Below are 121896 nucleotides of genomic sequence, written 5' to 3' on the forward strand. Positions count from 1 at the left end.
CTGACGCTTCCCTGAATCTCTGAAGGCACAAGACACTCCATCAAAGCTGTCAAAGATACCTCACTTCCCCAGGACACTTACCTCTGTTACTTATCTCTGTACATCCCTCAGCCCACCAGAAAAAAAAAAAAAAAAAAAAAAAAAAGCCCTACGTTTTTATACTAAGTACCTTTAGTCCAAATCCACCCTTCATGGAAGAAAAAAAATAAATCTGAAGACACTATTCTTAGGTCAGGGAACTTCTGATCCACAGAGAGCTGGAGGCCCAAAGACCATGCTGGGAAGTTGTCACTGTACCTTTTCCTGTTTCTTATATTCTTCACAAGACCTTGGTTTAGCTACTTTACTACCCAGAGCTGATATGGCTGGTTTTACATCCTCTTGCATCTCAACAACATCTAATTTTTAGGCTACACTGAACAGATATCTGTGGAGGGAAAAAGAAAAACAAGAATTTGGGCCAGAATTAACCCTGCTGTAGGCAGAGGTGGGGCACGGCTGTGCTGTGGATCTAGGGCTAGACATCGGCCAGCAAATGGCTATTCCCTCCCTCCCCACCCAAACATAGCCTTGAATGCTCTGTTGGTAGCAGAGAATTGGGGAGATTAAGGTGTTCAGCTGAGGACATATGATCTTTGTCCCTTTAGACATTTTTAGACTTCATAATCTTCTGTACCTTGCAGGGTCACACCATACATACTTGTGGTTTGGGGTGATGTAACCAGCTAACATTTCGAAGCCTGTGAACTTAACATCCACTTCATTATCCAGGTTATCTATGTGTTACTGGCCATTTTAGTAGATAGAATAGAGAAGCAGAGAGGGTGTGAACCACAGATGGAACAGAGAAGTGATGAGGGAAGGAAACATAAGAGAAGAACTAAGAAAACTCACAAAGAGGAAGAAAAAAAAAAGAGAGAAAGGAGGATAAGGAAAAGAGAAATAAAAGCCAAAAGAGCAGCAAGCCTAAACTGTATTCAAAAGTCACTTCTTATGGATACTGAAGTGATTAAAGATGATCCATAAGGGTAAAGTACTGCTAGGATGCTAGGGTCATTACCAATAATACAGTATTGCAGATGTTCAGTGGTTAACCCAGTCATACTGCTCTGTGACCTCCACCCAACTGTCTTGTCAGGCAACTGAAAAGCAACAAAAAGATGAGAATGATAGCAAAAGTTTGGCTAAACTGAGGACAAAACATAAGTAAGAGTAATAAGAGTGAAAGCAAAACATTCTGCCAAACTTTTGCAATGAGAACAGACCACTCATATTGGATGGAAGAAAAATACCTACAGCTACCTCCCTACTGCACCTGGCAATTTTCTTTGAATCTAATCAATGTCACCACTGAAAAGCAAATTATGCAATAATACTACCCTGTGCAATAATACCACTCAATAGACATATCTGATGCCACCGGTAGTGCCCTGGCTTTTGGCAGGGTAGGTGGTAGGATTGTTTCAGATTTTCAGCAAAGGAAATCTCAAATCTAATTTAATATTTTCAATTTATTATCAAAACAAAAAATGATGTGTAAGTTACAAAAAAAAAAAAAAAAAAGAAAGAAAGAAAAAAAAGATGCATTTATTTTTATACTGTTTTATGCCTTTTATCTACTATAAGAGATACCAAAGTAACTATACTCCTGTAAAATTGCTTATAACATCTTGCTCCCTGAAAACTGAGTAGAAAAATAAGTTGCACATATACCTAAGATGATTCCAAAAGCCACTCTAGCAGCAATGCAGGCAAGATGTTTCCCAAACATTTGTATTTCTAAGCTAAAATAAAGAAAAACAATGTAAATTAAAATGTTAAAATTTGGGAATAACAAAGATGAAGTTCAAACAAAGCAGGGAGCTCTTGCACACCTTGCTGAGAGACCCATTTCTTTACATTTGTATGACCTCCCAGACTACAAAAATGCAGGTATGTGGCTATAGGAGCTCCTAAAGCAGACAGAGTATCTAAAATGATCAAACCTCAAACAAGAAGCCAGGAAGATATGCCAAAACATAATCACTGAAGGAAAAAAACAATAATTAAGGATAATATAATATATACGAGATATCTTTGAAAGTTCAGTTTTTGTTGCAGCTGTTTACTGTGTCATGTTCAGCACTTTAAATGTGTCAGATTTTTAAAATCAGTTAAGATTCTTAGGTGTGTAATTGTATGATTTCCATTTTTTGTTTGAAAAGGTTTCTGTCTGTTAACACTGTCTCAGGATGGCAGGTATTACTTTTCATATGTATACACTGCATTTACCAAAAGTATCAATTTTGGGTCATGGTGTAGATGGCTCCATATCTCATTGTACAACAAAACCCATAACAAATGGCATGGAAAATCCTGATCGATCATTTTCAGAGTTCATTGGAAATCTTGCCATAAACTATACCGAGCTCTGAATTACGTCCTATTAAGAGCTACCAAAGCTATTAGTTTTAATTTGCTAAGCATTTACTGAGACAAATATGTTTTTGCTGGAAAGAAGAAGTTTTATCCTGAAGCCTGATATCAGCAGATGAAGGTAATTTCCCAGGGAGAAGTGAAAAGACACTGAGCTCCTTAGTACTATCATATTAATGTAGGAAGAAAAAAACTGATCTCATCCACTTCTCATTTTCAGTTATTCCAGACCATTTTCATGAACAATTGTTTACTTGCTCCCAATTCCAATTGTATTAATGATGGCAATACAAAAGGTGAAGAGAAATATATATGGCAATACCTTCATCTTGGTAGTTATCCATTTAAGCAGACATATCTGTCTCATAAAAGGTGTGGAACAAGAAGCTGTATCTCAGAATACAATTAAGATGATGATTAAACCATGGACTTAATCTGACACCAGATCTACTTGAATGTGAGAGAGAAAACAAATATTTGTAGAAATGGTATTGAAAAAGAGTTGACCAAACTCCACAAAGTCTATTATTCCAAGTTCAAGCCTATTATTTTAAGGCTTCCCCAATATTTGTGTGTCCCTAATCAGTATCTGCACTCATTGATTTTGGATACTTTCCCTAAATTCATGTTTATTTTTGCAAGGTAGTCAAAATTTTTGCCTCCTCCCACCTACACTTTGTGGCAAAAAAAGCGTTCTCATATTTTAAAATGTAGATGATCTTTTACATTAGCTTCAAATAATACAGCATAAGGACTTCAGGGCTGATTGTATATTAACATATAGTCAATCTGTATATAACGTATACTCAGCTTGTGTACTCACTTTGAATATATTACTATATACTCGGTACATGTTAATGGAGCACATTTTTCCAATTTGTGTGCAAGAAAATGTGGACATTGAAGCCAGAAAAGATGGATGAAAAATAAATTTTCCACAGGCTTCTTTAATGATTAAGAGTGTAAGGTTGGCTCTGATTTTAGAGAAATTCTGGTTTAGATTTGAATATGATATTTACCTCTGGCCTTCCTCTAGTAAGTACAGTCACTAAAGCCTAGAGTAAATAAAATGCCTTTATTTGAAAAAAGCTGTACAAATAACCAGTTATCAAAGAGCAGTGATAGTTTGAACCAATATCTAGAAAGCTTAGTATTGAAATAACTCTAAATCTTTTGAGCATGTTTACAGCTTTTGCATTGTTCACGGAGGCAGTACCAACAAATAACAAGGCAGTACCTACAAATAACAATCTGATTGTACAAGTGACAAGCAGATGCATGGATTTTACAGATACAGAAAAATATCATAATCTAATCCAACTATTTACTCAACACAGGCCAAAAAAACAGCAAAACAGATAAGAGACACTTGAAAACTAAAGGTTAAAAAATCCACTTCATTATTTTCCAACTCTGAAATTATGAAACTCCCAAAAGAAAAGGAAATGGGGAACGGCAACGTTATTGTGGGACTTCACTCATACACACAAAGCAGCACAAAAGAAGATATGAGAACAAGAAAAAGGGAAAGAAAAAAGGGGCTTATGGAAGGTTCATGTTGCCATTGAAGGAAACTAACAGGGAAAATCTTAACGAGTGATCAGATATGTACCAACTAAATATTACTTAATTACCAGTAATGGATATATTCACATTTGTATAGGTATTCCTGGGATTTTCAAAGTCTGACAAATACCTCAAAGAAGTATAGATTTGGTAGGGGACACTGCTTCGCTGCTGAAATGAGATTAATTTCAGCATAGTAAAGCCCCATTAGTCAGATCTGGAGACTGATGTAAGTTTTGCATAAATAGCACGTGAGTGAAAAGTAAGTAAAGACTTTGGTGTTTAATTGAACAACTGTATGACTGAATACATTTAAAAACAAAAACTATACTGAAGGGTGAACCAAATGAAGGAGATTCCATAAAACCTATTAAGCCAACCGTAATCATCTCTGTAATAACAGTTATTTTTTTGAAAAAAAATAATAATATGGTTGCTCAAGGATGCTCAAGCTCTTCAACTGATCAACTTTGGCCCAAGAAATCTAATAGTGTTATTTGTCAGTGATCCTCACCACATCCTATACAGGAACAGATGTTAGATTTCATTCTTTTCTTATAGATGCCAATCTTTCAGGCCCCAAGAGGAAACTACAGTCATAGAGGTTCATCAAACACAGAATATCTCTTCCAGCTTAAACTGGCCTGTTCAGCCACCTTTAAACTTCTTACAATCTCTTCTCTTTCACCTTCATTTGAAATAGCAAACACAAATGCAAACCTTGTACTAATTAACCTGTTTCCCCTTGTTAGAAGGTACATATCACTCTCACACATCTTGGTCTCCATTTTTTTTTTTTTTTTTTTACAATTCCACTGCCCAAGAAAAAAAAATCAGAATAGTAGTAGTCTGTATTTAAGCTGGAGCAGCTTCATAGCCTCACATTTGTATTGCTGGGCTTATTATTATTCTATAGATAGAAGGCACTTTCATACAGGAAGCAGAATCTTGGTTCTCCTGAAGTCTAAAGAAATTTTACTGTTGACTTCAGTAGGGAATATTAACTGTGGACTATAACAATGAGTGTACTTGCAGAGTGAATAGCATGGTTTACACACTTTGTTTTGTTTTGTTTTGTTATCCTTTGTCTTTAGAAATATGATGGCTGGAAATGAGAAAGTAAATGGTGATTCATATTCTGTGTTAAAATCTCTTCCTCTTTCAGGGAAGTTAACATTATTAGCTGCTGCATAGATAGTCTAATTTGGAAATACCTCCACAACTATCTGAACTCTCTGTAGACCTTCTTTTCTGAAAGGTCATAGAAAAAGCTTATTTGTGGCTCTATTTTTCAAAATAATGTATTTCAAAATACACTTACTTATGTAGACATAAAGATGTGTGAGTGTGCCTGTCTGTTCTGAAGAAATTATCCCTTTGCTCTGGAGAGTTATATCCCCTAGCTCTGGAGAGTTAGGTTTAGGCTTTTTAAATGTTTGACTGCCAACATTGCATGGAAACTTTTGTCTCAGGGAACTTTCCACAACAAATTTTCAAAACTGAAAAGCTGGGATACTGCTGATAAAAGCTAGAATGTTTAATGTTATCCATATTTAAACTGAACTCATCATTTAGAATCACAACACTGTTCTACATAGCATTCCATCCTAAATAACTAGGTGTTGAGCAAGGAAAGACTTTTGAAGTTAATGGCTGGACTTCATGATCTTGGAGGTCTTTTACAACCTAAATGATTCAATGCCTTAAAGTGCTTATATAGGAATAAATAAATAAATAAATAAATAAATAAATAAAAATGTCCCTAGGAGATATTTAACACAAAAATTCACCACTTCCTACTCGCTTACTTATCATTAAGTACTAACATGAGATCAGCTACTCCAGAATCAGATAAAACAAAAATAATGGTAAAAGTACTATTAAGAGCTTAAAGATCTGTACAGTAGTCATTTAGGACTCTTTATGTATGAGAGAACTATTTATTGCACAGTGGTCAAATCTGCAGTCTCTGTGGCGTTTCCTCAGGACTCACATTTTTATGAAATTAAATTCTGATCACAGTGAAGATCGGTCTCAACTTTAAATTAGCAAAGGTTTGCTACCAACAGAAAAGAAGACAAAATGACAGGCCAGATTTAATCTTTTCTCAGAGGATTTCTACAATATGGGGCTTGGCAGTTCGGAGGTAAAAATAAAAGCAGCGAGATAATATGTTTTTAGACTGTAAATCTGTACATTTCCCCCCCTCTTGGATACACTTTTGTCTGATTATACATAACCACTCTGACTGTACTAATCACTAACTTTAAAAACTTTCATTTGTAGGCTTGGTCCCACAATGTGTGTAGCCATGGACAGCAGAATAAAACCATACACTCAGTGAAAGCCACCAAAGGTTAGTTGTGCATGGAAATTACTACTTTCTAGAAACTGCAAGCAGTTCTACAGCTTTTGCCATAACTCTGTGTTCCAGATAGATTGAAATTTTGCATAAAATAGACTGTGGAATAAAGGAGGAACTGGCAGCCAAGAGACAAGAGAGCAATTAGACAGAACTCACTGTCACTTCTGTGTATTTTTGGCAGCATTTCAATAACCTAACAAAGCCAGTAAATAACATAGCTGGGTTCTCAATTGCTGTGAGCTTTCTGAAGTGTTTTATACTCATTTTGCTGCTAAAGAATCAGAAACACAAGATGAAAGACATTTGAGGGACAAGCCCATACTTTGAAGGGGAGATTTTGATCTACAGGTATATTTTATGTTCAAACTGTGTGAGTTTAATGTTGCTTATAATGAAATTTGAAAAAATACTTTTCCATTTTGGAAAGAAGTGGAATCTTTTTTGGTATTCAGAGGATTTCTTTCCACTTTTCCCATTTAAATTAGTCAAGCCTTTTTATCTAAAGAGTCTTCAAGATCTACCTGTTCCTTATTCTGCCTAGGGAGTTAGAGTGACAAAGAAACATATCTGAATGCATACTCCCTAACAGCCCTCTCTGTTATGAAATGTGCATATACACATACACATATTTATATATATTAAATATGCATGTGCAAACTACACACACACATATATGTGTATATATATAGTGTGTACACATACATATGTTGAAATTCAATGATCTAGGGACAGAAAGTCACATCTTGGCATAGTTATTACATAGTTACCCTAGCTTTAGTTGACCCTAGGCTTAACTGGCCTTTCCTTTCCTTTCCTTTCCTTTCCTTTCCTTTCCTTTCCTTTCCTTTCCTTTCCTTTCCTTTCCTTTCCTTTCCTTTCCTTTCCTTTCCTTTCCTTTCCTTTCCTTTCCTTTCCTTTCCTTTCCTTTCCTTTCCTTTCCTTTCCTTTCCTTTCCTTTCCTTTCCTTCCTTTCCTTCCTTTCCTTTCCTTTCCTTTCCTTTCCTTTCCTTTCCTTTCCTTTCCTTTCCTTTCCTTTCCTTTCCTTTCCTTTCCTTCCTTCCTTTCCTTTCCTTTCCTTTCCTTTCCTTTCCTTTCCTTTCCTTTCCTTTCCTTTCCTTTCCTTTCCTTTCCTTTCCTTTCCTTTCCTTTCCTTTCCTTTCCTTTCCTTTCCTTCTATCCCAAATGTTTTAATAATCATCAATTTAGAGATCCTACAATTTTCCCTTCTTTGTTCCTTTTCTGTCCATTAATTGATCCCTTTGTCTAAAGTTTCCATCTTAAAGTTTTGTCGCTGAATCTTGGTTTCACACAGTCTTTCAGAGATAGTTTGAAAATCTACTCTATTAAATGGAAGTACTCTGTTTGCAAGCAGGTTTTTAAGATGCCTTCTGTTGACTACAACCTAACTAGGTCACAGAGATGTTCTTTTATCTATCTTTAGGAGTCAGTTTATCCAGCATGGATCTTCCCAAAAAACGAAACATGAGTGTTTTTATTACTCTAAATACCTTCATACTCTCCACCCAACATTGCCAAGAATGGTGCTATAAATTGCGTCAACATGACACAAGTGATAGAGGGAAAATATGTCTACTTTTCCAAAGTAACCCTTGCTTGGTTTGACAGATGCATGTACATAGACACAGGCATATACACATACACATTTGGATAAGACCACCAAGCTTTCTATACAATCAGTGGAATACAAAATTTTTGACAGAGGACAATTATTAATCTCCTTTGTCACACTGTAACATTAGAAAGTATCTGAGCATTCTGAGGTGTCAATTATTCTGGAAACCTCAGTAATTGTTGAAATTTGTGCTCCTGCTAAGAATCAAACAAACAAACAAACAAAAAAACTTAGATTATGTCCATAATGCAGTTCAGACAGTGGTCAGAGGCTTTCCTCCCCTAAATCTGCCAGGTAAATATCTCTGGGATTAAAACAAAGAAAATAAATTAATCTCCACCTTCTTATTACAATACAAAGTGAGAGAAGCCAGGAAACACGGCACAAAACCTGATGGTACACAGTGTCCTTAGATCACTTGGCCATTGTTTTCTCTCACAGCAGCACATGCTAATGATACAAAGAAGTTTAAAGTTTTTGGCTTTGATTTTTCATGTCACAACCATAATAAATGTGCACATTATTGTTTGTATTGCCATATCCTTTAGATGCACCGCCAATTTCTAGAGCCTGTGCATGTACAGCCAAGGACAGGACTTTGCCCACAAATAGCTTGGCTAAATTAAATTAAGCAGAAACATTGCCACACAGAATCAGCTGCTAAGTAGAGTGTCATGTTACAACATGTTTATGTTACAAAGAAGTTGTATGAGTCAAACCTGATTTAAACCTCCATTAGCACCACAGGAAGACCAAAGATTCTTTTTTCTCCACTAGACAATTTAATTCTGCTTTAAATGTTCTTCATCTTATATGGGCCTAAGCAGGACGTTCTCAGTTGTATTTAATTAAAAAAAAAAGCAACCTCCAAACCAATGAACTAGACAATAAAATGTTAACCCCAGGAGAACAGGAAGAAATAAATATATTTGTTTGTCTATCTGTTCGTTTGTTTTAAGGAAAAAAAAAAGAAAGAAAGAAATATGATGAAGAACGAAGACACAGGTTTTAATGTGGACAATACACAAGCCTCTCCCTTTTCCCGCTGCCTGCAGCCACTGAGCCCTGTTACAAAGCCACACAGAACAACACCATTTGGTGAAGAATTCAGACAGCACCTCTCACATTTCCGCTATGGCCCTCCTCCTCTTGGAGACATGGAAAGTTTTCAGGGGTCCTTGGAAGGAGGGTCTCGGAAACGCAAGAGCATGCCAACAAAAATGCCTCCTTCTATTGCTCTTGAGGGTTCCTCATCACCACCCCACAGACCTGAAGATCAAAATGATATAGGATCTTCCAGTCTTCCCTTGGTGTTTCAACAGCCAGTACAGCCCAAGTACAGTTCCCAGATGATTGACCTCTGCAACTTTGGTTTTCAGTTCTACAGAACTCTGGAGCATTTTGGATCCAAGCCCATTAAGCAAGAACCAGTAAAGCCTAACATGGCATGGCCTAGTAGTCCAGCATTCATGCAGGCTCCTTACCCTTATTATCCTAAAGTCCATCCTGGCTTCATGTTTCCTTTTATTGTGCCCCCAAACCTTCACTTCAGGAACCCCATTCAAATGAAAAGGCCTCCAGAGCCACCCTTCAGGAGGGCAGAAGTGAGAGAAAGTGGTGAAAATAAACAGAAAGTGGAAAGAGTAGATGTCAACCTTCAGATAGACGACAGCTACTACGTTGATGTTGGGGGTGAACAGAAACGCTGGCAATGTCCCATGTGTGAGAAGTCCTACACATCCAAGTACAATTTGGTCACCCATATCTTGGGGCACAGTGGCATTAAGCCACATGCTTGCTCCCGATGTGGCAAGCTTTTCAAGCAGCTGAGCCACTTGCACACTCATATGCTCACACACCAGGGCACGAGGCCACACAAATGCCAGGTGTGCCACAAGGCTTTCACTCAAACCAGTCACCTTAAGAGACACATGATGCAACACAGTGACATCAAGCCTTACAACTGCAGGATCTGTGGCAGAGGTTTTGCGTATCCCAGTGAGCTGAAAGCACACGAGTCCAAGCATGAGAGTGGCCGAGAGAACATTTGTGTGGAGTGCGGTCTGGACTTCCCCACCCTGGCCCAGCTGAAGAGACACTTAACAACCCACCGTGGCCCAATACAGTACAATTGCACTGAATGTGATAAGACCTTCCAGTACCCAAGTCAGCTGCAAAACCACATGATGAAGCACAAAGACATCCGTCCCTATATCTGCACTGAATGTGGCATGGAGTTTGTGCAGCCCCACCATCTCAAACAGCACTCCCTAACTCACAAGGTAAGCCATCACATGTTGTCTTCTCACCTTGTATCAGACAGTAGCACAAAGATTACAGAATGCTAAAGATCCACCTACCTCCTCGGAGGGCAGGTGACCAGTCTATAAAGCCTCATGCTGGCCATTTGCTGGCAGTAGGATTTTGTGCAGAGCAGAAGTCTTAGCAGTACTGGCAACAGTGGAACCTAGATGTCTCTGAAAATCTTAAGTAAAAACAGAAAAGTAAAAGTAAGTTTACTTTACGAAAGTAAAAATGCAAAAACATTTTGTTATAAACAGGACTTCAATTAAACCACCTGTATTGCTTCCCATAATTGCGTTCACATCTCTCTGTTTCTGGGATTTATTTTCAGAATGACCTTCTGTGAAATAATTTGATTTTGCAGAGCTGTCTAACACCTAAAAGTTTTAACAGAAATTTTCTTCTGAAATATATATGTATTCTTTTGCTTCCCTTAATTGGGAAGTAGGTGGTATGCAGTAGGCTGTATGTACGCAGCAGAAGAAAGCATATTATTACTCATCAGATTTTGAAGAATCATTATAATGAGACATTTAGGGGGAAAAAAAAATAACCTAAGAAAAATTCCTGTTTGTGTAGAAATTATTCTAAATGCCAGTTAATGGAAGTGGACAAATAGGACCATAATCCCAGCCAATTTGTATCAAGTGGCAGTCTTACCATGGCTGTCAGTAATGACAGCTATGTCAGTTTTGACTAGGAGTAGGCTTTGGAACACATCCAGAAAACACCACCTAAAAAAATGTGAAAAATATAAATGCTCCATTCAAGAATGTCTGAAATTGTTATCCACCATTATAAAAATATGATAAATGCATAAAAATGACATATTTTATAAAAATTGCTTCCAGTTTTGAGTATGTTTTTCCTTTAACACCTGAATTTTAGATTTATATGAAAAACATTAAACATACAGAAAGCTACAGCATTTCAGTCTTACAGGCACATTTTCTTTTGAACAACCTCTACTTCCACATTTGCTTTTTCTTCTTTACTATGCTATTACCATTTCTGCTCTCTTTGGAGATTCCCTGGTCTTTGGATTTACCATACAAAATTCTATTAATTTAAAACATGGTAGTTTTTTGTCATAGGAAATGCAATGTCCTTGAGCCTTTAGAGAGCTTCTGCTTCTTTGTCCACAGCTGCAGGTGGATTCAGCTGTGAACATAATTAACAGTACTTAGCTGCCCAAATGCAGCCTCAAATCAGATAGCTGGATGCTGAGGGTCGCTGTGGGTGTTCACAGTTTCAGATCTGCAATTAACTCTATAAAAACCACTGACTGGCACAAAAGAGACTGGCATTTCGTGTCTTCTTTGTAAATGTGGCCTGCAGGATGAATAATTGCTCTTGGCACTTCACTGGTAAATCTTCACTACTTGCAGCAAGTTATACTCAAATTCCTAAAGGGTTTAGTGGAAAATTCATTGATTTTTGTAGCATGTAAATGACTCTGAGAAGTTGGCAGTTAGACCATATATGTATGACCAAGAATACTTATCTGTTTATTGGTAAACTGATTACATGGTATAGAGAGTGACAGAAACATTCTGTTAACACCACGTAAAACAGGACAGAAACATCCTGTAAACACCACGTAAAACAGGTCACTCCATTATGGTTAATGTAAGTCCCGCAAAGAGTAAAAAGTATTTTCTCTTCAGTGAATATAATATGTAGATCATTATTTGTTGATATTGCTTAACTACTTCTCAGCTATCTCTGATTATTCAATTGTTCCTTCAAAACAGGGATAGATCTTTGTTAGAAGCCAATGATGTTAAACTACCATAGTCAGGCACTTCTTCAGTCTCTTAACTGGTTAACTTTTATTCTTGGTCCACAAGTGTTCACATTTGACCAGTACCTTACATAAGCTGTAGAGAAGGAAAGAGAAGCTGTGCTATTGACTGTGTCTCATGGATTTGTAAATTTAGCAATGGAAACAAAACTCCTTATTTCATTAAGCTTAGATTTTGTTTTCCTTCTCTGCTTCTCAGACTCTTATAAGAACTTGCCAAGAAAAAAATAATATGTCCATTACTAGAGCAAATGATGTTAAAGGCAACATAATCGCTTACCTGCTTTGCTAATGTAGAATGAACATTTCATATATTGCCATGCTGAAAATGAAATGATCTACAAACTATTCCTTTTTTTTTTTTTTTTTTCCCCTGTTACAGGGTGTGAAAGAGCACAAATGTGGAATCTGTGGCCGGGAATTTACTCTGCTGGCCAACATGAAGCGACATGTCCTGATCCACACCAATATCAGAGCATATCAATGCCATTTGTGCTTCAAGAGCTTTGTGCAAAAGCAGACTCTCAAGGCACATATGATTGTTCACTCTGATGTCAAGCCTTTTAAATGCAAGGTAAATGTATCTCCTTTGATGGCAAAGGCATAAACTCACTGAACGTTTCTGGATATTACCACCTTGTGATATGAAAGAATTAGAAAAACAGGACTTGCTAACACATTCTATGGCTATATTTAAATTAGCATAAAAAAGTCCAGTTTCCTTTCTTGATCCAGGTTCTGCTTAGGTAGCACAAAAAAAATGGAGTTAAATATCTGTGATTTACTCCCTTCCCCTTCAATATCAGTAACTTTCATCCTGTAGTATTTTTTTTCCGCTTAGTGAGCATTTAAATGCCACTGAGGTTTGAGGACAAAAAACATACCTGACATTTGCCTAGTACAGCCACCCAAACAGAAGTTTAAGTGCTTAATAGCTTGAAACACTGGCTAAACACATAGATCCTGCACCACACAGAGGACCATGGAAAAGCAGCAGCCAGCACTTCACACAGTGATGCTATGCAACAGTTCAGGAAAAGACTCAAAGAAAACCACAGCAAAACAGAACTGCAGAATGGGCCAAATGTAATTACCTGACTAAAATTCAAGGCAGGATATCAGCATCATAACAAATCAGCCTCTAAGACCATCTGGAAATGCCAGATTGCTACATTCCTCCAGCACTTTGGAGGATGACATTCCCTTCCCATCCCCTCTTGCCTCTCATCCCAATAAACTTTGGAGGCCTTGGTTTTCTTGACTGCATCATCTCTAATATCTTCCTTATGAATTATTCATGTTTATTTTCTTACTCAGTATTGGACACTACATCTGTTCTCCTTGCTGTCTTTCTGGTTCATTACTGTAATCATACCTTGCGAAGCCAAAGACTGAGTTTTATTCCCACTTTGATCTGCTCTAAGAGGGCTGTAAATATGGAGAGGACCATATTACCCTGTTTACGCCTAAGTAACAGAAGATTGGTCTGGAAGCAATTTCTAGAACTTTTTCATCCAACATCTTTATGGAATTAAATATTTTCTTAAATTGAGTCTTTCATTTAGAAGCAAAGGAGGATGAAGAATTTGTAATGGAAAATTCTCTCTTGAAAACTATAGACCTTCAAAATGTCATAGGAAAATACTGCTTCCAGTAGTAGTGTTAATAGAAAAACATCAGAATTAGTATTTCTGAATTCTTCATTTTGCTTTGATAACATTGAAGTGTTTCACTTTGAAAAGAAGTAAAAACAAAGCCTTTCAACTTTAGCATTTTTTCATTTCAATTTATATCCTATTAAAATGTTATTTTCTGTGCTAACACTTATTCTATATAGATAAAATAATTTTTGTTACTGAAATACTTGGGTAGTTCCATGCCACATCTGCTGGAGGCTTTCATTCTTTAAATACACCTGTAACCCTATGGCTTTTTTCCTTTTTGGTCACTCATCCTCTGACCCTGCACATTTCAGAAATGAAAATCTATTGTTTGATAAGCTTTTCTGGATGTAGTATCTTCACAGAATTATTAGAATCCATGCTATTTCTGAGAAATGTGTCAGTTAGCTGGAAGTTTGTGTTCATGCTAGGATTTGATGATGACAGGCTATTAAAACTTGGAGATGTTAACAGTGTGAGTCAGGAACTGGAGTACCAACAGTATGTTTTCCAGCCAGTAACAAAAGCTTTTTAGGAACACCTGTTTTTCTTATACATTTTTTAATTCTTTGTCCCCACCCAATATTCCTAGGAGAGAAGAAACAAGTAAGCACAGTGAACCAGCTTCATCTGTGGCTGTTGGTTTATGAATCAACATTAGTGTCCCTGAACTTAGCGAAGATCTTGCCAATAAGCAAAGGGAGAACCAGGGTTTGCTCTATAGCATTAGGAACATCCCTTACCTCCCCATCAGAGCCCTTGAAAGTCTCACAAGTATTTCTGGCTGGTATTCAGAGGGTTAAGGCAATGACCAGATAGCAGCCTTTTGGCACCAAGCTCCTCCTCGGCAGAAGGAAGGATATAGCTGTATGAACAGCCTGCTTAACAATGGCTCACATGTCCCCGGGGAACCGCCTGCAAATAGATTTCATCTTGCTTTCTCTTGTACTTTTCAAAGCTTCCTGTTTTCTCACGGTCCTTTTGGACAGTTTACAGTCTTTCTCCCTCTCCCTCTCTCTTTGAGGAAAGGAACACCCTTCTTATGAAGAAAGAAAAAAAAAAAAAAAAAGAATGCAAGGGAAAGAGAGCACAGCAGTAGTCTTTCTACTTCACCACATGCAATGGTTTTCTTTACCTTTTTCTCACAGAAGGAAAAAAAGAAAGGAAAAAAAAAAAAAAAAGGAGGCTTTCCTGTGTGTCTAATCACAGCTAAGCACAGACTATCTGAAATGAGGGAGTAGCAAAGAGCTGTCCCTTCTGTTTCCGCATCCAGCTGCAGCCTGGATCTGTGTTTGATTTTTCTCTGAAGAGTGAACATCTCTTTAGCTCTTAAAGGCCTGAGTCCATGCTTCCTTCTTTATTTTTGTTTTAAACAAAATCACCACTTCTGAAAGAGCTGTACCAAATGGTTCAGAAGTGCTAATTCTGATTTGTAAAGGAAGCTCCCCTGAAATTAACAGTTGCTTTAAGCGATACAGTCAGTAATGTTCCAAACACATAATAAAGAATGTAATCAGGCTTTCTCCAGTGCAGCCAGCCAAATGCACTTCGCAGCAGAATTTTTGAACTCTCTTTCTAGTACTGTAAATATGTAGTTAAAGGTGAGCCTAAACAATTCTGGTTTATGGTCACAGGTCAAAATATCTTCTTTGCCAAGTAGGAAGTTGCTTACATATTTCAGATGAATTGGACTCTGCTCTGGTGTTGAAGCAAGGTAGTATGAGACATATTCCATCTTCATTCCCATTTGGTAATGTTTTTTCAGAAGTTCCAGTCCATACTACTTCTGCCTATTGCTCATAAAATTGTGGGTTTAGATCAGGAGTTAAACTCAAAGAAAATATGAGTTATAAGTACTTTTGGAAGAAATAAAACAAGACTGACAAAGGTAGCAGGGTGATACTTCATGCAGCAGTTTAAGAAGACATAGTCTATTGTTGAACTAATTCAGCATTTCTTGCAAAATATACTGAAGTCTTTTTCACCAGCCAGTGCATCAAAGTGTGTTCAGCAGATTTACAGCTGAGGTTTTTCTCTTCAGGATGAGAATTTTATTTTGTCTTTACTGGAAAACCTAAGGTCTGCAAGCAACTACATTGTTTCTGTTATTCCAAGCTCTCTTGCATGAACATTACATCCCTCTGAGTGCTAAGATGCTCTGTGGTGACTTCTGGAGATCTCTCCCATGGCTCTGGGTCATCTTTCACACTGCTTGCCAGTGGTCCCAACCCTGTCCCATCAGAGAGGAAGAAAACATTTTCCCCTTCCTAGTTTGGTGTGCAGATCCAGGCAGTTGTTTAAGAACTGGCTGTGAATTTCAGCTAGCTCTGAGTTGCTGTCTTCCAGCATATGAGCTTCAGAACAGCTCCCTTCACCCTCTAAATCATGGACATTCATCCGAATCTCATCTTGTGTCTTTTGAAAAGGACATCTTACCCAGATACCATGCCACATAGAACCATCATTCTGAAAACAATTCCCATATCTGCATTTCTTTCATTTTCCTGCCACACCTCTCTACTCTGGCACCATTTCCTCATGTTCCCAGAGGACACTGCAGGACGGTAACACATTATGTCTCTCTAAGACTGTGCATGACTTTGGGAAATGGAAAGCCTACCCTCTTTATTCAGACACAAAAAAATGTTATGCTGTAAGGAACTATCCTTTAGGAGGTCCCCTCTCTTTTTGTTATAAAGAGGAATAAATGTTGATTAGCCAGAAAATAAATAAATAAATGAATTTGCTCCTACTAGACCAAACTTAATACTTCATAAAGTATTTTTATGTGAAAAATAGGTTTTCATGAAGTACTCTAGCCATTCACCTGTTCAATCGGATTTTCCTTTCTTAACAATATAGATGAAGAAGTGAAGACCTAGCTATCAGAAAATAAAAGCTAGTGAGAATGCAGGTCAGCCACAATACAAGCAGATAACCAGAAGCCTTCTGCTAAGAGGTTGTAGAGAAGTATTATTATTGGCATTCTTATAGACAGAGAAATATTGACACATCGTATACAGTTTAAGCAGCTGTCAAGATCCAATCAGCTGCTCTTCTTCCTTGTGATTTTTCTGTGCTCCTCAGTGCTTCTTCTCTTTGTTTCCTCACAGCACTTTCAGAAGATTTTTGGTGAATTCTTTTCACTGAATATAAGTCATCAGCTCTCTTTGAATGCAAAGGAGAGACAGTTCTCTTTCCTGAGTGGATGGATGACTCTTGGAATCTGATATCTTATTTTCATAGATTACTAACTCATTTTCAGTGGCTATTTTTTTTTCCCCACTTTCTCTGTGAACACTTTGCTGATAAATTTGTTTGCTAGAACATTCATTTTAGCAAAATCACAGAGAGAAAATTACAGAAATAATGCAGCTCTAGAAAATATATTTTTAAGCAAGTGAGTATTTCCAGAAATTTTCTCTTTGAAGCATTCATTCAGCTCTAGTTTTTATTTAAAAATAATACCCCTGATTTTTTTTTTTATTAGCTAGCTGTTTTTCCATTTTGGTTTCAAGAGCAAATGATTCAATACTACTTCACCTAGGTTCATTTCACTACTTAGGTATCATTCAGATATTGCAGCTGATGGCTGTGTGAATTTGAATCAAAAAGTACTATGCCTGACCTTCTCTACTGCCAAAATAAATTGAGTCAAAATTTGGTCAGATTAGACCAAAATTTGGTGGAACCTCAGTAACTGCTTTTTAATCATTTTCTCCCAGAAGAGTACACTACTTGAAAAATAAAATAAAATAAATTAATCTGTTACTCAGAGATTCTGGCTCACATAGTAACAGAGATGGTAACAAGATGACTTTGGTGGTATGACTATTTATCTAAAATCAATCCAAAAAAGGGGTAAAAGTAGAAAGCAAAGACAGAAGTTTACATGGGATGGAAACAGCCACTTGAATATGAATAAAATTATAAATCCTGATAAGGAAAGACCAGAAGACAAGTAAGACTAGAAGCTTATAATAGTGATGTCAAAATTCCATGTCTTGAGACTACATTTGATTTATAAGGAAGGAGACTACAAAAGGACCCATCTAGAAAAATAACAACAATGAAGATAATACTTATTGTTTCATCAAAGGGAAACCTGCAGGATCAATGTCTCAAGCTGTCAGGAATGTGCTTCAGGGAAAGCTGATTCATTCTTGCGGCTCCATGACTGTTTAAATTCCAGCTTACTCACCAGAGACACCAAAACACAGAAGCTGGTAAACAGAAGATGAGAAGATCAGAGAAGAATGTGGGGAGCAAGAAGCAAAGAAAAAAAATGAATTGCTTTTTCTAGCTTTAAGCAAAATGTGCAGTCATTTCCATTACACTAAAGGAGAAGTGATATTCTGCTTGGCTGTTTCATAAAAACTCCGTCTCTGTATGACATTCTTCTTGATTACAGGCTAGATTTACAGACTACAAACCACATAGCTCACTGAGACAGAAAGTTAAACTCTAAATTTCATTCAAGTTAAGAGCTTTTCAGGTTATGTACTGAAGCCTCCCCCCTCCTTAAAACAACACTCCCTGATTTTAGGGAATATTTGACCATGTGTCTCTCCTAGTCATCAAATTTTAAAAATGGCAGCACTGCAGAAAGCCCTAGATGAATCAAACTCAACCACATATTCTTGTCTTTATGGTTTCACTTGTATCTTTGAAAAAACAAGCTGCAGCCAGAAGCAGCTAAGGCTCAAGCTGAGAAGGATAGGTTATATTTGCCTTTAAAAATATTCTCCCTTGGAAATACTCTTGCAAAAACTAACCATTTTTATTTTTACTGTTTTTGACAGCTGTGTGGAAAGGAGTTTAACAGAATGCACAATTTAATGGGACACATGCACTTGCACTCAGACAGTAAGCCTTTCAAGTGCCTCTACTGTCCCAGCAAATTCACCTTGAAGGGGAACCTAACAAGGCACATGAAAGTCAAACATGGGGTCATGGAAAGAGGATTTCATTCTCAAGGTAATATTTATCAACAAACATTCTCTAAGAGGTTTGAAAACACATATCAGTAAGTCTGAAAAGGCTTTGTACCACAGATCTACAATCTTATATCATAGATCCAATGCTATTGGAAGAGATTGAAACCCAATGCCTGGGAGGTTATCATTAACTATCTATATTACTGCAGTGCTACAGATCAGAGATACACATCAAACTAGATTTCTAATGAGACAGAGGTGCAGACTGAGATGGAGTAATAGTCGGAGAAAAAATGAGACAGCACTTGTGAGCACAAAGGAAGTCATTTCAGCACACTATATTGCCATTTTCAGGTGTTAGGAAGAATACAGTCAGTAGTGCTAAAGCACAGTATTTATGAAGCCACACCAAATGTTCTTGTACTTAAGTAGAGGGCTCCCAGTCTTCATCACTGTGGGGATGGTGCAATATCCACAGCACTGCAGAGCTTCTTCTAGCATGTGGTACCCCTGACACACAAATGACAGTGAGCTGGTGGAGTCTCATCCTTAGTGAGACTAGCACATGTAGCTGGCCAAGGGTATGCTTGGAGGATGTAGCTAAAAATGCATTGACTGTAGAATCATTTAGGTTAGAAATGACCCTCTAAAATCATCAAGTCCAACTGTTAACCTAGCACTGCCAAGTCTACCACTAGATCATATCCCTAAACATCACACCTGCATGTCTTTTGAATACCTCCAGGGATGGGGACTTAACCACTTCCCTGGGGTGACTCAACTACTTTCCTGACTGAAGGTGTAGTTCCATCATTTCTGAATAAACTTTTCAGTTTTGGACCAGTTTGACTCCTGAATGCTGACAGACCACACCCAGCAACCATTGACAAGAACACATTATTCCTCAGACATATCTGGTTAGGAATTTATAGTATTTCTCTCATGCTTGAGGTACATCCACATGTTTTTAACATGAGAATAAATCATAAATCCATTCAAAGCTGACAGAAGAAAAAAGTCTGGAAACTTTCACTGGTCTTTCTCATTGCTTATTGAATTCCAGATTGGAATGGAAGCCTGAATAGCTCTATGTACAGGAGCCTTTCTGTTCAAGATGCATTTATTCTGTGCCATATTGATGCATCTGACATTAATCAAAGACTGTAAGCTCAAATCCAATTTACAGAGACACGTGTGAATGGAGGAAGGCAATCCTCCCTCATCTCAAAGTTTATGGGCTTTTGACAGTTCAGGGTATCCGGCAAAGTATTTCCTACCTCTGACCCAACACATACACTTCCTAAAATCATGTGCACACATGCCAATGCTATCTAGAGAAGTTAGGATGCTAGGGAGGATTGTTTTGAGCATTTGAGTATCCAAGATATTTTGTTTGTTTAGGCTGTCTGGATAAATAACTCTCTTGAGGGTAATAATTATTGCAGCCTAAAATTTAGGCTTTAATGCATCCTAATGTGTATGGAAAACATGTCTTGTAATGACATTTGGGACAAAATTTACAAAGATCCTAACAAGTAATGCTGTAAATATCTCTTTTTTCTTTTTTTTCTTCCCCCCCACCCCCACCCCCCGCCTTTACATCTACCACACCATGCTAGTTACATGATTACTTGTAATTGAAGACAGCCTAAGTGCTTTTCAGTGTACAGCACTTCTTCAGTCCTTTAGGCTCATCAGACACAAGAAAATTTGCAAAGGCTGCCACCTGCTCACGAGCCATTTTAACAAACACAACACAGTTGCAAAGTAACAGCTGTATCTAGAGAGGCTGGAGGCTGTATAAATCCTGCAGACAATGGATCAAATTACTGAGAAGAAAAAAAAAAAAAAAGTAAGCAAGTAAAATAATTTCTGCCATAGATTTTTGCTGCTGAGTGAAATCCTCATCCCAGTTGTGTCACCATTTTTTAAATTAAGGCAGACTATACCTGTAATATCTGAATCTTCTCTGCATCCTGATGACAATGACTGGGTTTCTAGCAAGAACAGAGAGGAGATGCTTTGACAAATACTAAGACAAAAGAGACCCAGGACCACACTCAGTTTTATACAGTGCAGTTCAAAATCTTCATTTGGCTATGATGATTTCCTCAAGCTGAAGCACTAACTAGGTCATGAAGCTTTTCGGTGGCACTGGATGAGAGCAAAAAAGTTGAGGAGAGAGGACGTAGTGGACTGATAAGACAGGATTGTGTTTTCATTTTAGTGTAGTAACTTTGAACTGGAGTGTCCACAGAACAAACATATTAATGCATTTTTAATCTCTTCCACTCCTCTGGAAAAGAATGTGCAAAAACTAGAACTTTGATTTTGGCATGTGATGGTTTAGATCAAAGTGTTCACTAAAAAAAATAGGAATAAGGAAGTGGGTAGGTTCATGGGCAAAAATAGTTTACAAGAGGCCAGACACTTCACTTTTATTCCTAGCTCTCTCACCAAATGTCTGGCATGAACAGCAGAATGTTTTGTGTGTCTTGACCTGGTTGTGGGGTGAATCCAATAGCACTTCTTTTAACAGCATCTCAAAGGGGATGTCATGAGATGTAAACATTAAAGTGTTTGGAGATAGCTGAGTGGAGGACAGAGGTAGAATATCAAATAGAAGGCCACCTCAAATTTTCTGTTTTAACCATGTATCACATAGTACCATTTGCTATATATAAATTGTTCCTTTTCTCCCCCCTCTTAACATTACGAGGTTTTGGAAGAGGAAGAATTGCTCTGTCCCAGACAAATGTCTTGAGAAGCTTGGAACAGGAAGAGCCCTTTGATCTTTCCCAGAAGAGCCAAGGGAAAGGAATCTCATTTCATTCAGATGGCGAGAGTGCCAAGGGAAGCTCATGCCAGGAAGAAGAGGAAGACAACTGCTATGAGGCAGAGCAGTACAGCCCTGGCATGTATCATCATGACAACAACAAGCTATATACACCTCAAGATCTGTCTGGCAAACCAGACTGCATGATGAAGGGCTTCAGAGAGTCCTACTGCAATGAGAATGAAGAAATATTAAGTGAGGGAGGACTGGAGAAAAGAATAGGGGATTCAGACAACCAGGAGAGCCAAGGAGAGAGAGACACCGCAAACAATAAAGAACACCTGAGCTTTAGATCTTTCGAAAAGGCCAGACTTGGCCATTCTCTCTCTGATTACTTGTATTTCAAGCACAGGAACAAAAGTTTGAAAGAATTACTGGAAAGAAAAATGGAAAAACAAACAATGCTTATAGGCATTTAAATGGACATTTTAAAACAGCTGGAAAACGAGAAACAGGTATCTTTTAGCATGAACTGTAATTTACCAAAGCCTGAAATTTTGTAGTAGTCTTTAGAAATCAACAGGCTAAATCAATAAAAATAAATTAAGGTAAAATATGTACATGAAAACAATAAAGCAGTTAAAGGGGATAAAGAAATGCACTAGGTTTTAAAGAATAACATTTTTATACTTATCCATTTGATGTATAAACAGACAATGGGGTGGGTACAGAAGTTTATTTTCCTTTATCTGTGGTGGTAGAGACTTATACACAATTTTCTACTTATCAAAAGCAACATACTTTAGTGTTTGATTTACTATCTGTTTAAAATATATATGAACACTTCTAACCATAGGTGTCAAAAAATCTGAAAATAGTAAATATTTCACAGCATAAGCAAGAGAACCGTTAAATATGTAGTGCACGAAAGCGCTATCCCTTTCAGAACTAACACATCCACATACTTTCATTTACTGCAGTATGTTAGTTTAATGACTTACAATGAAAAATGGGAAACAAATTAAGAAGAAATGCTAACTTTTGGTGAGATAGTGAAGTGCAATTTTTTATGGCTTTGAAAAGACTTGGTTTTTGTTATGGTCGCAGAAGCTTTTCCTCTGGCAAACAAGATGCTTGTATTTTGCTATGTTTCAGTCAGTATGGAAGTACTCATCAATTCTTCAAGTGAAATAGCATGGACAATGTTGACATTTTGTTCTAATGTCTGTTCACACCAATGCATTTAATGAGCAGCAGTAGCACGTGGCATTTGCAAGTCTTGCTGTAATTACACACAAAACAAAGAGAGTCATTTCATTGAGAAAATGATGTAATTTTGCCATTTATCTCTTCCAGTTTATCTTGGCTAGCAAGCTTGAAATTACGAAGTCTGATCAGACTTTATTTTGGAAGGGATGCCAGAAAAGAGCCCTTACAGGGCAAGCAATACTTGACAGAGAAAAACAGTTTTTAGATTTCCTCCTATCTGAGTCAGATTTTTTCCCTCATTAACACAGCTTGACCAGTAAGCTCCAAGCCTTACAGAAGAATTCCACTCATGCTGTTTTTAATGAGTCATTCCCAGCTTTATATCCTGTGATTCCCATGCAATATAACAAAGATGCTGAAATTACATTTCATTAAGTACACTCCATCAATTGCATGAGTTGTTTGACTAGCACCTTGATTCCCACATCTTCAAGATATAAGACAAATGGCCCCAAACCATTCCATTGCTTATAAGGAAATAAAGATTTAATAAGTGATTTAATTATTCCTATGTAATTTTGAGATCACAGCTCAATAGTTTAAATCCCTATATATGGTACATCATTTCCAAATATTACTACCTTCTTCACTTACCTGCCAAGCTCTTTATTCAGAATACCTTGTTGTAATGCTTAATGTACAGTAAGTTATAATTAAATGTAAAGTCATATTCTTATGGCTTGCTAAGGCTAGAAGCCTGTTGCTGCAGCTCTCTACCATTATAAGAAACTTCTCACCTTACAGAAGTAACAATTCTCACACCTACCAGTTAATCAATCATATAAAACTGTGTTTGTGCACTCTGAGCTTGCAGGAGATGGTTCCATCTTTCAGTATTTAAAATTGGCATAATAAAGACTCCAAACGAAAAGGAGAAAAAACTGTTGATGTGTGAAGCTTTAATGTACGGGTTGCTCTTCTAAATGTAATTAACTCTACAGCTGATGTACATACTTTTTTAAAAATAAAGAGGTTATACCAAGTTGATGTGGAATGTAAGTGAATTCAGGACAACTGAATGATGTCTTTCAAAATGAGGTGTATTTCAGAGGTACACAGGCCATTGTTTTCGGTGAAGAGCTATTTTATTATATACATTTAACTTGTTCTTTTCTGCATAATAACTTGTTTGAAAAAGGAGCTGTCTTTCAAGGAAATCTTGGTTGAGCAGAGGAATCAGAAAATTTTCTAGAGTAATATGCTTAGCTGCATTCTTTCTAGGACTAGAGGGGAAAAGACCAAGTAGATATTCAGCATGATCTATGAGATTGTCTCTTAGAAATGGGAAGAAGTCCTGCATTTACCCTCCTTGTAATTATCTTGCCTCTGCCAGAAAAAAATCCCACTTACTCTCAGAAATGTCTCTTTAAGGTGGTGTAGTTCCCAGCTCTGCACTTTTTAAGATCAGTCCTCTCCACTTTTACAGCCATATTAGTTCCTATGATAAAATAAATAAGCAACAAAATCTGGAACCTGGTTTTATATATATATATATATATCGTATAATGCATTTTTTATAATTTCTGTATTGCAGATGAGTTGAACTTAGCAAGGCCCTGCAGTTCTGCCGGGTGTAGAGCAAAAATGCAACCCTTTCATAGCAAAGCATTGTTGTTTATAAAATGGAGAATGTTACAGGACAGGCAGACAATCCTTATCAAGAAACGAGTGGTTACATATCAAGACCATTCCAGAAAAATGGAACAGAGATGACATTTTCAGCAGAGTTCAACTCCCATTTTCTTACGTGAACTCATGAGTAGAATTTTCGGAAATGCCTAGTGGAGTTCAATAGTCTCTCTCTGTAGTTTAAAGTACTGTACATTAGAGGAGTTGGTCTTGAATTCCGTGGAAAATCTATCTGTAGCAGATAACGTCCTAACCATGAAAATGATGTATTCTAAAAGTATACAGTCCAGAGTACCCCTACAGGGATTTCCCACATAAGGAAAAGTGCCAGAGGTGTCCTCATGAAAGGAAATCACTGGAAAAAATTCTGGTTGTCTGAATGATTAACCCACACATTTTCAATCTAACTTCCTCTGCAGCCAATTTATCTACTCCAATTCCACATCTCACTGGAGCAAAAGCAATTGACAACCATATACATACAGGAAGGTAGAAAGGAGTAAGGATACCCAGAGCAGCAGTGCTATTTGTGACTAATTTGTAATGTGCTTCACTTTTCTTGCATTTTTCCTAGAAAGCAGAGAATATTATATTACAATAAGACTTTGAGACTGTGCCCAGTCACATAGTCACACTAAGCTAATTCACAAGCACCCAAGGTTAATTCATATTAGAATAGTAAAGAACTCATCCAAAAGCCTGAGAAGAATTGCAAACAAAATTGTTACTGAGATAAGGAGACAAGTGTCAAGTGACCCAGGCAAAAAGATTAGATGATAGTCCTCCCAACTGCAGAACATAATACAGCTGAGTTTATGACACTTGTTATACAGAGGCCCCGGGGGACACATTAAAAGTGAAATAACAGCCTTCATTGTGAAGCACATTGCTTTCCAAACATAAGTTATTTTCACACTATTTACATTGGCACCATTTTGGGAACAGACAGTAACAGCCTTTGCTTTTTAATAGCTTTGAAAATGCTTTATTGAAATTTGCTCTCATAATGAAGTTACTTCCCATTTCTAATTTTTGAGGGATTAGCTTCCTTGTTTTGCTTTGAACAGAGGCCCAGAAGTCCTGTAGAGCCATTGCTCCTGGACCTTGGGGCAATCTTTCTTTTTTTTTTTTTTTTTTTTTTTTTTTTTTTCCTTTACTCCTTCCTAATCTGAGTCTACCTACCTTCTTCTTACAGCATGGTAGGCAAAAATGCATCTATCTGACTCTTCTTTGTGATTTGGGTTTTCAGCTTGTGATACCATATGAAATTGAAAAACAGTCTTCACCACAACATCTATATTAAATAATATTCATACTGTTTCCCTCCATTACTACAAGAAGCCTAACTTCATTCTCTTAGAACACATCAGAGCAAATAAGAATGACCACAAACTAATACAGCAGAGATACTTTACAAACCAGATGCTCAAGAAGCCACACTGAGTAACAGTAAATGGACAACACCATAAGTTTGAGTAAATGAAGGCATGTAGATTGTTAAGCCGGAGATTTTTCTGCTGTTAAACGCAGCAAGGAGAACTCTGCAAGACACTCTGCAGAACAGCATAGGTGGATGAAAAATCAAAAGTTGGGTTAGTAAAATTTACGGATAAAGAAATATGATGTATTTACTGAGAAAGATGAGTTGTAGGTAACTCTGAAATGATGTTTTGAGTTTGGCTACCTGGACTCAGCTATCTCTGTATGAACTGGAGTTCTCCTGGCTGCTGAGCAGCCTCTAGCCTGTGATGGCAAAGACAACTACAATGTGCTCAGCAGCTCAAACGATAAAACACTCTATTTTAATTTTATAACATAATTTTATCCTGTGCTGTGTATTGCAAAACACACTCTTGGAAAGATACCAGAAAGACCAATTAATTCTGTTATACTTGCCTTTTTATAACTGTGTTTCAGTCTCATGGCTATTCTTTGATTACTCTCTTCATATTGTGCTGCTGGACTCTGTTGTTATGAGTGTACAGTTAAGAAGTAATAAAAGTACCATTGCTATTAAACCAAGAAGTTTTTCATAATTATTAACAGTTTTGAAAATAAGCCATGTCTGCTTTGCTGAGCTAGATGTATCAAAGCTAACATTTAGTACTTCTAACAGATTTTGCAGATAATGTGGTGTATATTTATTTCACACAGAACACTGGGCTATAATTTAAAACCCCAACTCAAAATATGGACCCACTATTGGTGAATATTTATTTTCTCTATTTCCATCTCAATAGTAAACGCATATATGATGCATTGGATTAATTTAAACAAATAAATATATACCAGAGATGCTGCTGTACTATTGAAATTGGTCTGGAGCTCTTGGCACACTAGCTATTTTATACAGTAAACACATGGAGTTGGTCTCACAAGGCCATACTTCACTCAGCACCATTGAAGGGTGGTCATTTTAAAGGGAAACCTAAAAGAATGACAGTAGAGTAGTTAGGAGACAAGGAAAGAAGGGTTGCCATGTCCCTTGAGACAGCAAATTCATTTTATTATTACAGACTGCAGGGAGAACACAAAAATACTTTGGAATGATCATGACATTTGTTAATTTAGCATTAGAGAAGCTAAAAAAAGAAAGGTGTAACCCTTACTTTAAAGATGTAAAGATGTAAATCTTCATCTTATAAATCTTCATCTTATAAAAAGAGAGAACGAGACACAGATGTGTTAGAGCATTGAAGTTAAGGAACTAGGAATTCCTTTAAATTTCAGGAATAAGCAGAAGACTCAGAACTCAGAGGTTAGGAGTTTCTTTTGTTGATGGAAAACATCACTTCTAAGTGATGAGTAAATTATTGGATATGTTTGTTTTAATGAGATCTGGGTGGAATTAGCATTATCAGACTTCACAGGGACCATTTACATTTGTTTTTGGACACAGAGAGAAAGCAACTGGAATACTGGTTATGAAATAATTCAAGTAAAAAAGAAGATAGAGATATTCGGTTTCCAATTCTAAGAGGAATGCATCTTAAAAAACACAGAAGAGTCATACAAACACCAGAAATACATTGAGGCCAAATGAAACAGAAATAAACCTTCTTTTCTTTCTTATTTTCTTCTCTCTCTCTCTCTTTCTCCCTCCCCGTTCTCTCCTCTCTTTTCCTTTTTGATTGTAATTAGTAAACACAATGAAGATTATAAACTAGTTCTACATGAGGAGGAAGATATGTTTCTTTAGCTGGGGAATGACCTGCTTCATTCCCATGTGACTCAGTATCACTGATTCTCAGTTTCCTCTTTTTCAGTTGCAACAATATAATTTAGAAAAGATGTATATTTGGTCCTTTTTACAGTCTTACTTTTCATTTTTGTTGAAAACTTAACTGTGCTCACTTGGGTCTTCAAACAAACAAGAAGAAATAGAAGAGAAAGAGACCCTTTGAGATTTTTCCAGAAGGTCATTTCTGTGCCTTAGTGAAAAGTAGGGAAGAGCTCAGTGTATCTAAAGCATTGCTATGGAGACAGACAAATTAATACAGATATTATGACAAAAGTTGATGAACCATTAAAATGAAAAAAACCTGACACTGCTGCAAATAAGATAGGATATCTCTGACAGGAGCGACGAATACAGTCATGATGAAGTTGCAGGGTGGTAGACCTTGAACAGATTAAACTTTAGTTTAGTTTAAGTACCATGACAGCATACAGAACTGCTTGTCAAACTCGTCCCACTCATACACTTTGCATCTTGTGTAGTTTGGTACAGCTAAATGTGTTTGCACACTAGTTCAAAATGCAGACCATGCAAAAACATATACAGAGTGCCAGTCATTTCAACAATTATAAATGTTGAAACAAGAATGGATTACTAGTAATGCTGTACCCAGATGTGATGCAGTGTTGGCTCATATTCCATAAATTTTCCCAGTGATCAGCCTACAAAGAAAACACAACTGAACAGAGAAAAGCCACTATGTGAATAAACTTTCTGATGTCTTATAATTCTCTTTACTCTGTCTGAAAAAATATTGTATAGCCAGTCCAGTCTTATAAATAATTTAGTTTGAACAGAACCAGAAATCATTCCCTTTCAGTGAATTACTTCTGGCATAGAAACATCTCTTGTAGTGTGAGCATTTTTGTTCAGCAGACCTCTGCCAATTTACTTAGGTGGAGAATGTTTGCCTGTGTTTTTGGAAATGAGATTTTCTGCTTATACTGTACTTATTTCAGTACTTTACTACCCTTATCTTTCTCAATGGAAAATCATTAAAGAATAAGTTAGGATCGAGTCACTAATGAACCTGTTAAAAGACAAGGTGTGCTAAATGAGAATGATATATTTGTATGAGAATAAGAAATGTGTTCCTACCCTAAGGAAAGCTACTATATAAACTAGTGAAGATGGAAACAGCATAAAAAGGATAGACAAGGTATCACAGAAATTATTCTAAAAGAAATACAGATAATTTAGCAAGATAAGAGGCTGATATAAACCTTAAAAAAAAAAAAAAAAAAAAAAAAAAGTACAGAGTGATATCTTGCCATGGAAAACTGCAAGATGGTTAATTCTTCACAGACCTTGCCACGTTATGCTACAAATTAAAGGACTTTCCTAGAAGTATGTAATTCTTTATCTCTTTGATTTGCTTCATAGGCCAAGATGAATTTTTTGAAACCAGTAGGTAACAAATTTATACAAGAGAGAGAATCAGCTCTCCTGCCAGTCACATGAGGATAATGAAAATTGATAACAATGGTGAAGTCCTGCTGCAAAGAAAGTTACACAAGAATTGAAACAGGATTGTGCATAGTAGCTGGAAGTCTGTGAGAGTAGCACTAAGACCAGAAAAGTCCTTAATAATGTAGGTCTGAAAAATACACTTGCAAACACTGCCAAGTAGCTTGGAAAGAAATGTGATTTTACTAAGGGAAAAAAAAAAATAAAAAAGTAAAATTAAAAACTACCCCCTCATAAGAATTTTTATTAAACTGAGATTAACTACATTGCAAGTACTTACAAGGACTGCATGAGTCAGACTTCACATGAGCCAACAGTTGGAAGTAGGCACTGGCAAAAGTAATGCCACTCTCAAATATTTCCTACAGAAATGGCTGGGATTGCTTACGATAACAGTAGCTCATACATGCTTGCTACCATGACCATGTGGGAGGTGACAACCCCACAGCCAGCCAGCAGAATGAATCATGTGAATGGATCATACAAATGTCACCCACTCCAGTACAATTAGTCCATTTTAATTATATCATCCCAACATTATGCAAAACTGCCTAATTTCACTCTGAATGGGATGAGGAGTGCTCAAGCAGCCTTTTGTGCTCACTCTTCTGTAACAAGTAGCTAAGGGACAAATACAACTTAAATAGGTGCACCCAATCTAAGCGAAGACAAGGTTCGAGACCACCTGATGAAACTGAACAGGTACAAGTGTATGGGACACAATGACATGTATCCCAGGATCCTGAGGGAACTGGCTGATGGAGTTGCCAAGCCTCTCTCCTTCATATTTGAAAAGTCCTGGCAGTCAGGTGAAGTCCCCAGTTACTGGAAAAAGGGAAACATCACTCCCATTTTCAAAAAGGGTAGAAAGGAAGACATGGGGAACTACAGACCAGTGAGCCTCACCTCTGTGCCTGGCAAGAGCATGGAACAGATCCTCCTGGAGGCAATGTAAAGGCACATGCAGGACAAGGAGGTGATCCAAGACAGCTAGCATGGCTTCACCATAGGTAAACAGTGGCTTTCTATGATGAAGTAACTGCTTTAGTAGACAAGGGAAGACGGTCTGATCTCATCTACCTGGAATTCTGCAAGGCCTTTGAGATAGTCCCACAGTACATCCTGATCTCCAAATTGGAGAGATATGTATTTGACAGGTGGACTATTTAGTGGATAAGGAATTGTCTAGATAGCTGCAGCCAGAGAGTTGTGGTCAGTGGCTCTAAGTCCAGGTGAAGTCCAGCCATGTGTGGTGTCCCTCAGGGGTCCGTCTTGGGAGCAGTACTGTTCAATATCTTTATCAATGATGCAGGCAGTGGGATCGAGTGAACTCTCAGCAAGATGACACCAAGCTAAGTGGTGCAGTTGATACAACAGAAGAAAGGTGTGCCATCCAAAGGGTTCTGGACAAGCTACATAACTGGGCCCATGTGAACCTAATGAGAGTCAACAAGTCTAAGTGTGAGGTGCTGCACCTGGGTCAGGGCAATCCCAGACATGAGCACAGACTGGGTGAAGAACTCATTGGGAGCAGCCCTACAGAGAAGGACTTGGGTGAATGGTTCTGGTGGACGAAAAGCTCGACATGAACCAGCAGTGCGTGCTTGCCACCCAGAAGGGCAAGTGCATCCTGGGCTTGAGTGGATGCAGGAGTGGCCAGCAGGTCAACAGAGGGGATTGTTCCCCTCTGCTCTGCCATTGTGAGGCCCCACTTGGAGTGCTGTGTCCAGGTCTGGAGCCCCCAGCACAAGAAGGATATTAGAGTGGGCCCAGAGGAAGACCACAAAGATGATCAGAGGGCTGGAGCACCTCTGCTATGAAGAAAGGTTGAGAGAGCTGTGGATATTCAGCCTGGAGAAGACAAGGCTTCAGACAGAAGGCTTCAGCATTGTAACCTTCTAGTACTTAAAGGAGACATATAAAAGATGGAGAGCAACTTTTTACTCGGACAGATAACGATAGAACAAAGGAGAATGCTTTAAACCAAAAGATGGGAGATTTAGATTAGATGTGAGGAGGAAATTCTTCATTTAGAGTGTGGTGAGACACTGGAACAGGTTGCCCAGAGCATCTGTGGATGCCCCATCCCTGGAGGTGTTCAAGGCCAGGCTGGATGGGGCTTTCAGCAGCCTGATCCAGTGCGTGGCATCCCTGCACAGGGCAGAGGTGTAGAAAGTAGACGATCTTTAAGGTCCATCCCAACCCAAGTTTTTGCTTTATTCTAAGACTTTACCAATGACCATCTGACGAGGACATCTATTCACACTCTTGATTTTGGCAGTGTGGTCAGTGGTCCTTCTATCTGAACTGTGGCAACAGATCCAAACCCGCTGCAGCATGAACCCACCCAGCTACTCATACTCTTAAGACTTTTGCATTTCCATTGTCCCAGTAGTCTCACCGTGTGAGTTTAATAACCTTGTAGATAAATTGATTTGTTTCCTGTTTCTTATAATCACATGCTTCCAGGCAAATTTTTCCAATGCTCTAATACTGTTTTGTTGTAGTTGCTGTTGTCATTGTTGTTCTGCATTTGTTCGTTTGCTTTTTTTGTTTTGTTTTGTTTTTCCATGTAGAACCAATTTTGCATGTATTATACTGTGTATCCTGAGGAGATCAAGTGTAAGTGATTACTTGCATGCGTTCTTGACAGATGGTGTCACAAGCAAATTATATTTTCTTATGCTTCTCCTTTTTCTTTTGTATTTTTTTTAAATGTAATGTTTCCTCCTTTTTCCATTTTATTTTCTCCGGTTAACTCTTCAGGAGCATAGTACAGAGTGATCAGCTTTCTGCAAAGGACCCTAACTGTTCAGAGTGACTTAGTCTAAGTCCACTGCTGCAGTGCCATTTCCATCCTTATGAAATGCTTGAAAGAAAAAAAGAATACCCCAGCATCACTGGCAAGCAGAAAGAATGACAAAAATTGGGTGACCATATTATTTGCAAATGCCAGACATGGCATTTAGTCCTAACTTCTAGGCTTGTTAAACAGATTTAAGTATGAGGAGAAGAGAAGAGAAGAGAAGAGAAGAGAAGAGAAGAGAAGAGAAGAGAAGAGAAGAGAAGAGAAGAGAAGAGAAGAGAAGAGAAGAGAAGAGAAGAGAAGAGAAGAGAAGAGAAGAGAAGAGAAGAGAAGAGAAGAGAAGAGAAGAGAAGAGAAGAGAAGAGAAGAGAAGAGAAGAGAAATCTCAGTGGGTTTGTTAGTTTGTTTGTTTTCCAGATTACAGACTGAATATCTGAGTAATAGACAGGGGAAACATATCAATACACACATAGTGGACAAAGATTGTTAATATCTTTTTCATCTTTACATGTTTATATTCTGTGAATTAACAGTCTAGTCAGACAGAATATATTTATAATGCAATTATTTCCATATACGAATTTTTTCAAAGGGACCAGAGCAAAAAAATCCCTTTGAATTGACAACAACCATAAAATCCTGCCAATGAGGTTTATGAGGGGTGATATCACCCAGTTCATATCAAAGCAAAAGAACAGCTTTGTAAAGCAGCACAGTCAGCAAACTTAAACTTTCTGTTGTGCAAATGTGCATGTTGGTTTGCGATTCCACAGGTAAAGACCCCTTTGCCAAAAATAATCTGCCACCTTATCTTTTCTGCAGCTCAAGAACATCAAGAACAGTTTTGTCAAAGGGAGAGAAGCATTTGCTTATACATCAGAAAATTGTCCCCATTTTACTTTTTCAACTGTTTTTAACTTTTGACTGTAGAATTTCAATTTGAATAACCATGAGTCATACAAAAATGTTGGGGGGTGGGGAAGACAGCATAAACATTTTGGAGATATAGGTTGATAAAAATAGTCTTTCTTACCAACATTAAACACCTTCCAAACTGTTTATAAAACATCTCTAACATCTCTTTTGCTTTAGAGCTTTATGATGTTAAAATGGAGACAAGGCTTAGCTGCTGAATAAGTTAATCCTGCACTGTTCAGACCTGTAGACTCTTAAAAAACACTTCATTAAATATGTAGTTTTTCAAGCCTTACTCTTTTTGTTTGTTTGTTGTTGTTTTGTTTGTTTGTTTTTATATTGCATATTCATATTACTGATCCTTCCACAGCTTTCTGAAGTAGCTAGGCAGGAATAGATTCAGACGCAAGGCAGAAGAGCAACCACACCTCCCTTTCCCTGCATCCCTGTCCTCTCCTCCTAAGGTGTCTCTTTACTTCTTTATTTGTCTTTCCTCTAGGCAGAGGCAACTGCAACATCCTCTCTTCAGGCAGGAATCAGTTGGTGGTTATGTAAGTCAAACTCTAAAGCTGGATGAAAATAGAGATCAAAACTGCATGCTGCCCTAACCGTGCAGCTGAAGCACGTTAGGGTTCATTGTGCAAGAAAATAATAGTTGCTTCTTATTTATGGTGGATGCAATTGTCCTTTCCATCTTTAAATGTTCTCTCATCTTTGGACATCTTAGGGATGTTGTTTTAAAAAAAGTATGTTTTAAAACCATGATCCACAGGAACATTTTTCACTTTACCACAAACCATTTTTAACACATTAGAGGGTATAGAGAATTTCATGGAGACAGTTCAGCATGAATGAACAGCATCCCAGATCTGTTCCCTGTCTTGAATGGGCAGTGGATTGGGCCTGGCAGCTAGAACAGCCGTTGCTTCATCCACTGGAGATGACAATATTAACATGAGCTGTGCGCCCATAGATGAGAAATACATGCAGATCTTATGGATTGATGTAGTCCACTGCACAGCTGAAATGGAAAATGCCTTTAGCTATCAGTTCAGGCTGCTGCCCAGTGCTTATTCTTTCAGCCCATTAACTGAGGAAGGGATGTACCTAAAACAGGTGTCACTAGACCTTTCAACTTTGAATGGCTGACCAGCTGCCAGTTGGCTATTTACAATAAAAGATAAAACAAGGTTTCTGACAGCCAAACTTCCTTTGCTCTCTCTTCCTCCTCCCACAGCTGAACAGGCTCTGATCTGAGAACGTTCCTGCGCTAGTGTGTGACCAGACAGCATTACCCCCGTGAAGTGCAAACCTGACCCAGTTTGACTTGGCTGTTCAATTTTGAATGGCACCCAGCCAATTTGCTACCAGTTGGGTTATTCATGCTGCAATAGGAAGCAATCTTCCTGACATGCAAACTTCCTTCTTCTGCTGTCTGAGCAGCAGTGCAGGCAGTCAAAGATGCTGTGTTAGATAAAGAGCTGTGAAGATATGGGTCTTGACCCAAGGCTGTACTTCAGCTTCACTGTGCAGCAAAACCCATCATTACTCATGGCAGGTCCTGGAAAGACAGAAAACATTTTTCCATGCAATGGACTTGAATTTCTGTTATAACTTCTGTAACAGCACTCACCCCACACTCAGGTATAAGTGTGTGATCTAGAAATCCCTGGTAAATGAAATAGGCCACTGCAATCTCAATCAGAATTCAAGGTACTACTGCAGCTTTGATTACATTCACCTTGCTTCAAGAATACTAATATACTGGATAAGGCTTCACCATCAGAGCATTAAGCTGCTAATGTGAGATCACTTTCTTCTCCCTTTCCCTCTTCATGGAAACTCTTCATGCTAGAGAGGAGAGGAGAGGAGAGGAGAGGAGAGGAGAGGAGAGGAGAGGAGAGGAGAGGAGAGGAGAGGAGAGGAGAGGAGAGGAGAGGAGAGGAGAGGAGAGGAGAGGAGAGGAGAGGAGAGGAGAGGAGAGGAGAGGAGAGGAGAGGGAAAAACAGCAAGGCACCAAATGTAAGTTGTGTTCCAAGACAGCCACATAAGGCTCTCCTTATCTCCTTATCTTAAGGGGAAAGGAAAGGCTTGGAGTAGAAGGAAAGAAATGGGAATCCTGTATTTTAGTTCCTAACTGAAACAACAATGTTTTGTGACAGCTCATATCATCACGCTCCCATAAGTTTTACTCACTGTATTTGTTACACTGTTGTATCATAAATGTATCTGTAGGACTGGTTTACATTCCAACCCTGAATGCAAGCTGAGTAATGGGAAATCAAAGTCAGTGACAAGACCTAGTAGAAGTGCTTAAGGAAATTAAAGGCACTGAAGCTTGGTTGTTATCTGATTGTATGCTCTATGGTGTACAGAGTATTTCTCTAAGTCAGCCAGGACTACAGAAAGAAATCTACAGCAGGAATAATTTAAGAGTATTCATAGAAGAATGTTCTTCATACAGTAACTTTTCTCCCAAGCTTCTTCATCACAGTGACTGTGGTGTTTTTAAGTCAGGTTCCCACGAGCATCTTTCACCTCTTGCTGATCATCTCCCTTAGTTCCCCAGAAGATGGAGAGGTGAGCTCAGGCAAGCAGCATGCTCTGAAAGCTGCTGTGCTCATGGAAGTATGTTAGCTCACACCAGCTGAAAAGAGCCGAGGTCACAGAGGCCAGCACGCAGGGAGCTTCTCCCAGAAGTGAGGTCTTTGTGTTAACCACATTATTCTGTAGGGGAGGTCCATGTCACCAGAGAGTGGTACAGGGAGTGAAAGATATGAGGTATGGTGACCTATTTTGCTATTCACAGCAATACAGGGTATGCAAGGAGAAAAAGCAAGCAGCGCTCAGATTCTTAACAGACCATTTTTTTCTGACAAAGATCTATAATCACTTGGATCTGTGCAAAGAATTTGATGAGTAGAGTTAATGAAGGCAACAGATTTTAGAAAAAAATGTAGCTATGATGAGAATATCAAGTACCCTGGGCATATATTTCTGCATTCAGCCAGGACTCTTGATGTAAGACAAATTACAACGGGAGATCTGGGGATTTAAGGGTGTGTTGTGCTCTATTTACAAAGAACATACGCAGAATTCTGTCTCCTTGAATATGATAGAGACAAACAACAAGAGGCAATTTCTTTGTTCAGAAAATCAAACCAGTTTTATGCCAGCATTCTGTCCAAAATTAGTCCTTTCTCTCCCTCTTTGGATTTCTTCCAGGTCCATGTTACTGGTACTTCCTTGACTGGCTCTGGCTTTTTTTTGACTGCCTTTTTGTTACGTTCACTTCTCACTCACACTTATGCACCTTTGCAATTGAATTGAGATGGAACACATCACCTACTTTTGCAGAATGTCCCAGAGAAAGCTTTTTGACTGGTACAGTCCAACTTTTCCTTAGAACCTCACTGGCTTTGATTCGTGTAGCAGTTTCTAGTGTTTCATTTTTTGCTAAACAAAAGAGTACTTGATTATTTTCTCAGTGACTTTATGTGAGACTACTAGCCAGTCAGTCAGCTATCATGAGAACTGAGACCATCAATGTTTCAGTTATGAGCTCTGGGAGCACCCAGCATCCTTCAGTCTAACATTGTTGTATTTATCGTAAGAAAACAAGTTAATGTACGCAGGAACTCAACTGACAGGTTGAATGATCAGAATTGAGAAGAGGGATCTGGATTAACTAAACATGTGCATTTAAAGTGGAACACTTTTACAGCTTTAGGTTGTTATGTAGTTAGATAGCTTGAATTTGATTAATTTCCCTTGGAATTTGAATTAAGATACAGAAAAAATAATTCTGAAAAACAATGTAAAAAATAGGAATCAAACACATTCTAATCTACTACAAACTAATCTAAAATTAATATATATTAATACATTAATTAATATATTATTAATTAATTAATATATTAATATATTAAATTAATTCAGTTTCAAAGCCTTGAGGGTCACCTTGCATGTCAAAAACATAAATATTACCTCCCTGCCTCCTTTCATTACATCCATGAAAATGAAATATGGCTGGTCAGTGTAATATTAATATGTGCTGACGTTCTTGAAGCAATATGCAATATGCACTCAGCATTGTTCTGAAAAATAACTCCAGCTGGTGATATACAGAACAGAAGGGTTTAACAATACAATCCCTCTGCCAAATTTGCTCTTAGCAGCAGTGGTTGATAGATACAACTCATGAGCACTGCAATTTAGTAAATGCTTTGTCACTTGGGAGGGTGACACGTCACTAGCTAGTCTAGTTTAGGAATCAAATAAAAGAGTTTGCTTAATTCATCAATGGGAAAGTGGCATGAGCATGCTGCTTGATTGTCCCTAAAGCTGGCTGAAGCTTAGAAATCCAGTTTAATGGGAATAACATTTGATTTTTATTATTATTAATCTGAAGGAAAATGAATATTTGTGGAATTAGAAACCCTAGGAATCTTGGTACTGAAAAACAAACAAACAAACAAAAACATTTCCATGTTTTTCAGATTCTCATTTTTTCTGGAATTACTTCATAATTATATTTTTTTACACTTATTCACTTCATGGATGATTCCATTGTCATATTTTCACATCATTTTTAGGGAAATACCCTGTCTTCAGTCTAAAAATGAATGAGGTCTGCTCAGTACTGATATGATCAGTAACAACAGGATAACAAGCCCTGTTTATGTCACTGAAAATTGCCTTAGAAAAGCCCTTTCTGCGCTCACACTTTTGTGGGATCCCCTTTTAGCAGGTGGAGGACAGTAATTGTCTCAGCCTCCAAATTTACTCTTCCTGTTCTTGTGAATCACCATCCATAGACATCAAAGAAAACAAATATGCATACATCTCTTCGCTGGCTATGCAAGGAAACTGGCTTCCCAACGAGCAGCTAACTTACCTGGATAAAGGTAGGTAGCATAAATACAACCTCCTTTCCCCAAAACGTTTAAAAATAAAGAAAAACCTAAGTCATGTTTTACTCTAGAAAAATTAAGAGCTAAGAGGTGGCAAGAAGCACAATGTAACAGGTGCCCAGAAACACTAAAATGAACAATGTACATATGTACATTACTCATGTAATATCATCTAATAATATCAAACAATAGCTTTTTTTTTTTTTAGAATAGATTACAAAAACAAATTTTCATCTTTTCTGAAGTAAAAATATTTCTGACTACAAAAAATTTAATTCAAATCAATACAGCTTTGTAGGATAGAAATGGGTTGATTTGAAACACATTTCTCTGACAAGTTATTCAGGAATTTTATCAACTGTAGTCACTTCTGGCCTAATAAAAACTTTAACTGTTCTCTGAAACTTGAAAGCCCAGATGGTTATATGTGTTGTACTGTGTTCCTTTGACTTTTCCCCTTCCTTTAAAATGTAAACTCATGACAGATCCATCTATTTGTTTATCTTTCACAGCACAGAGCCATGCACATTTCTTGTCCTATACGAATGATTAATAATGTCATGACTTTTTAGCCACTGACTACTAAGAAACACTTTGCTTCTTACCCTCTGCTTCATAATTTGAAGTTTCCCACCCCCATCCATGACACACAGGCCTGTCATTCTCTTTCACTGTCATTTCCTTCTATTTTATCTAAGTGTTTCAGAGTTTTCCCCAGGAAATTCTTTTCTATTCATTTTTAGTGTTTTTAAGGGAGCAAACAAGATGAAAGCTTAATGAAAAAAAAAGTTGTCTATCTTGACATTGTAAATATAGCTGACGGTTCCCTTTTTGTAGCCATGTGGGATGCAATCTGAAAACTATTAAAGTAAATAACAGTTAGTGAAGCCTTCATTTTACAGCACCGCAGACACTCTACTGAAATTGGGTGTCTCTTTAAGTCAGTTAGAAAGCAAGACAAAGTCAGAGCAACAGGGTAAGAGATTTCAGTAGATGTCTAAAACCTAATTGCTCCTCTCCGCAGCAAGATGTCTTAAATGTTTAACTATTTGTCGGTTGTTATTAGTTGTTTAAAACCTGGGAATACAACTTGATTGCTTTCTTATGGTGTAAACCAGGAATAACTCATTTGAAGTCAGGCTGTTCTGACATGAGAAGCGCTAATCAGACACTGGTAAAGCAGATGAGAGTGCTTTTCTTTGGCTACTTCTGTGCTATAAGCACCATGCAGATGAAACGTCTCTCTACATATTTTACTGGCAGCAACCATTACTGTGCAGACAACTTGCTGAACGTTGTCTTCCAATTTCTCCATCTGATAGAGTAACTGAATAATATGGTATGGTGAAAAAAAAAAAAAAAAAAAAGATAACCCCGTGGTAATCAGTAATTTCTCTATATTCAATTAAGTCTTCCTTCTTAATGTATGGTAATTATTCTAACAAGTACAAAAAATTGACAGAGGAATTCCCCTTGTTACCATGGAAATTGCAACTTGGGTGACTGACAAAGGAAAATAGATCTGTTGTATTAATAATTTTTGCAGATGAAGAGAACACAATAAAAGTAGAACAAGAGAATGGTTAAATAACTGAGGTTGGAAGGTACTTCTGAAAGTCATCTTCTCCAGACCACACTTCAGAATGGGTCCAACTATTTCAAATTGCTCAGTACATTGACTGCTTAAGTTCTGAGTTTATCCCAAGGATGAAGACTCTACAGTCTCTCTGAGCAACCTGTTCCAGTGATTGACCACCAATGAAATTTTTTCTTATTCCCGTGTTCCAGCTTGTTTCTGTTGCCTTCTGTCCTGTCACTGTGCACTTCCAAGAGGAGTCAGGCTCTCTCTTCTCTATATCTTCCAAGTGAGGCAGTCATAGACAGTACAAAGATATTCTCTGCAAATCTAATTTTTAGTCACTTTGTAGTGTTGCATTACGTTATTCTGTATTAGGACTTTGAACTTGTCCTTGTTAGTCTTCAAGAGCTTTCACTCATTGGATTTCTCCAGCCTGTTGAGAATTTCTAGCACTTCTCGGCATGTCCTCCAGCATATCAACCACTCTACCAGTTTGGTATCATCTGCAGGCTCGCTGAGGGTGAACTTCCTATCATCCAGGTCATTGTCAAAGATGTTAAACAGTATGGTTCTTATTATTTGTCTGTGAGGAACACAAGTAACCAGTTTTGTGCTACTAAAGATTCATTGATTTTTGACTGTTTCTTTTCATCCAGTCATTCTGACCCTGTTATTAATACTCAGTTAATTTTTCTTTCTGTTGTCAGTTGACCTGGTACTGTTTGACAACTTGAAGATCATGTCAAATGGTTGAAGCGGGGAATAGGAGTCCTTGAAGGAAGACCTGCACAATCTTATGTCTCCTGATAGGCAGTATACCATGGCTGTGTTTGACCCAGATTTTTTAGACAAAATGTTTTCTTTTTTTCTCTACTGGCCAAGATCCCTAGCTAGCTGAAGACTCTGGGAAAGCACTATACCCTCTCCTTCTCTGAAAAGTAAGATTACGTATTGTGCTTGCATAGCCAAAATGTATGATAGAAGATGTAGTTCAGTCATTGCTGATAGACAACACTTTGTGAAGATGCCATTCAGAAAAACAGTCTTTAATATCACTTGAAATACATTAAACTTCAGTCACAAAAAACAAACAAACAAACAAACAAACAAACAAAAAACTTTACTGATTTAGAAGAATTCCATGATTTGGAGAAAAAAGAAAAAAAGAAAAAAAAAAAGTTTGTTCTTTTTCATCATAAACTAAAAATCTGTGGAGAAAAAATTAATCAAAAACTTAGTTTTTTTACTGAAGAGCAGGTTAGAAAATATTTCCAATCTGTCAGCTCAGGGTAGGTGTGGTGAGTCACTGGAACCTAGCTGAAAATTAAGCCCTGTCATTTAAAAGAAAAGACAGAACTAATGACACACATATGTACCTGTTGTAAAATCCCCCGTCACTCTAAGAATAAAATGCCTGCCTGCAAGCCTCTGTTCAAACATATGTAGAAATTATTCAAATGGACATTTCAAATATATGTTTGAATACCCAAGCTATGCACATAACACCAATCTTGGTGACACAATTTATTATTCATACAAAACATGTAGGATAGTTTTTTTTTTTCTTTTTCCTTATAATATTCCAATAATGAAGGATAACGACACAGATTTACAAATGTTAAAATGGTCGTGTGATATTAGGGGAACCCAATAAAATAGTTGCTCAATATCTCTGCTTCTTCAGACCTCAGAGCTTTTTCTCCTGTCCCCAACATACATGTGACCTCATAAACGCCTGATGTGCTTTAACAAATCTCCATTACATTCTTTGTCAGGATATTGTAACTACTTCCTTGTACCTTGCTGTAAAAGTGTTAGAATAGTAGCTCATGTATCATTATCCTTGCATGACATCAGTTCTTGCAAATATCTTCCTAGCAGATATCGTAGTGGTTCCCATCTGAATTTGTGTAAACATTTTGTGCTATTAAACTAGAAGTCACTAAATTTTGCACCTGTCCCTTCCTCAGTTTAAATAATCCACACATATTTCTCCTTCCTTGTATTGTTCTCCCATATAGGAAAAGTAAAGGAGTTCCAGAGTGTGCAAACTGTAAAGGAAATTACTTTAATATATATTGGAAAGTCATACTTATAATAAATGGGCTAGCAAGTGCCTGAGTTTGCTACAGAAAAAATCCAACCCTTAGTATCAAAAGCTTTTTTTTTTTCCTTTCCCATAAATTAAAAGCTTTTATTCTTTTTTGCCTGTACTCTACATCCAATTCCTATTTCACTCAATAGCTTAACAGGAATTGGGTAATTTGTTTTCTTTCTCCAGCACTGACAAAACCTGTGAAGAGCAAGAGGACAAACAACTTGTACATTCCTTTTTTTTATTTTTATTTTTATTTTTATTTTTATTTTTATTTTTATTTTTATTTTTATTTTTTTTATGTCCCCGTGTATTTTGACATTGTTTCCCACAGCATTCTCCTCTAGAAACTGTCTGCTCATGGATTGGACGGGTGTACACTTAGCTAGGTTATAAACTGGCTGGGTGGCCAGGCCCAAAGAGTCATGGTGAATGGGGTTAATCCAGGTGGAGGCTAGTCCGAAGAGGTGTCCCCCATGGCTCCATACTGGGGCCAGTTCTCTTCAATATCTTCATCAATTATATGAACAAGGGGATTGAGTGCACCCTCAGTAAGTTTGCAGATGACACCAAGTTAGGTGTGAGTGTTGATCTGCTCGAAGGTAAGAGGGCTCTGCAGAGGGATCTGGATAGGCTGGACTGATGGGCCAAGGCCGACTGTATGAAATTCAACAAGGCCAAGTGCTGGGTCCTGCACCTGGGGCACAACAACCCCATGTAGCGTACAGGCTGGGGGAGGAGTGGCTGGAAAGCTGCCAGGTGGAAAGGGACCTGGAGGTATTGGTCAATAGCTGGCTGGTTATGAGCCAGCTGTGTGCCCTGGTGACCAAGAAGGCCAACAGCATTCTCCTGACTTGTATCAGAAATAGTGTGGGCAGCAGGATCAGGGAAGTGATTGTCCCACTTGTACTCAGCTCTGGTGAGTCCGCACCTCGAGTATTGTGTTCAGTTTTGGGCCCCTCACTACAAGAAGGACATTGAGGCCCTCGAGCGTGTCCAGAGAAGGGCTACAAAGTTGGTAAGGAGTCTGGAGAACCAGCCTTATGAGGAGAAGCTGAGGGCACTGGGGTTGTTTAGTCTGGAGAAGAGGCGGCTCTGGGGAGACCTTTTCATGTTCTACAATTACCTGAAAAGAAGCTATAGTGAGGTGAGGACCGGTCTCTTCTCCCAAGCACTAAGTGATAACACACTAGGAAATGGCCTTAAGTTGCACCAGGGGAAGTTTAAGTTGGGTGTTAGGAAAAATTTATTCACTGAAAGTGTTGTGAAGTATGGGAACAAGCTGTCCAGGGAAGTAGTTGAGTCACCATCCCTGGAGGTCTTCAAAAAACTTGTAGATGTAGAGCTTAGTGGCGTGGTTTAATGATGGACTTGGCAGTGCTAAGTTGAAGGTTGGACTTGATGATCTTGGAGGCCTTTTCCAACCTAAATGATTCTATGATTCTGTGATTATATACCACATGAATAGGAGTAGCTTTAAATCAGTAGAAGTTGCCCATGGAGGTCTCTTGGTCCATTAAGGTTTCTCAAGACTTGGCTAGAAAAAAATGTGTCTGATGTGATTTAGAAAAATAGTCTTACTTCAGGTATGGTACTGGACTAAAACTCTGGACCTTGAGAGTCCCTTCCAGCCCATATTTCTTCACTTCTGTGAGCTAAATTGGTCTGAAGTTTGTCTGCTTTAACCCCATCAATAGAACCAAACCTGAAGGATATGTTAGAGAAGAATGTTATTGATTAGATACAAAAGAACTGATGTTATTCTTAATGATCTTTACCAAATATTATAATAGATAAACAGCCAACAGCAAAGCTTGATGCTAGAATAAAGCTCAGAAAATTACAAGTTTGGCAGTATAACGAGAATTACTTAAAGATGTTTATGATATAATGACAAATTCCATCATTTTCTGTTGCGGAGGCAAGCAGAAACATTCAGTCCACAAGCCTTTATCTCTATTTGTCTCAATTTGAAAAGGACACCTATTTTGCATAGCTGCTTATTTTCAGTGAAACCATCTTCCACCCAAACCATGCTCCAGAGGAATAGTTTTAAGAGGACATATTTGAAAACCTTTATTTCAGATGGACAAATGAGCAATAAAAAAATAATGTTTCTGGCATATGATTTCAGATTGTCAAGCATGAGCACAAAGAAAGGTCAGTCTTCACCAAAAACAAGGGTTTTCCTTATCACCTTACCTCATTTGAACAAAATCCTTCACTGCACTTATTGTTCAGTAGTATATAACCTTCCTTTCTTGAAAGAAAGAAAAAATCACTAGCTCTGTATGTCTCCCAGATTCCGTCCTACCTTAATGTCATTTTAGTACTCAGCAATTACGTAACAGAAATAAATAAAGTGCATATAGATGTGATGAGAGTCAGAATAAATAGCTACTGGCCTTGGCAAGGTGATACAACTTTGTAGTTTTCCACGGCTCACAGACAACTTAAGACAAAATTTACTTACCTTGTTCACAATACACAGGATGAGTATTGGTAAAAAATGGCTGGAATGGCTAAGCTCGTTATTGTGCAGTCACGGCTGTAGGTGGTGACATGTGAGAAGTCCAACACTTGTCTGGGACAAGCTGCACATTTCACACAACACCATCCCTCATGGTGGAGCATCTGCAGCATAATGGAAATAACCTTTTCATACTATGATGTAAGATCTCAGAGAGAAGACAAGGAGAGATTAAACTTTCAGTGATTAAACTTGCGTAACTACAGTGACACATGATTTTTAGATGCAGAGACAAGGTGCAAGAATAGGTAACTGACTTTATGGTTTAGCATTTAGTTAAGCTAAATATCTGTTGTGTTCCACTGATATGCTTTGATGCAGAATGTGGGCATTTTTCACACATTTCAGGAGTTGTTTCTAAATATAGCGTTGTTTACGTATTACTACAATTCAAGCTACTGAGAGTCAGGGATACAAATGTTGGAAAAGTGTTGGAAAAGAGTTGAGTACCAACATAAAGCAACAAAATGTATATTTAGAATAGAAAAGTCCGTCATGTTCAGTAAGTATGATGGGATATTTGGTTTTGATTTAGTGATTTGGTTTTGATTTAGCAATATATTATATGTAAGTCAAGATCAGAAAATATCTTTGACCACAAAGTCCTTCTAATTGTTCTTTTATGTGTAGATGTGGATGGATGAAGGTCACTACAATCTCTGGGGTTTTCTTAAAACCATACATAAATAACTTTGACATTATTTTTTACTTCCATTACTCTTTGAAACTATTCCAAAGATACAATCACTTTGATAGAAGTATAGTTTGTGAAGCTCTTGAGAGTTAGTATCTCATGCTGAAAATGATAGAGGGCATATTTCTTATTGTTGCAGTGTCATGGTAAGACAAATTTTAATTCTGTGAACAAAACTTTTTACACAAGATGTTCCCTTGGTGTTATGTCTTTTGATAGTTGAAACTAGGGTTATAGTCAACTGAAGTTGCAAAGATGGTGGTGATGTAAAAGCAATGCATCTCCTATTTGCAAGGTCAATGTAGCCAGTAGACGCCTGTTCTATAATAGAATATCACTTAACACAGCACAGAATTCAGCAAGTATGCAATATGAATCGAAACTCATATGCACTTGCAAAGAATCTGTCAATTTTTTTCATACAGATATAAAACAGAGAACTACGTTGAAAATATTTAAAATACGGCAAGTGGTTAAACTTAGGAAACAGTGCTTATGGAGTCAATGAGAAACTTGCAGCTGTCCTCCTAATACATCAGAAACATTATCTGTATAGTCCTTTACATGAACAGCACATAAGGAATTTGTCTATTTCATATACCATTACTATGGGATCAGTAAATTTTAAGTAACTTGCTTAGGTGAAACACTGTCTCCTAGCAATATATTGAATTCTTTTGCAGTATTTTCATAGATTATTGTTATTATTATTATTATTAAGAGGAGCCAGGAAAACTCTCTCTTGCTCTCTGGATCCCGAGGTGCAGATATCTGCTGCATACCTAGAACCTGCTTGAAATTTTGGCTTTATATTTGACATATGGGAATTTGACATACTTTTTTTTTTTTTTTCTTCAGTGCTTTAACAATTATTACTTCATCCTGCCTTCATTTGCCTTTGGCTGTAGCTGATTCAACTTAATGATATCTATAATATCAGGTCTGATTCCAGCAGTAAATGCTTTGTAATACTGTGAGCCAATCTCATATTATTTCATCTCCCATGCCTTAAAGCACGTGTGACTATCTAGTTCCATGAAACAGCAAAATAGTGTTCTGTGTATTTGCCCAGTTTCTGTCTATGCTGCTGAAATTTATAGCAAAGAACTATAATATATAGTTTACACACACAAAAAGTTGTTTTATGCCAGAAGTGCAGTATCACATTTATCATCAGAGAGAGGAAGTGCACAAAACACCAGCTGGCTTTCAATGGGGAATGCAAGGAGAACATTTCTGTTCCTCAGAAAGCCCTTTGGCCTTACTTACAAGTTCATAGTTGTTGAATGTTTGAATCCATTGGTAAAAAAGATTCAGTCTCACTGCAATTCACAAACATGACTTATGTGGGTCCAGATTTGGCAAGGCATCTTTGCAACCATTTTTCTGTAGAATGATGAATTTAAAGCTGGATTTCATATATTATGTAAATATATTTATATTTATTTATTATTTATTAAGTTTATGTTACACTGGCCCAACAGAGAAAGAGAAAACTACCTTCATGGATTAAGATCAATAATGGAAAATGGCTTGCTTGCAGGCTAGGGAATACTGAAATAACTTTGTTAATGATGAGGCACAAATCATACAAAAAATCTGGGAGTTTATTCCCTTATACAATGAAGAAAAAATGCTGAATTAGTTCCAAACTTAGCTTCGTGTAATAAACTGCAAATCTACCATGAGTTTTTCTACACTTCTGGGCTGAGTTCGACTGTATTACCAAAAAAAAAGCGCTTTCTTAAAATGTCTGATATTCTTTGATGTATACCTTCATTTTTTCCCTTAAGGTCATTTAGGGAAACAGGAAACATTCTCATTATGTTTCTGCTCATTGTTTAAACGACAGCATTCTCTGAGTTGCCCTTTTAACCACATTTACAAAATCTACACACTGAGTTTTTGATGTTGGAACCTAATGAAAAATCCTCTAGTAGCAGAATAAGCAGAGCTCAACTGAAGCAATGTGATATGCAACTATTTACACCAGAAGAGGTTCAGCTTCTGTATTTTCTTGTGTTTCTACAGAATTCTGTGAGCTTCACATATCTGAATGAAGCCAGTTGGGATGCTGTAACACAAAAACAGTTATACTGCAAGACAATCAGCATCTTGGGTTTTACAAAGTTTGCAGGTAAATTGGGCTGGAATTTAGAAACTGTCAAGATTTCACGATCTTTAGGTTTGCAAGGAGTGTAGGAAAACTGCATGACCACATGTAGTCACGTACTACATGATCACATACCTGCCCAGCATCTAACTGCATCTCTATTTCTGGCACTGAGAAGTGGTTTGGAAGTAAAATAGCATAGTTAAAAACATTTAGACTGGGGATGTGGTGGGGACGCGGAGCTATTAGAATCATAGAATAGCTCAGTTTGGAAGAAATCTTAAAGATCATCTAGTTCCAGCCCTGGCCATAGGCAGGGATGCCATCCGCTAGATCAGGTTGCTCAGGGCCTCATCTAACCTGGTCTCAAACACCTCCAGGGATGGGGTATCCACAACCTCTCTGGGCAACCTGTTCCAGTGCCTCACTACTGGCAGCTGAAAGTCACTCAGATTCCATGTAACTACCTGCAGAAACTGTCAGCAGCACTTTTACAAAGACATCCAGTGTGGGGTGCCTCCTTTCTAGGATGTCTTAGGTTGCACCTGACCTTCCAAGCTGACAGCCAGCGCATGATCCATGTGGAACAGCATCTGAAAGGTTAGTCCCAACATTTCCAGAGACACAGTCTCTCCAAAACCGAGGCAAATACCAAAATTTGTTTATCAGTAGGTATCTATCTATAAAGTAAATGGAATAATCCCATCATAAATGTTACTAACTAGCCCCTCAGTCTTTCTGGTTAGCAAAACGCTAAAAAGGTCACCTGAATTCCCTCATGTGCTCCTAAGGAACAGATTTCTCTTCTCATAAATTGTTGTTTATGATAGCGGTGGCACACAAGGGATATATCCTTACTTATGTTAAGGATCAGAGGGAGATGTCACTACCTTGTGCCATTCACAACAAATTTTCTAAGCTATCACGCTGCCAGTGAAACTGATTCAATTACTCAGCAGTATTCATTTTCTATGAATTTTCCTTTAAGAATACACTAACCAGAAGGATAATGAGTTATTTAATAGGATATCATGGGTATTGAAATAAGTAGGTAACATTCTCAGCATACCTGTCAACCAGATGATTTGTTTCTGCACTGATTTGCCATAATTCACATAAAGAATTGTGGCTGCATCCAGGATAGGAAAACAGCTCCAGTGAAGTGAACACACCCACTGATGTAATTTTTTTCCAACACAGAGAGAGGCAATTCTCACTTCCTCTTCCCTGCCACTCCATTTTCATGGGTCTCCTTTCTGGTGTACAAGTTTAAGGAAAGAAATGCACGAAACAAAACAGAACACCAGCACAGTAACTTGCAGCTCCCAGGATGTCTGAATAAATGTCCAGACTAATTAAATGAGCAGTCTTGCTCAAAACACACACTAATAGCCTGACTCACTATTATAAGACTGACCTTGAATATTTATAAGACAAAAACCACATGTGTAAATTATTCCCTGCAGCTAACAGGAAGACTTAGTATTTATGCAAGCAAAATGTGATAATAACATGTATGATAATCTCATTGGCAAAGCAAGCACAAGATGTTACACCTCTTGCTAAATGACAGGTAAAGAACAGAAGCAAGCAGAACACAAAGGAAAACAAACAAACAAAAACCCCACAGTTGCCTCTACATAGGTGCATAACAAAGGAAAAGAAACATATGGTGACATCATCTCAGGACCACAGCAAATGTCTGACTGCTGAAAGTCACTTTGGGAAGAAAAGAGCTTTTTCTTTGGGTTTGACATCCAAATCTGAGTGAGGGAGAACAGACAGCACAGCAAGTCCTATCACTCATAAGCCTTATACTCAACATACATCTCACACAGGAATAATCACGGCCATACTGGGACATTGTTTTATTGCTGCTCTTTTGGCAATATGCAAGTCATTTCCGTGATTTCATTTCATGGAAATGGACATTTCTTCTTTTAGGTATGTCAGCAGGATTTGGCAAGAGGTCTTTAGACAACTATACTTGGGAAAAACTTCACTAGCACCCCCATCCCGAGGAATTACAGGCTAATTGTATAGGTAGTCTGTTAAACAACTGACATGGGAAGTGCTGATTTGCTTCAGGAAGTTGTACGTCCACTCTGACCCTAAAGAAAAAGTATTTAAAAGAACATTGTAAATATAAAAAGAATGTTAGTGAAATAAATGGGACTTTTAATCATATGTTAATGGGTAGGAAGGATTCCCTTGTAGTAGAAGGTGACCAATTATATCTAGCCAGCGGGTAAGAAATGGACTGGGCAGAAAAAAAGCAGTGCCATAGCAGTGAGATATTTTAAATGGTTTGACAATGGAAGAACATTTCTTTGCTCCAGTCTCTGGAAGATCAGAGGACATTTTTATGCACCTCTGCTTAGGAAGAAAATAATAAAAGCTAGCTACTGGTACAGGTCCTGATTCAGGGAGTTTCTCAATCTGTGCTTAAAACACTCTTCTGAGTCTGAAGCAGTCATTTTAGGAGTAGACAGGAACAAGAGATAACTATAACCATTTATGAAACAAGACAATTCAGTGAAAATTTATGGCTCCTGAAAGTGAATAAAAAGTGAAAGAATGGTTTTGGTTTCACTGGAGAAAAAGGGAGTTTTACCCATATGGCTACAGTTACACAGGCAAGGATTTTGGTTTCCTTTCTCTGACTTAACATTTCAGTGCTATTCTCTGCTGATATGTAATGGAAGTGGGACAAGAAGACCTCCAGAAGCCCCTTCCAAAAACAGTTATTCTATGGTTCCATGGTTTGTTTTCAAGATAAAAACATCAACCCAAGACATAGGTGCCATTAACCTGGTTACAAATATATGTAAGGAAAAATAAAATTTAAAAATGGTTTTGGTAATGCAAATACAACAAGACTCCATGCCTTCTCCATCACATTCTTTCAGTTAACAAAATACCTTGTCTGTATAGACACAACAGTGATAGGTCCAAAAATAACTTGAGGGAGAAGTGCCTTGTAGCCTGACCTTGTAGCCTGACACGAAAAGGTGCACGTAAACCTTCAGGCCTGAAATTAGTCATGCTAATCTTTTCATCTGTGTGGCGGGCCACAGAGAGCTGTATGAGGGTAACAGCCACCACAGGTTCTTTTCTAAAATCAAGCATGTACTTGCTTTTGCATTTTGTGAGGCATACAGCTTCAAAGCTTTCATTTGCCAATGCTTACAAATCTCAAACCCTTCCAAAGGGTAGTAAAAGTGCTGCAGAACAGATTCTGTGGTCTGAATTTCCCCTGAAAGTACTTAACCACTAGGGCAATTTTGTAGATGTATCATCCTTTCTCCATCACAGTTCTCTTTTTCTGTCATTCTGATGTGAGAACTGATAAAACTTCAAACATAAAGAAGAAGTTCTTGACAATGTCTCTACCTTCTATTTCTCCTTTTTTTCCTCCCTTCCTCTTACCCCTCCCCTACTGATGGTATAGAGAATGGGGAGGAGAAGTTTCTCAAGCAGTTTTGGTAATGTTTAATGATACATTTAGGGCTTTTGCATTAGATAAAATGAAATTGTGAACCGATTACTTTTCCTATTCTATGCTGGACTAGCACCATTTCTGTAGCACCCGGTGCCTCAAAGGAATGCAGGACCTTTCTCTAACAGTTAAGCCAGTGACATGAAAAGAATCATTATTAAATTCCTGCCATCCAGAGCAGGGCCCACTTTCTGACATAAAGATTAAAGTGCTGCAGCACTGGTAAGTAGTTATATATTGAGGAATTTCCAAGAAGTTGCTACCTGGGAATTCACAGTGCACTCTCAACTACTCCAAATATTACTATTAAGTTACCCTTTCCATTATTCTTTTCTAAAATTTTCCATTAAGATTGCTGCTGCCAAGTCTCCTGATACAAGACAGTTCCTGTTCATAAAGTAAATGTGGTAATTTCTTATATGGTAGTTAGCCTGAATTACCTAGCACAGGCAAGACTGGAGTTGTGTAATTTTCTATTTTATTTCGATGTTGCAGTTTCTGCTGGATATGGCTGAGGTCTGAATCTTCCTTCAAGCATCTCATAAAGGCCAATGGGACTGAGAACCCACAAACTTCCTCTAAGTGCATAGAAATTGAAAATAGAGAACAGTTCAGGATTTAGGAAATTGGACATGAAGGGCACTTCCTACAATCTACCTTCAGTACAAAGCCATAAGAAAAAAAAATACTTTAATGGGAACTAAGAGGATATTTTTTCTTCTGGAGTAGAAAAATGCATGTTCTATATTCACTGCAAGCACCCATCTCCTTGAGATAACAGGAACAAAAAACTTCAGCTGTTTCAGACAAACAACAGTTGTGTTGCCTGTCCAAGCATGCTACCAAGCAGCTAAGTCAAAGCTGTGTGTTCGATGGAGGTGAGTGCACTTATTCAGCCTCATTCCTGAAGCAGTTACAGAGTGTGACTTGCACATAGAGCTGTGGCTAGTTAGTAAGAAAATAAGCACAGATTGCTGGTAATATCATATTAGTCCACATCATTATCTGCTTTGATATCACCTGTGAAAAGTAGTCTTCCCCTTAAATGACTCCAAATATAGCAAGAAACATTAAGACCACTGCTCTAATGACCTGCTTTTACTGGAGCACCAAAGAAAGGCACACTGGAGATGTATATTTTTTTTACCCTGGCAAATTCTGAAGTTTCAGAAGACAAGCAAAGGCTGATAATAAGTGAAATGAAGAGATTATATATGAGCTGTCTGTGAAATGTTTGTACCAGCATCTCAAGCCAAAATACTAGGAGCAATGTCATACTCAAACAAACCAGAGAAATAGCAATAATTCTGGATCTAAATGGAGAATCTGGCAACTAAGGAATCAAAGGCTGAGGACAATAGTCCTATCTAGAACAACCCAAGTAGCAACACGATGTTGATAGTAACCTGTTCAGTCTTGGATTTTATAATCTGAATTAGACTCATTGTAGAAACAGAACAAAAACTTCTGTTCCAACGTAGAAGAAAGTATCTGATAATGTTCCTGAACTCATTTCAAATCCCCAAGAGAATCTTGGGCATTTGGTCTTAAGAGTTGTTTACCACCAAAACAGAGTAATATTTGCTCATATAACTAAAGTTCTATAAAGAACTAATGAAAAGATGATTCATGCCTATTCAGGAAGGCTACTGGATCCCTGCTGACTATTAGGTTCCCCAGGCCACCTCACTTGTTGTACCAACTCTAGCTTCATCTGGTAATCCTTAAGGCTGAGCAAACTCAGTTCTCTCAGTCTCTCTTTGTATGTCATGTTCTCCAGTGCCCTGACCAGCTTGATGGCAAAAAGTCAGAGTACCTCAATCTCTTCCCTGTCACTTGTTACTAGTTTCCCTACCCCACTGACTGCTAGGCCCACATTCTCCTTAACCTTTCTTTTGCTACCAATATACTTTTTCTAAAGTACACCCTTGTCACCCTTCACCTCCCTTGCAGTTTCAACTCCACCTAAGTTTTGTCTTTCCTGATCTATTTCTACACACATGGGAAGTGTCTTTGCATTCCTCATAGGTAGCCTATCCATGCTTCCACCTTCTGTGTGCATTTTTTTTTTTTTTCAAATGTTTGAGCTCAGTCAGGGCCTCTGAGTTTATCCCTGCTGGCCTTTGGCCATCTTGATTGACTTTCTGCATATTGATGTGGATCATTCTCGTGCTCTGGGAAAGTTCTCCTTGAAGATCAGCCAGCTCTCCCAGGCCCCTTTCCTTCCACAACAGTTTCATATAAGATCGTGCAGATGTCCAACAGAACGCCTCCCCTCACCAGTCCATCAGTCACTTGCTACAAGGAATTGTCTTCAGTGAATTCTAGAATCTCCTGAATTGGTTGTGCCCAGCCATATTTTCCTTCCATCAGATATCAGTGGTTAAAGTCATTAGTGAGTACCAGAGCCTGTGACTGAGACTTCCTACAGCTGCCTAAAGTTGGCCTCACCAGTCCGTTTCTGAATCAAATGTCCTGTAGCAGATATGCACTACAGCATCACCTGTGCTGTCTGCCCTCTGATCCTTACCCACAACCTCTCAGCCAGCTCATCATCTGTCCTGGGGTAAAACTCCATCCATTCAGCTCCCTCACAGAGCCCAACCTCCCTGCTATTGCTGTCCATCCTGTCTTTTGTGCATCCCTCCACTGCAGTGCTCTAGTCATGAGAGTTATCCCATCATATCTCCACAATCCCTATGAGGTCTGAGCTCTGCAGCTTTGTATAGGCCATCAGCTTGCTTGTTCTTCATGCTGTACATATTAGTGTACAGGCAATTGAGATGGGTCCCAGCCTGTGCTGCTTTCACTGGGGGAAGTGCAAGAACCTCCCCTGTCATGCTGTCTCCCAGACACACCTGGCCTGACACTTGTGCTCTCACTTCTCTCCAGGTGATGGTGACCCTCCCTGGCATACCTCATGTAAAGCTCACCTCACAAGGTTAGCAAACCTGCCTGTGAGGACAGTCTTGCCACATTTCGTCAAGCACATCCCATACCAGCTCAGTAGTCCTCACTCCTCAAAGAAGGTCCTATGGTCACAGAAGACAAAGCCCTGCTCACTACACAAGCCCCACAGCCAAGCCTTGACACACTGGATGAGTCCACTTCTGCTTAAGAATTTCCACCTCACTGACAGGATTGAGGAGACATCACCTGGTTCACCCTGCCCTTTGCCCTCACCCCTAAGTGCTCTGTACCATTCTTAATGCATTGCAAGTTACTCCTGGCAACATCACTGGTGCCCAGGTACTCATTAGTAAGGCAGTCCAAAAGCACATGAACAGCCTCAACAGATATAGCTTTAAAACAAAGGAGTCCGTACTTATTTTGCAATATTTTTTTTTTCAAGGATGCAATCTGAAATAATCTCAAGAAAAAACTGTAATAAAGAATTTGAATAGCTATAGACCTATACACTATAGGTCCTCCTCCTTTCTATAAGAGCTGAAAGGTTCTAACAAGACTTCGTTTTAAAAGTTATTTAAACTTGTGCATATGGCTCATTAAACTAAATCAAACTCCTCCTGAGACCTGGAAGCATTTCTGAGCTTCCCTGTAACGACTAAGCCTTTCACCTTCATTTGTATTGTTTTGAAGCAGAAAATTAGCTTGGGTGAAGCACAGAGGAAGTGATCCTTCATTATGAAGACTCAAGATGTTTGTGGAAAGGAGTATGAAAAAGAAAGAGGTATTAACCCATAGAGAAAAGCAGAAGCATCTATAGCAGAACAACAGTACCTTGAAGACGGCACAATCCAGATCCCACGTGAATGTGAAACTGAGCACTTTTCCAATTCAAGTTGGAAAAGATGTGCAGCTTTTTCTTTAATGCAGAACAATCATTTCAAAATAAGCCTCTATAACTGTCAATCATGCACTATAAATAACAGCAGTAGCCTTTCTCCTAGGTCATTGATAAGTATTTCTACAGAATACCATAAAAACTGCATTGACAGAGATGATTTTTTCCAACTAATGCAGTGAGTTTCAAATTAAACTCTTTAAATCACTAGTTTGTGGTCTGTGCTGATTATGAACCATTACAGACTGTTGACTATTGTCTGGATTTTCTATTTAAAGATGGCATGCGTTAAACATGGGGCAAACATATTTACATATCTGACACTGCAGGTAAAAGCTAACCCTGGAAATCGGGTTGGTAGGAAAGTATGATCAAGAAACGCCACCTGCTGTCTCCTCTTCTGCTATTCCGAAAAGCTGCTTGAGTGCAAGGATATGCACAAAACACGTTTCAAACGAGGAAGAATATCTAAATGCAAGAAACAAACACAAATCCCTTTCCACACAACAGTATACAAAAGAGCCTTCAGATCCTCATTGTAGCTACACACGACATAAATCTTTAAGCAGAATTTCACAGAATCACAGAATGGTTGAAATGCAACTGTCTAGATTTTTATTTTCCTTTATTTTTTTTCCAAATTGTTAACCAAAAACCTTATATTAATTGAATTCCAGTATTGGCTTCTCTTTAATTCCAAGGTTCATCCTTGATTAAAACTCCATATAAGCAAAGTATAATTATTCCACTGGCTGCGGTATTATACTGCACATACTAATCTCTGAGGCTGTCTCCAAGAAGTACTCTCTAGTAACTCAGTCCTTGACTTTCCAACCACACTGACCTAGCAAAACCTTTGAAGTGTTTGCTTAACATTAGACAAGTTTGTTTTCCTGAGCTTTGGCACTGGAAAACTAGAAGTCAACTACACATAAATACACAAAATTAAGCATGTGGCTGAAGACTCTTCTGCATAAAAGCCAGAGTGCTCAACACCTTGACATACCAAAAGCTATATTTATGAACACATACATACAAATCCAAGCTTTCCGGATCAATAAGCCACTGTACTACTTGTGTGAAACAAACTAGACTTTGTTTGAAATCAACTGCCTAAATACTAGAAGTTGCTCTTTTCCCTCTCTTTGCCTCGCTCTCCTCCCACGGGAGGATATTATCAGTCTTCCACAAAGCTTCCATAGCAACCTTCAATAATCTAATTTTTAACCACGTCTTAGTTTTTATCCATATTCCTTTGAACTTACCCTTTAAACATTTTGGGCTACCTGTTTTCTTTTTTTCTGCTGAAGTGTTGCTGGTTATTTAAACATCAAGTCTTTTCAGACTGCTCACTGCAGAACCCCGTAACTTGAACGGCAGAGTAGAATGCCAGCCCAGAGTCAGATACCTGCACACTTTGCTGGTCCCCTTTAGCTTTGGAAGGGGCAGTAGTGCAGGAGGCAAATGCAGGGTTTTTTAAATGGTCTGTTTTGCTACCTATGTTCCTTATTTACATGTCTTTCAAGTGATTGTACCTGTTACATGCCTGTGATGGATTCAGCATTCCCCTTCTCCCTCAAGAGAAAAAAATGTATAGTTTCTTTAAAAAAACAAAACAACAACAATTCAATTAAGTTAATAGTTAGCTTGAATAAATCAATCTCAAGAAAACCAGTAATCAAGAGAGCAAAGAATAGGAAATGTCAGCTATAATGACAACAAATTATAACAGAAGTTATTAGTTCAACTGCAGGTAGGATTGTAGTGGCAAGGTTTTGGTAGTAGGGGGCCATATGGGTGGCTTTAGGATACAGCCTCAGATGGGTATCTAACCAATGCAGACTAAAAACAACAAAAACAAAACCAACAACAAATATGCACACCTCAGTCCTAGGACAAACCAGCCTCTTGCAATTAAAACGTATTTGAAAGTGCCAAATAAGGTAATTAAATGGTATTGACTTTATAATACTTGCAATGTAACAGGTTAAATAGCCCAAACTATCTTCTATTGCATATGAAAATGTAGTTTTATATTAGTTTTTCCTGATGGTAGCAACCACCTGAATATATTAAAAAGTAACTCCATGCTTTCATCTTTCTGAAATTAATCTTTGCCAGACTACATGCAGCCTTTACAAATCTTGTATCAAACCTATTTATGAAGAAAAGATTGGGAGCTACTTCCATATTGTACTGGAAGCATGGAAATGATTTCCAGCTGATCCCGAGCAGGACTGTTAAAAACTGTAAACACCTGAAAAACTGAAACTGAGTCACACAATATTACAGAACGATTATTCCAAAACAATAACTTTCATTCAGGAATCTCCTTCAAGTGAGAAAACAACCAGCCAGTTACCATACTATCTCCCATGAACCATTCGAAAAAAGGCACCAAAGACGTTTAGTTTCCTTTACGATTCTCTTGCGATGCATAGAATTTGAAAAAATGGTCAATGTAATTTAATACTCCTTCATCTAGGCTCTGGGCCGCATCTATTCTTTTTGGCAGAACACTGTATCTGATGAACACTGCATTTTTTTTTTTAAATCATGAACAGCAGCAAAAGTCAGATCAGATACAAATACTACCTTTTTTTTTTTTACCTCTATCAGGATATTTAGTATAAGGAAAATCCTGATCTAAGTCCCTGAGGAAAAGCTTCAAACCATTCTGATTACTCAGTTTCAGAACAATACACAAATACCTACTGCCATGGCTTATTGTTCATTTGAATTTTGATGCTAAAAATCTACACGAGCTATATTTAAAATTCAGTTTCACGCAAGCAATGTAAACAATTGCCCATAGCGGAGGAGGGGAGAAGCCATTTTATTCAAACACGCTTCTACATGACACTAACAGTAGTTCAGTTTACCACCAAATATTGAACTATTCCAACATCAGATTTGACTGAAGCGGTTTAGCAGCCTGATAACCCAAATGTTTTTGATTTAAAAGTTTTGCAGGGGTCTTCTTTGAACTAGGAATCTGGAAGAGCATATCTTCCAATGTGTTTGTGGTTATCCGTCCTGAAGCTTGTAGTTTGTTATATATATCTCTTAATTTGGCAGAAAGGTCAGGGCTTTCTTCCATCCTTTCAGTGGCTGCAGCCAGCTGAGGAGGGTAAAAATGACACACTGTTACAGTTCAGCAAGTGAATGTTTCAATCAATCACTATATTGAAGACAAACTATCACTCAAAATGAAAGAAAAAAAGTATATAGCATAAGAAACACCACTAGTGTAATGACCTGTAAGAAGAGGATTTTAAGCAGCACACATTATTCATCACCAAGCAACAGTGGAAATGCACTGGACACCTATTAGAGAAAGTTTATTAGATTAAAAACTTCCTCAAAGTAGTACGGTCCTATTTCCAGTCCTAGTACAGACTAATGTGATTATTTAAACCGAGGCAACATAATTGCTTCCTGGAATCTGTTTGCTGAATCAGCACAATTATAGCTATTATTAGGTATCACACTAAATATACAGTACAAATCAATAGAATTCATACTAAAAAACACTGGAAAGTTCATAGGCTATACCATATGCAGGGTATGAGATCAAGAATGAGTGAATCTGTGAAAAATTGCTATTGATCAATAACCTACTGTGGAAGGAATGGGGCAGTACAAATATTTGGTCGTCTTAGGAACTGTCACAAATTTGCCAAACAAAAATAAAAACACAACATTGAAACATGCAACTTTTATTGCAATGAATTTACAAAACAAATTCTGATTTAAAACTTTCTTTTAAACACAGCAACTAATATCCATGGACTGTGTTTTGAAAGGCATGTTCCCCTTCTGCCTAGTATTTATTTTATGTTTCAGTTATTTTGTTAACAGCCAGCACTGAGAGTGTAAGTATTTAATTGCTAACACAGTCTTAAAATACCTTGTTCCATACATATGTTTAAAATGAATATAACTTTCAGGAAAAGAAGTAGCAGTGCTGCCAAGCTGATAGGGATACATGTGTGTATGAATGAAGCCTTCTCAGTGATCAATACTGTAAAAGCTATTATTTCCCATATCACACTTCTCTGTGTACCTTTTTCTTTCTTTTTTTTTTTTTTGTAAATATCACCAATATCACCAAGCTAACAACAATACCACCGTCATCAGAACTTTATTCTCACTTTTACATCAAATGAAACTAGCATATAAGGCAAGGGATTAAATTATTAAATGCCACTAAGGAACTCTTCATCTTCCTTCAGATGAAATTTGAGCTTGTAAAAGCTAGATCCACAACAAAAAAGGGAAGACAGCTAAGTGCTTTGTCCCACAACACAATAAGCCAGCCAGATGCTTTGGCACCTGAATGCACTAGAACTCAAACAGCTCTGGTAGGATGAACTCAGGCCCTTGACGTTCCGTAACTGAACCACACCACCAAGATTTAGCAAAGCATCACGGACCTCCTCTCAGTCTTGCCTCATCACCCCCAGGCCTGCACCCCTGACCAGCACACATCACTGATGTCAGATTTTCTGACTGATTCAGTTCCTTATTGTATACTTACCACTTGCTCAGAAAACTCGATTTTTTTCACAAAGGGAGGAGTATCCATTTCCACTGCTGCTTCTAATGTTTTTAACACTTCTTCTAGTGAACCGCATCTGAGCTGGACAAGAACCTTAAAAATAAATCCACACCACTCACACAATACTTATCATCAGAAAGAAAGCTTTGAAAAAGTATTTGAGGAAGACATTATGAAGCAAAGAAGGACCAAAATGAATTTCTAGATACTGTGCTGATAAAATCCATTAATCATGCAGAAGCCAGACGGAATTACCAATTTCCATGATTTTTTTTTCTTTTTTTTTTTTTTTTTTTCAGCCATTGGGAAAGGAAGGGGGAACCGAGAGGCAGAGCTCCTCTGATGGATCTGCATTATCTGTTCTGGAATAAAGTGTTTATTTACATAGCTTAGAGAGGTCGTTTACAGGGCACAAGCAATAGACTCTCAGGTTATAGACCATGCAACTAAAGAAAAGCATTACTGTTCATATGGCTGAAGGAGGCCTGAAGTGGGCAGAGCAGAGCTAAGGAAGGCATTTACTTGGAGCTGTGTTTTTTTTTTTAAATCTCCTGTAGCATGAAAACAAAAAGTCACAGTGTCATAACTAGAAATCGTTCCCAGCTCTATACACACAGACGCAGGACTGCCCTACTTACCATTCTCATCAATGGTAAGAAGTGATTTTTAAAAAAATGAGGGGAAGATGTTAACAATTAAGAACAAATCACCTAACAAAAATTGTCTGTTGACTCAAAAACTAAGTCAGCAACATTGCTGATATAAGCTTATGCTACTAAGAAGCTACCCTTCTGCTCCTCTGCCACCCATGAGAGTTGTTGTCCAGTATAGCATATTTCTCTGTAAAACTTTAATACAAAGCAAGCATACTTACTTTAAGATTATTGTATATTTTGTTGTCTGTTTTCCTTATCTGAGAACAATAAAATTGGGCTTGTGCTATGTCATTCTAGGAAGGAATTAGAAATAATGAAAAAAATACAGTTAAACATATGAGATGCACTTCCATGTGAATCAAAGCTCAAGGAAAAAAAAGAAAAAAAAAGCTCTTACAACTTTTCAATGAATCACAAACCAGCATCTAAAATACCTTCACCAAGACCTACAGGCCCCATAGAGCATCCAGCCTGTGAAACACACCCTGCTGGAGTTTGCAGGACACCTAGCTCTCCAGAACATCAGACTATTTTCAGATCTTAGGTCTCGGATAAGCAGGAAAGTAAAGCATATAACCAACACTGAGCACAAGTACATCTATAAGATAAAAGAACTACACTCATGCTTGAAGTCTGGCATAAATCAGAATACTTAAATGAAGTGCAGCATATGGTAATGTCAGTATTTATCCTGCCCAGAGCTTTTAGCCTTTGGGACATACATATTTACAGTACTGTATCTGTGATACCAATTGATTTGTATAGACAGTAAGTGTTACACTGACATTTACTAAACCAACCGCAGTTACTTGGGATAAAGATGCACCTTATTCAAAGCAAGATGTACTGCTAAAAGATCATGCAGCTTTAGGAATAGTTACATGTAATATGGAGCACTATTCTGTTTGCCGAACTAGAATTTTAATTGATTTTTATAAAAAAAACAACAGTATTATGGACATTTCATGTCATTTCAGAAGCAGAGATTTTATTTTTTTAACCCCAGTGTTAATGAGAAGCCCAGCCATATCACCATGCACATAAATTAATTTCATTGATGCTATTGTTCAGCCTATGGTGTTCACAGACACCAAGCAAAAAGACAGAATGCATAACAAAACCTTAATGATGATACATCATGCATCCAAATTGATGAAAAACACCAAATTTCTAGTTCTTATAGATCCTCTGGAGAGGCTGAAAGCAATCTGACCTCTCTACATATGAAACAGAATGTTTCTTCCAGCTGTATGCAAATTAATGGCATGGAAAATCTGATCTCCAAATTGAAGAGAGATGGATTTGAAGGGTGGACCATTCAGTGGATAAGGAATTGGCCTGAAGACTGCTGCCCCCTGAGCGTTGTGGTCAATAGCTCTATGTCCAGGTGGAGGCCAGTGATGAGCGGCGTCCCTCAGGGGTCTGTCTTGGGACCAGTACTGTGTAATATCTTTATCAACGACACAAACAGTGGGATCGAGTGCGCCGTCAGCAAGTTTGCAGATAACACGTAGCTGAGTGGTGCAGTTGATACGACAGAAGGAAAGGGTGCCATCCAAAGAGTTCTGGACAAGCTACATAACTGGGCCCATGTGAACACAAGGTTCAACAAGTCTAAGTGCAAGGTGCCGTACCTGGGCTGGGGCAATCCCAGACATGAGCACAGACTGGGAGAAGAACTCATTGGGAGCAGCCCTGCAGAAAAGGTTCTGGTGGATGAAAAGCTTGACATGAGCCAGCAGTGTGTCCTTGCAGCCCAGAAGGCCAACTGCATCCTGGGCTGCATCAAGAGAGGAGTGACCAGCAGGTGGAGGGAGGGGATTGTCCCCCTCTGCTCTGGCCTTGTGAGGACCCACCCAGAGTGCTGCACTCAGGTATGCACTCAGGTCCCCAGCACAAGAAGGATGGTGATCTGCTAGAGCAGGTCCAGAGGAGGGCCACAAAGTTGATCAGAGGTTGGAGCACCTCTGAAGAAAACCTGAGAGCGCTGTGGATATTCAGCCTGGAGAACAGAAAGTTCCAGAGACATCATTGCAGCTTTTCAGTACTTAAAGGGGGCTTATAAAAAAGATGGAGAGCGACATTTTGCCCAGGCAGATAATGAGAGGACAAGGGAGAAAATTTTTAAACCAAAAGAGGGAAGATTTAGATTAGATGTTAGGGGGAAATTTTTCACTCAGAGGGTGGTGAGACACTGGAACAGGTTGCCCAGAGAACCAGTGGATGCCCCATCCCTGGGGGTGTTCGAGACCAGGTTGGACAAGGTCCTGGACAACTTGGTCTAGTGGGAGGGTTCCCTGCCCATGGCAGAGGGGTTGAAACTAGATAGTCTTTAAGGTCCATTCCAACCCAAGCTGTTCTATGATTCCATTCTATGAAACAGTAGACTTTAGGATTTCCCAAATGTTATTCTCCTGCTGAACTCCTTCAGCACCTCTTCGTGGCAGTGCTTATATGAAAAACCTCACCCTTAAAGAACATGCTGTGGAGAAATATAGTCATAGAATCATTAAGGTTGGAAAAGACCTACAAGAACATCTGGTTCAACCATCACCCTACTATCCCTGTCACCCACTAGACCATATCCCTGAGCACCATGTCCAACCTTTCCTTAAACACCTCCAGGGATGGTGAATCCACCACTTCCCTGGGCAACCCGTTCCAATGTCTGACTGCTCTTTCTGAGAAGAAATGTCTCCTCATTTCCAACCTAAACCTCCCTTGGTGCAACTAGAGGCCATTCCCTCTAGTCCTATCACTAGTTATCTGTGAGAAGAGGCCAACCCCCAGCTCCCCACACCTTCCTTTCAGGTAGTTGTAGAGAGCAATGAGGTCTCTCCCCTGAGCCTCCTCTTCTCCAGACTAAACAACCCCAGTGCCCTCAGACATTCCTCATAGGACTTGTGTTCCAGGCCCTTCACCAGCTTCGTAGCCCTTCTCTGGACATGCTCCAGGGCCTCAATGTCCTTCCTGTAGTGAGGGGCCCAAAGCTGAACACAGTACTCGAGGTGCTCTGCACTCACCAGAGCTGAGTACAGGGGGACAATCACTTCCCTAGTCCTGCTGGCTACACTATTTCTGATACAAGCCAGGATGCTGTTGGCCATCTTGGCCACCTGGGCACACTGCTGGCTCATGTTCAGGCAAGCATCGATTAGCACTCCCAGATTCTTTTCCTCTGCACAGCTTTCCAGCCCCTCTGCCCCAAGTCTGTATTGTTGCATGGGGTTGTTGTGACCAAAGTGCAGGACCCAGCACTTAGCCATGTTGAACCTCATCCCATTGGCCTCTGCCCATTGACCCAACCTGTCCCGGTCCCTCTACAGGGCCTTCCTACCCTCTGGCAGATCGACACTTCCCCCCAACTTGGTGTCGTCTGCAAACGTACTGAAGGTGCACTCAATTCCCTCATCCAAGTCATCAATAAAGATATTAAAGAGGATGGGCCTCAACACCGACCCCTGGGGAACACCACTTTTGACCAGCCACCAGCTGGATTTCACTCCATTCACCACCACTCTTTGGGCCTGATCGTCCAGCCAGTTTTTAACCCAGTAAAGAGTGTACCTGTCCAAGCCATGGGCTGCCAGCTTCTCCAGAAGAATACTGTGGGAAATCATGTCAAAGCCTTTGCTGAAGTCTAGGCAGACTACATTAGCAGCCTTTCCCTTATCCACCAGGTGGGTCACCCGGTCATAGAAGGAGATGAGGTTGGTCAGGCAGGAATTGCCTTTCATGAACCCACGCTGACTGGGCCTGATACCCTGGTTGTCCTGCATACGCTGCATGATTGCATTCAGGATGACCTGTTCCATCACCTTTCCTGGCACCGAGGTCAGGCTGACAGGCCTGTAGTTCCCCGGGTCCTCCTTACAACCCTTCTTATTGATGGGCATCACATTAGAAAATCTCCAGTCATCTGGGACCTCTCCAGATGGCCATGACTGCTGATAGACGGCCAATACATATCATGGTCCTTGAGTTTGCCTCCACAGATAAACATTTTAACATGAACATTTAACATTTAAACTTTTTAAGATATATATTTTATTAGATGTTCTTCCTTTACATCTGAACTTTCATCTTGTGGACTGGACATGTCTAACTTCTGTTTCCAAATACTGAAGTTCTTATCCCCTATGCCAGGGAACCACCTACCCTTAAATCCCTTGATTTCTGGCAGTGTGCCAGTCAGACCATAGACAAATGAAACCCTAATGTTGGTGAATCTGAGAACATAACTGTTCTATGATCAAACGAATGCATGAGAGTGCAAATCATGCTGACATGTCGTCACAGAGGTACAGCTCCCTAGCATGCTTAGTATTCAATTTTTATTGATGTATTGTGCCTTAGGTAGGAAACTGACCAGAAAATGCCAGGTCATGAATTGGGCACCCTGATCTAGTGGATGGTGTCCATGTCCATGGCAGAGGGGCTGGAACTAGACGATCTTTAAGGTCCCTCCCAACCCAAACTATTCTATTTGAAAAGCTGATTGTACATATCTTTTGCATTATTATTTTTATTCTATTTAAAGGAAACCATCACTAAGCATCAGCACGACAGGGCCTGTGGTTATACCTAAATCCAGTGGCCCAACTCTCATCTGTTTGCTAAGAAAATTCTACGTGGCATTGTCAGGGGCACAAAATACCTGTGCATTAGACTGAAGACATAGGTTTAGATTTCAGAATTTCTACATCCACTTTGTGTGGGAGTCACCTACAATTCTACTATTTCAGGGGCCTAAAAGTTATAGTACTTACCGTAATTGCATAGGTCATTTATGCTTCCTCTATGTTGCCTTTCTTGCACTGACTATCATATAGCAAAAAGCCTGTTGAGATTCAGGGACAAATCAAAACAAAAGGCACTGTACCTGCTTCAGAGCAGACGCCACAGCAAAGTAGAATGCTCGCAGTGGTAATAAGTCACCTTTTAGTTGTGCTTCTTCAAGCAGTTTTGCAGAGATCTTGCAAGACTCCAGGCTGTCCTGTGTAGAAATTTCAAGTCTAAGTTGCACTTGTAAATCTTGAGATCTGAAAGGACTGTAAGCAATTGCAGTCACATTCAGAAGGCATTCAGAAGTTAATGTCAGCAAGGTAATCTATATCTGAACCCAACCAAGCAGATTCTGTGCAGCACTTCTTGAGAAACACAACACCAAAAGATGACATTCACAGCTACAGAGTTCAGAAGACAAAAACTACCATTACTTTAACAACTATACTTTGCCCTGATTGTTTTGACTTCTGCAAACAGATAACACCTGACAGTCTACTTAAAGCAACAATTTCCTTCTCATTTTCTTATCATTCCCAAATCAGGAAGAAGGCTGATTTTTTGTCTTTATTCTAAAAGCTATATTGTATAGTTAACAAAAATCAATGTTTTCTAAGCATTGAACTATTCAGCACCATTACACTAAAGAAATCTCCACACATGCAAATTTGAATATTCAGCAATCTTGAGCCTCCCTCTTAAAGATTAAATTGTTCAAGATGTTTCCAAAGTAGATATTCTAATGGGATACCTCATATATTTGCCTGTTTTCCAACATAAAAAACTTTCTGTATTGCTGGCAAGCAATAAATAGCATCAGCGTTCCATCTTCACATTGTTAGCAGTTAAGTACTTCAAAGGTCAAGAATTACCAGCATACTTAACTTTATGGGCATAAATAATTGGCATCTTATTGTAGTGAATGACATATGGTAATTACATTAATGCCACTATTTTAATAAGAGTCTAGAGTAAAAGGCAATGAGTTCATCTGTGTGTTATTTTAAAAACCACCACCAAAAACAATGCTCCTCACACTGGAAATGATAAATAGAGCCAACTAGACCCTGAACAAAGTAAAACCTGCCAAACGTGAGAGTTCTGTAAAAACTGGTACCACTGATTTGTATAACAGCCTTCATGTTCCTTCCTAGTATTTGCTGTTGATTTCTATTACTACTGTACAAAGTGCCATGAATGCAAAATAGCAGCTGTGATTTAAGGGACAGAGTCATCCTTTGGGTTTTTGTTGTGGTTTAACCCGGCAGGCAGCTAAGTACTACACAGCCATACATCTTGAAGATGTTTCCCTTCAAGATTTTTCCTGAATTTTCTCATGTTGCATTACTAGCAAAAAACATTTTGAGGTCCTTCTAACTTGGAGTCTGAGTATTTACCACTAACAGATGAATCAACCAATTAAGCATTTGAAAGAGCTCAGTCTAATCCTCTTTAGTGTATAAAGGGCTACTACAGCTTATTCTCCTATTGATAGTATTTTATCTTAATGAAAACAAAACACAAATTTATTTTGTCTGTTAAAACAACGGCATGTCAATTTACTATCATTTCCACAGCATTTTTATGAATTTGTTAAACAAATAAGGATGTGCCAGATTCTCTGCTGAAAACACAGGTAGAGCCAGTAGTAGAAAACACATCTCAGGAACCTCTTCTGTATTCTATGGATCTAAGCCCTCTGTCAACAGGCCACGGAAAAAAACATGTTAGAGTTTTAGAGAGGATGTAAAGCTACTGCAGAGAGAGTAATGGAGACCTCAGAAAAATAGTTAGGTTCTTTGAAAGCCTTTACCTGAAGGGGCAGAGTGTAGACCAAGGAGTAACCTTGTATCCATAAATATTGGCTAAGTGGCTGCTAACAGCAAACACCAACTTAGTTGTAGCGTAGTGTCAGTGTCTTTGTACATTCACAACTTCCTAAAGAAAGCACCCTCTGGGTAGACCTGGTAACATCCCTAAATAAACTGCAACTATTAATCTCCAACTGGTTTTAACTGCAGACAGTTTACACAGATCTTTTTTAGCTGTCTACTGCCCCAGTCTATAGACATTAAAGCTACGTGGCTATTTCTATTCACCTTGACCTAAAAGCAGCACCAATTCATTAGAACTGAGAATTTCAGAAGCACCACAGAAATTACTGCACAGTTACAATTTTAGGCTAACTCCTTTTTATCACATATGTAGTCTATTTCATTGTACAGTTAACTAAGAAATCTGAGGAAGTTTAGTCTAGTGGTATATTTTTTTTCTCAGCCACTGTCTTTCTTTGTACAAACATGGGGAAATTGAAAAAGTTTCCTACTGAGTTTGGGAAGGGCTTATGTTAATATTTCAAATTGCAGAATTCATTCTAATCTGGAGAGGAAGATTAAAAGAAGAAAGTTTGAGAATCTCACCTTGCTACAAAAGAGAAACTACTCTAGTGAAACAGTTGTAGAACCCATACAGCCTAGCTTCTTACTACGTTCATGCTCTTTTTCTCCAAACTAAAAATACAGCTAACCTCAAGGGGAAGTAAGATGCCTCTCACTGAAGGCATTCATTTATGTTTCTTTTCTGGGCCCAGTTGCACTTTTTCTTCAGGCACGTGGGAACAGAATACCTTTGACAACCCTAACTCTTGCCAAATTTGGGTGCGATTGTAGAAATGGTCCAAGATTTACCAGGAGGAGAGGGGGAGAAATGGATGGGAGATGTTTGACAAACAGAACATGTCATATATGCCCTGTCCCCCAGAGAAAACAGATTATAAATCCAATATTGTGGCTCAAGCACAGAGTACATCCTGGCACAGACCCCAGAGAGAGAATACTAACAGCTAATCAAAGGTTGTATCCAATTTGTTTCTTAATGTTTATGTTCTTGTAATTTTCGGGTATTTAGTTTGTGACAATAGTTTGTATGGGAAGCCATATACGCACAAAAATTGTGAACAATGAAGCAATTTATGACTTAAATATGTCTAAAATATTTGTATTAAGTATGAAATCATGACTGGAAACACACAAATTTCAAAATCCCCAAAGAGGAAGACAGAGGAGGCATTTCAAATGCTTCATCATGTAAATTGAAAATACTTACAAGTTTGTAGCATATTGCAAATGCCAGTAGATAGGTTTCTTTGTTGAAAGGTATACCTTGTTTTTTCATTTCTCCCAGAACTTCCAAAGCACCTGCCAAAAATACAGTAGTGTTATTCACTTCAGAAATTTCAGGCTGTATGTTTAATTACAGGAAGAAATAAAATAAAATCAATGTGATATCAGCTCAGTAAGTCTACTTCAAAAGAAGAATGCCAACTGAAATCTATTAACTTTTTCAAATTAAAACATTTCAAAAACTTTAATTTGGGGTCAGTTGGGTGTAATAATACTTCCCACGTAGGAGGTTTTCCATCTACATTAGCACCTGGTTTTACTGTTCCATTATCTTGACACAAACCTAAAACTAAGTTCTGGATACTTGGCAAAGCAACTCTCATTCTTCCTAACTGCCCAGAATGAAGACAACAGTCTTTTAAACACACAACCAAACCTTCTACCATTTTCAGCAAAGTATCTAAAAGCTCTTTACTAAAGCATATTTCATTACAACACAACGCAGCATCCAGGCTCTGATCTAGTTACTTTAACAGTGGGTCAGTCTCAGCCTTTAAGACAAGTGTTGGACAGATTTGCCAAACATCAACTGACCAACCGCTACCCATTCAACAAATTCCAAATGAACTAATTTGTTTGAAAAGATTACTCCATACTCTTAACAGTCAAGTCAGATGATTCCCTGTCATAACCTCACATAGGGCCAAATTCTGATTTTAAGCATTTGCCTTAAATATTTCAGCAACCACTCTGTATGTGCACACTAGTAAGAGAAAACAAGAGAAGACTCCAGCCTGTTTTCGTACCAAAGTAAAAAGGATACTCTTCCCTGCTCTGACACAAAAACACAGAACTGCCAGCAAAATTTGTTGGAGAACTTCCTGTTCCAAAAGCCACATAAAACTAACTTAGAATAGGGAAACCAAAAAGCTATGGGAAAGTACCAACCGAAGAGAAGTTAAGCCTTCAGAGAAAAAAGCTTAAGGAAAAAAATCCCACAGCATAATCACAATTCTGCAGAATTGCAGATGGTAAAAATACTTTTGCAAGTATGAAACAGGTAAAGTCTTCCATTTTTATTACACACTACCTTGCAGCTACTTTGCATCTATGCTGACTTATATTTGGCCCTCTAAAACCTTGTCAGTATTTTATAACAATCAAATAAATCAATATTTATACACACACAGAGGGAAGAATGCTCCTCAAAATATGTTTGCATTAGCTAACTCAGTACTTACTTTCATAATGGCTCTTTTTAAACAACATAGTCATCAAAATATGGAATGACGTACTCTCTGAGAAAAAACCGCGCAAATTCTGTAGAAAAAACAAACAAACAAACAAACATACAAACAAAGCAAGCTTTAAGAAAGTTAGGACAAGCACTATTATTGTGTGCAGCATTTATCAGGTCCTTCTACTGGAATTAGCTTCATGTTTGTAAGTTTAACATTTAACTTTCTGTGTTCCCTAACTGTTCCTCTGCCAAGTAATCTCTAAAATACCAGTGACTCAGTATGGTCAAAAGCACACTTAAACAGATGTTTCCCAGAGATTCACACTTTTTTCTTCCGCCAATGACAGATTGTGACCTTCAAGTTAATGCAAGCAGAAGTCTCTAATGGCAACTCTAAAAGCCTAGCAGATATGCAATTTGCAGCTGAATAGCAGTACCTTTAGGATAAAGTACCACCACTACGAAACTGAAAGAATATTCTCCTAATCACAATATCAAATGACGATCAGATCAACACAAGGGCTCGAGTCATAACAAGCAGTAGCAGAATAAAGAGCAAGTAAGTTTTTTCATGCCATCACACTCGTTGCATGTTGGGAGAACATGAATAGCCAAATAAAATGTCAGATGCATTAGGAAAATTTCCGCAGTAGAGTCTGAAGTGGTACCGCACATTGCTTTCTATCAGTTACTCAGTTCCATAAGTGATACAGGACTTGTCCTGATGACACAGACCTCAGTCAATCAAACAAACAAACCAAAACCCATGCATACACACCCCTCATTTAAGAACAGCAGCCAAGTGATCTCTCCCATTTTTGGCTATGTATGTCCCATGACTTGATGAATTAAAATCATAGAGCTGACTTTCCATTGGTCCCCAGAGAGTTTTGAAAACACAGCATTGTGTTTTTACTACTCAGAAGTGTTCACTTGCAAGTATGATCTATGCAGTATGGATGCAGGAAACAGAGGATGCAGGAAAACATGCAGTGCTTTTCTGATGAATTATTTTTAATCAAAACTTTTTTTGATTAGCAGTATTAAAATGATGCAATTATACAGAAGTACAATAATTAAAAAAAACAGTTAAACTAGCATTTGGTTTTCTTTTAATTGTTCTCTCACTTTCAGGTTACTTTTAAAATTAAAAACATATAACCTACATCCTTAGAATAATGTTGCAGACACCCTCACCACTGCAACAGATACAGTTCAAGCCTCTGAGCTCATGCACAACATAATTACTCATATTGAAGTAATAGGTAATAAGATATTTTTGAAATATGTAGAGGAAATTACCTGATCTTTGATAAGTTCTACTGCAGGTGTTTCAAGGTCTAGCTCATAACATAGCCTCATAAAGAGGGGCCCAAATTTAAAATCACGTAAAGTTGTGATTCCATTCTGTTCATGGTACCTATCGGAAAGACTCAAAAGAGTTAATCACACAAAGCATAGAATTTGCCAAGGTAAAACAACTTTAAATAGGCAGCATGATCTACAGCTGTAATGACTGAGGCATGCTTTTCTATCTGCAGCAGTCAATAGCATTTAGATACAAAAGTAGATAGATTTTAAGGAAAACCATTGTTTTGACTGAACTAATAAAGTGAACTAGTAATAAGTAATCTCTTCTATTGATAAAAGTGAAAAATAAAGAGAGAAAACAGTGTTACCTGGATTGTTAAAAGTACCTGTAAATAACTTTTCTGGCTAGTTCCACATCAGCTGAAGTCTGACATAAATGCAGTAAAATTTTTAGTTCATTTTTGAGAATCTTTCCATTTTTCTTTAATTTTTCTTTAATACTGTTAAAATACGGATCTGAAAAAGAAGCACATAACAGCAGTCCACATACAATTCCATTATCTGCTGCACATTTTGTACCTAAAATATGGAGATTCAGTGCAGCAAAAAACTTTTTTTTTCAACCAATAAATAGGTATAAAATTTTCCCACAGAGAAGCATGCCTAGATGTACCCATGAAGTCAGAGCAGACTTGAAGAACTCAGAAGACATTTACTGTGAAATTAGTTCCATTGTGTATGGTATGGAATACATCAGTTAATAAAAAAAAATTAAAGGGGAAGGAAGTCTTTAAAGTGACATTTGCTGTCTTAATCTCTTTTTTAAAAAACAAAGCAAAACAATCCCACCCAACATTCAAACTACCACAGTAACTTCTACTCAACACTGTTAGTACAAAAAAAATTACAAACCTTCATAACTGATGCAAACAAAAAAGTCTCATACATTATATATGTATTTTTTTACATAGCCATAAACTTAGTGTTACTTCCCCTCTCCTAAAAAAAAAAAAAAAACATTTCTCTATCCACAATATATCTCCTATAGCAGAGCAAGCACAAAGACCAGCTGGTAATTTTAAGGCTATGATTCATGCATACACAAGATTAAAATCATGTATATCCCCTGGAAGCCCCCTGCTTTATCAGAGCCACACACCTATTTGGACAGGCAAGTGAACTTTTATGTAGCAGCTTCTTGGTTGCTACTGTTTCCAAACTAGTACCTCCAGGGCATAGAACCATAGTATGGCTTGGGTTGGAAGGGACCTTAAAGATCTAGTTCCAACCCCCTGCCATGGGCAGGGACTTCTCCCACCAGACCAGGCTGCTCAAAGTCCCACCCAGCCTGGCCTTGAACACTTCCAGGGAAAGGGCATCCATCCACAGCTTCTCTGGGCAACCTGTTCCAGTGCCTCACCACGCTCTGAGTGAAGAATTTCTTCTTAATCTCTAAATCTCCCCTCTCTTGGTTTAAAACCATCGTTCTTTGTCCTGTCATTATCTGACTGAGCAAAAAGTTGCTCTCCATCTTTCTAATAAGCCCTCTCTCAATACTGAAAAGCTGCAATAAGGTCACCCCTGAGCCTTCTCTTCTTTAGGCTGAATATCCCCAGCTCTCTCAGCCTTTCTACATAGAAGAAAGATGTTTGCCCATCTTTCTCTTTGCCCAAGAGAGCACCCCAGAGAACAACATATTCAGCTATTGGATGCATATCTGTTGTTACATGCAAGTAGGAGTCCTTACTCAAGACTGAGATGCAGGGCTGAATCCTGTGAAGTCTAAAGAATAAATGTATAGAAGTAAATATACATATGTTTGGGATGGGCTCAAAGATGCACCAAAACTTAAAAACCTGGGATTCAAACTGTATTTGTAAAGAACACGCAATAGTTATTGTAGCAACTGTAGTTAATTGCTTAGCTGTTGTAGTTCACAGTATAATTATTATAACTCTATCCATAGCTATAACTATAATAGTATAACTCTGTACCTGTAATAAAGAATAGTTTTTAAATATTTTGTATAACAGGATAGTTATTTCTGTGTTTTCCATTTCTAAACCAAAGTTTACTATGATCCTTAATTACTTTTCATCTTTCAAGTGCAAGGCTAAACACTGAGTATAAAAACCATGTACACATACACACAAACAGGTTAGCACACTGTTTTCACCAGTTCTCAGAGACTAAGACTTGTACAATACAAAGGTGAACTGTGAATATGTGGCTTCTACAAACCTGTTTTAGCAAGATATATTGAATTTATCATAATGGGTCAATCAGTCTTAAGTGAAGTATAAATCATGCCCAATATATGTATGCCATCATCACTGCAAATTGTAATAACCTTACAACTTGTCACTGCCTGATTTAAATTCTGGTATTACCTCATGGAGAAAAACTGTCATTTTGACTTTACCTTCCTTTCTGTCCCAGAAGACTTAAGTATACAAAACTAAATTTGATGTGCGTCCCTTCCTTGCACTTATATATAATGTACATATATATGTATAGATAATATATATACACACACACCCTTTGGAACAACTGTCACAGTAAAAGGTCTTGTATCACCGGAACACTTGCATGTGATTAAAAAAGTGCAAGAAGTTGACTTCTACCTAACCATATTTAAATTTTAAGAGCAGATTTATGGTTTTATTTATTCTCTTTAAAGAATGAAATTTGTATATACTTTAAATGAGCATGACAAAATCCCCATGAGGGAAAATCCACTGATCTTGTTCCTCGATCAGTTTGGGAAACCTTAACTTGTTTTTCGTATTCAGAATTTACAGATGTCATCTAGAATTAGATATACAACTGAGAAGTTATATGAGGTAAAATGGAAAAAGCTTAGAATTAACTCAATAAATTCACAGAGCAGATTAAAGCAATTACTGGCACAGGTCTTCTCTGGACAGAGAAGTAGCTGTAAGGCTTTGTATTAAGTTTCTCTGCTGAAGATGTATTTCAAGCGTGATTCATAGACTGAAGCAGTACTTTCTATTAGGCTGTCTGATGAAGTTGGAAATGTGAGGACACAAACATTTCAGGTCCTGTGTAAGCACCTTGTATACTTGAAAGTTTCTCCACATTTTCCAAGACAGCATAACTAATGTCATTTCATTCTACAAAGCCTGAGATCTTCAGACAATTTTAGCAACAAACAATTTGGAAGAGAAAAATACAAGCTCTTGCTTTGAATGGGGTCAATTTTATGTCATATTATAATGGCTTTGACTGTCTTCTTGTTTTCTAGTACTCATGTTAAAATTGAGAATGGAGATTATCAAAGAAATATAGATACCTTTATTGCCATGAACTTCATTTCTAATTACCACTTTTGTCTGCTGAAATTCTTGTAACTTTAGGTCATCTTCTGTTAGCAGATACCGCTTCCCTACCATAAAAAGGAAAGAGAAAGGTTGAGTTTTACATTATAACAACTGGATTAATAGTATGGAACTTCACATTTTAAAATTAGAGCTGTTAACTACTGTGTGATGCCAGGCTACTGGGAGTAGTACAAAGCTAAAAAAAACACACTGCAAGAATGGCTCACATGACCAACAAAAACAACAACAAAAACACACACACACACACAAACCCACAACAGTTATATCATAGCTTTCCAGTGTTAATACATACAAAGTCAAAAACTTATGTATTTATTGGATGTACAAAAGAAAAATTGGAGATGCCATTCCACTCTCGTCTAGCCAAGACAGAAGTGGATTCTGCACAAGAGTAAGATCTGCCATGCTCTTCTAAGGATTTTCCTTGTCATCTCTTTGTTCTTGAGAACTCACTAGAGGCACAGTGCCCCTCCTCCTACATGCTGCCCTTGTTACTGTTGAATGCCCTGCTCCAGAAGCTCCAAATGCTGTGAGAGGACAGTACGGGGAAATGCAAAGACTATCATTTGGATTGTAGTAGCACTCAGGAGACCTAGTGAAGTTCTGGGGCTGTGCAGGCACCAAGGAAAAAAGACAGTCATTGAGACCAGAATCTCAAGATTAACTCTGGGCGCTGATCCCAACTGTTCTGTTTTGTAAGCTCCACTAGCGAAAGTGTCATGCAAATGCTGTTGGCCAAATTCTTGCTGCCAGAAACTCAGCTCTCCAGCAGTGGATTTTTACCTGCAACCAATGATTTGGCAACAGAGTTACTGTAATAGTTTACATTGTCACAATATACTCTTACAAGTTTTCAGCCTGTGAAAGAATGATTCTCATCGGGAAGGGACAAGCCAAGCACCAACCGCTGCTTAAATATAAGTTTTATATTTGTCTAGCAAAACGTTACCAAGCCACAGAAGTAAAAATGCTTGTATTCTGTGTAAGTGAAGCACGTTACTGATACACTTCATGAAATCTGAAGGAAAAATAATCCATAAAGTGGCACGTTTTCCATTAAACTTAAAAATTACAACCCCAGCGGGTAACGCAGCACTAATTACTCTGGGTGACACCAACACTTGCTCCCCACATGCCTTCTCCGCTGCCTCGACACTGAAATCCGCCCTCCCAACCTGGGGCTCTCTCCGGGGCTGGCGCTGGGAGCACGCAGGTGCCCTTCGCCGCATCCACGTCAGCAGAGAGCTCTGGGCAGCAGAGTTTGCCCTTCTTGAACTTATTTCACTGAATTCTACCCCTTCCTTAAGTTCATACTTCGTGGCATTCCGGCCGGAACTACAACTCCCGGCAGACATATGGCTGGTGGCACCCGCCAGGCACGATGGGAGTTGTAGTACTCCAGCCGGTCTCCCAGCCGGTGCACAGCCCGGGACCGCCGCCGCCCACCATCCCGCTGCCCGCTTCCCACCGCGCGGCCCCCGCTACCTCCGGACGCACAGCCCCAGCACCCCGGGGCGGGCAGGCGAACCGCCGAGCGCCGCACCGCCTCCCGCATCACCCGCTGGGAGCCGCCGGCGAGCACCGCCGCCATTTTGTGCCCGGGCCTGCCGGGGGCGGAGCGCTCGCAGGCCTGCCCCGCCCTCGGCGACATGGCCGCCCCCGTACTCGTGCGGGCCGCGCTGCGGAGCGGGAAGGCCCTGGGCGCTGCGGCAGGTCGGTGCTCGGCCGCGGCGGCGGGGGGAGGGCGATGCGGGGACGGGCAGAGGCGGGAACGGGACGAGGTTGGCCACGGCCGCTTGGTGTGGTGGTCTGTGAGGGCCGGGGCGCCGTGAGGGTGCTCGCGGGTGGTTGTGGAGCGGGGATCGGGAGGTGGAGGGGGGTTTGGGGGCGGTGTGAAGGGTGGGCAAGGTTGCGTCGGTAGGGCTAACCGAGGTGGTGGGTGAACAGCCCGGGACCTGCTTCTCTTGGTGAGAATGTAGAATTAATGTGAGGGTGTATTGGGGCTGATAAGCCCCAGGCAGTCAGAGCTTAGCAAAACCCATCTAATGAGTAAGGTGACAAAATCACAGTCAAGACTGTTGCTTTTGACAAGCTGCCTTTCCACGAACAAACAACAAAAACAAACCACACAAAAAAACACCAAAACCAACCAGCCAATCCCCCTCCCCCCCCCAAAAAAAAATAAAAAATCCACATTTGAGAACTGAACTCCACAATATTTACTTGAAACATGGTATTGATGTGTAGTTTTAAGGTGCCTTTCCAACTTCCCTTAGCAGAAATCCTCTGTACTCCATCCTGGTGCGCGTGTTTCAGAAGCTGTGAGAAATGTTACAGAAATGCCCCCTTTTCCTCTGGTGTTGTGGCTGCTCAGAAGTGAACCAGCACGGAGAGCACAAATGTGACTTCTAGCTTAGCTTACCTGAGGGAAGCACTGTCAGACAGCTGCTTGTCCACAGAAAATAGTGCTTGAGATGTTTGGACTTTAGGAGTGGCATCCTTAGCTGTGAAAGAACATACAGAAATTTATCAAAAAAAAAGGCAAAAAGAAACAGATCTTTTGTGTACGTCATTTATCAGCATAACGAAAAGCATCTTTAAAAGTAATGGGTCTTCTTATTATCTGTTTAATAAAGCTGTATAGATAGTCTTGTAGCCTGTCTGTGAAACTGTATGCTGGGTCATTCTGACAAAAATTTACAAAGATGTTCAGAGCTGGGTATCCATGTATACATTTATGTCTAAAAAATGATAAAGTAAAGGATGAAATTATTACACAACCAAGAATTTCAAAGTCTTAGCGTAGCAAATAGGTTTTTAGATAAGGACTTTAAGGTAGTCACTAAGACTTCTGTGTAGGATAACAACATTTATTTCTAAAATATTTCATGATTCTTAAGAATAATTTCTGCAACCTTCTGCTTCTGCAAGTATTCGTTCATCCTTAAGCAAAGTTTATCCAGATGTTCTTCATGCATCTTCAAGGCCTCATCATCTGTCAGGGATGAGCACACATAATCCACGTTAGTCCAACTGAAACATTTTCTATTTTGCTTCAGAAACTAGAAGAGAGCCTTGAGCAGTTTTCAAAGGTACAAACAGTATCTAGAAAAAAGTTTCACAGGAGCTGTAAGCAAGAGCTGATCAAACATGGAATGTGTGTAAATGAGCATCCAGCATCATTTCCAGTGAGACAGTTCTGTAGAGGTAGAAAAAAACCTCAGCCAGCAACAACAAAAAAGCCTTTTTTCTGCATAGTTGTTCCTTATGTTTACAATTTTCTGCCTACTTTTAACTAAATGCTAATATTTGATGAAAAAAGGCATGTGTACAAAGAAGCTGTTCTTTATTGTTGTTTGTTTTTCCCCGCCTTTACAAATTTCTTATTTTCTTAAATACACAGTTCAGTTTTGGGAATATTGGTTGCACGCTGAAAATAACTTTAAAGGGGGAACTCTTCTGTTTTAAAAATGACGAAGTAATAATGGCTTTTGCAGACACAATGAATCCAAACTGCTTTGGTAGTGCTGCTGACAGCTATGCCAAATCAGTAAATGTGACAGAAAAAAGGTGATATCTGTTAAATAATTGATGTGCTTATTTAGAACTGTTTAGGCAACCTGGCACTGTGTAGTGATGTATTTTATTTTTTTTCATTAGGTAGACGATCTCTTCTTTCTGCAGCCTATGTGGACAGCACAAAATGGGAAAAGAGACAAAAAGAAGAGCATAATCTGGGTGAGAAAAGTTTATTTCTTCCACTATGTCTAGTTATTTGCACCTGAAATCCTTTTAGGCTAGCTCATCATCTATAAATACTTCAAAATAAGAAAAAGTAAGGAGCAAAATGCTTCTGAAGTTCTGTGTAAATGTGTGCTCAACATGTTAGAAATGTCTTGTGTATTCAAAGCTGAAATGCTGAAACAAGTCAGGATTTTCCAATTTAATTAATGTTCAGTTTCTACAAGCTGATTTTTTTCTTTCAAAAAATCCAGAGCTTTTATGAATGACATATTTTTGTGTCTGAAAGCTAAGAAGACTCTCTCTGGTTACAATTAATGTTTTAATTGTACTGCAGTGCAAAAGATGACCTACTCTGTAAGTATCACAGAGCATTCCTGTTTAAAAATGTTCTTTTAAATAATATTTTCTTCAGAATTTTGCAAAAGGGAAAATTACATCTCTTGTTGAAATTTTGTATTTTTTACTTTAGGAGAAAAATTAAACATTTCATTTCAGATGAGTTGCACGTTGAACTATATATGTATAGTTCTGAGATCCTGCATGGGAGCTTTGTAGCTAAATTCACTGGCTAGATTACATTTCAGATGATATGCCACCATATTTTTGGTGTATATGTTGCATGGCAAGCACTGTGGAAAACTTTTTTTCTGTGCTACAGGTAAGTATGCATTATTTTGTGCCACAGGTGGAACAGTTTTGGAACAGCTAGATTGATTTGTTAAAGTGTTTTACAGTACGTGGACCAGAATGGCTGGTGGGTGTTCATGAACATGGCTTGGATCATGCAGAGACTGTTGTACATTGTAACCCTTTACTGTCCATAGGACTGCCCATGCAGTGTTTTCTGACCTGGAGCCACAGGCATGAATGCCCTGGGATGCATTTGAACTTGCCATTTCCAGATAAAAGATGTTTTTTGTTTTGGCTAACTTCACAGGCAATAGAGATCCCTTGTAGAAGAAAACATTATACAAGTTCTTGTACAGTCCATGTTTGGCTTTCCCTAGCCCTAGCAAGGCCTTTTGTGACTCTTTGGCAAGCACAGTTTTTGCTGTTGATCTTGGTTTGAAGTTTCTGCCAATGATCTTGATCCAAAGCAGATGCCTGCTCTGTGATCTTCCAAGAACTACTTTGCATTTTCATTCTGTGTTCACGGAAAAAGAAAACAAGTTAACACAGTGTCTGCTCTATTAGCATTTGCAAAGAGGAGGCAACACTAGAGACATCTGCTCTGTAGCTGTCAGTTGCATGGTTGTGCATATAATCTGTCTAGCTTCAACCATCAGTTGATGGTTGTAGCTAGAGAGAATTCCTCGTGTTGAGAAGATGCTGTTTTGCTTGTGTATTTCAGGCACTGCTTCAGAACTTCTATTTTGCAAAACTATGTTGTATTACTACACTTGAAGAAAAAAGTATTTTTGAATTAAAGATGAAAGTATTGTTTTAAAGCTAATTCAGTTTCTCTGCTGCAGTTGTTTGGTGCCATCTCAGACTGAAACTTATTTACTGTGTCCATATAAGGACACATCCTATTCTCTTCTCCATAGTCCCAATTTAGACATCCAAGCATGGGTGTGTTAGCAAACTCCAGTACTGAAAAAGTGTGGGAAAGAGCAAGATTGTATTTTGTGTACACAAGCACGTTTGTTCAGAAAGGCATTTATGGTCCTTGCCTTAATTTGGGATTTACAAACTACTTGCTGATAGGAAGATACCTGTTTAGAAGGAAATTCTACTCTTCTTATTAAAAATTAGATATCAAGGAAAAGGAAGCATGTCTGGACTTAGATTCTGTAATATTTCAGTTGGTTTGTCACTAACAAGGGTAAAACTACATGATAGTAAGTATCTTGATAAAGAAAGATAGCAATTACCAAAGTCCAAAGGGCTGGCATAGGAAACGTCTTTGTAAAAAAACTCAAGGTATCTGAAGTGCCTCACCCAAAGCACCAGGTGGCAGTGCCGCCTTTGCAAGCTTGAGTAATTTCCATTGAAAGAATTCTTTCGTATAAGGTTCTTTCCAGAAGCTGCTAGGGACGTGGATATACTGAGAAATGTGAAATGTAAGTTTGTACTTGCCTCAACCTTCATTTATATTTTTCTTTCCTCTTTAAAATAAATCAGGGATGTCTTTATGTTGAAAATGTAAACACGTTAGCTTGTGAGTTAAGGTATTAGCTCTGTCCATCATTCCTAGGGTTGGAAAATTTAGGGTCTCAGTTGTATCAGCTTTATAGCTTCTGCTCCATCACTGGTTTTCAGCCCTGTCCTGAATGGACAACTTCTGAGAACTAAAAGGTAGTTTATATCCTGTGACCTCACATCGTGGCCAAGCTGGCTACTTGTTGAATTCCATATGCTATGGATTGGTATATACTAGGAATCAAATAGAAACTATATGGATTTCGTAGGCCACCAAATGGGAATTAGTTGTCATAACCAGTGACTTGGAAGATGAGGGACAATATTTTCCAAGTTGTTATCCTGAATCACCCCTGCAGGCAACAAGAAATTGAGTTGCTGTAAGCAAATGGAAAAAAAGTGTGAACAAGAAATCTGAGATACTAATATTTTAGACACAATTGTGAAGTCATGTCCAAAAGCTGTGACTTCGGCTCAGATGTATGATTTGTTTTCTTAGTTTGTTTAAATCCATGAGGAACTGTAAAATGCAGTAGTATGCTTGTAGAGGAATTAAAGTTTTGTAAAAGTTTATTATGTAGAAATTTTGGGGCAGTATGTATGAGAAAGTATTTATACTAGTGACTTCTTATATAATGACTAGCAAGTACATAGTGTGAAAGCACCTGCAACATACATCTGTTAGAATATGCACAGAATTTTGCTTTGGCTGTTAAAATATTTGTTTGGGTTCTACATCAATGTTAGCACTCAATTTTTATTAATGATGTTGCTAGGAGACCGGGGCAGTCACGCTCACATTCTAGTACTTGTGTTAGGAAGTTTTTAACTGAGAACAAGCTTTAATCTTGATCATCTAATAAATACTTAAAGTAAGCTTCGTTCAGAAAAGGTAGTTGAATTATTTCAAATCATGAATCTGAGAAAAAAGTCTGCTCTTAGGCAGTCTTCCAAAAAAACAAGCTAGAACAGAATTAGTCACTTGTAATTATTCATATCTAGAAACTATAGCAGAAATCACAATTTGTCTGGAAACAAAGCTAAATTTCCAATTTACTTGATTTGTTTGCTATTTTTTTTTCATTAACTTTCTTTTTATTGTTATTCATGTACTGGAGCTGATAGGTAAGTGATTGATGTTGATTTCCATGCTGAAGCTTTGGTGGAATTACCTTTGTAGACAACACAAAAGGTCAATTGTTAAAATTCTGTATGGGAAGTCTCCTAAAGTTGGCATTTGTATAAATTGCTAACAGTCTTGAGATCTTGCACTCATGGCATTGTATTAATTTGGTTTTTAATCTCTTAAGTACTCAGTGTTCCTAAAGTGGACTTTTCATGTTCATGAGTACTTACACAAAAGAACTGCCAAGCTCGAGGTTGAGTATAGCCCACGATGGCCTTAAGTGTCACCTTAGTGTTTTCTGAGTGAGATGCGTAACAGAAATTTTTCTGGAGTAAATAATTAAGTTCCCAACCTGTGCCATTGTCTGTCTCAGATCCATGTTGCTTTGTCATCAAATATAGCAGATTTGAGTAAACACTTCTCTTCAGCCATCTCAAAGCACAAATGAAGAACGTTGGCTGACAGTAGGCTTAGTAAATTTAGGCAAGAATCTAGCCATTCTTGATTCCTGTCAAGTTGACCCAGCTGCAGCATCTGCCCTCTCTTAAATTCTAGCACTATTGGTAATGCCCTCAAAGACTTTAGCTGGGTGCTGCATCATGACCTTCCTGAGTGCTGGGCAGACAGGTAATACAGAGTAAAATACAAATACTTTCTGTATGGATATTCCCACATAGAATGCTTTACTATTCAAAAAGTTGATCTGCTGTCTTAGTGGCTTTGTGATGTAGTGTGGCATTGGTGGCCTACATAATTTCAGCATCCTATGTTGTATTTTGCAGGAGCTGGTACTTGCCCTTAGTTTCCATTCCTTTTCATGGTCACAAAATGCTCACTTTCCCTTAGCTAAAAATAACTGCATGTCAAAGATAATCTTTTGGTGTTTCAAATAACACCTTCAAGTGCCTCAGAAAGGAAGAGGTTATGTAAATACGAAATACTGGTATGCAACAGACAGCAGCATTATCCAAACTAAGACTCAGGCAAGACAGACTCCTGCCATTTTATTACAGCAAAAATCTTTGCACATGCTGTAATTTGAGAGAGCATTTTTAAGACCAGAGTAGCATTGAATACTATTTCTGCTGTTAGAAGTGAAGAATACTCTAACTGAACTGTTAGATTACTGTTAATATTCACTGGTGATGCAAGAGCACTTTTAAATCACTTGTTCTGTGAACAGAACATACATGGACTGCATCCCTTGGAGTCACTGTGTGTTACTGGTACAATGCTGCTTCCTGTCATTTCTAATTTTGCCAGCATAGAAGGCTTAGTCAATTCTGATGTGATGCTGTAAATTGTGTCCACCTCATGTTCCATGGACAGGTATGGGAATCAGATGACCTTTTTGGAAAATGAATTGTAAAATGAGCCAAGCCATTGGCTCTTGCAGCATGGCCAATGGGACTGATACAGAGGTGACAAAGAAGCTGGTTTAGTAATGATTGGAGCCTTGGGGTGCACTGGAGGAAGGGAGATACTAGTGATGTGATGAGAATATGTTGGATTCCTGTTCCTGGAAAATGAGGGAGAAAAGAAGGAAAGAGTACGGTTGAAGTCTCTAAATAGGGTAAATTGAATATCATCAGTTCATGTCTCAGGTAAGAACCAAAACAGCTGACGCTGTGCATACAGTGAGCACCTTACCCTTCCTGAGTTATAATTATTTTCCAGGAACAGTACAAAACTAAAACTAGAGATTAAATTCATGTAGTTCTATATTTGTCTACCTGTTCAACAGTCAAAAGCTTTACAATTTCGGTATGGTCAAATTAATATTGTTATATGACTGCTTGAGCAGAATGCTATAAAGTTAATAGGGCACTGGCACAGTGCCCAGTTTGGTTAACAGAATTTCTTTAACCTGCTGTTTGTGACAGTAGGGTTTTTCTGTATGGTACTGCTTCTTTCTGTGTCTCTTTGTTTTAACACAAAGGGAAGGACAAACACCAAAGGCACTGTCCAGCATACATGAAGCTTGAAAGCAAGTGTCAAGTATCAGGACATCTGTTCAAGGTTTTTAGATGAGATATATTAGCTATACTCATTTCATCCCATACGTTATAGCATAGTTTCCTTTTTTTTCCCAGGTCTTCTAAAAATTTTTAAATCATCACGTTGAGTACCTTTCCACGTATTATTTTCTGTAAAAGTAATTAATAATTGAAAGTATTGTTATATGCAACTTCAAAATGAGAACCAAAATAAGGAACCAGAATTTAATTTTATGGACGCAGGTACTATTCCAAGTTGCATGACAGCTCTGCAGGTTTTCCTGTAATATCAGTTGATTAAACGTACTATTTTTCTCTTTTCTTCAGCTGAATTAGCCAACTTAATGGACAGAACCTATGAAAGAAAGCTGCCTGTCAGCTCTTTGACAATAGACCGGGTAAGAAAATAAATTCCAATTGTAAAGTGATGGAGATGACAACAGAATGCTTATGAAATTAAGGAAGCCCAGAGGAGATGAATGATACCACCTCTGTCGGGAGTTGTGGGATCGTAAATGTCTTGTTACACTGTTAAATTGTTGTGTAAAGATGTTTTATTATTACTTTCTGCTCATTAGTTAGTATCTGGACTGTGGGGTCTTTAAAATAAATAATTTTTTTTTCTTAGCAAAATTGGGCCTTGCTTTGTTACTTGGGCTCTGTATTTCTCTAATATATATTCCCTCCCTTCTTGTGCTTTCTCTCTTTGTTAGTCAGAGTTTTAATGTCCTCTCAGATATTTCATAAGAACCCAGACTGCTAAGGGAATGCAGTGCATTGGTACACTGCCTGTCCACATGCATCTTCCTCCACCTCCAGGCTCCCATCAAAGTGAGGCAGGGGTAGCTACGTTTTGCCTCTATAGTTTTCTTTCCTCACCTCAGCAGACTGACGCAGGACAAATGTTGACAGGGTTAAGTGAAACCATTATTCTTAACTGTAATTAATAACCAATTCTGGTGTCTGGATGGATTAATTTGGGTAGGCAGAGATGTGATATGTGCTTTTAAGTTCTCTGTGTATGTGACCATTTGTGCTGAAGAAGCAGAATAAATGTCACTTGGTTTTTAAAAATCAATTTTCAAAATTGCCCCCCAAAAGTTGAATCACCAACCTGGTACCTCAATAACAACATTAATGCTAATTAGAATCATTAGTGCCACTAACTGAAGAGTCACAGAATGTTTTGTATGGTTACTGAACATCCTTGATCATTGGCTCTGAGACTGTACGTGGAGGAAATGGGTGTTCCTTTTATTTCTTAATCAGATTTACTTCTTTCCCTCCTCATGTTTCTGCTTTGGGCCGACCTGTTCCCTGGAGAAGTGTCATTTCCAGGTTTTCAAACAGCCCCACTTTTCAATACCTGTAGCTCACATAAAATTCTCATTTTCTAAAATGTAAATAAAGCACATGGGCATGGTATTGCCACACTCAGAGATGAGATCTACATGTACACATACGTAAGGAAAGTTAAGAAACTTGAAAGCAAGCACCAGTCAGCTTAAACTGTCTAAAAACTATTTTTAGCTCATTCTTAGGATAAAGAAAAGCGCTGACTTTGAGAACATGTTGTTTATATATTCAGATGTAAAGGTATTATATAGGGTTCCAGCATCTTTATACTTACGATAAATAAACAGGAAAACAGGATTCACTGTTACCATAGGAGAAAGTCTGGTTGAAAGCCTTGGTTTTAATTAAATAGTTGATAGCACTGGGAATTTTGTAACAATGCCTGGAGTAGGTGAAGTTTTAAATGGTTGGAAAGTTGTGCTTTATAGTGTGGGGGGATGATTTTTTTTCTTACTGTTATTTGCATGTATTGTCCCTGTCCTTTAGAATTTATCGTATGAATGGGCAAAACAGGAAAATGTTAGGGAAAAGAGTGATTTTTAGAAAGAGAGCAAAGGCATGTTGAGACTCATTGAAAATCAGAAAAAAAGCAACTGAAGGCACATTCAAATTAAAGGATATGTTTGAAGTAGAAAAAATTACGCAAGAAGGAACAAAAGTATTGGGTACTGTGCTTTATAGATGTGATTCCTAGGTTGTCTCCATGTTTTCAACGTACATAGCAGTTCTTACAGGTGAGGGGGGAATTGTTTGAGTTCAGAAAAGATTTTACTTCCTGCAGTCCAGAAGAAACCTGACTAGAAATGAGCAAAGACTTGAAGACCTCCATTATTTTTAGTTACTTAAATATGTAAAACAAATATGTTGTGTTTATCCGGATGGCATTTTCTTCTAATATCCTTTGTGAATGCCCCTTCTGAAGCTTTATTTCTTATTTTTTAATCAGTTTGTTGACAACATTTCTTCACGAGAGGAAGTGGATCAAGCTGAATATTACCTTTACAAGTAAGCATCTTTACTCTCAACGTGAACTTTGAGAAATACAAGTAAATATCATAAAGTCTTGCCCTTTAAAGACTCTGACCCTTTCCAGCATATTGGCTTTGATTTCTCTGTTGCAACGTATGTCTTGTTGACGAGTCTTTCCACTCACAGCTAAGGGCCTTTTTGGTAACTTCCCTTTTGTCATGGCTACCCTCCTTCCAGACCTCTGCCATTGACTCCTGTCGAGCATGTTAGTCTGAGATACTGAACTGCTAATACAACTGCCAGCTATGATTTAAATTAGGGATGCTGAAATCATAAGGAATTACGTCTGTTCACAGTGTTTCCTTCTCTACCTTTTTTATCCTTCAAGTTATAATTTAACTAAATTGGCTATATGCATATTTGCATGTGTAAGTGTGGGTCTTGGAGAAGCTTGTTTTCTTAGAATGAACAGAACTGTATACTGGGTTGCCGTGGAAATGATCAAGACAGCAAGACTAAACAAAGTATAGCTTTGAAGGGTTTTTTAATATCCCTTTTTCATTTTGTGTCCCTGATTAACTGTGTAGTTCATCTTATTGCACAGGTTGTTAGGGTTTTCTACAACTATTTTTGTGTTGAGTAAAGTATATTGGGTACCTTTTCTGCTGGTGTCAGGTTGAATGCTTGCTTGCTTCAAATGTGTGTCTCTAAATTGAGAGGGCAGTAAATCTTGCTTATCACTAAAATAAATTAGTTCTTTCATGGTTACATACATGTACATACATTAGTAATTTCATGGATGGTTACATACATGTCTTGAAAGCTAGATTTCCTGATGATGGTGATCATAGCTGATACAGTCAAAGTGCATGAGAAAACATTTTTACAAATAATGCCAAGTGGTAATATGTAAATAACAATTATTGTTACTTTAATGAAGAAGTTTACTGTATGGCTGTTATAAGTAAAAGCATAGTTTTGAGAGCAGGACTGCATTACACTTCGAAACTCTAATCATCTGGTACTATTGTGCAATACCCGAACCTCAGAGCTTCAAGATGGAAACAAAAGAATCCAGTTTGCTGTAATATCTTATAATGAAATATATCTGTAATATCTTACAATGAAAAAATAGAAGGAGGAGGAAGAATCTCTTAAAGAGTACAGGTTGTTGGAGCTTTCATTCCTCCTGATCAAGATTTCATTAATCCTGTCATAAGGAATCTATGTGCAGAAATCAGGTTTTGATTCTGCAAAAAGTCCTGGTGATAAGAAAACAGGAGAAAGTAAAGGCTGTTTGAGAAAAGCCCTTGGTTTTGTTTTACATGTGCACTGTTAGTACCTTCTGCTAACTTTCTTGAAGTTTGTAGTGTAAGTTGTGCCACACAGACTCCAGTTCTCTCTAATTCAATCAGGCCTTGTAGGGTAGAGGATGCCAAGGAACCTTTGAATGCACTGACACCAAGAGAAAAGTGTGGTAGTTTAATTGTGGAGTCTCAAAATGTCACAGACAAAAACAATCAAGATAGTTGAGTGAGCTGTTTACATGTAATGTATCTTTAAGGCTCTTACTTCCTTCTTGAAAACAAGAAGTTGAGAGAGAGAGTGACAAAAAATTAGAAGCACAGGAAAGCTTCCACAATAAAAGGAAGAGAATAGAGTATAGATTTCTAACATATAAACATCTTTCCCAGTCTTCCTCTGTGCCTGGTTAGCACCTCAGTTTATAATACAGGGTTTTTATCCTTAATAACGTGTTCTAAAGTAAAGGTTTTTGTAATTGATACGGATTTTAGTAATCTGTAAGGAGAGAATGGAAGGGTTCTGAAATGTCACGTGGCTTGTCAGACAAGCTTTGGTTGGAATTTTTCTTGTATGTGTCCTTTTAATGCTGCTTGGTTCTGATGTTGTGAAATGCTTAGTCTTTTAGTGATGTTCGAATTGGTTTTCCGGGAGACTTAATTCCCTCATGTTACATGGAGCTATGTATTCTCAAAATGCATTAGCATGCAGGTAGTGAGACAGTATAGAGAGGTCTGTAATTCATGTGAAAATGTAAAAATCCCAATTATAACATAAGCTTCCCTTTCAAATGAAAATAAGTGTGCTAGCTTCAGGAAATACGAGATGTGGTTGGTACCCACAAGGTCCCTTTTATTATTCTTTACATTTTGCACTTACGCTAGAGTTCAAATGAAGGACACGTTTAGAAAGATATCTCTTGGCAGCTGGGAGGATGTTTAACACAGAGTCCTGCAAAAGCGGCCACACCATGAGACATAAAGGAGGTGGTAGAGAGGGAGAGCTAAGGGATAGAGAAGCTTTGTCAAGAAATCTCTTTTTCTGGCTTGTCACTTCCTTAATGAAAAACAGTTCAAAGCACATTTTTTTGTTCTTTATGTAAGGAGAGTAAGGTTTTAAAAAAAGAATTGCAGTATCACTGAAAAGCTTTATTGTATCTTCTAAGGCATACAAATCCACTGGGAGCAAATGGCATGTATTTTGCCTGGTAAGTTGACTGTATGTGCATTTGCCCGAACATAAATATGAAGAATGCTCCTAAAGCCCCGTGGTTTTTGCCTTCACTGTCTGTAGAGTGTAAGGGGGAGATTTTGATGTCTCTCCTTAGTGTTGGATGCTTCTGGCAATACGAGGTGAAGGGTAGTCAGTTCCAAGGCCCCTACAAATTTTGAACATATTTGTGGTATGAAAGGGCAAACTTTGCCTGTGGAAAGAATCAGAGGGAAATAAGCATTTCCATGCTTGCTGTGTGGGTTTTTCTTGAGGACAGGAGAGCCAGAATTTGTAAGCTTTGTAGGGTAGATTTCCCTTGTATGATGTCAGGCAGTGCATAATTTTGAAAAGTAGTATTTTGGAGTAATACAATAATGTACTTAGGGTCCTGAAATACAATATACATATTATATTTAGACCTGTTTCTACTTTTCATGCTTTTAAAGCACTGAATCTCCAGCCATACTGTCTCCACAGAGGATCTGGAGCTCTCAAGAATAGCAGTGTGGAAACTGCTATGCAACATTGTGGAGCGTGTCAATAAGATGGTAAAGGCCATTTTGAGGCATGACGTCACCTGCTTTCAATGCTCCTCTTTTTGTTCTCTTCTAAATACCTCCCCACCCCAACTGTCAGACTTAAAAATCCTTTCATCTCCTAGGATCTCAGCAAAAATACTAATCAGAATGCAGAGCACTTTCAACCTGATCAAAGAGCTGCAGTTCTCCTTACTTTGTCCTGTCTCACTGAGATGTCACTATTTCTCACGTCAGGGTGGTTTTCAGATGATAGAAACATTAGCATAATGGAGAGAGGTTTTGTGGTGAGGTAACTCTGCTGATTCTGTGTAAAGGTTTTGTGCCAACAAAGATTTTCAATGTGTCTGAAAGCTATTGGGGAAGTTTTATGTTAAGATTCCTTGAGAGGTTTTTTTAATTGCATTAATAGAGTTTTCTGATCATAGTGCAGAAAAAGTATATACACTGTCTGTAAAGTGCAAATGTTTGTGTGTGGATGTGCTCTCCAAATTCTTGCACAATCTCCCTCGAATTTTTAATTGTTGTTCATTGACTGATACTTGTTGGAAATGGAGTTATTTCTGTAGATTTCAGTGCTTATGGTTTGGGAACTGTACTTGATTATAATCATAAAATGGTACAATATCAAACTATTGGAAGTTCTTCTTAGTTATGCCATTATATCTTTCATGGTAGCAAGTTACATTTTTGAAGTCTGATTTCAGCCATTAAGTCATTTTGGGACTATAGCAGTCTCCATATGTATGAAATATGCTTATTCCTTGCAATGCCAGTGTATCAATAGTTAGTCCAACATTACATGCAAAATAATTGTCACCTGCATTGTCATTACCAGCATGTCTGGTTTTTAGGTGAGAAAGTTGCGAAGTTTAATACTTTAATGTCTATCAAGTGATTTAACGTTGCCTGAAAACATTCAGTTGCTCTCAAGTATTGCTTATAATAAATGGTCACAATGCACCAAAAAAAGATTGACTCTTGGAATACACTGTGCATGGCATTCATTCACAGTAACATGATACCCTGTTTTTGTATTTTCATCTGCAGAATGTAATAAGTACTGTTAACCTGGTCCAGCACAAATAGAAAAAGGAGAAGAGATACAGACACAGTCGTGCAAGATACTTAATTCTTCCTTTGAGTTGTTTTCTCTGTGATAAAGCTGACTTGGCTTTAGCTCCCTCCCCAGAAATATGAGCACTGAAAAAAAAAAAGATATAAAAATAAATGAGTCAGAAATATCTGACCATTATTCAAGTCATGCAGCAGTTATGTTTTGAAATTGTATCGAGAAGTGATGGAAATGTCTGAGGGAAAAATACTCTTCATAGCCAGAATGGTATGTTTTACCAGTCTGGATGCCTGCCTCAGTTGAACAATCCAAAATAATTTCATTTGCAGAAGACTTGAGCTGCTCTTTGGCAGCCTGGGAGATACAAGGAAGGGAAGCAGCAGACAAGCTTACCTAAGTAGAATATTCTAGTGATTTGCAGTAAGTGACTGACAGAAATACCAGTTTTTAATGCGGTTGCATATGGTGCCCAATGTGATGATGCTTCATGGGAAGAACTGTTGGTCACTATCCAGGCAAGTGCTGTCAGATGTAAGGGTTATATAGTTTTACAGACTCCACAGCTCTTCTGGCCCCAGCATTCATTCACTTCTTCACAGAGGGAAATGTGCTTACTCTGCTTCCCATCCTTCACAGTTTGTACACTGTCATTGTCTGTCCGTAGTTTGTCACAGTCTGAGCTGTAGCTATAGCAGTCTTTGGAGAAAATAACTAAGAGCTACACTTGAGAACCCAGAGCCAAATTTCAGCAAGCCTAGTCCTGTAGCCATATCTTATTCAAGTAGGTGTACTCAGTCACTGAAACCATACTGTAAATTGTGGGAGAGCTGTTAAATAAAGATGTAACATTGAAAAGCATTCAGAAGAATCTCTCCCTGCGACACAGATCTTTTCAGTCATCTGCTTTTTGCAGTTCATGTGTCCTTTTGTAAAATCTTTCCTTTAAGCTTGGCAGCAACCAGACAGTAATTTTCTAGGCACTGCATATAAACAGAGAAAAAGTTGGAAGACTTGCATTCAATGCTTTTTTTTTTTAATGTTGCTAACTCTAAAGGGACAAGCATTTGGATTTTTAAAACCCTTCATATTTAAAACAAGGGGAAAGAAAGTTTCTTCTACAAACAATATATAAATATATCAATCTTAGGTTGAAAAAAAAAAAGGTATTTCTGGAGTAAATAGGATGATAAAGCTGGTCAGATTCTGAAATGAAGAGAACTTACTGAGTCCATATCCTATGTAGATGCATTTTTCATTTACTATTGGGAGAAGGGATTTCATTACCTTTCTTACAAGAAAAGAATATTAGCAGAATTGGCATATCTTTCAGTGTCTTTCTTGCCAACAGCTCAAAGCATTCTGTATAGTAGATAGCATTAGAAATAGACTGAAGTATAATGTGAGTGGTAAGTATTCAGATCTTGACTGAATGTTGTACTTGTTACACATTGAAGGAGAAAAGGCAGTTTTGTCTCAGGGTTTGATTTATACACACCATAAAGCTAACATTTGCTGTATTGAGTGGCATTCTGAAGGTTGTTTCATAAGTTCCTGCACCAGCAAAAACCCTGTCTGGAGACGAATTGTGTATTATATTTTAGAAATATTGAAAGTCTAGACAGAGGTTACATTGCATCCAAAAATGTAAAGAGTGAGCAGTTCATATGAATACAAATGAGCAGGACCAAGTAAAGCCTTTTGTAAGCTTTAGAATCTAAAACACAAACACATGCAGAGATTTATTCATTTGCTAGCCTTGATGACTAATAATTGTAAAGATACACTTGAGAATTAACCCCATCCAGCTTCCACTGAAAAGAGCTTCAGGTTCCATTACGGCTCCTGAATAGTATTGGCAGCTAGTGCCAGACAGCAGCTCCAAAGCTATGTAAACAGAAGAAAAAAGCATATAAAGTTACTGTTTCTGTTGAATTCTGTCTGTTATAAATTTCCTGAGTAGTACTAACCAGTACATCAATCTTTTCCAGTGAAGTGATGTTGAAGATTGCAACTACTTTGATAAAAACTGAATTTTTATTAGGGTTACAACTATACTCATAGCTACCATGATCCCTTCTTTGGGAACTGCTAATTTGGTGGTTATTGTATCCATCAACCTGCATCATTCCTTTGTAGTGCAAATATTTATTCTATTTTGAATCAAAATTAATACAGCAGAAAAAAATAATAAACTACATCATTAAGGAATAATCTAATAACATTGACATGCTGTAGACCATAGTTGTTTTACTACAGACAAATTGATTTGAATTAGAATTTTTTGAACTGTTGAATTTGATCTCTTAATTCAAAGAAAAGACTAATAAAGTTTTATGTTTATAATTGTATTTATCTTTCTAAGACAGCCTTACTGTTGTTTTCTGATAATCTTTGATTTTCTTTGAAATTATTATGCTTTTGAACTCTTTTTATGAACCTTTTTTGTGAACCTTTTTTTTTGTTTGTTTATTGACCAAGCAGGGTATTGTGTTTTTACTTGTCAGGTTAACAGGTATTCATTTACAGGCTTAATTTATATATTTTATTATCTTGGCAAAAGAGAGAGGTGTTTACCAGAGTGCTGTTTCCCTTTGATGTGAACAACTATCTTAAGAAAAAAAATTGAATTAAAGCATTACCTTTCTGCAAATGTCAACATCTTAATTATTATACAAACATTAATTAAGTAACATACAATATGGAAAGCATTTATCAGAACATGCAAGTCTTGTTTGTATTTGGTGAAATGAGCAGACTCAGAAGATGGCAAAGTTTTAGTATTTGTTGACGTCGTTTTGTATTTGTCATCTATCTAGAAGGTTTAAGCATGAGTTCCTGGTGATTTCAGTCTTAAGTTACTCCTTGTCAAGCTGAACTAAACTGTTTTTTTCTGTTTATATAAGTTTAGTAACACTGGATTGTGGTCTAAGCAAAAGCAAGGGTAGACATTCAAACAACAAATGAATCCCATTTTAACTTTGTGTCATTTTAGCTTTATCTGTCTTCATGTGTAATGTATAAAATACTGAAATAGGTTAAGAAAGGTAAAGCATGTGTCCTTGGGAAAATATATGGTTTTGTACCACTACAAACAGTGTGTACTCAAAATGCTGAACAGTTTGAATGTCACAAGTTCAAAACACAGAAATGAGTAAGAAGTCAAAAGTCTTCCAAATTATGTATAGCATTTCTTGGGGATGTCAGTGGTAGTGAGTACCTTACTGTATTCACTAGTAAAGAGTGAAGGCAATTTATGAGATAAGTTATGGTGTTAATTTGTTGCCATCAGTGATGATTTTGTGTGGGGTGAATCAGGTTTAGGTGAAATGTATAAGCAACTGTGAATGAGCTTCTCATAAGATGAGAACAAGTATTTGGTTGAAAATGGGTTTTTAAAACAGGAGCATTTTGTTTTGGTAAATTTTATTCTGGAGAAATTTAAGTTAGGAGCTGGAGCTGAAAGCTTCATAGAAAGTAGTGTTGGCTCTGTAGTGTCCTGATGTTGGCATAAGAGTTGTGTAGGTTACCACAGCTGTTAATTTCAAAATATGTGTTGGGTTGAATGTGCATGTTGTAAAGCTGATTCACTTACCTGGGTTTGCTCACGATTTTCTGTTTTAATTGCTTTTCTCTTATTTGTAACAGAAAGTAATGCTTGTAAAAGGGTGGGACTGGAGATACATTAAGTGTATGAAATGTTTTCAAACATTCAGGTCATATTGCAGTGTAGATGAGCTTGGAAAGGGGTTTATTTCTGTATGTCTGTCTGCTTTTTCTTTTCTTTACAAAGATTGAAGAAAAATTCTCCAGGAGACTAACATCATGAGTGCTGATAATACCAGCACATGCAATTTCATGATACTGTTGGTTTCATACTGTGGAAACAGCACCAGCTGGAAGCAAAGCTGGAACCAGGACATCTTTCTGGTAATCAGCTACATGAATTTCCTCCTCTGCATCATATTTTCTTAAAAACTTTGTCAGTGCTCTTGAATGATGGCAAGTCGTGTGCAGATTTTGTAGCATAAACTGATGGAGAGAATGACAAAGGCACTAGAACCTTTTTTTCATGTTATGTCACAGATGAAATACAAGGTCCACATACACTTTTCAGTGAGAGCTTCCCTTTTCACTGCAATACAAGGAAAAACCCATGTGATCTTAATTTTTAACAAATCATTGTACACAAGCTTGTTAGGTTCCGCAAGGCATATAAGATGAACACACTCTGATCAAGCAAATAGAAAAGTTTTACATCATCTTATTAGAATTTCTAACAATTAAGAAGAGTGTTCTCCGCTTTGCCAGCAACAGTGAAGACAGTTGGTTTAGTAAAACAATCCAATAGGATCTGTTGTGTTGTGCTCTGAGAACTTCTGTGGTTTTGATATATGTTGTTGCATAGTATATATTAACAGAGAGCAGATGCGATGCAGATTCTGGCAGGCGAAAGCTTTTGGAAGTTGGAAGAACATTAACAGGACCTTGATAAGGGATGAGATAATGTGCCACTCATGGCTCTGATCTTCATTTGTTCTGTTAAACAGCTTGTGGACAAAATGGTCATAACAAAATCAAAATTACTTGACAGGGAGAAGAGAGATCTACTTCTGCATCTCTCTTTAGCAATTGAAGTGTCAATTTTCAAATAGCTAGCTGTTTTTAGTTACACAAATGGATGTTCGTGCTTCTGTAGGTCTGAAGATGTTTGGTGAACAATCAGCTACTAAGCCATTTAAAAAATAACCTGATTATATTCACTGGGTTGTTGATTTATTTTTGGCCATATTAATAAAGGAATTTGAAAAGCTAACACTGTTGCTTGATTCTGATGATTCGTTTTTACAAAATACTTTTATCTTATTCAGAATGTCCAAAAACATTAAAATGTAGGGAAAAAAATAAAAAAAAAACAGGTACATTTATTCAGTTTGCATAGATGCTTATTTCTGCACCATGTACCTGTGAAAAAGTATTCCAGTTCCTAAGAGGAGAAGAAGCTTGTATTACAAACAGACCCACAAAACAATGCTTTGCTGCAATTGAATAGAGGTACTGATAAGCAAAGGTCATAGCTTAACATTTTCCTTGGGTGATTTCTGAGGTTATTACTCTCTCTCTCTCTTTTCCCAGAAATGAGAAATTATGATGTAATTTTCTGAAGGTAAGATGCCTAGTAGACATGTGAATAACCTGAATTCAGTGTCTAGTTTTTTGTTGTTGTTGTTAATGCTACTTTAATAGTGAGCTATTTTTAAAGCTGCATGCTCCAGATAACATATCTATGCTGTCTGCTGGAATGAGGCCAGCTGCATTTTCAGTGCTTCTCTGTACCAGGCACTCCTGTCACTCTGCGCAGCTACCTTTAATTTTCCTTCTGGCAGAGTTCTGGTTACCCCTTTTTCCATCTATGTCCTTTAGTTTGTAAATCTTTAGTTCACAGACAGAATAATCCTTTCCTTACTCCTTTTTTTAGGGTGGTGGTGGGGAATGATGAGACTTAGAAGCCCCTCCTATCACCTCATGATACCTCCTAATTTGCTAAAACCCTATGTCACCAGGCTTTCCAGCTGCTGCAGTGTCTTCTCTTTGCTATGCTAGTTCAAGAACCTGAGGGACTAGTAAACGTGGGGTTGTTCACTTCAGGAACAGCTCCACAGTTGCTCTCATCTCAGCATTTGTTTTCCATCTTCATCACTGTGACAAGTCTTGTGGAACACTGGGATGGCACATCCTTGAAATGTGACAGAGTTGTAGTCCTTACCTCCCAGCTTTAGCCTCGTTCATGATCTGTGTGCATGTGTGGTGTGTCAGCTACCCAGCTGACTGAGGCAGATCCCTTTTAGCTGAGGGAACAATGTGCTGTCTCTTTGGACCAAGTAAGGATTTGGCCCAGAATGTAGTTCAATGAGTGTTTAAGCAGCCAACAATGAATGCTTTCTTCGGTTTGCCTTTAAAATTGGAAAAGAGCATACAAGAGGGCAGCTGGTACAACCTTCTGTTTTCTCAGCTGTAAATGCAGACACAATAAATACACTCCTAGTTGTTTCTCTTGCTGAGAAATGAACAGGGATTTTGATTTTTTCTTTCCTCTCCGCTGTACATCTTGTCAAGCTGAAAGTGCACATATTTTGGCAACTGGCTTTGCAAACAAATTTACACCTTTTTGAGTAATATCTTTTCCCAAGCATTGGGGTGTGTATATAAAACTGGCTCTAATCTCTGTAGTCAATTCTTTGATCAATCTCTTTAAATGTCATTTATTTAATTTTGATCTCACCTCTTTCACTGCTCGTTTCATTTAACAAAGGAGAAGAGTTCCCCTTTCTTCAGTCTAATCAGCTACTTCCTACTGATTTCCATTAGGGAATGAACAGAGCAGGGCTAAGTCCAATCAGAAGCAAAATAGATGATCCCTGGCAGTAGAAAGCTGGGAGTAAAATGGACATCCACCACTGCCTATACCGTCTGCGCCAGACTGGCTGCTGGTGCTTGTAACAGAGGGGGTGGACAAAATACAGCAATTACTGTGAGGGTATAACAGAAAAGCCTTTGCAGCAAGAGTGGTAAACACAGCTTTCTCTGCAAAGGGGTTCCTTTCTTTGTCTTCCGTCGAATTACTATTGTGCAATGATCAACCCTTTTCACAGATTTCCCTGGTTAAATTCTGAAGCAGCAACTGCATCTCATGTGAAGTACTATTGTTCTCTTTTGAAAGTCATGATTCTTTGGAGGAATAAAAATAATTTAAAGAAAAGACTGGAACACATCAGGTACATAACTGCACGTAGTTGTAGTGTTTTTCCATGTTTTCTGTCTTCTCTGTTCTGTGCAGCAGATAACATGACGTACATACATAAGCCTCCTATAGTGTGAGTGCTGGAGAGAACTGAATGCTTGTAAATGTCAGTTCAGAGCCTGAATACAAGATCTGAGTAGGCCACTGCAACATTGGCAGGACGTACGTGGGCTTGCATGAAGTACTTTGCTCATCACAGAGTACATCACATTTTGTACGTCAGCAATGCCAGTACTGTGTTTTGTTTGTAACCATCAGTCTTGGCTGTGTTCCCATTCCAAAAGGGAAGGCACTACAAAATACTCCTTTGTATTTGGAGTCCTTTCCCAGTTTTGAGTCTCACAGCCTCATGTAAGGTGCATCTTTTACCTACCCACACAAGGGAACATTTGTCCTACTGTACACGTAGTGCTTGAAGTGAGGAACCTACTATTTCTCTTTAAGTAATAGATATGACAGTACAGTATTTTTCTGAAAAGAGCTATCTGAAACAATCACAAAGGTGGTAAGAGCCCACGAATTTCAAACTGCCTGACAAATTGGTTGAGTTAGTTTTGCCATGTTTATCCTTAATTTAGCTCACTATTCCATGTGCTTGACATTATATGCAGTGGAATAAAGGACATTCCTGTCTCTCAGAGCATGGAAGAGTTTTTATATGGTGAGAGATACACTGGCCGTAAGTTACCCTCTGAATTGCTGGGACTGAATAACTTACTGTCCTGTTGTTAGGGAACAGTTAAAGATATGTCATGAAGGGCTCACAGATGATTGTTTTTGCTTTTTTTTTTATCAGGAAACAAGCTGTTGCTAATTGAGACACTACATGAAATTTAGATGGATTCATAGTGGACTGTCCAGTAGCAACTTAGATCAGGGTGAGACTTGAGGAGAGCTGTTGGCCTTCAGGTGTATTTTTGCCCTGATCAGGAGCTTCTAACATTGAGACCAAGCTATGCACCTGTGGTTTGCTTTTTGGAAATAGGTATCTTTTGGGCTGTGGTTGAAACTGGAAGTCAGCATCAGGTGATTTGTCCCCTCTGTAGCAGGTATTGATGCTTTATATGAAAACTGCCTTTGTTTTCCATGAGCTTACGATGTAGCTTTGCCTCTCTTTTGCTCATGGAGTGCAGAATGACAGCAGTGCACAAGAAAATCAGACTATAGCAGGTAAGAATGATAAGGGCACAGGTAGCAGGTTAAAATTAGGTTAAGTTGTACTGTAGGGCTGTGACAGCACATCTGAAAAGGTGAAACCTGGACTGTACAGATCCCATTCGTGTAATGTTTGGCAGCAAACAAAGTTTGGCTCTTCCCTTACTTAAATTGACCAGTAGGACTCATTCAGTATTTGTGTTCCTGCAGTGCTCTCTTGCCAGCTGCTGCTTCTTTGCTTTAATTGCATGCAGTGTGAGGCTGAACAACTCTGCAGAATCGAAAATCTGTTTGGCTCAGATGCATCTGTACTGTAGCTTTTGATAGTCAAACCGGTGGAATACACTGCTTGTAATCTGTGCAAGATCTACTGTGATCAAACTGAAAAGTGTCAAGGGTTGTGATGGTGAGTGTAATGTTACAATAGTTAGAAGCTAACCTGTGATGTTTTTGGGGAGTTATTTCGGGAAGCATAAAGAAGTTGAGTAGAATAAATGGAATGCAACATTGTTACGATGCATATTCCTGCTTGCAATTAATTAGGTGTCTGACAAAATCATGCTATTTTTTTCTCAGGTTAAATTTAGGCTGCATACCAGATACCTTTTCTGTTTGCAAATATTGTAATAGTAGCATCTAGTTACAGGCTGTTTTTTCCCTGCATTATTGTATTTTCGTTGGCTTTGAGACAGCTTTTTTTATGCATACCCGTAAAGCGTTCCCTCTTAATGTAATGTGAAAGGGGTGTGCTGTGATTGTTTAGGCTTAGCACTGGAAGGCATAAACTCCTGAACTTTGATCCTAACTTGTCCACTTCCCTCTGACACTGAAAAAAACTATTGGAAAACTTTTTTAGAGTCACTGTCTTGTCAGCTTGAAAAGCCTGAGGTACTTTGTCCAGTTCGGTTACTGGAATGCAGACTTCAACATGACATCACTGTAAGTGAATGTGATAGTTGAAGTAAAGATAGAGTAAAAAAAAAGTTTGATTTTCATTTTAGCATTTCAGTGGCTAAAAGGTGGAGGTCTTCCAAGGCATCTGAAGTCATTTATTTATTTTTTAAATGAAAAATCTAACTAGCTTTGAAGCAATTTATTCCATAAAAAATCACATAATCTTGGATAGCCTTAGTTGAAGAAAGCCCATAGCATAATTACTATTTTGGTACACAGACATTTTTAGACTTGCTACCAATATGCATCTATCAAGAACTAGCTTTCTGCTGAGAAGTAACTTGCTGGCAATGTTCAGTGAGGGATCTCTCTCTCTCTCTCACTCTCTGCATAGTTAACTAGGTACAAAAATAATTTCAGCAATTATAAATTACAAGTAGGCTTTCACAAACATTTCATTTTGAAAAATGTGTCTATTTGATAACTTGGATACCAAGTTTCAGGGAGGTTGAAAGTTAGTTGAAGTAATGACAGGCATATCTGGGCTAGTAAAATGGTAGCAATTGACAAGTATTTTACTTAAGTATATGCCATTTCTTACAGCTATTGTGTTAACCAGTTTTCAGATAATTAGTAAAGATTCCAGCAAAATTTTTTTGAGTTATAACACAGAAAGTTTTAACGTGACACACTTAGAAATTGCTGAGGTTCAAAATTTTCCTCAAAGTAAGAAATCTACTGTGTTGTACAGTTCTTAATATCTCTCTGTGTTTTTCTATGCCAGGATACCAGGAAAAGATACAATTAATGCAAGTGTTGGCTTTATATTAGACTTCATTATAGTTGCATGGGGACAAGGAAAAGCACTAGAGAGTGTCTTAACAGAATCACTATAGCAACAGCTCACCCCATCATTCTCCATGTTTTTCTCAGCCTATGATACTCTCTATTCAATCACTGGATTAGTAATGGCATTTATATTGAAAATGAGCTGTTTTAACTGTAAAAGCCCAGGAATATTTTTAAGAGAGAGAAGTCCTAGAAGCTGTCTCCTGTATAGTCAATAGCTGGGGAAAAGTTGAGCTTTTTGTTATTGTTCTTACTGTTACAACAAGACTTCTCCAGTTTCTTATTAACTGCTGCCCCTCAAGTGAATTTCAGTGTTGTGATGGGAGTAGTATGGATCCTTCATGAGACTGAGAAGAAAATCTGTTTTTCCTGCTTGTCTTTTCCAAAAGCACTGGGAGAGGTGGAAGGTAATGGATTACAAGACACTCTACTATCTTAAGAGTAGGAGAAAAATAAGAACACTATATTAAAGCATTCTGTTTCTTTTGTTGGGGTTGTATCTCTTAAGAAACAAGAAGCAGAACAAATCTCACATTCTATCCACCTCATCATTCTCTCTTGGTCATAAAAGGAATAAAGCAAAAATAGGGATTACTTGCTTCATAGTTCATGTTTGCAATAAAACTTCTCAATTTTGTTAAAATGACCTTGTTTTATTTTCTGCACGAAACTAAACTGGATACCACCACCTTTTCTCAGCAGTAGTATTTGTACTGCCACAGTGTTCTTTTCTTTACCAGTCACCCTGGGGATCCCAAAGTGGCCAATTTTAGCTTCAGTGAACTGGCTGGCAACCTTGCCTTTAACTTGACTTGTTTAAGCATTATGCTTTAAGCATAGAAACCATGTTTACACTGGAATTTCAAATATTAACACATTTAGTTTCTAGCTAGACAAGGCCCATAACTGATGTCCTTTTTTGTCAGATTGTAGTATGGGGAGCACGTTCACACAAGCATGATACCAAACAAAACCTGGCTTGTGCTGGAAACAAGTGTTCTTTTGTAAAGTGAACTTCCACTGCTGTCCTTCTGGGGAGCGTGTAGTTCTGGAGTATTTTAAATCAGCATGGATGTTTGAGGAGCTTTTTAACAAACACGTTTAGCAGCCCAGAACAGTTTTCCTAGGGACAAAGTGTCCTGAGATGTTGTCCTGAGGATGGTGTTTGAGCCTGGGTATGGCCTTCACTTTTTCACTCTGGTTATGAGCTAACTAGTATAAAGTTTGGAGGAGTTCAAAGCAAGCCTGTAGGATACCGAGGCTGATAACATTGTCTGAAGGAGTTTTCCTCTCTGCATTTTGCAAATGATTCTAGAGGGATTCGGGGTTGCCTGGTGTAGCCTAATGGCAGGAGATCGGAAGAACTGCTCTGCTTCAGTTCTACTAACATTCACTGCCAGTGGAGGGAAGGACAGATAAATAATTCAGGTAATTTTCAGAGCCGATAAATAGCTTGCAACTTTGCTGCAGGCTCTGGATCTGTTGCTGTTACCATTTCTTCTGTGGTGATTCTTTTCTGTGTTTATGTACAAGTAAAGAATTTCTTTTGTGCTGCAGTAAACTCCTTCTCCAGTCATATATTATTATGAAATGTATAGCATATATCTAGGGCTTTATGAATATTTGCTTTTTTCTTTTTAATGTATTTATGTTGTTCACTGTAGTTTAATCACAAGAGTGCCTTAAATCCATCAAGAGGAAGATTATTTAGTGATGCAGTGCTGGAGGTTGATAACAATGGGCAGAAATGCTTTTTCTGTGAGAAATTCAGCTTCCATTTGTTAATTAAGTATTGTCTGTCAAAAAAGCAGGTAGGTCAGTAAAGGACAGACTATATCCTAGCCACCATATGTTTGATTGATGTGTGTGATAGTCATTGTTAAAAACAGACTTTGCAAAGCTGAGCTTTTTGTACAGAAGAGTAGTTTCGAGCAATGCAATAAGTGTGTTGACATGAGTGAGTGGTGAATTCTGTCCCTTCAGTTGTTAGGAGAGGTTGATGACCAGAGCAATATCCCTAGACTTTCTAAAGTACAGTATGTATTTCTACCAAAAGTATATGACTTTGTATATGACAGTATATAACAGTTTGGGTGCTTTTACCAAGCAAAAGGGTTAAGAAGCAAAGAAAACTGTTTGTAACATTGGGCTAGACAGAAATAAAAGATGTATGTGGTATAACTGGAAAGCAAAACTAGATATGAAAAGCATTCTTTAAGTCTTAATCTTTGAATGTGCTTCTGTACTGTAGTTTCTCCTTATCTAAAATGTGATCGTTTAGACCTGTTTTGAGGTTGCATTCATCAGTGGTGTTAGAGATCTGTGCAACTCCTGAACAAAAGATGCTACATAAGAATTATGCATTCATATGGGGGTGCAGCAAGTCTAATTTAGAAAAATTAATTTTAAAGCTGAAGCGATCAAGAGCTAATTTAGTTTAAAATCAAAGATTGGGGAAAGTCAATAGAAATTATAACAAAAGAAGGGCTGAATATGAGCTTTCTGTAGGGAGTCTGCAAGCTGCTTTTCTTTTTGTGTAAGAGCATAATTCTGTCTCACAGGATTAGACTATCCCCCATTATAGTTGATTTATGTATTTTTGCACCTCTCCTGTTGCTGCTTTTGATAGAAAGTGTCTATACGCTTTATATAAGTGTATAGATATTGATTATCTAGATATAAATACTTACGCTACGTATACTATTTGAGTTTTTTATTTCACCACAAAAGGAAAGTGTTCCCTCTGTTTTTGCTTGAGTTGGCAGTTAATGTATGCAGTATTTCGTATAGGACTGATATGATTATATATGAACTTTTTAAAAGGGGACATACAAAGAAAAGTTTAGGCCCAGATGCAGGCAAAGAAGAGGTAGAAAAGTAGTTACTTTCATGTATAAGAGGAAATTTCAGTCAACAAAGATTTTTTTTCAGGGCTGTTGTCTTTGACATTGACACACGAGCAATGCCTCTGAGTCCATTTAAAATGCAGAGGATTTTTCCCAAGGCCTGTGGCTTGAAATGACAAACAAAGGGAGATTTCTGGGTGACGTTTCTTTAGCCTTCCAGTTTCCAAGCTAAGCCTGCCTGGAATCCATTTGATCATTATGCGCTGTAGCTAAAAAAATGTGCCTGGGAAGAAAAAAACATGGCATTGCCAAGGAGCTTCACAGCCCTGTATGACTTGTGTAAAATGTGGAGTGGCTTTGGATTCTTTCCACTGAGCGCTTCTTCCTGGCTCTCAGAGACATTTTGTAGGACATTTATTTGTTCTAAGTCTCCTTACATTTTACTTCCAGAGATTTTAGAACCTTAAGTGGATGAGAAGACATCTGGCACTCTCCTGATTAAAGCAAACCAACATGCAAACTTCTGTTTCTCTCTAGTTCTAAAAGAAGTAAGAGAGATCTGGAGTCTAGATGGATTAAATTAAATGCAGTGATTATCACAAGGAAGGTTCCTTCCTTCCCTGGAGTAGAACCTACAAGAACCTACAAGCACTATGTGAATCTTACAGGTTTTAACTCTGAGGTAGGCAGAGTAACACATCTTAAATATCTATATTAGAAATAATGAAAAAATGGAGAGTACTCAGTGTCTTCCTGTTTCAAATTTTCCAGTTCCTTGTAATATGGCAGAAGACAGTAACACATTTGTAACACATAAAATCATTATTGTATAAGAGATTTTATTTAGGGAAATAATTTTATTAATAGAAATGTAAAATGAGCAAAGCAAAGTACAAATGAAGTTTAGAATGTCTTGAAGAGATCTAGAGACCTGAGAGATCATACAGTTGTATGTACTGTATGTGTAGATTATAACAAAATACTTTATTGTTAGGTCAGACAATGCTGGAGAAGGGAAAGGACCCTTAATATGTTTCACAGATGTGAGAAAAAGAAAAACTGTGCATTGCACAAGGATGCCCTCTGACAGTACCAGGAGTTGAATACATACACTTAGGAAAGCCATGTAGTTTAAGAAGGGACTTTCAGATCAGCTTAGCGAAGAATTAGAACAGATCTTCTGAGCTGGCTTTCCCTCCACATAGCAGAGCTGTTTCTGGTACTGTACTTCTTCTGCAGCAGCTGCTGTGTAACCCAGCATATTTTTCTTCGCAATCTTCTTCATTTGTGTCTATCCCCAAAATCAATGAACGAACACTTCACCATATCTAGGGAAGGGGGTGCAATGTGGCTCCTTAGTGCTTCTCTTTGCTCTCTCAGTGTGGCTGTATTATTTCCCTTGAAAATGAAAAGTATGAGAAAGCAGCATTAGAGTGTATCACCACTTGATGGCACCAAACAAATTTGAAAGACCATTAAAATAAAGAAAAAAAGCTGGGAAGTAACTCAGCTTTGCTGCAGTGTGGGAGAGCACCAATAGGTCATGCTTGCTGGTTTAGTAAAGCACTCTGTAAGGCACTCTCAGCATCTGATAAACTTTACCATTGTTCAGTTTCTTTTACACAGCATGAGTACTTCAGCACTGCTGTAAATAATCATCAGTGGGGCCTTTGCAGGGAATTAGTAAACTAGGAATGCATGCGTAGCCTGATATGCAGGTCAGTTTGTGAGCGAGTGTGTGCGCTTGCTTGCCTAAAAATGTTCTGGTTGCCTTGTACTAAGGCTGTATGCTCATTGTATCTCTTCCACATTGTAATAGTAATCATTTTACAGGTATGAAATAATGAAAATCAAGTTTCAGGACTAGACCCTTGAATAATTTTCCAAAATAAGGGTAATTCTAGTATTACATTCACAATGCCCCTGGTATTGCAGTTGCTACTTGTCTTATATTCTTTTTCCTGTTCTCTGTGGGGACAGAGGTTTTCAGGTCAGTGACAAGGAGGATCACCATATTGATTATTCAGCTGTTAACATTAAAGTGTAGCAACAGTGAGCTCCCCTAATACTATTACAGTTGTTTCTCCTTGTCTCTTCTCAATCCATTATAAGAATCTTGTTCTTAGGTTTTTATTAGTTCTCAGAAAAAATGAGTTTCAGCAGCAGACATCTGCAAGATAACCTCCTGGTCTTTCTATTAAACACACAGCAATTGCTAGAGGCTTCCTTTATTTAATTCAGTCTGAATCTTCTGCTTTCTGTAATTTTAGCTTCCTTCTGTCTTTTCATCTGTCTCTGAACATATTGCTTTGCTTAATTATATCCTGTTTTGTGTTTCACAGAGAAGGAGGAAGACATTAATGCTTGTCAAAATGACCAGCAATCTCCTCCTTTCCCTGATTCCGTTTCAAATAAAAATGTCTGCCACAACATTTGGTTAGTTTGCCTAGGTTAGCTGTAAAAATAGATACTCTATTGGCTTCTCTTCTGAGCTAGCAGAAGAGAGACAGAGCTCATCCCAGCATTATATGGATCAGAAACAATTAAAGATGGAAGCATTTCTGTTTCTTCTTAACTTCCAATTCTCCTTCTACCACATCACGGATTAATGGAAGTGTTTAGTGCTGAGGGAGTGTATGCGTGCACATGTATTGGATTCTTGTTGACATGGAGACAGAGCAATTTTGGCGCTAGTTCCCTCTGTTCATTCGTATGCAACTGTTTTGTAATGAATTATTAGAATTAACTAGAAAACTCTTTGGCTGAGAAGCTGTTTGCTTTTTGTTTGAGTAGTACCCAGTACACTGGAGATGTAGTCCAAGAATAAGGATCTTAACAGTAACATGCAGTAATTATGTGACAAGTAATGATAGTAATGATAGATCCTGTGATTGTGTGCACGCGTGCATATGAACAAGGACCCACTCCCGTCCAGGCCTTAAAAACTCATGTGAAGACTTCTTTAAAGGAGTTTGTACAATAAGTGCCTGAATTCTATGCCTATCACTGTTAGAAACTTGTGGTGACCGAGGATCAGTTTCATCATGTTTCTTAGACCTCATCACATCCCTCTTAGAACTTTTACTGTCCAAGTGCAATTTAACTTGGGAACCTAGAAGCCTTTCCCATTATGGTAGGCTGTAGCACTCCCAAGGTGCGTGAGATGCTGAGTGCTCTCTCTCACTCTTGTGTACTCAAGAGAATAAATAATGCATTTGCTTAAAGGTGAATACTCAAACCCATTACAATCTTTTTTTTTTTTTTAAAGTTTTCTTCCCTCCTATGTAACAAATTTGTAGAAAGGATGCCAAAGATTATATCAAAGGAAAGGCCTAAGTCTTTGAGAGCATCAGCGTTATGTTTTCGTAAGATTGTTTTTTCCACTTTTGAAACAATATTAACCATTTAATGAAGCAACTTTAAAAGATTCTGGTGGCTTTGTTGCTGGGTACCGGTGTTGTACTCTGACCCATCTTAAATGGCTGGTGAAACAGTCTGTAGCAATTAGATAACTGTTTCATCAAAATATGATTAAATTCAGATGCCTGTAATTGATGCTTCCTGTAAGCATTATTGAAACAGGACTTTAATGAAAGCAAATATATATTCTTGCTGTTCCCAGTATTTGAATTCCAGAGGGAAGAAAATGGAAAGCAATTAGAGCAAGAAAATGGATGTTCATAATTTAATATTCAAAGCATGCTTGTCTTTTTCTGTTAAATTCTAATTTAAGGGAGAGGTTTTATGTGCCACTTAAAGAGTAGTATATTTAGACTTTATGTAGTTGTATAGCTCTGATTTTGGCACTGAAGTCTTCTGGATGCTGAAGACTCTAATGCTTTTCCAAGCTTGGCGATCTGTGTAGCCCTTAGCCATGGGATACAATATGCAGAGATTCACTGGGGGGGAAAAAGAGAGTTGGTGGCCACGTTAATCTGATAAATGTTCTGGAAAGCATGCTCACTCAGATGGAAGAGCCAACCCTGCCTCTAAATGGTGCTGCAGCTTGGCTTGAGGCTGCAAGCATCTGCGCATGAGCCCAGCTCGGTCATCTACGTTTTCTACGGGAGGTGGCACTCAGCTCCATACTGGGTACTGAGGCTGTTTTTCATGCATACAATTTGAACTGAGAAAGGTTGCATGTATCTATTGACGTTGGGGTGTGAAATTCAGCACCGGATCAAGGCAGCAGCTCCTACCATTGGATTCCTAATTGCTTTTTGAGTCTTTGCCAAGGATAAAGCTGCATATGCTTTTAGTCACTTCTTTTCCAAATACAAAGCAAAGTGTATATGGCTAAATAAGGACAAAACAAAAGAGGCTGAACTTCAAGTATTTAATTTTACAAATTGGTTAAGCGGTAGAGTAGGTTGCCTAGGAACACTGCTGAAGCCATGACATGAGGTGTCTCAGAGCTAATTAAAAAAATGTCTGTGAGGAACAACGCTAGTGCAGCTGATGCAGGGGGCAGGGGAAGGGTCTCCAGCAGAGTTTCCCAGTGCGTGAGGCATACCTCACTGATGAAGCATTTCTAAATACAAATGAAGCCTGCAGCAGTCTGAGGAGGCAGAGGTGCAGTGAATTCTCAAGTGTTTCAAGAGAAGCATGAGTTAAAGTGTTTGCGAGATACCAGACTATACAGGCTCTGAAGGTTCAAAGGCAGCAGTATTTTGATGTAATTCTGACACTTTCTGATGTTGTAAGTCATGGAGCAGTGTTGCTTGTTGAAGAGGCCAGCAACAATACAATGTTATATGATGAGAAAGGCAAGGTTAAAGAGTACTACAGTGTTTATAGCAATCTCAGTTGTCTTTATAAATCATACCAAGCTATTATTATATCATATTCATCAGGGGAAAAGCCGTAGGCTTTCTGGAAAGTGAGTTTAAAATATTTTGCATTTGTGAAAAGGTCAGATTATCTCGTCCTACACACTATTAAAGTATATCAGGATTTTGTTTTTCTTTTACTGAAAGGGCTATCTAGTGTTCTTTGGAGAGCAATAATTGACTGACTGTAAAGTCAAATACAGATTTATATATGAGATCATGAAGGGCAGAGGTACTGAAACACAATCTGTTGCTCGTAGATTTTTTTTTTCTGTGAGAACAGAGAATCATGTTGTCACCTGGACTTTTATTATCCTTTAGGTTTCGGCATAGTCCAAATTACTGGTACTTGAGAGATTGGACCATCCACGGTTGGATCAGACAGTGCTTAAAATATGGTGCACAAGACAAAGCTTTATACACACTAAAAAACAAGGTAAGTTTCTGCAAGGAAAAGCCATGACTATATTTGATTAGGTCTTTGAGGCAAGTGTGGCCTACCTGGAATTTGTATTACAGCCAGGTATGGATATTGCAGTTTTTACGTTCAGATATTCCATTGTCAAAACAAAAATTGACGTTTGACCAGAGTTTCAGCTAAAGCTGAAAATTTCAGCTTTTATGTCCCTTTTCTTCCCTTGAACTTTTTTGTTTTTAAATATTGCTGGCATCAAAACATGCTAAATACAGGAGGGACATAAAAATCCCGATAGGCAGTGCCTCTCCTGCTCCCAAAGACCCGGATAAAATGTAAAACAAATCCAGTACATTGAAAGTTAATAGGCCCACATCACAGGAGCGGAGTTAATAAGCTTCTTAAATTGCCTGGCTAACTGTCATATTGCACCAGTGTGAAATGCCATGGTACTGATCTTTCTCATACCTGCAGCACTATGCTTTGGAAGATTTGAACAGCAAATTTTCACATTCATTTTTTGCTTTCTCTTCAGGTTCAGTATGGAATTTTCCCAGATAATTTTACATTCAATATTTTGTTGGATTGTTTCTTAAAGCAGAAGAAATATGAAGGTAAGAAAATATATAGCTATTCTGCATCCCCAGATGTGTGCTATTAAATCCACAGAGCCTTTCTTTGAATTAAAAACTTCTAGCCATATTTTCTCTGAAGTCACCTTGAAACCACACTTTCTTTCCGTATATAAACTACTTTTCTACATATTTATACATCACTCTTGTTGGGATCTTACTCATTGTATAGTTTTGAAATATGCAATTCAGAGTATTTCTATCATGATTAATCCCATTCCAAATGTAAGCTATCTTCTCCAACTTTCAGAATTCCAACTTACATGTTAACATTATCTTTGAAGTTACTAGTGAGAATTGGTATGTTGTAAACCATTCAAAAAGCTACACATCTAATCTGAGCTATTTGTCTAGAGTTCTGTCTGTCACTGAAGAGAGACAGCTGTGTTGAATGGCCATGTTGAGGTGCCTTTCACTGTTGACTGTTAAAGTGCTGAGATGAATAATCCTCTCATGTTTGATGACAAATATTTAAGGTTTTCATTTCACTGCAGGTTTTCTGGTACTGTAGACTTGAAGTGAGCTTTTCTTTGCATAAACCTTCTGCAAAACAAACAAATGACAGGGAAAATAGAGTCGTAGAAGGACTTGTCTGTAGCTTTTGTCATGAAAATACTGCTAAACGGCAAGTTAATACATACACTCATTTTATTTTGAGAGGCCCCCATCTGTGAATTCCTCATTATTCCATCCATATTTCTTTTCTCTGACAGGCTCAAGGCCTTCTATTTAACAAACTGTCCTTCCTGACAGGGAGTGTCACTGCAACTCCCTGTGGAGCTTCTCAAGAGCACTGTTTGCTGAATACAGTGAATGCTATGGGTGATCTGTGACAACATTTCTTCTCCATTGTACTATACTGTCACCTTAAGGGCAGTTAATTTAAGCCAGCTTTCTCTTGTCTGTAATCAAAACACAAGAGCAAAGTAATTTTTAAAGTTTTTTTTTTTAATGTTAATGATTGAAGGGCTGAGCAAAGAAGAGGCAATTGAAGTCAGAAAGCATTGAGCTAAGATGAGTTTAGAAAGCTTCTTTGTTGTTGTTTCCTGTAATTCAATCAATTGTTCCTTCTCCTTCTCATAGCATGTTAGTATAACCCAAATGGGTAAGACTAATTTTCTACGGCTAGTCATAAGAAATCTTTAACTTCCTCCGTAACTGCTTCAAAATGTACTGCAACAGGAAAGCATCAGTGAGCATCAGTGGGTGCAAAAGAAAGGAGATGTGAAAATTTCCACTTACTAATTTTGTGTCTGTTTCCACTGTAGATGCTCTGTCAGTAGTAACAGAGATCATGCTGCAAGAAAGTTTTGATGAATTCTCAACACAGCTTCTTTCTCTTTATGTTTTATACCAGTACCTGGCAACCAAGTCTAAACATACGGTAAGCTGACCACACTCAAAATGATACTCAGAGCTTCTCTTTCCAAGTGTTGTGTTGCAGTCAGCTGGGCATTCAGTCATGAATATATTTATTTACCCTAAGTTTACCTAAAAATTGAAGGGCTCCAAGTTTTTTCATTTTTTTGAAAACTACAGAAGAAAGGAGAAAAAAAAAAAAGCAACAGAAGATGAAAGCCAGCAAATAACTTGTCATCACTTCTAGTTGCTCCTTTCTCTGAAAGAAAAAGTGTTTCAGGATTTTCAGATGTGGTGTATGTCCACTTCAAGGTGATGAAGTGACATCTCACCTGAGTTCAAAGAGGGCTCCATCAGTTAACACACAAAAAAATGTATTGCATATTATATTGGACACTGTTACAGGTGAGTATTGCTCACGGTTATAACTTGTTAAAGTTGATGCTGTAGAAGTAAAAAAGATTTTCACTAGGAATTTCACTACCCCATTTGGCTTTGTTTCTGTTGATTTTCGGAAATATTTAAAACTAAAATCTCTCCTATCTTCAGACTGGGTTAGGCTTTCCTATTCATATCTGTCTTGCTTAAGGCCAACATGACAATTCAGGCTCTTGGAAGTGGCAGTATTCTGCCTTCTCATCCATAAAAAGTACTAGAAGCCTCCATTTGTCTTGCATAAAACATATTCCAAAATGTTAAGGCCAGTGCCTTAAGATTTTAATCAATTGGCTTGTAATTTCAGTTTTCACTATAGAAACCATGTGCATTTAGTCTTCTCTCCTCCATTCCTCACGTATACTTGATCACTTATGTATGACAGTCAGAGGGACTAAAATCTGTTTTTTCCATTGTGTTTGTCTATGCTTGTGTATCCTTACTGCAAAGACAGGCACTTGTCACTATGTGTAATATGTTATGAAAGCTGAATATGCAAGCAAGGGTGGTATGGACATACAACACGTTTAAAAGACAAGCCTATTTATACAGCTGTGATGTATTTAATATGCATTTTGAAATAAACCCATCCAAGACCTGCAATAAGCCATATTTTTATATGTATGCACCATACAGAGTACCATTCAACACCTTGTAATGCTCAGTACCGTTTTTCTGTGGCTGATTTAGGAATGGCTGTAGACAGAAAATCCCCATTCCTTCTTTCCAAGGTGCAAGACAAGTCAGCCAGTGTCCTGTTGCAGACAGGGCCTTGACCACCATAGCTTAGGGTCCAGCAGCCTGACAAAATGTTTTTTAACTTTGAGAACTGAATCATGGGCAATCTGACTATATTAGCCCCTAGCGCAGGTGATAGAGAACTTCCATATTTCTGCTGTTGTAAGCACTGCTGAACCAGACTGACTGGTTTTGGCTCTCCCCAGAAAGTATCCTCCTTGACTGTTGCAAACAATCAGTGTGATTGCCATCTTCCCATGCAAAGGCATTAATGTCAAGTGCTTGCAGTTTCTTCAGCTCTTGAAGCCAAAAGGGACAGTTCCCAAAAGAAAGCAGACCTTCAAAGCTCCGTTTTTCCAGTTGCATCTGATTTTCCCGTAACATTCGCCAGGAATGCTGAATTCAGCAAGAAACAGACCTATCCCGTTGGATGTCTTTCCTGGGTCAGGCAAATACCTTGTGTGGTTGTTAGGTGATGGTATTTTATGTTGGATGATTATATGCAAGTTCACATAGCACCTGAAGGGAGACACAAAAGTTGCTACACCTTGAAAAGACATCTCCTTGCATTAAACCAGGGAATTTCTTTACAGAAAGTTTCTGCCTTTCACTGGCAGTATTTGTTCGAGGTCTTAAGGTAATAACAAGGTGCTTAAAGTACCCTGCAACAAAATCTGTGTATTAGAGAAGCAGACTTCCTCCAGTCTACTGTCTTTTATATCTTCCCCAGTTTCTTCACAACGGGATTTCTTCTCAGCTTCTTTCATTTGCTGAGAAGAAATGTGTATACTTGAAGTCTACTTCTCTGGCCTTGTATTGTACTATCCCACAGCAAAGTAAAATTCACACCACTCTTGTGGTTTTAATGTCCTTTCTTATTGGGTCCCCTTCTCTAGCTTTCACTGTTGGTCGGATCTATCACTTGGACTTGAAGCAGCCCGTAGCAGCATATTCTCTCTGCATTTTCTGTTCTAATGTAGGATAGTGGAGATTGCATCTTACCACATACTTAAAAGAAAGGACTGCTCCGGTACGGAAGCCACATAGTTTTGTTTTCAGCAGCGTTAGCCTGAAGTGAGTGCTGGACATACGGGTCACTGGCAGTGCTTGGCCAGTGTAATCAACATAATCCTTTATCCCTAACGAAACACAATGGTTGACTTCCATTCAAAAGATCCTCCCGTTTTATTGTCTTCTGGAAAGAGGTGTTCTTTATTATACATATACTGTTCTTCAGGTTGTGTGTAATGTTACTCTGAACATTGGACAGGTTTAATGATTCTCTACTTTGTTAGTAAGATGTGATGAAGGCCATGTGCTGCCTTTGGTTACCGCAGTATTTTTGTTTGTGTTTGTCAAGGAACATGTACTTAGTTTACATCTTAGTTTACATTATTTGCAGTGGGAAGAGGAGAGGAGTCTTGGTGCATCACTACTGCTTACAGGACTAAAGCAAACAAGCACTGTGGGATTTAGCTCCCAGCTGTATGGTTACGCATTTCTTGGTAAGTTTTACTTTCCTCACAGTCGTTATTTTCCCTCTTATTGCCACTGGATGAACTAAATTTGTGCCCTTGCTTTATTAAAATGTAATCAATGAAAAGACTAAGGAAAAAGGCAGAAAGAGTGGAAGAAACAGTTTCAGAGTTAAGACTGAATGGAGGAAAACATTCTTAGAGAGCAGTAGGGTTGGTTTGTATGTGGATCAACACATTTTCTTGATAAAATCTCACAAGACAGAGTTCTGTAGAACAAATCTATGGTACTAGACAATATGTTCTTTTTCTAGATAGAGTTTATGAACTTCTTAAAATAATCTTTACACACCAAGAATTACAGAGACCGCACCCTGAAAAACACTATGTTTAGAACATTTACTACTCACTGTAACATTAATGTTTCTGTTGTGAACAGCAGATAGCAGCACCTTTATCCTGTATCTTTTAAGAAGCCTTCACCAATAATGATATGCTGTATTATTTAGAGAGCAGTTAGATCAGAGTACATCCAGAACAGGAGGGAAGGGGGTTAGGAGGTGGGGAAGAAAGGATAAGCAATTCTTGAATTTCCTGCAACCTTTATGGGAGTATAGTCCAGAACGGTTTTGTCTTTCTCTGTAAAATGATTATTTAATTAAGAGTAAACAATTTAAAATTTTTCATTATGCAATTGTTCCATTACAGCATTATCTTTTGTCCTAGAATTTATTCAGGGTAATAAGAAGAGGACACATTCTTAAAATGCAACCTCAAAATACAATGGATAGTGACAGAGTTAAGATGCTGATTCTGATTTATCATGACTGTAAAATGAACACCTTGTTTTCATTGAAAAAAGAGGATAAACATTAAAATTAATTGGAAACCTGATTTTCAGTGGAGCTGTTTGTTATCAAGTGGAGATGCTGATACAGACAGGGACTTTGCTGTACAATTGGCATTCAGTTTAGTATAGGTTTTGTGTCATAAAGATTGTTTGAGTAGAGGCTGTATTTCACAAATGTACTCACTGTTTGTGAGCAGTAGTACTTTTTCCATGACATTGACATTCAATAGATGAAAAGGTATTTGCTGTTATGTCACATATTCCACAATCTTGCCAGCACTAATGGAACTGACCTCTGAAAGAGTGAAAGATGTCTTCAGGCACAGAGTGGCCTAAGGCACCTTAGCTATTTTAATTTGTCCATAGTTCATAAGCTTTGTGCAGTTACTACGTTGCTTTTCTTAAAGTGTTCTTTTCCCTGTGGAGAAGAATAAGGATTGTTTTCACAGTTTTGCATTCTTAGAGCCAGAGTTTAAATAAAAGTGAGACTTGGATGGATAACTCTCATAAGCTACACTGCAGTGTGGTTTTTTTTTTTAACATTGACAACGACAAAATCAAGAGCTTAGAGTGACAGTCATAGCCCGTTAGTACTCACCAACTAGAATATCATGTACATTTTCCCCATTATGGAGAACAGAAGTTTTGTAGTCTTTACTGTCACCCTCAGAAGAAAAGCTAGGTTGTCAGTGGTGCTGTGCATCATAGGTCCTGCTAGAGTCATGAAGACCTTGGTGCACAGGGAGCTCCAAAATGAGAACCAGAATTTCATTTTTGCAGGTCTCCCATCTTTTCTTTAAGGAAGTTCCAACTAGAAATAAGAACACTGAGCTGTACAGTTAAGTAGAGCATGTGCTTTAAGTCTCATGTGATCTGGTCTTGGTACATGTGTGAGCAGACCTTAAACACCATGGGTGTGAGTCCTGCCTCTCACATTTAGCACACACATGCTGCACAGTGAGTCCGTGAATGCTAAACAATTATTTGTCTGAGATCTTCAGACATCCTTCTCAGAGATGCTGAGTCGGTGCCAGACAACCAGGAAGCCTGGCCATTTTTCCACTTCTCTGTATGGGCAAAATGTAGAGATGAGGGGGAGAAAATGGGGAGGAACAATAAACAAACAGGGACAAACGGGTAGCAGTCCTGAAGCTGGCAAAAAGAAGGCACTTTAACAAAACAAGAAAACAATTCTGTCACAGCAGCTTTGTATCTTGTATTTACCACAAAATCCTGGAAACTTGCTTTCACTTAGAGAACAGAACCAATCCTTATAGATTACCTTAGGACTCAAGTGTTCAATTACTAAACTCAAAGTATTGTTTTATCACAGGGAAAGTGGAGTTGAATAAAGGTTTAAGAGCTGTTTACAACCTAATGCCGCTGATGTGGACACCTGGATACTTGAATAGAGCCTTGCAAGTGATGGAGAATGTAGCTTCATTGCCAGGAGACATCAAAATCTGCAAAGAAGCTGTAAGTCTGAAGACTATAACCTGCATAACACAAGGAATTCCACACTAACTAAACTTCAGTAAAACCTGTAAATTACTTGTCTTGCTAATGAGATGATAGCAGACCTTTACAAGCCTAGTAATATTTCAGAGGTCTGTGGAAGACAGGAGGGGAAGTAACATTTAGAGCAGAAGCATGGCTTCAGTTAACAAGCCAGCAAAGATGTCTATTGGCATGTCCTTGCGAGCGAGTGTCTAATGTTGCCACAAGCCATTTATGTCTTAAGCCGCATGCCCCCCCAAGATACTTTCCCAGCTCTCTCAGAGACATACTTGAAGATGAAACGTCACATCTTGTACCTCTCCTGGCTAATTCCATGTGTTCTTTCATGTGGAATCATGTCCTGAGTGATACTGGTCCAGAGACAGGGCAGGGTGATTTCTAGAAGGGTTGTAGTGCCTGTGATAGGGAGGATAAATGGATTTGGTCTGTTTGCGAGGTCAGCTCTTATGAATGTACTTTAGTATTAGGAGTGCTATGGGGCTTCACACTGCTCCTGGAACCAGCCAGCTTAGGTGGAATAATTCAGGAAACTACATGGTGTGGTGCATAAAAACAGCACTGAAGGGCTTTCTGGTACTGCGAGTGTCCTTTTTGCTAGCATCAGTACTAGGCTTACAGCCCCTACATTTCGCTTGATGTACAAAGGCCATGTCACTGCTCAGCAGGTCCTCCTAATGCCCCATAGTCAGAAGCAGCTCTATGTAATACTGGATAGGGCAGGGAAGGAAGCATCATATCTGAAACCTGCACTATTTAGAGTTCTCTCTTTGGGTGTGGTTCAGCAATTTTCTTTTTTACTCCAAGTCTGAAGATCTCAGCCTAATAAATTGGTGATTTTTTCTGCTTATAAACCCTAGGCAAATTAAGGAACTCCTCAGAGTTCTGGATTATAGACAAACACCCTAGTGCTGAAACAAGGTTGCATCTGTCTATGTAACATTACATGCAACCAGGTACATCAAGTCTAGTAAGGTCCTTTATATCTGTGTTTGTACTGATACTGTAAAAATAGTAATCTCTAGTAACAAGCAGCAATGCTTTCTTTGCAGAAATGTTTTACTTTGTTCAGTGAGCAGCTTAAGCTGCAGAGTTTAATTACATCTGTCATTTAAGAATTTGCAAAATAAGGTTATTGCTGACTATTCACTATTGCTGCAAGTGTCTGTACAAATCCAGTAGAAGAGTCCAAAAAGCAACAACCGTGAGAGCTACACAGGGACTTCCCTGAAGAGATTTGTGGCCTGATTTGGATTTTAGGTAGCAGTATAAAAACAATAGTGCAAGTCACACAAGTTTCACCAAGCTAAGGACCAAAAATGGGCCTTGATAATACCAAATGTTTTGATATTATCAAAATAATTTTTCTCCAATGCATTTTTTGCGACCACAATGCACTAAGAAAGAAAAGGAAAATATTTTGGTCTGCATCCTTATCTGGTATAAAGTAATTGCATTATATTGATTTGTATCATCTGTCCTTTTCCACAAGAATGCTCATTGAGATCTTACTATTAAAGATCTGTATAAGATATTTTTAATTATTATCTCCAACTGAAATGCAGTGTTCCCAAGGGTGAAGGACTAAGAGCACTGAGCAGGTCAATACTGGGGTCAGTCAACATACACTGAAAGCAGATGTGGTGGAAGCAACCTCACATGCATAAACTCCTTTTTCCTGTAGTATCTTGGGTGTAGCTTTTGGGCAAGCCTAAATTGACCATTATGCAATTCTTGTAAATCCATATCATAGCACTAGTAAATATGGGCAATGTTGTAAATTATTGTCCTTGCATGCCTGCACAATAGCAGGCATGAGAAAGAGATACAAACCTGAGAAAGATGCAACCCTGTTTTCACAACCTTGGTTCTTTTCCCAAATGTAATATTATCTTCTGGCTGAAGAAATTTCATTACCTAAATGAGAAATTTTGGGATGAACTTTTTTTAGTTGCACACTTTTGTTGAAAACATTTTCAAGTGATTGGCCATTCAGTATCAGTCACTTTTTTCTCAGGCTTTAAGCTTCCTCTGTTTCTGACTAGCAGGGTGCCTCTTTTCTCTCTGCCATGACCATTGAGAGAGATAATTTCTGTTACTATCATAACAACGTAACAAAAATACTATTTTAGTATTGTGCTATATTGTTTTAACTGTGAACAAGCAAGTTTTGGTGTGTGGAATTGTCTGAGAAACTCTCCAGATAAGAGTTTATGTATCTTCAAGCACTCAGTAATGATTTCATTGATTATTTAATCCTGTTTCAGTATTGGTAGTTTAAGGATTACATTTCAGTGCCAAGAATGTTATTTCAAGTAAAGCTATTTTTTATTTCTTTAGCATTATATATACTTACACTACGAAAATGAAACCAGTAGGTATCAAGAGCCCTTTTGCTTGTGGAAAGTGTCATAGATTCAAAAGTTACACTGTTACTTCATTCAACTGATAAACACTAAGGATAAGGATTCAGAGAAGGGTAACAGCTCTTTATATTTGTAAAGTCTGAATTTTAAAATGCAGGCAGCCTGTATCCAGTAATTTCAGTTATAGCAATCTTCGTAGTACCAAAACAGCAGCAGCACCCGTATAGCAATTCCATCTTTCATATCAATTATAGATAAAGGAATAGTTTACCAAGTCCATTAGTGATGCTAATGCATTCTTTTGATACAACTGCAGTTAGGAGAAGGTGGTTCTCTTGGTACCTCTCAAGAGAAAAACATGAAGAGAACAAGGGTATCATAGAGATTAAAAATAAACATTTACCAACATACCATTATTATATATATACCAACATACATATTACTATATGCCCACATTTTCGTTTTTCCTGTTAAATTACCCAGCTAATGGCAGGAATGAATGTTCTTGTTGAACAGGTAATTTTCCTTATTTTCACCAAAGGGGAATCAAGATGATCTATTAAAGATTATATGCTTTGAACGTTTGATAGTAACATCTTATTTAGATGTATCTGTGATTGTATGTCATGCTAGTGCTATTATCACAGTGGCTACCATTTAGCATTAATATTTATGACTAGATATCAGGCTAAGAGCAGATGATAGTCTAATGCCTGAGATATCCACAAACATCTGAATGTGTACATCACCAGAGTCAGGGAGTTTTACTGTTGATGGAGGCTGACAGAGTTCTTCTGTTGCAGGGACTTTAAAATGCCCAGCGTCAAAAGTCCAAAATACAGTACATAATTCTTCCAAGAATTAGTCCATTTGCTTTTAGAATTTGGTTTTCTCTTTATCATACAGAGCAGTCATCTTGAACTACGGAGTAACTCACAAAGCTGTTTGTAGATGCAACAGCAGTATTACTCAGATTGTATTTCCAAACTGTTTATGCTAACAGTGACAAATCTGATTGTTCAGGTTGATGTTCTGGAGACCATTTTGCAGTCTGTCCTTGAAGCAAAACCTGGTCCAGAATCATCCGAAGAAACCAAGGAGTCAGAGCAAAAGTCACAATGTGCAGAAACAGAAGAAACAGAGCAGTCTAAAGTACCTGAATACTACAGCCGATTCAAGGTAGGAGATTTTCATTTATGTAAATATTCTAAGCTGTAATAGATATCCATAGTAAATACTAGAAAATAAGTACGCTTATCATAGCTAGTAGACTAGCACCCTTTCAGTGCATCAGGAGTGTACCTGGCATTTCTAAAACTGTTGCCACCTTACATTTTCATGTACTCAAACAGGAAGCAACCGTCAAAAAAATAAGTGCTCAAGGCCACTTGTCTTCTGAATGTCTGCTGGGATTTCGTCTTCACTTTTCATACATCAGAATGATACATCCAAATGCTGTTTGCAAAAGTGGCCTGTCATTAGAGAGCCATTATCTGACCTTGTGTGGGTTCTTACTCATTAAAGTAAATTGTACTGGGGTTGAGACAATACTGAATTTATTCTCCATTTGTGTATGTTAGGATTAGTAGGAAAGTTGCATCCTATACTTTCAGTCTGTGGAATTAAGTAAGGCTTCCCTTTTATCTCTAGTTTGTCACACTGATGCTAACAGTATAAAACACAAAACAGTTGTTCCTCAGGGCATAGCTATATGGTGATTGAATTTTATTTCATCATCTCATAGCTATATAACAAGCCCATTTTATATGATCATTTCTGATTTGTGCTGTGGTAAAATTCAAATACCCCCGGTTAGAGCTAATTTGGCCTGTAGTTCCAGACTGTCATGGCCTTGAACAGTTCTGGATTAGGAGACATTTCTTCTCAGAAAGAGCAGTCAGGCATTGGAACGGGTTGCCCAGGGAAGTGGTGGCATCACCATCCCTGGGAGTGCTGGATGTGGTGCTTGGGGACATGGTTTAGTGGGTGACATTGGTAGTAGGGTGATGGTTGGACCAGGTGATCTTGGAGGTCTTTTCCAACCCTCGTGATCCTGTGATTTGGTCCAGGCATACAATTCCTGTTTCAAACTGTAGCTTGTTCAGCTTTTGTATGTGTTCCTGGACTTTATGTCTAATATAGACCTTCAGAACAGCCATTTGTAGATGTACATGAAAAAGCTGTGGCAGCGTGACTAACAACTGTGATGTGTGAGAAGCAGTATGTTCTTCACTTCCAAAAAGCAGGACTTGAGGGCATTTTTCTCTTTCCAGAAAAAGGAAAAAAAAATAGCCTTTAGAGCTGTAATATAGACTGTGTATCTGACACTGTCACTCATGTTGTAGTTACCTGTTTTTAGATACCATGAACTGAGGCCTTCCACTCAGTACAGTGTTCCTGGGGTAATTCTTTCCATCAATATAAATGACCAGTGAGCAAGCATTTCATCACATAAATGCTGGGGAGCACTGTCTCTGAAAGCAGTGTACCTCCTCTGAATGCAGAGCCCTGGAGACTGCTTATAAAAATTAGTGACTTTGCCATTTAAGAATGTGCCCTTCTGGTACAGGCAGGACAGAGAGACTGCTGCTTTCCTAAATTAGCTTCACTAACGTATTACAGCAGAGCAGGGAAGATTCCAGAGTTCAGTGGGTTCAGTCCAGTAGTGGGTTAGGAGAGAGGTCCCACTAGTTTCCAGTTCATTGTATTTCTTCTAGATCAGTTTCATACTGCTTAGGTTTAGTGCACAAACCCCCCTTTTCAGTACGTCCTCAGTAGTGGGTAGCAGAGAGATTCTTAATGGTCTAAAATGATTATCTTTAAACTGAACGTCTAAGCTCTAATCATGGGAGAAGTTGTCAGGAGTTATGTTCCTTTCTCAAATCCAAACTCTACACTCTCCATGTTTGTCCCTGATGTACTGTAAACTTACTGATATCTCAACAAAATAGAGATGAATACACATAAATATTACTAAGTTTGGCTTTACTCCAGTAGCTTCAAAGACATTTTGTTTCCTTTTAATCTTTATCATAAAATCAAAAAGGCAACAGAGTCAAATGCCCAAGCCCCTCAGACATGTATACCTACCACTTGAAGAGACTTTTATCTGCTGTCTGACCTGTTCAGACCTTCCACTGCCTGGCAAAACAGCAAAGCCTTTGTAGTTGGTGTTGGCTAGGGTGGGAAGAAATGGAGAGGCATCAGAAGGGACACCCCCGTTTCATTCTTGAGAACGAGGTATAACCTCAAGGCAAGAGCTGAGGGACAGTGCCTTTGCAGCTTACTGCAGTGGGAGTTGGAGTAAGAGGAATACTGCAGATCAACTACACAGCATGGAAGCTTCCAGTGATAACTGGGAGGGGAAGACCAGATGTCGTCATGGACCCAGAATTGCCATTTTGTTTGGTGGCGAATTATCCCCATATCTTCTTTCAGTCATCTTTCAATGCAAGTCAATAAGCTTTATTCAAAGGGCACGTGAAAAAAGCACGGATGTACCTTTCTTTGGGATACCTACTTGCTTTAAACATTTCCACAAGTGCTTGGTTCAGTAAAACATCTTATTTAAAAGAACAATTGGGAAAGTGTGTTCCTATCTAATGAATGAGCAAAGGGTGAAGAATCTGCCAGTGCCATGTCATCTTCCTCCCTCAGGAAACTCTTCTCTAGCTGACTGTGTATCTGCACTTTTAAGGCAATTAATCAGCTTGTTAGTGAGCCATCAGGCTAAAGATTCCAGAAAGCCAGAAATAGTATCACTGGATGATTCATCATCTTAAGTGAATTAATATCTTTATGCTGCATGAAATCTAGGTAAGTAAAGCTCAAAAAGGAAATATTGCAGAGTTTCTTACTGAAGCTATGTTCTTAGTTACAGTGTAGAATATCCCTGGATAAATATTACCTGCTTTAGATCTACTGTACAGTCTGTGTAAACAAAGTAAAGCCTCAGATCACAGTAACTGTTGGGAAGAAATCATGGGAGCTACTTAGTGTGCTCTAGAGTAAGAGAGTGTTTAAAGTGATTTGCATCTGTTGAGAGGGATGTTAATGCAGGCAGTGTGGAGCAAATCAGTCAATGAATTTTGAGATAAGACCCAAAAAATAAGGTGTGTAGACTATATTTTCATAATTGACTGGTCAGCTGATCTTTGTTTACACCAGGTAACTGAACCTGGAAAAGTAAAGAGAATTTCACTGCTTAATGAAAATGAAACTTCATTGTTTCAGTTTTATTGCTCACCAAAAGATTATTTTAGAGGTTAGTATTTCAAGGAGGGGGAAGAATTGGTACCTGCTGCCACAGTCAAAACTTTTAGCTAGGATGAAATAGCTGGCCTGGATAGTACAGCTAATCATTAGATTCAACAGCTATGTATTGGTTGTTATAGGGAAATATTTTATCACCGACTTTTGTGATTGACTGTCTCTCTCCTTCTTCCCCATCAAATCCCTTTTTGTGACAGGAGCTGTACTCTAAGCTGCATTCACTTGGCAAGGTTGAATCTGAAAGCCTGTTAACCCTGACCACCCAACTCGTTAAGGAAAAGCTGCCAGCATGTGAGGTGGAAGACATTGCAAAACATGAGCAGAAGCTAAAGGAGTGGGAGCAAGAAAAATCACTTCTCATTGAGAGAGAAAGAGAGATGAGAGAGAAGGCTAAGCAGGAACTGGAAGCTAGGAAGCTAGCTGAAGCTTCTGCTTAGTACTGGAACTCAAAGACTAGCATAATGGTATGCATTCCTCTGTATGTGAACTGAAATGTTCGCCGGTATTATTTCACTTCAATCCTGCTGCAAGTGTGACTACTTACTATATGCAAATAAAGTAATTTTCATTTTGCCTGTTTCCTGAAGTAAAGTACACGTGGATAGAAATCATCATCCTGTTTATGATATATTTTTGTCCTTTCATCAGCCAGACGGGGTAGGATGGAGACAGCATAAAGAAACAAAGGCATAAGAAGTGGCTTGCCTTTGATGAAAGGTGTAGAGGATAGAAGAAACAAAGGAAGAAGGAGGAATTTCAAACACAAGTTGTTTCAGCAGGGGTTTCTCACAGGAAAGAATGCCTTGGCTACTCAGAAATTCAGCCACTAAGAGGATTAATGTATATTGATTGCTTTTTTTTCCAGCCCACTTGGAAAATTCAGGGCGCTATATGGAGCTGGAAGCCTACTTTAGACTGTGTTTAAAAGTGCTTCTAAAGAGTTCTAGCTTAGGGAATTAGCACTTGCACAGGCACTCAGATGTGCCTATAAAAATGCTTCCCTGTAAGGAAGTTAGAAATTTCCGACTTCACTAGCGCTTCTCTGCTCCACTTTTAAGATCAGTAGAGAAACATGTACAAGCACTTCAGCAAACACCAAGGAGCCTCATTCTGCAGTGCAGTTTCCTTTTCTATTCTGGGCACTCTTTCATGTTTTTTTTGACCTAATTCCATTCTTCCCTCAGCTGCATACACAATCCCATGCCCCCTTCTTCAGGTTGGTAGGAACAATGTAGCTGTTCACATAGAGCACAAGAAAATAGCAAGAGAGTAAGGGTCTTGGGGTGCATCAGCATCCATCCATGCTTACGTTCCCTGTTCCCTCAGAATCTGATCAGGAAATGATTTTCTGCTGCTCCTGGCAGGGTCTCCCTGATTTTAAAGAACTTGCCCTAACACCAGCCCTTCTGTATCACAGCTTGTTATGGCAACAGTGGTGTCTCACTGTTCTTTACTACAACATCTGATAAGTATTTCCGATTTTAACATGCACCTGTCTAGTCTTAAAGCTAGAAAACTCTCGTCACACACTTACTGTTAGTCCAGTGAGAACATGCTGCAAATCTGTAAAGTCAACTTGTTTTAAGTGTAAGAAAGCATCTTAACTGTCGTCCACCAAATACCTTTCTTATTCCCAATGAATACACTCACAAAGTGATTGCTGTTTCACATCCAAGAAAACGACAGTAAGGTCCTTCACCCCATGTTGTAAACATGTCCTATGGTTTCTCCCACAGTACAGTCTCCAGGTAAGGGGATGATTATGTGACCTGACTAAACCAGCAGTGGCCTTTCCCAGGCAAATTTTCTCTGTCAAGTTTCCTGAAGTGTTTTTTTTTTTTTTTTCCTCTCTCTTGCTCCCTCCTCTAATGCTTTCTGATTGTCAGACGGCCTTAAGGGAAAGCAGGAGGCCAAACACACTCCTAAGAACAATTTCATTAAAAGCATGGCTTCAGAGA

General features: G+C 38.3%; 3 protein-coding genes across 5 annotated transcripts; 2 read left to right on the forward strand and 1 right to left on the reverse strand.

Moving 5' to 3' along the window:
- Nucleotides 1-7907: 7907 nt before the first annotated feature.
- Nucleotides 7908-21940, forward strand: ZNF366 (zinc finger protein 366). Its single transcript, XM_035565864.1, has 5 exons — nt 7908-7949; nt 8939-10261; nt 12470-12661; nt 18551-18725; nt 21405-21940. Exons 1-5 carry the CDS (start codon nt 7908-7910, stop codon nt 21938-21940), a joined length of 2268 nt encoding a protein of 755 aa, XP_035421757.1.
- Nucleotides 21941-42954: 21014 nt separating this feature from the next.
- PTCD2 (pentatricopeptide repeat domain 2) lies at nt 42955-74716 on the reverse strand. 3 transcript variants are annotated; one of them, XM_035565834.2, is made up of 11 exons: nt 74536-74716; nt 73002-73094; nt 70075-70204; nt 69680-69797; nt 68379-68457; nt 67121-67212; nt 64113-64226; nt 59449-59523; nt 58554-58667; nt 43846-44006; nt 42955-43077 (listed from the first exon to the last, which is right to left on the reverse strand). In XM_035565834.2, the coding sequence occupies exons 1-10, from the start codon at nt 74699-74701 to the stop codon at nt 43851-43853; spliced, it is 1137 nt and encodes a 378-aa protein (XP_035421727.2). In that variant the 5' UTR covers nt 74702-74716; the 3' UTR covers nt 42955-43077; nt 43846-43850. The 3 variants fall into 3 exon arrangements, with proteins under 3 accessions (XP_035421727.2, XP_035421724.2, XP_035421723.2); XM_035565831.2 differs by lacking the exons at nt 42955-43077; nt 43846-44006 and adding an exon at nt 56834-57134 and having other exon boundaries at nt 58554-58655; XM_035565830.2 differs by lacking the exons at nt 42955-43077; nt 43846-44006 and adding an exon at nt 56834-57134.
- Nucleotides 74666-120517, forward strand: MRPS27 (mitochondrial ribosomal protein S27). The gene is made up of 11 exons (XM_035565835.2): nt 74666-74763; nt 76711-76788; nt 82387-82457; nt 84362-84420; nt 106203-106317; nt 106832-106910; nt 108197-108312; nt 110863-110965; nt 113119-113261; nt 116690-116845; nt 120136-120517. The coding sequence occupies exons 1-11, from the start codon at nt 74700-74702 to the stop codon at nt 120373-120375; spliced, it is 1224 nt and encodes a 407-aa protein (XP_035421728.2). The 5' UTR covers nt 74666-74699; the 3' UTR covers nt 120376-120517.
- Nucleotides 120518-121896: the final 1379 nt, after the last annotated feature.

This window comes from Cygnus atratus, chromosome Z (genome assembly GCF_013377495.2).
Source record: "Cygnus atratus isolate AKBS03 ecotype Queensland, Australia chromosome Z, CAtr_DNAZoo_HiC_assembly, whole genome shotgun sequence".
In the NCBI taxonomy this organism is placed as follows: Eukaryota; Metazoa; Chordata; class Aves; order Anseriformes; family Anatidae; genus Cygnus; species Cygnus atratus.

Bases quoted from the DNA above. Each gene is read 5' to 3' on its own strand.
- ZNF366 (XM_035565864.1), top strand. From the start codon at position 7,908: ATGACACAAGTGATAGAGGGAAAATATGTCTACTTTTCCAAA. The intron at 12,662-18,550 runs GTAAATGTATCT...TGTTTTTGACAG, and splicing joins TCAAGCCTTTTAAATGCAAG to CTGTGTGGAAAGGAGTTTAA. The intron at 18,726-21,404 runs GTAATATTTATC...TAACATTACGAG, and splicing joins AAGAGGATTTCATTCTCAAG to GTTTTGGAAGAGGAAGAATT.
- MRPS27 (XM_035565835.2), top strand. From the start codon at position 74,700: ATGGCCGCCCCCGTACTCGTGCGGGCCGCGCTGCGGAGCGGGAAGGCC. The intron at 74,764-76,710 runs GTCGGTGCTCGG...TTTTTTCATTAG, and splicing joins GGCCCTGGGCGCTGCGGCAG to GTAGACGATCTCTTCTTTCT. The intron at 84,421-106,202 runs GTAAGCATCTTT...ATTATCCTTTAG, and splicing joins GCTGAATATTACCTTTACAA to GTTTCGGCATAGTCCAAATT.
- PTCD2 (XM_035565830.2), bottom strand. From the start codon at position 74,701: ATGTCGCCGAGGGCGGGGCAGGCCTGCGAGCGCTCCGCCCCCGGCAGG. The intron at 70,205-73,001 runs GTATCTATATTT...CTTCTTTTTCAG, and splicing joins TGAAGTTCATGGCAATAAAG to ATCCGTATTTTAACAGTATT. The intron at 57,135-58,553 runs GTAAGTATACAA...TACCCTCCTCAG, and splicing joins TCGAGTTTTCTGAGCAAGTG to CTGGCTGCAGCCACTGAAAG.